The sequence below is a fragment of the Amblyomma americanum genome, chromosome 6 (genome assembly GCF_052857255.1).
Source record: "Amblyomma americanum isolate KBUSLIRL-KWMA chromosome 6, ASM5285725v1, whole genome shotgun sequence".
NCBI lineage: Eukaryota > Metazoa > Arthropoda > Arachnida > Ixodida > Ixodidae > Amblyomma > Amblyomma americanum.
The window spans coordinates 114,996,250-115,140,428 of NC_135502.1; the positions used below are offsets into that span (position 1 = coordinate 114,996,250).

The 144,179-nt window shown below is 49.5% G+C and overlaps 1 protein-coding gene across 1 annotated transcript; it reads left to right on the forward strand.

The window, feature by feature from the left end:
• Positions 1-38,309: 38,309 nt before the first annotated feature.
• LOC144095472 (all trans-polyprenyl-diphosphate synthase PDSS2-like) lies at positions 38,310-89,491 on the forward strand. Its single transcript, XM_077629200.1, has 5 exons — positions 38,310-38,605; positions 65,813-66,140; positions 67,063-67,293; positions 76,634-76,789; positions 89,117-89,491. The coding sequence occupies exons 1-5, from the start codon at positions 38,310-38,312 to the stop codon at positions 89,270-89,272; spliced, it is 1,167 nt and encodes a 388-aa protein (XP_077485326.1). The 3' UTR covers positions 89,273-89,491.
• The last annotated feature ends 54,688 nt before the right edge of the window (positions 89,492-144,179 follow it).

Below are 144,179 nucleotides of genomic sequence, written 5' to 3' on the forward strand. Positions count from 1 at the left end.
GAAAACCCTAGAGATGGCTGTGAGTGACACAGGGAGCCCTAACCTCGAATAGGGACCTCCAGATAAAGATTTCTCTCAAGTGCGAAGCGCCAGCAAGAGTGGAGCAAATGTTCTGTTGTTTAAACTTGCCCGCATGTTTTGCGAAAGTTTTTTTTCTCTTTCTCCTCTAATGTTGATTGAAATATGAAAGAAGAAGAAGAAGAAGAAGAAGAAGAAGAAGAAGAAGCGGACAATGGAGACCTTCACGATTACATAAGTGCAACTAATCGATTATCTTGTTAGCTATATACAAAATTCTTTCGCATGTCCAAAAAAGGCTACATTGATTCTATTCCGGATGACTCATACCTCTTGAATTCATTTTAGTTTTCAATTTTTTTAACTTGATTCAGTCTTCTGACCTTTCCTTCCCCGCGCAAATGCTTCATTGGCATTCTACTCTATACCTTGGCCAATCCCCCCCACGTGGGTATGTGCCATATTACTTGAGAAGAAGAAGAAGAAGAAGAAGAAGAAGAAGAAGAAGAAGAAGAAGAAGAAGAAGAAGAAGAAGAAGAAGAATTAGCCGCTTGGACGGACGCTAGCCCCGTCGTGACGTTCCTCCTAAGAGCTCTGTCTCGACGCGTTCGTCCTGTTCATCGCTGCCCCGACGGATCTGCTCTGCTGGGAACGATCGGCTAAGTTTCGGGTGGCTGATTGTGGCGTTTTCTCTCTGCGTCTTTGCGCGGTAAGGCAGTAAGTCTGGACTATGTCCACCCAGTCTCCCGGTCAGGGGAGTTCCCTCTGGTCGGCTTCTCTGTCAACTGATCTCCTACCGTTGGAAGCTTTTTTGCGCAGTGGTGTCGGCAGTATCCCTGTCGCGCTGGTGCCTAGGGATGGTGGTGCTATCAGGATGAACAACCCTGGTGCTGTTCGGGCTGCTCTCCAGTCGACGACTTCTCATTATGAGTCAATCTCAGAGGTTCGCCAGTTTGGACGCGGTGGCATTCTGTGCAGATCGCCAGACCTCGCCTGTCTAAGAGATTTACTAAAATCCTCATCCTTTGCCTCCCTTCGGGTAAGTTCTTTCATCCCTTCTCATCTGGCGTGCACGAAAGGTATTGTACGAGGTGTAGACTCTTCCCTGTCTCCGGCAGAGACTCTTGAGCTTCTGTCGGCTGCAGGTGTTGTTGCTGTGCACCGCTGTAGCCGGGATGTAAACAACGTGCGGATGCCCACTGAATCAGTGATTGCTACCTTTGCCGGCACTTCCTGCCCATCTGAAATCAAGGCATGGCCTCTAATTTTTCGAGTAGACCCATTATCATCTCGGCCTCTGCAGTGTAACAACTGCTGGCGCTATGGACATAGCGCTGGCGGTTGCAAATCCAACTTGAGGTGTTGCAACTGTGGGGATGGTCATTCAACAAGCACCTGCACTGAGAAGAATAAGAAGTGTTGCCTTTGCGGTGGTGCGCACTCTGCAAACTACTCAAACTGTCCCTCTCGAGCTCAGGAAATTCAAATTCTGGAAATAATTGACAGGAAACGCTGTTCGCGCCGTGACGCTATTTCAGAGGTCAAAGAACGTGCCCACGGTTATGCCGGTGTGACCGCTCGGCAAGGTGTCATGTTAGACTCAACGCTGTCCCAGGCAATTGCGGCTGCTGTGGAGGCTTCGATGTCTAAAATGGTAGAAAAGATTGTCGCAAGTGTGTCGGAGTGCTTTACAAATGTTCTAGCGACTCAGATTACACATGCCGTGCAGGCTAGTTTGGCACCTCTTTCGACAACAGTTCCCTCTCCTCTTATCCGGTCTCAAATTCCAGTAGCATCGCAACCCCAGGAACAAACTTCTGTCACTTCCGCTGTACCTACCTCGGGTACTTCGAGGGATGTTGATATAATGTATGATTCCGAGATGGTGGAGCCTGATGCGCGGCTTCTTAAGCGCAGTGGGTCCCCCATGTCTCATTCGTTGTCTTCTCAGGGCACCCAGCCAAAATCAAAGAAGAAGCAGCTTGGCACTAAACCCAAGGATACCATTTTGGAGCAGGCAGTTGCTGCTGCTAGACTTTCGCAACCATAGCGTCGTTGCGAGTTCTGCAGTGGAACTGTCGCTCTATTCTTTCCGCTTCCACAGATTTACACTGCCTTTCTACTCAGCTTAATCCTGATGTCATAATTCTGCAAGAAACGTGGCTTTCAACCGACAAACATTTTCATATAAAAAATTACCGGTCATTTCGCCTAGACCGCCAGTCAAGAGGCGGGGGTTTACTAACTTTAGTCTCTTCAAAATTTTGCCACAGGGCTGTGGTATCTTTTCAACAAATGTCTCCTGACTGTGAGATTTTGGCAATAGACTTGGTACTTCCTGGGTGCTCTCCATTTTCAATAGCAAATTGTTATTTTCCCAATGGAGTCCAGGATGTTAGACCTCTGGATTTTTTACTCGTAAACTGTAAAAACCCAGTTCTCGTGGCTGGGGACTTCAATTCTCACCATGTGGCTTGGGGTTTTAGGACTAATTCGTGCGGCAAGCGCCTTTGGGACTGGGTTTCTGATCACAACCTGATGTGCTTAAATTCAGGATCGGCCACTTATCTTCGCTCACACACTCAATCTGTTTTAGATCTCACGTTCATTAGTCCTGGAATTGGCGTAACGAATTGGTCGACAGTTGATAGCGGCACTTCAAGTGATCATATACCTATTCATTTTGATATCATATGTCGTGTTACTCCGGCGTCTTCTCAGTTGCGGTCACATGTAAATTATGACAGATTTCAGACGGCGTTGCGCTCTGCCCTTGCTCCAGTGTCTAACATCGCCGAGGTCCACCAGTCAGCAAGCATATGTCTGGCTATTGAGGAAAGCCGTAAAAAGTCGGAGTTCCTGGTGAGGCCAACAAAAGGGAATTCTTCTAACTGGTGGAATGCGGACTGTACAAGAGATTACAGGCGGAGGAAGGCAGCATGGAAAAAGCTTCTTCATAACCAATGTCCGAATAACTGGAGTGATTATAAATTTATTGCAGCCACCTTTAAACGCACAGTTTCTCGCGCAAAGGAAAAATATGACTCAGAACACTTCGATTATCTTTCAAAGGCGGGCAACCGACGTGCACTATTCGGTTTTCTACGGTCTAGGAAACATCTCGTGTCCTCTCATAATTGTCAGTCATTGGTTATGTCACCTGTAGAAGCTAGCCAGGCGGTTGAATTAATAGCCACAGGCCTGCAAAAGCGGTTCTCGTCTTTACTACCTATGCGACCATTGTTGTTTGCACCAGTCGTACAAAATGATAATTCCTCACAAGTAAATCTATCAGAGCTTTCACTAGTTGTCCAGAGATTGCCAGCTGCTGCTCCTGGCCCTGATGGTGTTACCACAAAGATGATCAAGATTCTATTTGAAGAGTCTCCCAACTCCTTATTGCACCTAATAAACTACTCTCTTAAACACGCTTGGATACCTTCTGAGTGGAAGCTGTCCAAGGTGATCCCTTTACTTAAAAATCAGGATGGAGGCTATGAATTGGATAATATTAGGCCAATTTCTTTAACATCAAACGTGGTAAAGTTGATAGAAAGGTTGTTACTAATTCGGGTGTCAGCCATTGTGGTCCGCAAAAGTATACTCAGCCCGTGCCAACTCGGTTTCCGGCCACGGTGTTCGATATGGAATGTACATGCTGATCTTGAGAGCAGAATTCTCCTTGCTCGTAGTCAACGCCTGGTCGCGGCTTTGGTTACGTTAGATGTCGCCAAAGCTTACGACAGTGTAGAACACTCCATCCTGATACATAGGCTACAGTCTCTTCAATTTCCAGATTATATAGTTGCATGGATATCTGCATTTCTTCATAACAGGGAATTCTTTTGCGTCCATAATGGTGTTCATTCAGAGAGGTATAGACAAACGCGAGGTGTACCGCAAGGAGCTGTTCTTTCTCCTGTGCTCTTTAATATTCTGTTAAGCTCAATTCCTCTCCACCGCCATGTACGCACTTACGTCTATGCGGACGACATTGCGTTTTTTGCTGCTGCGCCGGATATACATTCTCTGTATGGTCTGTTGCAGTCATATTTGAATACACTTGAGCACTGGTTGAGCGCATTACACCTGAAGTTAAATGTTGGCAAGTGCGCCACTCTTGTTTTCCCTCTATTCACTCCTGTAGTGGTATCTCTCACTTGCCAGTTAAAAATAATACCGCAGGTTCAATCCCTAAAATACCTAGGGGTTGTGATGACCCCCATAATGCGCAGGTCCACACGGGACGGAGAGGCAAAGAGACGCCGTATGGCTCAGTTTAAACAAACAGGTATATTCAATAATTACACATGATTAAGGTTATACATCAGAGGCTGGGGCGTCCGAGCTTACGTGCCGACGACTTCATGGGGGCGATGGAGTGGCTCCGGAGTTGGGCTCGAGCGGTTGCTGGCAGAAGCTGCACGCCGTCAGGCTTCGGCGCTGAAGGCCCTCTTGGCGAACGATGTCGTCCTGAGCGTGTATGCAGTAGAATTTCAATAGTCGTCCGTTTCTTCGAGGATGGTTCACAAACCCTTCCTCTAGTGTCGTTCGGCTTGGAAGATGAACAGGAGGCGAGCTTGTAGATGATGACAGCAGAGCATAATTTTACAACATACATATACAGAGAGTTAAACTGGAAAAAGCAGAACTGAATTTACAAAAGAACAAACTTTGCGCTACTTTACTCATCGACCGGGCAGGTTAGTGCCTAAGTAGCATCACATTACATGCTAAGCATGGAGCCCCAGCTCAGACTGGACTGCATCCGTTTACATGTGCTTTTAAGCACTTGATTAACAAAGGACTAAGGGCGGTCATTTCCAGTGGCCCGCCCAAAGCATCAATTCTCCAATCCAAAATAACATGCGAGATGGGGACCACCCCTTGGGTTGGGCTTAGCCTCGAACCCAGAGTCTGTTAACAATACAAACTAAATAAACAACAAAAACGCCACCACTCTCTCTCAAGTGAGAGTATACACAGGCTCTCTCTTCGGAGCTAATTCACTAGCGCCTGTCTTTCCACATTCTTGGCGAGTACTGCCTGTCCGCCATGACAGGTGTCCGTCGCGGCCCTTCTGGGAAGCTGTGGGTGCCTTCCCGGCGATAGCCCACGACAAAAGGGGGGGGGGGAGGGAAAGAATGTCGTCTTCGCGGTAGCGCATAGCGTCGGCTGTGGTACGGCGCGCTCTGGCCCGCTGACAGCTCCCTTGTCCTGGAATGTGCCCGGAAATTGGGGAGGATAAAGCCTGTTTCCCCGGGGCGGCGGCGGGTCCGGTTGTTCTGGTCGTCACTCAAAGAGCATGGCTGGGTAATTGATGATGCCGCTGTCACGGGTCTCCGTCTACGCCGCGCCGTCGAACGTGGATCCTCGTAGCACACACGGAATGTCACACTCGCTCACCCTCCAGAAGAATGTTCTCCGAACATTTGAGTCCACGCAGCTCCCCTTGTCTTTCTGAATCGCCTCGCACAGTGCGTCCGACAAAACACTTTTCGCTGCACTCAACACCACTGCACAACACCATATGCCTCCGCTGTCAATACTGGCGTCTCCAGGGGCAGCACTGATCTTCTTTTACAGATAAACATGAAACTCAGCACCCAAGCCTCTCCTTTCTAGTCCAAACTGGACGAAATAAATTTACCACAGTTACAAAGGAGCTCCCACTTCTAGCACGATCACGGCACAGACAAAAATATAGATAACGAAAGGAAGTAGGGCAGGTTCTGCATGCGCTCCGCATGCTCTCCTGTGAAGGTGTTACTTAATGACAGAAAGGTTTAACTACCAACTCCGATAACTTAACACATAAGCACATAGCAATGTTATGAGCTGCGGCATTACACAATTCTAACCAGTTCACAACTCCGCTCTGTTTACGCCATTAGTCCGACTTAGCTTTCCGATTTCGCAGCGGATATCGGCCTTCATGAGTCATACTAAGTAAGTCTGTGCCCCTTTGTCTGCTTTGGGACTCGCGAGGGCTCGTGGCAGGAGCCTCTCCTGGCGTTATCTGCGCGGCAACCTCGCGCGCTTCTTCTTCTAGCAATGCATGAAGTAAATCCGGTGGCATTCCGGCCGTCACCTCGGGCGCCTGCCGAACAAATGCAGGAGAGGGCGTTTCTTGCGAACTATCTGCGCGCTCCGCTTCACTTCTGTCCCCATCAAAATCCGCGCTTTCCCTTTCCTCATTTCGTGAATACTGAACCGGTGCCGACTTGAGGCGATTTGCGTGTATCCTTATCAAACGCCGGTTCACGTCTCGGACTCTGAAGTTTACCGGAGAAAGCTTCTCGACAACCTCGCACGGTCCTCTCCACTTCGTCTGGAACTTACGAGCTAGCCCAATCTGCCTTTGGCAGTTTTCAATGTACACGCTGTCCGCCACATCAAACGGCGCGTCTCTAGCACTGCGATCGTGCACCTCCTTCCTCCGCTTCGCCGCTTTCTTTAAGGACTCCTTTGCGATGTCCCTCGCCACTTGCAAGCGCGATTCTAGCTCAACCTTATAGTCGTCCAGTGAAGCGTATGGGACACGACGGGGGCCCTCTGGCACTTCACTAGGCTGGTCCGGGTCTCGGCCGTAGAGAAGAAAGAATGGCGATTCGCCCGTGCTCTCGTGTGCTGCGGAATTGTAGGCAAACATTGCATGCGGGAGCCACAAGTCCCAGTCCCGCTGGTCGCGCGAAACAAAATGCGACAGGAACCCGGCCACGGTTTGGTTCAGTCGCTCCACCGCGCCGTTGCAAGCCGGATGGTACGGTGTTGTCTGCTTCTTAGCGATCTTAAGCAGCTCGCAAACTCTCCTCATTAGCTGCGACACGAAGTTCGTTCCCCGATCTGTCAAGAGTTGCCTCGGGGGTCCATGTCGGAGCACGATCTGTTCGACAAATGCTCTTGCAACCGTGTCTGCCTTCTGATCTGGGAGTGCTACCGCTTCCGCGTATTTTGAAAGGTGGTCGACAAATACTAAAATGTACTTGTTTCCGGAAGTGGTCGTGGGCAATGGGCCCATTATGTCCATACCTGTCCGCTCGAAGGGAGCCGAAACCTCAGGGAACGGCTGAATTGGAGCTGGTCTTCGTCCCTTGGGTGTTTTTCTTTCGAGACAGGAATGACACTTCGCACAGTAGTCTCTAACATCCTGTCGCATGCCACTCCAAAAGTACAAACGCTCCACACGCCTGCGTGTCTTCGCTACGCCAAAATGACCGGCGCATGGCGCATCGTGAAACGCGCGAAGAACCCTTTCTGTCCACGACCGAGGTATGACGACTCTCTCCCAAGCGGTTTTCTCTGGTCTCCCTTTCCTGGTTGGCCTCGTGCGCCGACACAGGGTGCCGTCTTTGCCAATGAAATAACCTAGCTGTTCGGGGTGAGACGGTGCGCCCTCTAAGCTTTCGATTATTCGCTTCAGGTCAGGATCTTTGCACTGCTCTGTGCGTAATTCGGCGGGGTCGACTACGGGGACAAACTCTTCTATAGCTGCCACGGCAGCTGTGCGGCTGAGTGCATCAGCATTCAGATGTGTCTTTCCTGACTTGTGCTCAACTTCAAAGCAGTATTCCTGCAGGTGTAGATTCCATCTAGCGAGTCGCGAGCTAGGGTCCCTGACACTCATCACCCATTTCAGAGGATGGCAGTCTGTGACTAGCTTGAATTTGCGGCCGTAAAGGTAGCATCTGAAGTGCTTTACTGCCCAGACAACGGCGAGGCACTCCCTTTCCGTAGCTCCGCACTTTTGCTCTGTGGGGCTCAGCTGTCGGCTAGCAAAAGCAATGGGATGTTCTTTGCCCTCGATAACCTGAGATAGCACGGCACCAACTGCGAACTTTGACGCATCTGTGGCCATAACGAAGGGCAAATTAAAATCCGGGTGGCGCAATAGCGGTGCACTCATTAGCTTCCTTTTCAGGGCCCCAAAAGCGTCCTTCGCGTTTTCGTCCCAGCGAAAGGCGACATTTTCGGCTGTTAAGGCGGTGAGCGGCTTAGCGAGCTTGGCGAACTCCTCTATGTGCCTTCGGTAGTAACCGATCAGGCCGAGAAACTGCCGGACCTGGCGGACGCTAGTCGGGGATGGAAAATCCGAGACACACCTTAGTTTCTCAGGGTCCGGTCGCACGCCGTCAGCTGAAACAACGTGCCCGAGGTATTTCACCTCGTTTTTGAGGAATTGGCACTTAGAGGGCTTCAGCTTGAGACCCGCTGCTCTTAGTAGCACCAAAACCTGCTCAATATCGCGCAAATGGTTATCAAAACTGTCACTGTATATGATAATGTCATCCATATACACGAAGCACAGCCTCCCCAGAAGACCTGCCAGGATAACATCAGCGGTTCTCTGCCAGACAGCAGGGCTGTTGGCCAGACCCATCGGCATTCTTTTCCATTCATAGTGCCCTGAGGGCGTGTTGAATGCCGTTTTCTCGGCATCTGCCGGATCCATTGCTATCTGCCAGAATCCCGCCGCCATGTCCACTACCGTGAAGTACCTGGCAGAGCCCAGCTGAGAAAGCGTCTCCTGTATATTGGGGATGGGGTATGGATCGATGCGAGTTACGGCATTTAGTTTGCGGTAGTCCACTACCAATCGATACGAGCCATCTGGTTTTTCCACCAATAGTGCTGGTGCTCCCCAGGGTGACTTTGAGTGTTCGACAATGCCGCGATCAATCAGGTCCTGCACCTGCCGCTCCATCTCCTCACGTTGGGAGTAAGGAATCCTGTACGCACGCTGGTAAACGGGCGATGAAGTGCCGGTTTCTATCCTGTGCTTTATAACGCCACAGCAGCCCAAATCCAGGTTGGACGCGGCGAATACCTCCGAGTAGTCGTTCAGCAAACCAGCCAGAGCCTCCCTCTCCCTGGATTTTACGTGAGAAAGATCGAACGACACCTTTGGAGCAGCCGAAGGACTAGCATGCTCTACAGTTGCGAGTACCGTATCGGTGGGCTCACGTTGCTCTATCGCAGAGGTGAAGAAAGCCAATGTTTTGTTCTTGGGAAGGCTCAGTGGCTGCTGGCTACAGTTAACCACCCGTAGGGGCACTCTGTGGGCGTCATTAACTGTCACGAGGCACGCGGCTGCCTTCAGGCCATTGCTGAGAGAGTCGACCGGCTCAAGCACTCCCACGGCGCCGCTCTCTACATCTGAAGGCACAAACGCGTACAAAATGTGCTCCGACCAAGGAAGGACGACCGCCTCCTCGACCAGCCGGACGGCAACCCGCGAATATACCTTCTCCAATGATCCCACTGTTTGACGGGTGTCAATATCGGTAATGCGAATCTCAGCCCCTCTCCTGTTCAAAAACGGAACTTTTGAGCCGCCCGCATTAACCTCTTCCTCAGAGAATGAGACTACTACCTTCCCTTTTCTCAAAAAATCCTGCCCTAATATACCTGACACTCCGTTTGGCAGAGACACCGTGTCCGGGCATACGTAGCAGGGGTGCTCCAATGCAATTCCGCCGAGAGAGAAGTGTAACCGGTAGAGTCCACTTATGCCAAGAGGATCCCCCGTTATGCCTACAAATTTGGTTGCCATACCACCAGACGCTTCCAACACCTCGCGGTCCCCCTTCCTTCGAAGCGTGTTAAAACTGCTCTCCTTAAGCAATGTCACCTTTGACCCCGTATCTATCAACAATTCCATACAACAACCATTTAACTTGCAACGCACAACAGGGCATGCCTCGTCGGCCACACAAACTACCACCACCTCATCATCCACTGCTCCCTCCCCACGCTCCTCAGGCTGGGGAGGACTAACTAGTTTTTTGACTCGGTATCTGGAGCCCCGCTGTAGGCTTGCTTAGGGCGTGTCTCGCCTGCTTCTCTTTGTGGCTCCCCACGGCGCACGTTTTGGCAGAACCTGGCGATGTGTCCGCGACCCTGGCAAGCGAAGCATACGATTTCTTCAAAATCTCGCATACCGCGCCTGTAGCTTTGTGGCGGTCTCCGGTTTCCAGCGACTGGGCGCTGTTGAGCGCGCGCTTCAACCTGGCGTTCTACCTGCTGAGTTAGCAGCTGTTCCAAGCGATCTAACCGCTCTGTCAAGAGAGCAACCTCAGGGTTGAGCACCGCTCTCTCTATGACGCGTACTCTCGCTGCGGCTGTCGTTAACGCCTCATTTCGTTCCTCATCCAATGCGGCCTCCACGGCTTGGTCGAAATTGCTCGGCTTGCGCGAGAGCACGAACCGGCGCACGGGGTCTTGCAGACCAGCCACGAACAAAGCGGTCATTTCCTCTTAAAGTATATCCTCCGCGTATTTCTTCCTTAGCTGGTCTCCTTCCTCCTCCCTGCTTAACGTATCGCGTGCTAGGCGCTGAAGCCGCGACGCAAATGTTCGCACGTCCTCCCCTACCATCTGTCCGGCGTCACGGAACCTCTGTACCCGCACGTGACGTGGTTCAGTGTCGAAATGCTCAAACGCGAGCTTCTTAAATTCCGCAAATGATTTTGTGGATTTTACTTTTTCGTCTCGCCAGGCAAAATCATGAGCAGCTCCTGCCATCTTACACCTCGCCATTCCCAGCATTTGAGCATCGGACCATCCCCCCATTTTCCCAATCTCTTCTAGCATGGAAAAGAAATCGCAGATTGGAACCCCTGTCTTATCTCCCGTAAACGTCGGAATGACGCTTCCTAATGCCAGCATGCTTGCTCCGAGCGACGGCTGTGGAGTGGGAGCTCCCTCAGATAAAGACATTTTTTATTTTTTTTTCCAAGCCCTCCGGTGCCTCAAGCCTCTCAAATGGGGGTAAAAGTCCCACAATCAGTCCCGTGATTCCCTTTTGATTACAATTTTGAAGTCATGAATGTCGCAGCATTCAGAGGACATTTGCTTTTGAGACCCCACTTCTGACACCAGTGTGATGACCCCCATAATGCGCAGGTCCACACGGGACGGAGAGGCAAAGAGACACCGTATGGCTCAGTTTAAACAAACAGGTATATTCAATAATTACACATGATTAAGGTTATACATCAGAGGCTGGGGCGTCCGAGCTTACGTGCCGACGACTTCATGGGGGCGATGGAGTGGCTCCGGAGTTGGGCTCGAGCGGTTGCTGGCAGAAGCTGCACGCCGTCGGGCTTTGGCGCTGAAGGCCCTCTTGGCGAACGATGTCGTCCTGAGCGTGTATGCAGTAGAATTTCAATAGTCGTCCGTTTCTTCGAGGATGGTTCACAAACCCTTCCTCTAGTGTCGTTCGGCTTGGAAGATGAACAGGAGGCGAGCTTGTAGATGATGACAGCAGAGCATAATTTTACAACATACATATACAGAGAGTTAAACTGGAAAAAGCAGAACTGAATTTACAAAAGAACAAACTTTGCGCTACTTTACTCATCTACCGGGCAGGTTAGTGCCTAAGTAGCATCACATTACATGCTAAGCATGGAGCCCCAGCTCAGACTGGACTGCATCCGTTTACATGTGCTTTTAAGCACTTGATTAACAAAGGACTAAGGGCGGTCATTTCCAGTGGCCCGCCCAAAGCATCAATTCTCCAATTCAAAATAACATGCGAGATGGGGACCACCCCTTGGGTTGGGCTTAGCCTCGAACCCAGAGTCTGTTAACAATACAAACTAAATAAACAACAAAAACGCCACCACTCTCTCTCAAGTGAGAGTATACACAGGCTCTCTCTTCGGAGCTAATTCACTAGCGCCTGTCTTTCCACATTCTTGGCGAGTACTGCCTGTCCGCCATGACAGGTGTCCGTCGCGGCCCTTCTGGGAAGCTGTGGGTGCCTTCCCGGCGATAGCCCACGACAAAAGGGGGGGGGGGGAGGGAAAGAATGTCGTCTTCGCGGTAGCGCATAGCGTCGGCTGTGGTACGGCGCGCTCTGGCCCGCTGACAGCTCCCTTGTCCTGGAATGTGCCCGGAAATTGGGGAGGATAAAGCCTGTTTCCCCGGGGCGGCGGCGGGTCCGGTTGTTCTGGTCGTCACTCAAAGAGCATGGCTGGGTAATTGATGATGCCGCTGTCACGGGTCTCCGTCTACGCCGCGCCGTCGAACGTGGATCCTCGTAGCACACACGGAATGTCACAGGGTCATTTATGACAACAAACTCACCTGGCGACCTCACATTGACCATGTCGCGGCGAAAGGGGCTCGTGCCGTGGGCATGTTACGGAGATTATGTCATCACCGGTACGGCATGCGCAGAGATGCGCTATTAATGATCTACATAATGTATGTCAGGCCAATTTTAGAATTTGGATCAGTGTTGTTTTCAGGCTCGGCTACATATAAACTTCGCCCTCTCGTCCTTTTAGAGAGGGAAGCACTTCGCATGTGCCTCGGCCTTCCAAAATTTGTGGCTATCAATGTGCTGTACCTTGAAGCCCGCATTCCGTCTCTCTTATCACGACTTCAATTTTTAACTGTGCAAACTTACCTCAGGATCTATGAATCCCATTTCCACCGTTCCCAAAGCATTTTCTGTTCTCAGCCGACCTCCTTTTTTGGTGTCCCCTGGTCTCGTTTCAATTCCCCTCAGGTAGTGTTTGTGCAAAGATTACTTCAGCCTTTAGATGTAAACATTTATGATATCCTTCCTGCGCTTCGGAATGGGCCCACTATCCACATTGTTTTCGACGACATATTCCCAAAAAATGCAAAACTTTTGCCACCGAGTATTCTAAATGGTCTTCTAGAAGATCATCTGAAGACCCTACCAACAGATATAGCAATAGCCACTGATGCATCGCAATGCAATGAAAAAGCAGGTGTGGGAATATTTTGCTCGCATTTAGGCTGCTCCTTTTCTCTGCGCCTTCCAGATTTCACCCCTATTTTTCAAGCAGAGTTCCTAGCAGTTGTACTTGCTCTACGCAAGCTAGACCCCTCTATTACAGCAGTTGCAGTAATTACTGATTCTTTATCTTTGTGTTCGTCTCTCGCTGCACAGGTTGACGGTCCCATTTTATCAACTTTCTTATCCCTACTTCCTCCGCATTTGAGCCTTGTTCATTTAGTATGGGTTGCCGGCCACAGCAGTGTGACAGTAAATGAGATTGCTGATAATCTCGCAAAGGCTTCCCTCAGCGGCCCCGTGTTGCCAATCATCCCGGCTACAGCCTACATTACAGCATCTAGATTTCGGCGACGTGCGTTTTTAAGCACGCAAGACACATCACTTTTAACATCGGTGGATTATGAGCACCTTAAATATTATTGGAACAGGAAAATTTGTTGCTCTCGGCAGCTTGAAGTATCGCTGACGAGGCTTCGCTGCCGCATCCCCCCTCTAAATTTCTATTTACACAAGTCGGGTTTGGCACTCTCTCCCCTTTGTGCATTTTGCCGTGAGCCAGAATCTATCGAACATTTTTGGCTGTATTGTCGCCGATTTAACTCACTGAGAAAAAGGTTGCTGGAGGAGCCCTTGCAGCATCTTGGCCTTAGTTTGAGCAGCCCGCTCTTGCTATCATTTGGCGCCACCACATTTGGGTTCAGCCACAGATCTGTTTGCACCGCTGTTCAAAATTTCCTGATAGAATCTCACCGACTGCCTTGCTAAGTGTTCCAACCTTTTCTTTTCTATGAATTATTACATTTTGACTAAATCATTAACATTTAATCACTCTCTTTATTATTATTCTTAAAATTTTAAAATCAAAACACTCATCCCTTTTCTGTTCATGTCGAAAAATTCACCGGTGTTGCGCTCCCACGTGCTTTTCCTTTTTGTAAACTGCTTTCATGTGAACAGCCACCCGATTCTTGGCCGATCCCCCAGTGTGGGTATGTGCCATCTTTTGATAGGCTAACAACAACAACAACGACGGTGCTGACGTGTTCTTGCTGGTGCTTGGCTTCGAGCTCAACTGTGGTGTCCTGGTGGTGCTTACGTGGTCATCTCTGGTGAGGCCGTTCTGCGTGGGGGATTTGGCCAGGTCTCAGGTTAGGTCTGTAGGCCAGGTTAATGTGCATTTGAGGGTGCGTTTGGCTTAGGTATGTCGCTGACCTCCCCGGGTGGAGGGTCGGCAACCTGGTTTGCCAGCTTGCCCACCCAAAGCTTGCCGCTAGAAAATTTTCGTAAAAATGGAATTGACATCATCCCTGTGGCTCTCGTGCCGATCGGTGAGGGAACGATCATGATGAAAAGCTCCAAGGTCCTTCAGCAGGAGCTAAGATCTCTCACTACCCACTACCTCCAGATCTCTGAGGTGCGACCGTTCGGCCGGAGAGGCATTGTTTGCAGGTCCGCTGACATTGTGTCACAGACCTGCTCCAGTGCAAAATTTTTCAGTCATTAGCGGTTAAAGCCTTCATCCCGGAACAGCTCGCATGTTCCAAAGGTATTGTTCGTGGCGTGGACCCAGCATCTTCCCCGCAGGATATACTGGAGGAGTTTCAGGATGCAGGTGTGGGGGTTCTTTCTGTCTACCGGTGCAGTAGAGAATTCAATGGTGTGCGTGTTGCGACAGAGTCAGTTATCACTACGTTTGCTGGTTCCTCCTGTCCTTCTGAACTCAAGGTTTGGCCGATAGTGTATCGTGTGGACCCTCTGCAGCCCCGTCCTCTTCAGTGCAACAACTGTTGGCGTTTCGGTCACAGTGGTAAAGCGTGTAAGTCGGCGACCCGCTGCCGTGTTTGTGGAGAAGGGCATTCAGATGACAGCTGCGCCTCTGATCAGCCCCAGTGTTGCCTATGCAAGAGCAACCACTCAGCTGATGATGTCAACTGCTCGAAACGAGCCGACGAACAAAGCCTGCTCGATATCATTCAAGCGAAACGATGTTCGAGAGCAGATGCTTATGCACTTCTGAATCGGAGGGATACGTACTAGATATGCCAGCCGTGCGCGAAGCTCTGTTGCTGCTATACCGTCAAGTTTGACTACTTCAATAGTGTTCTCAGTAGAACAGGCTCTTTCTGTGGTGGTCGAGCGAATGCTGGGCAGTTTCACCGAGGCTCTATCTCAACTTGTTGCTGGCCAATCTCTGCCTACTGAATCACATGTTTCGGCGGCTACGCCGGCATCACTCCCAAGTGCTGCTAGTAAGAGTCATTCCATGTCGTCTCCTACCGTGCCCCAAGTACCGCCTGCCAACAGCGCTCCTGACAGTGTCGCTCACGTAGATACTTGTAGCATGGACGTTGAAATGCTCACCACTTCCCAGAAGCGTCGAGCTTCTTCCTCACCCTCGAAGTCAGCTGTTCCGCAAGTCAAAGCAAAGAAAGGACCCCCCAAATTATTTCCCCAGAGTGATGTGCTGAAGGAGGCTGTTGATGCCTCTTTAACCAGTCGATAATCATGGCGGGTCTAAAAGTTATGCAGTGGAATTGTCGTTCCGTACTTTCTTCTTTACCGGATCTTGAATTGCTTCTTCATAAACATAATCCAGATATTGTGATTTTACAAGAAACGTGGCTCTCTCCACTTAAATCATTCACATTTAAAAAATTGCGTGTTTTCAGGGTAGATCGCGTTAATGGCAGGGGTGGTGGGTTAATAACTATGATCTCTACGAAAATATGTCACCGGGCATCAATCTCGCAGACAGTTATGCGCCCTGACTGTGAGTTGTTGGCGGTTGAAATCTACCTTCCACAGTGCGCCAAAGTCACTATTGCTAACGTCTACTTCCCAATCGGTGTTCACAGGACAGACTGTTTGGATACCTTACTGAGCGGCGCAAACAGCACAGTCATCGCAGGAGATTTTAATTCGCACCACAGTGCCTGGGATAGTCGCTCTGACTCCTGCGGCCAGCTTCTGTGGTCCTGGATGTCAATGAATGCAGTGCGCTGCTGTAATTCCGGAGCAGTAACCTTTATGCGAGGAGGATCCCGTTCAATCATAGATTTAACATTAGCATCTCGTGGGGTTGGCGTATCTGCATGGTCAACTGAAGACTTAGGTACATCTAGTGACCACTTTCCAATAACCTTTTCTATTATATCCTCGCCTATCAGAAAAGGTGGTGCAACCATGAAATTTGTAAACCACATTATGTACAAAAAATTGATATCTGCCTCACTCCCCTCCATAGCTAGCTCAGGTCGAGCACAAAGAGCTCAGCGGACAATTACCTTTCTGCAAGATGCTGCTGAGAGCTCTGTATTCTCAGTGTGCACTACTGCTCCTGCCAGACAGCCGTCTCCTTGGTGGACGGAGGAGTGTGAGAAAGCTTATCGTCGTAGAAAAGCAGCCTGGAAAAGCCTTTCCTATAATCAGAGCCCAGCTAATTGGATAAATTATAAGTTCTTCTCTGCATGTTTCAAAAGAACAGTTAAAAAGGCAAAGGAGGATTATAATCAAAATTTAAACACGTATCTCTCAAAACCCCAGAATAAGAAGGCTCTCTATAGATTCATGGCGCAGAATAACAGCTCTCCGGCCTCCAATCGCATAAGGTCAATGGTAATGTCTCCGCAGGAGGCTAAGCAAAACCTTGAACGCATCGCGCAGGGGCTGGCCTTACGTTTCCAGGTACAGAAAGCAGAACCTTTGCACACTCTCACCCCCAGCTCGGACTATCCTGAGGTCGACGTGTCGGAGCTCCTGCAAATTGTTTCCTCGATGCACTCTGCTGCTCCGGGATCTGACGGGATTACTGTGGGCATGTTAAAGATTTTAGCGCACGACTTTCCAACTCACCTTCTAGATATTGTAAATGCGTCATTGGAAACCTCCTGGATTCCTCACAGTTGGAAAATTGCGAAAATAATTTTACTTTTAAAAAATGCAGACAATGGATTTCAATTAGACAATATTCGGCCGATTGCTTTAACCTCAAATTTAGTAAAGCTAATAGAAAGAGTAGTACACAGTCGCCTCACAAAGCATGTTCATCATATCAACGGCCTCAGCCCCGCACAGATTGGCTTTCGTCGCGGTTGTTCCATATGGTCCGCGCATGTGGATCTCGAGAGCCGAATACGACTCTCAATGCGCCAGAGAGAAGTTTCGGCCTTGGTGACGCTTGACGTTGCGAAGGCCTATGACAGCGTGGAGCACACAGTCCTCATTAACAATCTTGCTCAACTACAACCACCTCATTACCTCTACGCCTGGATTTGTGAATTTCTAAAAGATAGATTTTTCTTCTGTACAGACATTTCTTTTTGTTCTAATACCTATGGTCAATCAAGAGGTGTGCCGCAAGGCTCTGTTCTTTCTCCGCTGCTTTTCAACATATTAGTTCGGGACATCCCCATTCATCCTAACGTTACAGTTTATGTATACGCAGATGATATAGCTTTTTTCGCATCAGCAAAGGATATTCATGTGCTCTACGGGTATTTGCAGGCATATCTGAATGCTCTTGAAGTCTGGTTGGACCAAATCAATTTATCACTTAATGTCAGCAAATGTGGCGTGCTGGTATTTCCACCCGACGCTCCTATGTACATCTCGCTAGCCTACCGCTCCACTCCAATTCGGCAGGTGGAGTCGGTTAAATACCTAGGTGTTACTTATGACCAAAATTTGGACTGGCGACACCATATTAAGAATAATGTTATTAAAGGGGAACGTGCACTGGGCCGTTTGACCCGAGTTGGCAATAAAAAGTTTGGCATGCGTCGTGACACGCTACTGTTGCTCTATAAGGCTTATATGAGACCGATTCTGGAATTTGGTTGCCCCTTGTTCTCTGGTAGCGCGAACTACAAGCTGCAGCCATTAGCCTTACTGGAAAGGCGTGCCCTACGGCTATGCTTCGGGCTCCCAAAATCAGCTTCCAACGCTGTCCTTTATCTGGAAGCCCGTATCCCCAACCTCTATTCCCGCTTCCAACTTCTAACAGTGCGTACTTTCCTCAAGACTTTTGACCCGGCCCCAGGCGTTAGTATTCCAATTTTTGTATCCCAACCACACCTTTTTTTGACTAATCACTGGCCACGTTATCAGCTTCCGCAAGTTAGGTTCACGCAGAATCTGTTAGCTCCGCTTCAGGTTGATCTGATCTCCTTGCAACGAGTTGCTGACACGCAGGCTGATCCCGTCTTCTATTACGACTTTACTTTCCCGTCCCATGCGAAGCATATGCCCGCACATACCCTAAATGGTCTTCTTTCTGAACACCTGCAGAATTTTCCACATCATACTGTTCTCTCCACTGATGCCTCCGGCAGCTGTGAGAAGGCGGTGATTGGCATATATTCGCAGGATCTAGCTTGGAGCTACTCCGTTCGTATCCCTGATTATACTCCTATATTCTTCGCAGAGTTTTTGGCCATTGGTTTGGCTCTTCTCAAAATTCCCAGACATGTCGCACGGGTTCTTATTCTTACAGACTGCCTTTCAGTTATTGTCTCTCTCCAAAATTCGGAAAAATCTTTCTTGACTCGTTCACTTAGGTTTTTTGTTCCGAGCACAGTGCGCGAGATCCGTTTGGTCTGGGTACCTGGGCATTCAGGCGTATATTTTAACGAGGTGGCTGATTTATTGGCAAGGTCAGCTCTCAGCGCACCTGTAATATATCCCGTCCCTCACCTAATTCTGTTAGCAGCTTCACGTTTCCAGCGGTTCCAACATATTTCAGCTACTTTGAGTGATTCGTTGCTCAATGCCGTGGATTTTAACCACTTAAAATTCCCATGGAATATCCGGTGGTGTAAATCAAGGCTTTGTGAGGTGTCAATGACGCTTCTGCGATGCAGAGTCCCTCACTTAAATTTGTACTTATGAAGATGTGGGTTCGCTGCGACAAACCTTTGTGTATCATGCGGGCAAGTTGAAACAATAGATTATTTTCTCCTCTCTTGCCGGCGGTTCGCAGTTCAGAGAAAACAGTATTCGGAGGTCCCTCTTTCGAGACTAGGACTGCCTCTGTCTCTTACAGTTCTTCTATCGTTCGGTGCGAGCGCCGAAGGATTCCCGTTAAGCAGTGTATGCGGCTACCTTCACGATTACATAAGTGCAACTAATCGATTATCTTGTTAGCTATATACAAAATTCTTTCGCATGTCCAAAAAAAAGGCTAAATTGATTCTATTTCGGATGACTCATACCTCTTGAATTCATTTTATTTTTCCAATTTTTTTATCTTGGTTCAGTCTTCTGACGTTTCCTTCCCCGCGCAAATGCTTCATTGGCATTCTACTCTCAATACCTTGGCCAATCCCCCCCACTTGGGTATGTGCCATATTACTTGAGGAGAAGAAGAAGAAGAAGAAGAAGAAGAAGTAGAAGAAGAAGAAGAAGAAGAAGCTGGCTTGGAGCTATTCCGTTCGTATACCAGATTGTACTCCTATATTCTTCGCAGAGTTTCTGGCCATTGGTTTGGCTCTTCTCAAACTTCCTAGGCATGTAACACGGGTTCTTATTCTTGCAGACTGCCTTTCAGTTCTAGTCTCTCTCCAAAATTCGGGGAAATCTTTATTGAATCGTTCGCTTAGGTTTTTTGTTGCACGCACAGTGCGTCAGATCCGCTTTGTCTGGGTGCCTGGGCATTCGGGCGTCTATTTTAACGAGGTGGCTGATTCATTGGCAAGGTAAGCTCTCAGCGCTCCTGTAATCTATCCCGTCCCTCACCTCATTCTGTTAGACACTTCACGTTTCCAGCGCTTCCAACGTATTTCAGCCAACCTGAGTGATCCATTGCTCAATGCCGTGGATTTTAACCACTTAAAATTCCCATGGAATATCCGGTGGTGTAAATCAAGGCTTTGTGAGGTGTCAATGACGCTTCTGCGATGCAGAGTCCCTCACTTAAATTTGTACTTATGCAGATATGGGTTCGCTGCGACAAACCTTTGTGTATCATGCGGGCAAGTTGAAACGATAGATTATTTTCTCCTCTCTTGCCGGCGGTTCGCAGTTCAGAGAAAACAGTATTTGGAGGTCCCTCTTTCGAGGTTAGGACTCCCTCTGTCTCTTCCAGTTATTCTTTCGTTCGGTGCGAGCGCAACGGTATTCCCGTTAAGCAGTGTCTGCGGCTACCTTCATGATTACATAAATGCAACTGATCGATTATCTTGTTAGCTGTATACAAAATTTTGTCGCATGTCCAAAATTGCTCGATTCTGCTCCTGGTAATTCATATTTCTTTAATTCATTTGACTTTTGAAATTTTATATTGACTTATTCTTCTCACGCCCATTTTTCCCCGCGCAAATACCTCATTGAGATTATCTACTGAACCTTGGCCAATCTCCCTGCGTGGGTATGTGCCATGTGTACTAAGGAGAAGAAGAAGAAGAAGAATGGCGTTGATTGGAACGCTAAGCTTGCTTTAGCATCCTCTGCCCCAGCAACTACGCCAGCACTTCCATCGAGACCGCGCATCGAGGACCAGGACGAGGGCCAGATGGCGCACGTCGGCAAGAATCTCGCGGGTGCTCTCGGCGGAAGGCAGCCACTCTGTCCCGCTGGCGTCCCCAAGGAGGCCTCACTCGCTCTACACACCCTCGACGAAAGGCGAGTCATAGAGAAGTGGGGGCGCAAGTGGTTCTGCTTCGCCACGGTGTGCCTCGTAGTACTGGTCTTCGCACCACCTGTGCTCGTCGTCTATACGCTACGCAGCCCCCAGATGCAAGCCACGGCCGCGGCGCGACCAGCAGCGTTCCACGGGCGGGCGTTGCCAGAAACTGTTTCCCCTGCCGTCAACGACAGCGACGATAGCGGAGTGGAGACCAGGCGGTTCACTCTTCGTCGACACGTCGACAACAATGCGGCCACTGCGGCAGGCGAGAGAGACTCGAACGGGACGACCCACGAATGCGAGGACGCAGCAGAACAGGACCGGATGGGCGCGATCCTAAACGCTTACGAGTGGGGTTGAGTCGGACGGCCACGCCTACCCTGCTATGTGCCGCTATAACGGTACCTTGTGCAGAATACGAAGCAGCTGGCTGACGCAGTTTAAGCTCACTGTCAAGCGTCTGACCTCTGAAGACTGCGCAGTGAATAAATGCGTTGCTAACGTCCGTATCTCTATGTGACATTTCACTGCTGTTTTCTGTCACATTTTCATTCATTTCGTCAAAGGCATAAAATGTGGCTGACGTTTACTGCCCTCTACAGCCTAAAATTAAATGGCGCTATTTGAAACGGGATAGCATAAGACTAACCATAAAATCGACTAGCACCTTCAAGCCTCAAATGTAGTTCCTGTGCCATGCCGTCGAGCAGCAATTTATTTTGCTCGACAGGTTGTTTTTTTTTTCTGATGCATTTTTATTCCATTTTACGTACTTTTAATCTTATCTGTTTTGTTGCACTATAGTTTTTCGCGAATAAGCATTCCTGTTCGCAAACAATTTGACGTTAGGTAGACACATGAGCAAAGGGGCGCGCCAGAAGAAAACAGGATTGGTTGGCAAATGAGGACTTTCCGGTCCAGTCAACCTGTTGTACGGAACGTCGCGGAGCTCTCCGACGACGTCTATTTCCTGTCTGAAGTTGTGCATTAACTACATTTAGATAAGGTCCAAGCACGCGGCACTCCAATGCTCGGACCCATTAGCGATGGGAAATGGAAAAAATGAGTTCAGGTGTCCGGGAAACGCAGTTCGGAGATATTTTCGTGGACCTAGCTAGAGCGAGCCTGACCCATGCATAGCGCAGACACTAAAATCTATATGACCTCGTAACGAAAGGGCATGCCGACAAGGGGGTTGTTTCAGACCTCGGCACCGGTTACTGCTTTCTAAAGGCCATTCACAAAAGCGACTGCAAAAACCATAAGAATTACACGTGGGCCCTCGTGAGCGAAGACCAGCGTAGGTACGAGCGCCGTGCTTGGCGGGCCATTTTTTCTTCCAAGTACAGATATTTCTAGTTTGCCTCATTTGCGATATACGCTCTGCCTGAGAAACACATGAAATCACGACTAGAACGTCATCCAGGGTAAGTGCAGGGCAAAACAACCAATGCGATGCGCATAGGTAGAACCAGCTTTACGCAAAATAGAAGCGCAATTAAGTGCGTTTTGTGCAACATTGCGTGACATTCATGAATTTGAAAGCGCAAATATTAGTGCAAATATTGGGGCACACAAAACCGCTTTTTGACTCGGACACGAGAGCGCTTGGTCGAGAGCAGTATGTTACGATTCCGCGTTGGCATGTGTCTGTACTTCAGCGGCAAATGGGTTGTCACAACCTTGCGAGCCGTCTTGTGACAGAAGCTAGCTTCTTGAGCACTACCTGCAACCCTGCAATTAAATATAGATGCCTATTCGGAAGTTCCAACAGTATTTACAGCGTTCATATGCTGTTCGGGCTTTTGAGCGCCCGATTGGTCATTTCAGTGCGATTCATTCGGAAGGATAATAAAGCAAATTAAATGCTATCTTGTCCATGGTAGAAAGAGTAGGCAGATGATGCTTGACAATCCCAACATTAACAAGGGAGGGGAAAGCATCAAGGTGCTTGCCGACGTTTTGACAAGACGACTTATCTTCGTCTGGGCACACCGTTCATCATTGGCTGGGTTTAATAACGGTCTTCATTTCGAAGAGGAAGTCCTGATGAAGAGGATGAGGGTGTGACTTGGGAGTGGTTTTAGGTTTGGGAAGGTGAGAATGCGGGGGTGGTGGAGCGTCAAATGATAGCGATCAGGGGCTTGAAAAGCTGTGTGTACAGCTGCGACAGGTGGCTTTGAATGACTGGCTGCATTGATATGAAAACCTCAGATAAAAAAAAATTAAGCCGCATTGTGCAACGAATAGCGGGGCCCCAAAAAGGAACTTCAAGGAAAAAGAGAAAATGTGTCCGTATTCAGAGAAAGCGCGAAACGCAGGAGAGTAGGGGAAATGCGGAAGCCAAGGGTTCCTGACAAATAATAGCAGGAGGTGCAGGGTATAAGGAAAAAAGTATAAATTGAACAAAGAGAGAAAAAAAAGAATGAAAAAGGTGATTGAAAGGGAAAAGGAGGGATCTGGGCGGAGGGCTATGGTGTTCAAACGGTAAATCGGCGCTATGAAGTACTGGGAAATGCTCTGACCATGTGCAAGACCTTTTTAAAGTTTTACGCTAGTGCCGGAATGTACTTCAGAGATTGTAAGTTTCCTCTGGATATGTTGATGCCTGCTGGTTGTAAGGTTTTAACTTTGTGGATTTTCTATCCCTTGTAGATTTGCAGCACCTCTCAATAATGAACGCCTCAAGTTAATCGTAGATGTTACCACGTTGATTAAAATGTCCCGACACTGCCTTCTGTTCGTTCCTTGCCGTGTCAGTTCGATGGCCATTTAGTCTGGCGCTCATTGATTGCACCGTTCTTCCGAAGTACTGTTTCTGACAAGGGGAGTATTGAAGCATAGATGACTAGATATCTAGAAATAGATGACTAGATATCCTACAAAGATAGCCGGCTAAGATCAGCGGTCAGACGGATGCCGCCGGGCGGTGGCCTTTCGCCAGTTTTTCGCAGAAAAATCACTCCATGTAGGTCAGCCTTAAGACGGGCTAACTAGTAGGCTGGTTAAGTAATAATGAGTAGTCAAGATTTCAACGATTACTGTTAGTATCTTCATTTATTCAGAGGCCTCTAACCCACCAGAATTGACATTCATATCAGTTTTCAGAATTTCGAAATCCCAGTTACCCTCGGCTGTGTGGTCCAACAAATTCTGGCTACATCGCGGCAAAATACACGCGCTTTTGAGAAGCTTGCTGGCAAAGCAACCCCTCCAGCGCACAAAACTCGCCGAAATAGCCAAAATTTTTTCGGCCTTAGCACCTAGCGTGACTGCGTGTTCGAAATGATCAAAACTGGTATGGATATCGCTTACGGTGGGCTACACGCCTCTCAATACACTCTTATCTAAGTTAACTACTCAATATTAGTTAACCGCCTATTAAGTACCAAGTTTTAACGGCATCCTGCCCCGCTACACGGCTGATAATGCTATACCGAAAAAAAGCGCTCCTCTAACTCAAAAAGCCTATTTTAAAATTTCAGAAAATCTTAGTGAAGCACACGGCATAGCAAGGCCTACTAGAATATGCCGATATTTTTAACTCGCCTCCGACGGTGAGCTGTCCTTTTAAGGCATCAAGGTGCAGAATTATGGGATCATGAAAAATGCTACTGCCGTGGTGACTTTCGCAAGATGGCAGCATCAACCTTCACGTAGTTCCTTCAGCCTAAGATGAAGCTGGCCACGAATAACTGATTATGTGCTCGCGAAGGCTTGCTGCGCAAGGCTTTCGTCGATAAACGACCCCTTCATTGCCAGCGTGTTCGAAAGAAACATAACAAACTGTTTTATGCAGCGGTGTGCACTGCATGTGTGCATGAGGGCGTGGAGAAGGAATGGAAAGCAGCCGACGTCAAGGCGTACTTAATGAGCTGTTGCGATGAAGCCTGTGCACAGAGCGTGACTAATTAAGGTCTGCGTGCCTTATATAAACACCTGATTAAAGATAACAGCACCTTGGTGGTGACAGAGTGAGTGTGCCAACAAAACCTTTCAAATAACCATCGACTGTTCGTGGATTAGCAGGCCGGGCACATGTGCTTTCAGCCAGTCTTTCCAGCCTTCCTAACATCGAATCATTTGCCTCATGAACTCTCGCTCTCGCCGCCACCGACGTGCCAGTGACCGGAAATGTACTGTCGTGACAACTTCCCAATACGGACGAATCCGTGACGTCATCTGCAATTAGGGGGCCGTCTGCATGATGAAAGCATTCACACGACAGACGACAACAGCAGTTCCCTCCTTTTCCTGTCGCCGCCGTCCGCGGACACGAGTTGGTCAGCCAGAATCCGCGACGCATAGCTACGTGACGCGCGGTTCATCCTCGAGATCTGCGATTGGGTCCGTCGCGTGAAGACACCCTTAGCGAATTCTAACTAGCGGCTAAACAAACGGAGCGCTTGAAGATTTTGGTTTAACGCGCTAGCGTTAAAAGGACAGTTACCCAGAAAATCCGGCGTCGGCATTGCCGGCGTTGTGAGCTAAAAAATAGGGCCTAGGTAGCCACCCACCGGAGAAGCAACCTAGGTTGCCACCTAGGTCGCGTGACCTTGTGGCGTCATCGCAACGGGCCTATCGGATTGTGAGCAAACTGACTACTGTGGCAGGTGGCTGTTAAATTAATGACTGATCGCGAGAGGTTGCTCGGAAAGAGCAACTTGGGTCGCACAAGCCCAACCAGTGGCAGCCAGAAGTCACATATTTGGCCCAACAGACCACTAACAATGTGCTGATCACTTAGGCCGGATTGGTTTACTGCCGAGGTGAGCAACACGTTCGTCCTGTCTAGCCAGCTGTTAAATAACGTTCCCACTCACACTTACCCACTCGCCAACCACCTGAGCTCCGCAACAGACACGTGACATATATTAGTTTGGGCAGAGGAAAAGAAAGAAAAATAATGTTGCCCATATGCAGAGCCGCATGACAATAGGAATTTTGTAATTGGGTCACACTATCGGTTAGGGGGATAACGAAACATCGGAGCGCCAGTGTGTGGGCTCAGAACACTAACGGCTCTTGTGTTAGCGTTCAGCACATGAACAGTATAGTAGCTTGTGACAGTTTAAAACGCAACCAGGCCTTGATTTAGTCTTTTCACAAGGTTTGTTGCGTGTTGGCTGAAATTCAATATTAGAGTTTCACCAGCGTGTAAAATGCGCCCAAACACTAAATTCCACATATGCAGTTTCTCTCGTTGCTAAAACTGTCACTGTCGCTAATATCCTATAGACACTACTTCAAAACATATCTTTGAGATAAATGCCTAATTACGGAGAGGAGGGACTGAAGACAGAAACACAGTTTTCATTTTTGATAAACTGCTCATAAAGACGTAGAGCCGCACGTTGTATATCTACATTATACGCGAGGCCGTCGAAGCTGGAAGGATAGAATTCTTGAGTGGACAATGCCTACTTAAACCTTGTGCAGAACTGCTTAGTCAACTTTAATTTCGTTCTTTTTTCAACTAAAGGTTCATGGCCCCCAGGCTACAAAGTTGTTTTATGACAGCTTGAAAAGTGCCTGGGGGCCCATACAAGGCAGCGATGGTTACAGAATAAATTACAGTGCACGTTCACTTCTTCAAACAAAACTGGACACAAATCCAGAATACATAAACTAACAAAACAATAGTTATACATGAAAATCCCATGTAATTAGCGTTCTGCCTCAATTCACAATCAAGACTGGAAAACATTGCGGAATTCGTACATGTCAATCTGACATAATCACAATGTGAACATGGTTATTGTACATAAGTACAACCGAACCGAAGCGGTGGCCTTGTGGTATAGAGCATCCGCCTCGCATTCGGAAGGCAGTGCCGCCAGGGACCCACCGATTTTGTAACGGGAACAAGATCTCCCCTGCCCTGGTGCTCGGCTTTTCTGGAGTGAAGTGCTTGGGAAAAGGGTCGGTCCAGACAGTTGTATTGACGGGACTGTGATTAGCTGCGCCGTCAACCAAGCCTAAATCTGTCTCGTGCGGCAAAAGTCCACTTGCGGCCCGTTAATGCCTCGCGTGTGTACTTGTTTTCGATTTTACTTCTATACGTTTCGTGCATGGTTAAGGCGAAGTTGCGGGATTCTCGGCATTTTACCAACATGAACTAAGGAGCGCCCATGAATGAGGCCAGTGCAACAAGTCAAAGATAGACGTTTTTTACAAACGGAGGCTCCGGAGTTGTCTCAGACTGAACAACCCGTGCTGTGCAGGTGACAAAAAAGACGACTCCACTGCTCTGCGGAGTCCTGCTTTCTCTTTATCTTGCCTTGGGTCTCGCCCATGGGGGCTGTTTACAGAATTTTTTTCGGTAAGAAAGAGCAACAGCTCGACTTATTAACCACCTGTCTCTTGAATTCATTTCAGCCTGCGGCGACGGCCGTCACGGTGACGCTTCGCCGCGTCTTAAACAGGGCGTGACGGTTCGTTTCCATGACGGCTCGAGACGAAACGATACGTCGCGTGACACAAAATGTGGTAAAGGAAGGCCTACCGAAACTTGCGCGGTGAATCATAACAATCTAGATTTTGGGTTAGGTAGTCGGTTTTTCTTATATATTCCTCATGAAACACATGCACCGCCGTACCACGCGTGTCTCCTTCTGTGCCTGTTATTATGTGAATAGTTTATATAGTTGGCACGTATTCATGATGAAGACGCACCAAAAAGACAAGACGAAGCAAAGATCAATGACACCCTCTGTGCCATTGGCCGTTTCGCGCTGCTAGTTCTTCGCTTTCGGGTCAGGCTTTAGGAGCGCGAACGAGTTGGCAGTGGCTCACAGCTGCAGGAAAACAGATGAAACATGAAACCAACCAGCAGGAAAGACAGAAGGTAGGATCTGACTAACAATCGAGTTTCAATTCCGCAGGGAATAACTTAAAACTGGGCGCATGAGGCACAAAAACAGAACTTAAGGATAAACACATGATCATGTTTCCGGTGACGAGGCACGTAAAGTGAGTGTTTTTAAACACTCGTCCCTGGATCGACCAGGTTGGATGATGCACAGCGTACGCAAAGTGGTCCTCTAATGCCTACGTGAAAATGTTTAGTGGCAGTGTAAGGCCGCGCTTCATCGACGCGTACATTTTTTTTTATTCCCTTAGCTTGCGGTCACTGCGGACCTCCGGCCTGCGCGGAGAGCCCTCAGTGAAGCTCCGAACAGCAGCAACTATATCTCGCAGCACACTAGTTTTGATGAGCAGCACTGCGAGCTCCGAAACGCAGCCATAATTATTTTCAAAAGCGTGTTCAGCATGGAAAAAAAAACATCGCACGGGGGTAAGTGCAAGAGTTTCATGGTTGAACAGTAGCCCGAACATGCGACAGAAGGAAAGCGCACACGGAAGCTTCCTCCCGGTGGCCTCGTCTCTTTGCGCTGCAGTACTGCAGTGCACTCACTCCAACTCATGCAGCTTTGCATTCTTTTGTAGTTCTAAAAGGCCTTCGGAGGTAATTAGGCAAGTAACCATAAATAAATGAACAAGCAAATGCTTTACCTCGCGCGACTCGTGTAAGCGTGCCGGTGATCTGATTTAGATCAAGTTTACAGGCGTTACAAGAATTTGGTGGCCAGGCTTTTATGCAGCAGCGGTACACAGAAACGTTTCGGCGCAACTTACTTTTTTTTTACTGCCACTTGCACGTACACAAAACATATGCACACGCATGCACCTACGCAAAACATATACGTATCAGTCGAGATTTGGTTTTCGTGTTACCCGGGTAGGACGTGAAATCCCATACTGGGTTAACGAAATTTCCGGCTTGCCGGCGCCGCCATGCGATCGCTTCTATCAGCTTCTTATCAGGCGGTGGCGCCAGTTTTCTGTTTAGTCTGTAGTTCTCAACGATTTCGGAATAGTTTTGCGCGCGCTCGTCCAGATTCCGACAGTCCGGCGGTTCCATGGTTACCCGGAAGCAAAGGATATGGGAATGCGCTGACTACCCCGGAGTCGACGAGATACTGATAGCAGAGAAAGCTGGGAAGCCCTGCTGCGCAGCGAAGAACCCGCTCGGCAAAAACAAGCCAATCCGCCTGGCGGCTGATGCCGCGAAGAGATAGTCTCTTTGTTAATAGTCACGGAGGCTCCGGCCCCCGCCCTGTGCCGGGGGCGGTGAGTAGTAAGGGGTCTCCATTTCCGGTGGAAATAAAAGCGGTCATCCACCCATCCATCAAGTCGAGATTTCCAACACGTGAACATGACGCGACTTGGCAACCGCTGCCGGCGCACTCCGCGGCGTCGTTGGTTCCACCGTTTTCTGAAGCTGCTGATGGCTCGAGCATTCATGGTGAAAGTCCAAACTCTTCAGCACTGCTTGAATTATCCGTAATTTCCAGAATGTAGTCCTTGAAAGCCGGCTGAAGCAACGCGCTACGCAGCAACGCCGTCGGTGCCGGCCGGAGATCCCCGTGGATTACGTCACGACGGTCCCGACCAATCGCGGGAAAGAGCGGCGTTCGCTCGGAGCCCTGAGGCGACGGGGCGCGTTTTATTCTAAAAAACAGCTTTTTGCGTTTATTTCCGCTGTTTTTTAATGAGATATTCTGTTTCAGTGGACTAAATACTATAAAATGCCATAGAGATCTCAATTTTTTCGAAAAGTGCTTCAGCTTCCCTTTAAGATACAGTTAGTTTGACTGTCTGTGTGACTCAGCTTGTAACGTAATGTGCCCTTGTACATCCTGTAAATATGTTTTCTGTTTGTCTCCATCATCTGGCGTCAATTATCGCCTGCTCCTTCAACACCGCCGAATTCACGTTTGGAGAGGTCCTGCGCCCCTCCGAAGAAAGGCAAAGAACCATCTTGAATTTACTGGCAACATGTACTTGACGCTGCAGTGCAATGATATCGTGCTCAAACAACAGAGAGATGAACAAGTGATGAAGAAAATGGTTATGTGGTATGATGTGAGGTGGAGAGGCCACAGAGTAAGTGAATCCCAAGTGTGGCTGCGGGCTACACGTCTGACCAGTAGGACTCGGACGTTGGGATGTAGTCACCGAGGCGGAGAGTGTCCGCGGTTGAGAGTGGTTTACAGCGATCTTTTTTTTACGTTGCAGAAGTGAAAACAGACGCCGTGTGTGCAAGGCTGATCGCGCGTTTTTGTGCATTATCCGTCGTCTGGAGAGTTCCCTGGTTTTCCAGGCAGAAAATTAGGCATATCGAAAGGTTCGCGTGCCGCAGGCCGAAGAATGCAGTTGATATACGAACACCTTCATGCGTTTCTCCTTAGTGTCTTGTCCTTGGCTTAAAGGACTCGGGGTTGTGTTCCCGGCTATAAACTTTAAGCTTTAAGTATGCGCCCTCTGTCCTGTTGTCATAGTGGTCGATGGACAGTGAAAAACTCGTTTCGTTGCTTCTTTCTTTCTTTCTTTCTTTCTTTCTTTCTTTCTTTCCTTCTTCCTTTCTTTCTTTCCTTCTCTCTTTATTTCTTTCTTTCCTTCTTTCTTTCTTTCCTTCTTTATTTCTTTCTTTCTTTCTTCCTTCCTTTCTTTCTTTCCTTCTTCCTTTCTTTCTTTCCTTCTTTCTTTCTTTCTTTCTTTATTTCTTTCTTTCCTTCTTTCTTTCTTTCTTTATTTCTTCCTTTCTTTCTTCCTTCCTTCCTTCCTCTTTCTTTCCTTCTTCCTTTCTTTCTTTCCTTCTTTCTTTCTTTCTTTCTTTCTTCCTTCCTTTCTTTCTTTCTTTCCTTCTTCCTTTCTTTCTTTCCTTCTTTCTTTCTTTCTTTCTTTCTTCCTTCCTTCCTTTCTTTCTTTCCTTCTTCCTTTCTTTCTTTCCTTCTTCCTTTCTTCCTTTCCTTCTTTCTTCCTTTCTTTATTTCTTTCTTCCTTTCTTTCTTTCTTTCCTCCTTCCCTTCTTTCTTTCCTTCTTTCTTTCTTTGTTTCTTCATTTCTTTCTTCCTTTCTTTCTTTCTTCCATCTTTTCTTTCTTTCCTTCTTTCTTTCTTCCTTTCTTTCTTTCTTTCTTCCTTTCTTTCTTTCCTTCTTCCTTTCTTTCTTTCCTTCTTCCTTCCTTTCTTTCTTTCTTCCTTCCTCTTTCTTTCCTTCTTCCTTTCTTTCTGTCCTTCCTTCTTTCTTTCTTTCTTTCTTTCTTTCTTCCTTTCTTTCTTTCCTTCTTCCTTTCTTTCTTTCCTTCTGTCTTTCTTTATTTCTTTCTTTCTTCCTTTCATTCTTTCCTTCTTTCTTCCTCTCTTTCTTTATTTCTTTCTTTCTTTCTTCCTTCCTTTCTTCCTTTCTTTCCTTCTTCCTTTCTTTATTTCTTTCTTTCTTTCCTTCTTTCTTTCTTTATTTCTTTCTTTCTTCCTTCCTTCCTTTCTTTCTTTCTTTCTTTCTTTCCTTCTTCCTTTCTTTCTTTCCTTCCTTCTTTCTTTCTTTCTTCCTTCCTTTCTTTCTTTCTTTCTTTCCGTCTTCCTTTCTTTCTTTCCTTCTTTCTTTCTTTCTTCCTTCCTTCCTTTCTTTTCTTCTTCCTTTCTTTCCTTCTTTCTTTCTTCCTTCCTTTCTTTCTTTCTTTCCTTCTTCCTTTCCTTCTTTCTTCCTTCCTTTCTTTCTTCCTTCCTTTCTTTCTTCCTTTCTTTCTTTCTTTCTTTCCTCCTTCCTTTCTTTCTTTCCTTCTTTCTTTCTTTCTTTCTTTCTTTGTTTCTTCATTTCTTTCTTCCTTCTTTTCTTTCTTTCTTTCTTCCTTTCTGTCTTTCTTTCTTTCTTTCTTTCTTCTTTTCTTTCTTTCTTTCCTTCTTCCTTTCTTTCTTTCCTTCTTTCTTTATTTCTTTCTTTCCTTCTCTCTTTCCTTCTTTCTTTCTTTATTCCTTTCTTCTTTCCTTTTTTCTTTCTTTCTTCCTTTCTTTCTTTCCTTCTTCCTTTCTTTCTTTCCTTCTTTCTTTCTTTCTTTCCTTCTTTATTTCTTTCTTTCTTCCTTTCTTTCTTTCTTCCTTTCTTTCTTTCTTTCTTTCCTTCTTCCTTTCTTTCTTTCCTTCTTTCTTTCTTTCTTTATTTCTTTCTTTCCTTCTTACTTTCTTTCTTTATTTCTTTCTTTCTTCCTTCCTTCCTTCCTTCCTTCCTTTCTTTCTTTCCTTCTTCCTTTCTTTCTTTCCTTCCTTCTTTCTTTCTTTCTTCCTTTCTTTCTTTCCTTCTTTCTTTATTTCTTCCTTCCTTTCTTTCTTTCTTTCTTTCTTTCCTTCTTCCATTCTTTCTTTCCTTCTTTCTTTCTTCCTTCCTTTCTTTCTTTCCTTCTTCCTTTCCTTCTTTCTTTCCTTTTTCCTTTCTTTCTTTCCTTCTTCCTTTCTTTCTTTCCTTCTTTCTTTCTTTCTTTCTTCCTTCCTTCCTTCCTTCCTTCCTTCCTTCCTTTCTTTCTTTCTTTCTTTCTTTCCTTCTTCCTTTCTTTCTTCCTTTCTTTCCTTCTTCCTTTCTTTCTTTCCTTCTTTCTTTCTTTCTTTCTTTCCTTCTTTCTTCCTTCCTTTCTTTCTTTCTTTCTTTCCTTCTTCCTTTCTTTCTTTCCTTCTTTCTTTCTTTCTTTCTTTCTTTTTGTCTTCCTTTCTTTCTTTTCCTTATGTTCCCCTCCCCGCGTGTAGGGTAGGCTGCATGGGCATCGCCTGGTTAATCTCCTTGCCTTTCCGTTCTTCTGTTTCTCTCTCTGTCCTTCTTGAAATAGGAGAAATATGATAAAAGTGAAGACGAGTAGTTCTGATATCAGAATGCAATTAGCTGTGCCTGCGATATGTACATAGCCTTCATACACATGGTCAGGTATTTTCGCTTACGACGTACTGCGCACGCTACCATCGCCATTTAAGCTAGCTTTCTCTGTAAAGATAAAAGGGCAGAAATGATAAACATTTTGTTAAGACTAAGATAGGCTGAACAATCACATTGGCCTCCCCTCCCCCCAATGGCTTGATTTTGCTCTATTCCCTGACATGTTATGGCACGCGAAACGATCAACAGTTTCGCTTATCAAGACAAGGCGATAAACAAGCGTCAGCCTTGCAGATTGAAGCGAGCACTCTGCAAACTAAGCCATACTTGCGACGCAAAGAATTCTTGCGCTTGCATTCCTAATGATTCTCAAGTTAAGAGGAGAGCCCTACTGTAAACACATTCCATCACCTGAACACGCAAGTGTTGAAACATTTTACGGGGTGTTAATTTTGTGTGCACGGGAGTTACATTTACTGTCAGCGTGGAACGAAATGCGAACTGGACACTTGAAGCGATAGCAGCAAAATAGAAACATGCTACTTGAGGCAGCCTAACATTTAGTGCATTTGATTCCCACTCTGATGGCGCGAAGACCCCACCTTGGAAGTGTTTGTAAATCCGGAGTGTATTTCTTCTCGTGAAGCAAACATTTTTTGTTCTTGTTTGGCGGTAAAGTTTTCTTTGCCGTATGGACGCCGGGACACGCGGGAGTGGACGGAAACCAAGCGGTCGACAAGGTAGCTCGAGGAGACACTTTTTACAGAGCTCCCCCCACAAGCGACCTCGAGGAAGCCGAACCTGTCCCTAGAGATTACTCGGCAATCTTAAACCACTACAAGTGCTGCAGGAAACGGTGCCCCCCACCACATAAATCTCTCTCCAGGGAAGACGGCGTCGCCTGGAGGCTGCTACAGACGGGCTCATACCCGAATCTAAATACACTCAACAAAATGCAACCCACACAATACACAGACAAATGCCCATGGTGCCATGAAACACCCACGCTCTATCACATAACGTGGGCCTGCCAGAAAATAGAGGTGGCACCAAAAATACCAAACCCGAGTGCAGAGCAATGGGAAGGAATGCTTTCCAGCGACCGTCAGGACGTCCAACTTGGGCTGATCCGGTGAGCACAGCTGGCAGCGGCATCCAGCGGAGTCCTGGACTAGGGGCAGACGACCATTGCTAAGAAGACGGACGACACACCTGACTCTGCCAAATTGCTCACCTACTCTCTAGAGCGCAATAAACGTTTTCCTTCCTTCCTTGCCGTTTGCGCGGGTTGACATCCGCAGAGAAGCGAGGAGAGACGAGAACTCACGTCAGCACTAGTTGCTATTTTTGCATTCACTCAAATATGCTAGTCTTTTAATGTTTGCAGTGGTTGGACATTAATGCAGTGCATACAAACACTCCTTGCACGACGTGAATCTAATGCAGGGACTGCATGGCTTCAATCCTAGTAGCCTCGTTATTTGCCAATCAGTGAAGATCTAGCATAATGCAACCCGTCATCAGCTACCACGAACAGCCAACTGCGCGTGTGCATGTGGCTCCTAGTGGTCAGATGCCGGCGCACCTGCTGCTGTGCAGACGCAGCTGGCTCCCCGCGTAAGCGGTTCACGGTAGCGGAACGTGAATTGCTCTGTGCTAAGCCTTCTTACGTATCCCTCCCGCCTTCCCATTTCTCCAGCTGTTTGTCCTCGGTCCTACTGAGGCAGGTCTCATTTATCGCAAACCCTCTGCAATATAACCACTGTTGCAAGGTGGTTACCTTACTTTACTGCAGCTTCGAATGACCTTCGAAGCGCGCAGCAGTTCAGGCATAGTCGACCGTTACCGACTGGTGGATTGCTCTACAAATAATCACTACGGCGAGTTGGTCTGCTCTGAGTTTCCATATTCGTCGAAATAGAATACGCGCCCTTTCAGCTTTCATGAATTCTGTTTTCTCTCATTCAATCTACGGTGCTCCATGCCGACGACGACAGTACAGCCGATCTGTCACCGAAGCAGGAAATTCCTTTTTGTCTTCCAGAAATCAGTTAAAAAACCCATATCGCCCAGTCGCATGGAAAATGTGCACTTGGGTCCGGCAATGCTGTATCTGCTCTTCGTTGTGCCATGGCTTTAAGAAGCACAGCCTCCGGTTCTTTAGGCTGAGTTTCGGCGTGTGTACGTGTATTAGCGGTGGGCAGGGCTTCAGAAACGACACATCTGCAGAAGGCATGCCCCAGGATGCACTGAATAACTTATTACAGCAATTTTCCTTGCATACGCTGTCTGATTTGGTCCCCATCAGTTATGAGACGCGTAAGACAGCACGCGGAACATTTGCAAGCCCCGTGCACTCACAGAACAATGAACGCATTTGACCTGCAATTCTTTCGCCACCTGGTACAAGCGAAGGCGAGTTCTTTTGTTGTGTGTATTATCTGACTTCTTCAGAGCTTGGGGAAATCGAAACTGTGGGCGAAAAGTAGTGGTAGTATAAATTATTCACAGCACACTGAGGCATATCGCCAGCGTTCCTGAATCCCGGCCTAGAGTTAACAAGAAATACAGCAGAAATGAAAGTTTTGGTGGCCTTCCTCAATCAAAGTGCTTTTTTCGAATCGGTCTTTCAACAAGAGAGTGCTACCAAGCGTATGTGAAAGCCAAAGTTACGACCACTGGAAATGATTGATGAAAGTCACAGAGAGTGGTCTTCAGGCATGGATGCATATGACATTCCTAACCTCAGTCTTTTGATACCCGTATATTTAATACCTAATAAAAACCAACGGAAGTGCACCGACTATGCAGTTTCATAAGCACTGCGGTGCCTCTTTCGTCGCTGTTGCCAAAGGGACGGCGCCTGCGGATGACTGCCTGCTTGCATGCCGAAGTAGGGCGATGACGAAAGCGAAGGCACTCGGGAAGGCTACATGCTTGCGACTTCTTGCGATGCCATAAATCACTGTCAAAGCCACAGTTTTCCCAGTTCCTCCAAATCGTTGTTCTGACGTCGCTGAAAGGTCGTGCGTCTCTTCCAACCATGAAGACTTTTTCGTATAGCAAAACAAAGGGCGCTCACCATAGGTCACCAAACTACGCACCGGCCACGAACTCTAGCTGGCACCCTGACTGCGCCCACTGCATGGCAAAGGCCAGCTGCGGCCACCTTCTCCCCGCAAACTTCCCAATCTCATCCGCCCACCTAACTTTCTGCCGCCCCCTGCTACGCTTGCCTCCTCCTGGTATCCAGTCTGTTACTCTTAAGGCCCATCCGTTGTATTGCTTTCGAATTACATGCCCTACTCAAGCCCATTTCTTCCTCCTGATTTCTAAAAGGATGCCATTAATGCGCGTTTGTTCTCTGACCACCTCTGCCCTCTTTCGGTCTCTTAAGGTTACACCTATCATTTTTCTTTCCATATCTCGCTGCGTTGTCCTTGTCCTTAACTTAGGTAGAACTTTTTTCGTTATCCTCCACGTTTCTGCCCCGTAGGCGAGTACCGGTAAGAAACGTAGAGGATAACGTGGAGCTGCAACGCTTAAAAGCCTAAACCCTAGGACGTAGCCACAAGTGCAAAAAGGTACCGGCCACAAGACAAAAAATGAAAATTGGTTTTTGGTGAAAGCAAATGGCGTAGTATCTGTCTCATAAATATCGGCGGACACCTGAACCGCGCAGTAAGGGAAGGGATAAAGCAGTGAGTTTAAAGAAGAAAGGAAGGAAGAGGTGCCGTAGTAAAGGGCTCCGGTATAATAATTTCGACCACCTGGTGATCTTTCACGTGCACTGACATCGCATAGCACACAGGCGGCCCTGCGTTTTGCCCCCATCGAAACGCTGCCGCCGCGGTCGGGTTCGAACCCGGGATCTCCGGATCAGTAGCCGAGCGCCCTAACCACTGAGCCACAGCGTCGGGTCGGCCGCAACATCAGTGGTCTTCTTCTGCGGAGTACTGAGAGGCGGCGCTGTCCAGCTCCGACCCGGAGGTCCAGCTTCGGCTGCTGTGCAAGGCCAGGACGGCAGCCGAAGCCAACGGTTTTCTGGACTAAGGAACCGACCAGTCACCCTTAACAAAATACAAAAAAAAACGTTTTCAGCGAATCAAATCAATCAATAAATCCTTGCGAGGCCACTTCCTCTTTTTGCAGCGTGCGTTCTCCATGCCTCATCGGTTCAGTAGCCTGGCGAAGGCGAGTACAATCTGCGCAGCGGCTTTCCGTATTCGTGCTTTTGTTTGCACAGGCGTAGCTGCGTCGAGTTCATTCGTGACTAGGTTATTTTGTTGTCTTCACAGATAGTGTTTTATCAGAATCTCTCTTGGACGAATGTTTCTAAAGTCATCATCAGGGCTCAGTTGTCGACAGCGATAACGACGGTCAAGTTATTCCTAAGTTATCTTCTCTTGGGAACAAAGAAGAAGGACTTGGGAGATTTTTTCTTTTTTACTTATCTGCTGCCCGAATGAATATTTGACTTCGAACGATACCGTGCTTAGGAAAGTTTAAATAGGCTTTCTTTCCACTGGAAGCGATTGCTGCAAAGGCTACCCACCAGACCTTTTTTCTTCAGAACGGACACTTGGTGGCACGAAAGTTGGTGAAGATAAATCTATTGTTCTTCAGCATGGCATAGACAGTCGAAGCTTGGCCTTTGTAATATGCAGTGCGGTCATGCCCACAACACAGCAACAATCCACATCTTTTCTGGTTCATTCTAATACCTGATCCCTTTCGTCCACGACTCGGGGGCCGTCGCTATCACTGGGATCGGCCACTGGGAGGGTTATAAGATTAATATAGGAACCAGAGGAAACGAGTCGTTCTGTGATATCATGACGCACAGCGTCGGGGGTCGGCGGCTCACTTTGCCTCGTTCGGTTCCACATCAAACAGGCTGCATCGCCGTCCAAACAGCGTTACTCGCCCCCCCCCCCCCCCCCCCCCTCTCCGTAAGTACGAAACAAAAGTGAGGCTAATAATAATGCGCGCGCGCAAGGCACTTCCGTGGCGGACGCGGGCAGCGTGAGTTCGTGTAGGGCAGAAGCCATCGAAGCGGGAAAGGACGCTCTGGAACTGCACGGTCCTCTGGCCGCACACACACGCCGTCGGCGGCAGGACAACGGGACCTGGCGGGCCACTTTCACCGGCCTCGACAGCAGTGAAAGCGCACGCTGATCGCAGAGAAGCCGCTTGGCAAGCACGGCCATCAGCCTCTTGGGAAGAAGAGAGCGCGCCGTTTCTTTCCACGGCGGCGAGCCGCGCAGCCGGCCGGCGTAGCCGCGTGGCCCACTTTTTTTTCGGCGGACAGCTCTGGAAGGCGGGCCCTGCTCGCGTGAGCATTTGCTATCTTTCTTTCCCTCTGCGAGTGGCGCGGGGAGGGGGAGGAGAACGTTCTCGGGCTGTACCCGGCGTGGCAACAAGCCTTCCTCGAAGACGACGCCAGCTGCGCGCGAGCCCTAGCAGGACGCACGCGCGCGCACTTTCGTGCGCGTCCACGCGGGCTTTGTCGTCGTTTCCCCTCCGGGCCTTCATCTCCGCCCTCTACTCCCAGAAAAGCGTTTCACCCTTCAGGGCGCCGCTGCGACTTCCACTGACTGCCGCTCCTTGCTGCGGGGCATTGCGTGGATCTCCCATTGAACGGGTTGGATCGCCAGACGCGCCAGGATCGTGCCGCCTTTCCTACGAACATTGATAGCCTCGACTGCTGGAACCTGACATCGCGGCTCTAGGGCGCGCCGCGGCATCACGACGACACGGTGCTTTTTTCGGAGCAGTCGTGCAGGCGCTTGCCGCCTACGCGTCACAGTGCTTCGGTGTCATCGGCCACTGTGAACACTGACCAATCCCGCTCCTTGTAGTGGTGTGCAACTCTTTCGCGGCTTGGGACGAGGGGAGTTAGCTCCCGTCGTCGAATACTTTGAACTCCATCGAGTACTAGGTTGTCCTTCCGATGCCGAGCTTTCATAAACTGTAGCGGGACGCCAGCCCATTGCTTGAAGCCACGGTTCTTGCCACGCGTCCTGGACGGCGCTTGTCGGGTTGCTCTACTCGTATTTCCAGAACCCTTGAGGTTTGAAGCCATCGGCTCGGAAGGTACAGCGTCTGGCGTGTCTCTCAGCAGCTGTCGTCGAAGCTCTCCAGGCCGGCTACCGTGTGTGCGAGCCCTTTCCCGCGCGCGTAACCATGGCTTCCGGAAAGTGCCGGCTTCTGCGCCCCACGGTGCGTCAAGCCGTCGCAGTGACCGGCGGGCCGCCGTGGGATCTGCCGCACAGGTGTGTCTGGACGTCGCCTTCGAGCACGAGGTCGGCAGTGCCCAGCGCCCTGAGACTCAACCATGCCATCCAGCGCGCCGAGAAGCTGACCGGCCACAACACGAGCCGCATCTCGGAGAAGCTGATGAACATGGGGGAACTGCACACGTTCCTGGGCACTGTGGCCAAGATGATGGGCAGCCAGCACCCCATCGTGGATTCTGTCAAGTGAGTCGCGTTTTGTGCGCCGTGATTTTATGCTCGCGGCAATTCGGGGCAGCTCCCACTTGCCGTCGTGGGAAATGAAGTTTTGCGCGGTGGGTAAGTATTTTGTTCGGCTATCGCAGGATGCTGGTATGCCAGAATCGTTTGAGAAGCTTACATGAATGGCTACTTGCTGCGTATCTTTCTAGCAGTGAACGAGGGCGGGAATTTACTTATGTCGGACTTTGTATGACAAAGTACAGGCGTCGCATTTTCGGGCAGAGCACATTGTTTAACACACAATACGAGATCGGTAATTGGAGAAGAACGCTGTCGTCCAACGGTTGCATTCTCGGCGTTGTGTTTTCTCGATTTTTACTCATGCGCAGTCCCCTTCTAGAATTAGCTGGTGCACGTTTTTGCTCGAATATCTACGGCATCATTATCAAGGCAGTCTATAGCAAACGCAGCAACTTGTGCACACCCCTGCCGCCGGAATACAAGCCTGAGCATGCCTAGAGAACAGTGAGAACTAACAAAAAATTAAGAAAAATGTCTCACGCGCTGATTTCACCAATCGGAGCTAACTTCTCTTGCCCGATCTTTCGAACAACCATCCAGGGTATGCATTTTATCTCTTTTCTGAGAACGGCGTTAATCGTGCGCTGCCACCCGATCCAGCTCGTTTCTATCTCACGGGCAATTAACGCAGTTCTCGGATAACGTTTCCTCATATTCAATGCCGATGCCTGTCAGTTTGTGCTTAACCTTTTGGCCGATGACCGTGCAAAGCTGTGCACGTGCGCGCTAGCCACGGTCGCGTTCGTGCGGGCGTCACCGGTAGGGGGGGAAGAGACAGGGGAAGTGGCGCACTGCCGTTTCGAGTTTCCCCCGCTGATGCTCTAGTGCACACACCGGAGGACGGCCGCATGTGGGTCAGCCGGCCGGCCGGAGGGGGGGGGGGGGGGGGACCACTCGACAGCGGCAGCGCACGTCAAGGAAGAGCGACGCCCAGACGCCGGCTTCCGCGTGGCTCGCGTGCCGCGTCGCCCTGCGCAAGTGGTGCCGGAAAGCACGAGCTGCTCGGTGCGGGGAAGGCGCTGCAGGAGGACGCTCGAGGACCCTGCTTCCGAGCATTAATGATGAGCCGACTGAGGCAGGATTTTATAACGGACAAACCAGGTAAAAAAAAAAAAGATGCGAAACTATACAGGGAGCCTATTCTTCAACCGGAGACCGGTGGTCAGTGAGTCGTGTGGTCTACCAGAGCCTCTTGGGCGGAGCCTTGCGTCCAATCGAACTATGTTCGGTAGCGCACCCTTTTAGAGGTCGCTGATAACCTCGCATTAAGTTCACCGCTATCGATGATGTCCCGACTTGAACCCAAGCTTACTTCACAAATCAACAGCTTATTCAGAAGGAAGATTCGTTAGCAATAAAATGATTCACTGCGCATTTTTACTAGCTGTTTTGTTTCTGAACGGTTGATTTGACTACCACCCCGGCGAAAACGCATCTAACTAAATAAAAGTATAATATAGTTGGATACGACTCAAGAACGAAGCAGCTGTTTCTTGTCAAAGCACCCGCATCCAGCCAATGGCGTCGGCCGATTCTCATAACCCTGCTAGGGTGACAAAGCAGGGAAGGGACTATCCCCGAACATGGGGGGAGGGGACTATCCACTTTATCTGCCACTCCCTGCATTGTCACGCTAGCAGGCTCATGAGAATCGACCGACGCCATTGGCTGGAAGGGGGTCCTCTGACGGGGAAAAGCCGCTTCGTTCTTGAAGGTGCACTAAAGAGGATCCTGAGCTCGTCTTTTTAACGCGGGAACTCGATCTACATGCTCCAAGCATTCTTACAAACTTGGAATTATTGTCCTGTGTGGCCAATTTTCCTATTAAATGAAATTAGATGTTCCGGTTCGCGCCTTTTTTTTTAAAAAAAAACCTTAACGTGTGGAGTGCCTTTCAGCAAGTCGCGTGGCGGCTTTCCGCTGTGCCATCGGCGGCGGTATACGTAAACCAAAACGTAAGCACGTATTTTTATTTCCGTGGGCCTGGTTTGCGGCTATGTTGTCTGCGACTGAAGCTATTTATTCACGGAAACCTAAACAAAATAAAAGCGAAGCCGCCACGCGACTGTCTGAAAAGGAACTCCACGCTTTGGTTGACTCCTCCTACTTTCGGAGGCGAGTTCAAACTAAAAAAAAAAAAAAGCGGGGCTGTAGCCGGGACGTTTAATTCGGTGCAATAGGAACATCGGTCGCAGAGGACAATAATTCGAGGTTTCTAAGAATGCTCGGAGCCTGTTGATAGAGTTCTTTCGGCAAAAAGACGAATCAGAACCCTCTTTACTATCAGAATATAAGCCAGTGCACCGATTCAAGGAAGTTGGGGAACCAGCAGCTGGTAGCCACCGTAAGGTGCACCAATTTCTTGTATACTACTACTTAGCATTGTCTTAAATTCTTTGTCTGGGAAAAATATTCATTAGTACGATATTATTGTCGGCACGTGTACTTTTCTCAAAGTCAAAGCACGCTTGCTGCCGAGCCTACTATGTACCGGGAACATTAAATATGGCGTAAAATTTGGAGATTTGCTGGAAGGTTGACTTGCAGGAAAAAATTTGCATCCCTTCGCTACTCAACACACAAAACAAAAAAATTGCGTAGGACCGAGTCGCTTTCTATTGCAGTTTAATTGAAAGTGGTCTATAGCGAGAATAGCTCCTATTATTCATTAAACATAAAGTAGTAGACAAGTGTTGGTGAGTGGAAGGCAGCACTGTACATTTTCGGCCAATGCTCTCTACGCGCGATCTCGGACGGAGGTGGTGGGAGCCTCTCTTCTTCTAGGTGAAATTCACTGGAAGGTGACTGGTGCATCGCTCCTCGCGCTTTCCCCTTTGTTTGCAGAATAGAGCCGGGGAGCCAACGCAGTCAAAGGACGAGAGTTTTCTTTTTTTTTTTAGGGGGGGGGGGGGAGGGGGAATGGCGGTAATTCAGCTTCTCAGCAATGGGGTTTTTGTATCAAACGTTCGCGTTCACATACTAACCACCGATGGCACTGTCGTGCTCCTGGGGAAGCTGTGGAAAACCTTTCCATTCTGTCCGAAATTTCCACCAAACCTCGGGCACAATAGTGCAATCCCTTGACCAGTCCCGGTCTCTAGCTTGTAAGGCGCCTCGCGCTCCCCTCTTTTCTGTTCACAGCATAGGTGCGAACTCAGTACGAATGCGGGGAACGAGTCGAGACAGGTGAGGAGGAGGAACCTTTGTCCACTTTCGACAACTACCCTTTACACGCGACCTCGAAATTTGGTGGCAGCCGTCCAACGTGCAGGATCACGCAGATTAAAGGGCATTACCCTTTCTCCTGTTCAAAAAAGAATTCTATGAAGGGCAACTGACTCATCTTCCCTCGCACTAAGCCTTTTTTTTTTTGGCATCGCAGGAAGTCACAATGTTTTGGTTGGAATATGTTTCTGTAAGTCAGCTTTTCCGAAATTTTGCAAGTGTTGATAGGCGGGATAGCCCGCCCAGTCCGGTCGTGTAAACAGTGGCCCGCCCTAGTGCCTCATATCGGCTAGCGTTCGCACCTTGTCGGGTGCCTCCGAGGGTCATGAATGGAAATGCGAGCAGGGATGCTTACCACGCTGCAGATGGTGTTAAGCTGTCGGCAGGCTATCCGTGACATGACGCTGCAAATGCAAAATGGCGGGAACCCTAGCAAGCTGTGGCATTGTGTATGTCCTAGACACAATGAAAGGTCTAAAAAATCATCGTTATCTACGCTATTACTGCTAACATAACGCGTCGCGTTCGTCTTTCTGTTCAATTCAAGCAAATGAAAGCTGCAATAATGGAGGCATTCAAAACCAGCACAGGCGTACATCCCATGGAATACCTTTTTCATTCGAACAGAGTCTGCGTATCAAGCCGCCGCGGTGGCAGAGTGGTTACGGCGCTCGGCTGCTGGTTCAAAAGACGCGGGTTCGATCCCGGCCGCGGCGGTCGAATTTCGACGGAGGCGGAATCCTGGAGGCCCGTGTACTGTGCGATGTCAGTGCACATTAAAGAACCCCAGGTGGTCAAAATTTCCGGAGCCCTTCACTACGGCGTCTCTCAAAGCTGGAGTCGCTTTGGGACGTTAAACCCCCTTAAACCAAACAAAACCAGTCTGCGTATCAGCAGGCTTGTTGCGCACGTGAAGTTCACAGCTGACGCGCCCCCGTATCGCGCGTGTGGGGGTCATTTATTTCGGACCCCCTGGGCGCCGAGGAAACGTGCGAGCGGCCCGTGACAAGCAACGTGAGGGGTGCGTGATAGGCCGCACGCATTATGCGCTTGGGCCACACAACCGCTTCGAGCCGCCTCGCCTCGGCACTCACCGCTCGCGAATCCTGTTTCACATCGGCCGCTGCGCGCGATCTTTGACACCGCAATGGTGGAGGCCAACCAGCATCGGCGGAGGCAAACGCATATGCGCCGCTATTTCTGGAAAAAGACTGGAATCGGACAGCAAGGGATTCACGCTGGTTTCGCCTCCGCAACACCCGGCGTGCGTTCTCGCCTATCTCGGCGGAGGACGCGCGGAGTCGGGCGCGCTGGAGGATGTGTTCCTGGGCGGGACGAAGAGAACGATGAAGAAGAAAGGACGATCGTTTCCTTTTCTTCCGTGGCGGCTTGAGATCGGCGGCTTCAGGGTCGGCCGGGTTCGATGACCGGCGGCGTCCGCTCGAGAGTAAAAGTGGGCCACAGTGGTAGTGCCGGCTTTCTCGGCTGCCCGCCGCCGCCGCCGTCCAGGCGCACGCAGTCCCGATTCACATCTCTGGAGCGGCGGGGAAGTGCGGGCCGGCCCGACACTGGCAGCAGCACCAGCTCTCGCTCCAATGCGGAAATGGGCATCGCGCGATGGCGGTTCCTGCGCGTCGGGAGAGGGTTGCGGCGGTTCTGTTCTGGGCGCTCATTCAGCGCAGCGAGGAATGAGCGGGTGTGCGGCGGAGACTTTGAAGAGGCGCGCGGTCGTGGGCAGTGCGAGTGATGCAGGCTCTTCCCGCAACCCTTCGCGAGGCACAGCGGAGTGGCCGGCTGCCTTAGTGCACTTTAAGCTTTGTCAGCTAATGCCCTTCATTGTTCCTCGCCGAATGTGCCGGTGCTGTTGGGATGCAGGGTAGCGTGGTCGGGCCGGAGAATGGACGAGGAGGATTGGAGACGAGATTAAGAAGGGAAAGGCACGGAAAACTTTATACAGACTATTTACATAATCTACAAATAAGAGCAACTGAGAATGCCTCTCAGGTAAAGGGAGCTTCTGAGCAGACGGGAACCTATTAGCAAGCGAGTATCCCTGACTGGAGAATACAGGTCGGAGAACGATTGCCAAGCAAACGAGCAGACGTAGACACAGGTGGCACCGCTCACTGCAGGTGGCGATGCTGGTGCTCTCAAAGTTCATCGCAGAAAAGGGGAAAAGACATTCCCCGAACACGGTCACGTCAGACGGAATGGCAAGCCGTTTCCTTGCAATGGGATGAATGACCTTGCAATTCCACGCCTTTTGTCCTAAACGCGGGAACTGTGTCGAAGTCGCGGCCGTCCGTCAATTATCCTCCCAAGCGTGACTGTTGAAAACAACGCTCCTTCCGGCGACCCGATGGCGCACCCGGCCACGTGGCGCTGCCATTGTCGCCGCTGTTTCTGCCACTGCTTCCATGAAAGCTAGGAAGCAGCCCTTCTTCAAAATACTCATTCGCCTTCACATTGGTTTTCTAGAAATTCTGGTCAAGAGAGTCCGCGTCTTAATCCATTTGGGCTGGAATGCACGCCGGGCATAACAGTGCCCATCGAGCTTCCTTCGCTTCTACTGACATTCATCAAGGAAAACCCCCAAATTTCGCGGTGCTCCGGTTGTAGTAGTATTAGTAGGTCTAACAAAGATCTTATCACCGGATGGGCGGGGATGGAACAGTGTTGCCTTCATGTGACAATGTGGCCTTCTTGCGACAATGTGGTGTCTCTGGACTGTGTGCCCGGAAGAAGACCATCCAGGACCATGCATGTAGTTATCACTGACCAGAGTAGACAGTTTAGGAGTTGGTATTAGTTCATGATGGTGCCACCAGCGTGCAAATAAGACAAGAAGAAGGAAGCCGACAGGGCAGCGCTGGCCCGCAACTAATTTATTGATATGGGAGCACACACATGTATGCAAAAATAAAATCACGTGATGTGCTTGACACCGCACAGGAAGATACAAAAGGAGCAACAAAATGCGATTTGTCTGCATTTTGTTTTTACCACGTGCTGTTGGGAATTGTTATTCCGTCACCCCTGTCGCTTTTTCAGCCTGTTGAGGACAAAAGAAATAGCCATCACTTTCGTTTTTTTTTAGAGCGCAGCGTTCATGGGCTGAGCCGTGTCGCCGCCGACCGAGTAACAAAGCCAAACCATAAAGTAAGGAAGAAAAATGAACACTGTCGCGAATAGAATTCAAACCTGTGGCGCCACGAACAGATCAGCTTCGCTGGCCACTGCACGAACGCACGAAGCATCGGCGCAGCCGATCACGCTTTGATTTAAATTGCAACATGCACTGGCGTAGTGCATTGCACATCATCGTCTTCATCAACTTATACTACTACCGAACTGATATTGTCGCCAGACGTGCCGACGACCCAGCAAAGCAAACAATGAGCCCACAGCGTCTGACATGCCAACAAAGCTGCGCTCAAATTTCACATTAGGGTGAATCGTAATCATACTTAGAATTATTTTGCTTTGTCTGTTGTGAACTCTAATACTCCTCCGCTTGGATAAATGCATAATATAAAGGTCCGATATGGCTGGGAACATGGAATTTGGTTCTGGAAAGAAAGCGTTGTCGTTCTGTGTAGAAATTTAAAAGTAATACTGAATTTAACGTCCAGTAGAGAGTCGTAGGTTCGTTACTCACTGCCTAACTCAAATGCGATGAATGATCTTCGGCTTCGTACTGAACAACCGCGGCCACGGGCACCGTGCTGCTTTTTATATTTAGAAAGAAAAATCTACCTCTCAGTCTCGACGAAGTGTTAGGAGTGCTGGTTGATTAAGTACCAACGCCGAGATAATCTATTCGCCTCGAAATTGTGCTCAACACCCACTTTAAGAACTTCACGGACATCATCAGTAAAATTTCGTTAGTCACAAAGTGCTCATTTTGCGCGTGGTAGCCTGCATTGTAATGGGCGTACTAGGGTCTTGCATGCTTTGGTGCCAGCCATCTCACCAGTGACGTGTTGAAACCAAGGATACTTTACTGGGTTACACTATCCTCAGTTTAGGGAAAAGCTGCGCGCATTCATGCAGAAGGAAAGTTCCGGTCGTTGTCCAGATGCATAGGAGGATGCGTAGATGCATAAGCATCTTCGCCGCAATTTTAAACAGTATTTCTAATACGTGCTATGGAGAGCAAACTCTGATTTCTATTTGTAATGGCTGGCCACATTCGGCTAACGGGAGGTGACGATTACTGTTTGTTCAGTCAGTTTGTGTCTCACAAAGAAATCACAACACCCTTTATAAAGCGGGTGCTTCTTGATGGTCGTCCATGACTTGGGAAGACGTGCTCCGCAAAAACACATGACAGTGAAAAAAAAGAAACGCTTAAAAGCACGGGGCCGTCGTTTTATAGTTCTGAGCCCTCTCGTTTGCTTTTCTGCTCAGCGTTTTGGTGCACGTCTTGCTGTCCAGCCTCTTCGGTTAGCCTCCTCCTAATTCTGGCGAACTCGTCGACATGAACGCAGCCGTGTGTGGCACGCGGCCCCGTGCTGTGCATCCTGTTTCGTCTCCGCTTGGCTAGTGCGCCGAATGAAGCAGAACCAGTCTGCGGCAGCCTCGATCCGATTCCGCACCCTCGCCCTCGAGCGTGCCCTGTCTCCGGACTCCGGGGTCAAGTGCACCTGTCGGCGACCCTCACCCGACGCGGGAGGGGGGTCAGCCTCGAGGGCGTTGCGCTACTGATCCCGACCGGGGCCCGGTTCGATCCCCTTCTGGAGTGAGGAGGCAAGACACTCCGCGCCAACTCCGAAACCGATGACTTTTGTAATGCGTCGTGGAAACGAAACCCGCACCCCAAAAATATCGGCGAGGAATCTAAATAGAAATGGTAAGTTGCTAACAACGGATAGGTCGTGGCTGTCGTATTTAAAGGGAGGGGGGGGGGGGGGGGAGCTAGATTGCACGAACAAAGCAGAAACAAACATGCAACCTCCGGAGCCTTAGAAGAAAGAACATTATCTTTATTTACATGTTTGCGTGCCAATGGCATAAATAAATTTGTGCCAGTAATATGCACGGGACTGTTGCAGCAAAGCAGCCAAAGCACCGCGCACTCTGAGGAGAGGTAGAATTCGGCCTATGTCGATAGGGTACTGAGTTCTAATCGCTAAAAAACCACCCTCGCCTAAAGTGGAGCTTTTAAGCTAGAAAGGCCAGAAAACAAAATACAGGTGTCGGCGATAGTGGCTGATTTCGTAAGTAAAATGCTTCCGTCGACGTCAGCCCGGATCCCAGAGTATATATGCTACACCGTCATTCACTTCAAAATGGTGTCAACCCGTTCTTTTTGCTAAGGACGTCACGGATTTAAATCGACTGGCGGGAAGATATTTCAATTCAATTTTAAATATAGGATGGAGTTGTTCTCAGTGTCGCTATATCAGCGAGTTCACAACAGCCCTTGAAAACCGAATACCGTTTAGTTTAGGGGCAGAGACTCAGCATGACTTGCCTACAGAAGTGGTTTCGAACTATCCGATTTATATTTAAGCGTAGCAGGGGGCGGCAGAAGGTTAGTTGGGCGGATGAGATTAAGAAGTTTGCAGGCAAATGGTGGATGCAGCTGGCAAAGGACAGGGTTAATTGGAGAGACATGGGAGAGGCCTTTGTCCTGCAGTGGGTGTAGTAAGGCTGATGATGGTGATGATTTATATGTGAGTGCGACATGGTTCCTACCACGAAAAAAAGGGAGCAGGAACGAACGGGACAACTCGCTCTCTCTTGTGGCTTTTAGCGCTACTAATAATGTCGTAGAAATTAACCAGCACCAACTGGCCCACATTTATTCTTTGATATAATAACTGAGTGTTCCGGGGGACCTTTTCGGGTGCGGAGATCAGGCTTGTCTTTGGCGTACAGTTATTTTCATTTCATTTATTTACTGTCACAGCCAATGGGCTTTACAGAGAGGAGCGGGTGACTGACAAAAATACGTGTGTAATAGGCAAATTAATTCAGATGATTGTACACGACAGACCTGAAGGCATAGGATGCAGTGATGGACACGGCGGAGGCTGTAAGGGGGTTCATGGTGGGTGAACAATGCAACAAAGGCGGGACAAAGGCAAGACAAGCGCTGCTTATGGCCGATTCACTCGACGGTCCGTTCGCCCGCGGCCCGCGCATCACGTGTTCATGCGCCACTAAAAACTGGCCTGCGATACGATGACGTCAAGCGGATGCGACGGACCAAAAGAGCAGACGACGCGCTGGGTGCACCACTGTTGCCAGATTATTTTTAAGCGTTTGGCAACGCAGGTCAAACTGATTTTTTCCTCCCGACCCATGACCGCGATTGAATGGTGCAGGTGCGGCCCTTAGTCCAATTCCTCAATGGCCTGGGTCGTCTTGCTAGCCGAGTCGATCGCTTTGTCACGGTACCTAGCAAATGCAGTGCAGCTTGCCAAAACAGCGCGCCAGCTCAACGCCACTCAGCGAAATGCGGCAGCCGAAATACTGGCAAGAGTGGTGGTTGCCCGAGCTGGCGCGCGCATCTTCGCGGGCCGCCGCTAATTCCTGCGAGGGGAGAGGCACTTGAACTTCCTTGGTTGTACAGTCCGCGGGCCGCCAGCACGCCTCTCGATTTGGTGGCGCACGAACACGTAATGCGCGGGCCGCGGGCGAACAGTCCGTCGTGTGAATCAGCCATTATGGCCGATTCACACGACGGTCCGTCTCAGCTTTACTCATTGTAAGGGGGTTCCAGTCAGTGCTAGTCTTTGAAACAAATGAATCGAAATAAAGATAAGTCCTGCAGCTTGCAACGTTAGCTTTGAAATGGTGGTCCATGCGGCACAAAAAGTACGTAGGGATAAGAAAAAAAATGATTGTTTTAGGTTTTCATTGGCGAAACATACGATCTGAAAAAGACAAACTGCAAATACGGCGGCATAGAGAAAGATCAGGAAGATTCGATGTGTTCTTCATAATCGTTACACTGTCTGAACGTGAGCAACTAGAAAGCATAAAATGAGCAGAGCGATTTTGGATGGATTCGATGGCTTATATGAGGGATTTGGCTTAGGGATCCCACACAGAACAGGCATGCTCTGAATACGACAGTAAAGTGATTCATATTAACCCCGTTTTTGACATCATTTTAAACAGGCTGTTGATGGGGCTAAGTTACATTTTCATAGAATCAGAGCTTCCGAATGCGTCTTGCAAAGAATTTAGTGCTAATCAAACGCTAGGGCTTGGGTGCAAACCATACCTCGACAAAATCATGAGTGCTCACTCAGGCTCACTCAAAAAAGCTTGGTCAACCTTTGCGCTCACTCAAACTCAGACAGGCCCGGGCTGATTTGGACACCAACTCATGACTCACTCGGCGTCAGTCACTCGTTACAAATCACGACTCGCTTCGACTCACGACCCATCTGGGCTCCCTCATTTCGACTCCCGACCCATCTGGACTCACTCATCTCAACTCACGACTCAGTTGGGCTCACTCACTCGTTACGACTCAAGACACGCATGTGCTCAATGAAGCGCCCAGGTAGCACGCCCCCGAGGTGACCGATACACGTGGCATGGTGGGACTCGGACAGAAACTTCCGCCACATCCCCACGCTGGACATTACCGCACTCGCACCTGCGTACTAGCAAAGCGGTAGGGACAAAACGCCGCATTCCTCGCTTGAGCGGAATCCTCTTCCGTAGACGCCGCCAAGCTGCCTCGCTTTCAAGCGCCTTTGGTCGCGGCAGTAAAGCAGAAGGCAAAAAATAGTATAATTGTTTTTTGGGGCAAGGAAATGGCGTAGTATATGTCTCATATATCGTTGGACACCTGAACCATGCCGTAAGGGAAGAGATAAAGGAGGAAGGGAAAGAAGAAAGGAAGAAAGAGGTGCCGTAGTGGAGGGCTTCGGAATAATTTCGACCACCTGGGGATCTTTAAAGGGACCCTGAGGGGAACTCTATCAAATTTTTTCTGTTAGCAAAATCTGATAGTTCGGCATTTCATGGCTTTGTTGCCGCTTGCCCTGGAGCGAAAGATGCATTTATTTCAAAGAAATTTGGATTCGAAGTTGAAAAAGTTTTTCCCGCCGCTCCGATTCAAACTCGAGAACTCTTATGACGTCACGGAGAACTCTTATGACGTCATAGGACGGAGTGAGATGAAACGTGACGTAAACGCAGACTCCGTGATTTCTGGGAGCTAGCGGTGCGGTCTAGCAGCTTCTGAAATGGAAGCTACCAGCGCCGCACGTCGAATACATCTATCAGGGGTCGCTACCGTCGGTTCGTTTACGTTTGCACCGGTGTCTTTACGATGGATCCCGTTCCCGAACCCGCGAACGAAGTTCTCGCAAAAACTCCGGCCTGCATTTCAGCCACCTAAGCCCCACAGAGCGTGCGATGCCTTTGAGGGAGCACGGTTAGGTTAGGCGCCGGCGGGTCGTTTCCCCCTTCTTCAGTGAGTAGCCGTTGCAAACTAAATATCACAACCACAGTGCGGGGAGTCGCGAGGGGCTAGGGCAAGGTCGGAGCGTTGCGCCTATCGGAGACTGGCCGGGGCTTTGGGGCCAACGGATTGTGATTCCTTGAACGGCGCGGTTGCACGGTGCAGGAGGCGGCGTCGAGGTCTCCCATGGTTGCAATGGTCAAATTATTAACTAATTTTTTTTTCCCACAAATAACGGATGGGTGCTCAAGGGCAATCGCGTTTAAAGTTGGCGGCTTGAAACTAAAGCCGACGCACGACGCTTCAACGGCTTCCGCTAGATCCAACGGGTCCACTAGATCGGGCTCTCTCACCCAGTTGCATGCACCTTCAGATGTGTACTGTGAATGAATTAAATTAGCCGAGAGCTCGAAAAGAACAGCTCCGCCCAACTGCCAAAGCTATTGAATTACGTCACAACGCGCACCTCGCGCCGAATCAGTCTGGCCGGGCCGGCGGCGGCTGGCGCACTCGGCGCGAAATAGAGACATGCTCCAAGACTCCGCCAGTGCAGTGCGGTCAGTGCGCCGAAGCCGCCGAACGCGTCGGCGGTCAAGCGCAGTTGGAGTATGCAGGGTCTCGCTTTGGCCGACGTGAGGTCGCCGTGCAGTGCGCGCGTGTGCGTTACGCCGGAACATAAATGCGCCTTAACAGAGCATGCGCTTAACCGCTAACCAACGCATTCGGTGGCGGCATCTATGGAAGCCACTGAAACCCCCCCGCCCACTCACTGAATAAAAGAACATTCCTGTGCCGAATCCTGGTTCGAAGGAATCGAGCCGGGGCCTTTAGCGTTTGAGGCGGAGACGCTATCACTCCGCCACGACGGCTCAAGGTATAACCATCAATAAAGGCGCATCTAGTGAATGCACTCTTCCGACGAAGAAATCTCCGCGCTTTCACTACGTAGATCCTGGCCTAACAGAGCCAGGTCATCAGCAATTTTTCTTAACTGCCTTGTACCTTGGCTCCCGTCCCTTATAAACGATTTCCGTTAAGTAGTTCGAAGTTGACGGGCACAGCCGGGAATGTTTCGCCGGGCGAGCTTGCAAGACACAAGTGCTCTTTTACTGCGAACTGCCTTGTACGATCTCCGGCCATTGTGCCATCATAGTTTTTCATCGACCGTGGCGATCATCTGAGAAGCCTTAACAGGCTCCTTCGAAGGTTAACTATAGCACTTTAAGCGCCACCTGGAGATCCTCTTCTGTTCGGCGCTTAAAAATCGAGGAGTGTCAAAAAAATACCACGGGGCACGCAAAGCTCATAGGCGCGAAGCGCCATCAAAAATCGAAACTGTCCTGGCCGCCTGTGGCGCCGCCGAGTAACGGTTTTCTTTGCTTCCAACATTCAGGTTCCTTTGTCTGTCTTTCTTGTGTGATAAATGTGCACTATCGGTTTTAAAACAAAACTTACTCCATTATTGAACCGCGAAACCCTCCTTTGTCAGCCTCAGAGATTCGCGGCGAAAATATTAAGGAAGGAAAATTCCTCCAAGGAGGCTTCTCTTGTCCTATGACGTCACCACGCTTGTACCTGCGAGATTGGCCTGTGGCGGCGATACCTGCGTTTTGGTTCTTGCTATTTTCTACCTTACAAGAGCTTTGTTTTCAGTAAGAGTGGCGTTTTTGTGATCAGGAGTTGGTATTCTAACAATACGAGCCAACTTCAATTTCTCCTGAGTGTCCCTTTAACGTGCACTGACATCGCACAGCACACGGGCGCCTTAGCGTTTTGCCTCCATAAAAACGCAGCCGCCGCGGTCGGGTTCAAACCCGGGGCAAAAAAATATAAAAGGTATATAAGCGCACACCGTCGTCGCGAAAACAAACTATGATCTCAACCAAATCGTGATATGAATGTGAGTCCAGGCTCGCAAACCACTCAGATCATGACCTGAATGTGAGCCTGTGTGTGCCCGAGTGACACCGCCGACCTATGGTGCCTACATTTCTTTCGCGTGACAGTGCAGGTCGTTTGCGAGACCATTTCTTGCGAAGTGAAAACCCCTTCGAAAAAAAAAAAGAAATTTATGTCCCTCCATCTGCCGTGTATGTACGTGTACAATGTAGGCTGGACAGCCGTGGTGAGTGTCGTTTCAGCCTGGCTTTCGGCACCGAAATATCCGAGTTATTTTAGTGACTGGTTTTTGGGCAGCACTCAGCGTGACGGCAACACGTGGGTGCCCAATCATCTCAGACGAGATGATCTCGCAAGCGTGGGTGTTATTATTATCTAAGCGGTAATGCGCGTAACCGCCTGACCCGAAGCGCCATCACTGGGGAATTCACCTTTATCTTCTTTTTTGTTCTCCGTGTTCTGGCATTCTTTACTCTTGCATTAACCACTGTATACACGAAATCTAGCTTTCACGTCAGCGGCGCAGTGGTTATGGGGAAAGGAAATGTGCCCCAGCTGTGTCCTTCAAAGTGGACACCCGAAGCGCGCCACGGCAAATGGAGGAAGAAGTAGATAAGAGGGAGAGAGGGGAAAAGCGGCAGGCACCGTAGTGGATCGAAAAACACAATCGAAACTGTTCTGTTGTCACAAGAAATTTTCCTCTAATATCTTGAGACGTGACAACAGAAATTCTTGTAACAAGATTTTCTGTAGTATTGAACAGTCTACTGTCGTAACGACAGAGCCAGTTCTGTTGCAACAGAAAACTTTGCAATACTACAAAAAAAAATCTATCGTGACGACAGGACCACAGGAATTTCTGTTGGATTTGTGGACCGGCTCTGTAGTATTCTTGACTGGGCGGGCTCTGCGTGTCAGTAGAGAGTTTTAGAATAGGAGGTTCCAATCCTTGGGGCCCTCAAGACGTTTGCGGCTACGAAATGCGCATGCGTAGAACGCAAGGCACGCCTTACGCAAGGCGCCCGTCGAAGCGGGGCGTCTCGCTTCACCAACGATTCGTCGCTGCGGCTCACTGTGTCTCACGCAGTACGTTCACGCTAAACGATAGGCGCACGAGGCTTCCGCTCGGACGACGAGATTTTAGCGATAAAACAAGTTTTCAGGTTGCTTGCGTGTTTGCAGAGCTGCTAGGTTTAACAATTACGCGTCGTTTGACTTCAGGAAGCGCGGGACGTTTAGACAGGTTAGCGATTTCTTTCCAAAAAGGGGCCAGAAAGAATTTGCATTCCATACACACACTGTTTCCTTATTTATGCATTAACTCTTACTCGCGCAGACGTAAACGAAACTGAAAATAATTATATTTGTGACAGACACCTTTGATGTTCCGCCCGAGATGGCGCTGTACACGGCAAACAATAAAAAAAAAGCCCAAAAGCATTCCCTTTATGTTGCACAATTGTTACGGATGCAGATTTACTGCTGCAGAAAACTGACCTGAGGTATGAAAAAAAAACATTTTCATTCGGTCATTTTCATTTTTTTAGCATTTCTCTTCTAGGCCGCAACGGTGCTGCAGTCAATTGAGCCCAAGTTTTGTGTCACTGCATAGAGGAATCCCCTATTCTATAAGTCACCGGCGCGCACGTCCGTATTAGTGGGGCCCGCTATTTCTTTGGGGCCTCCAATACTCGGGCCCTTTATTCTAAAACGGTCTAGTTCCGACGACGTTAACATCCAACAAACGGCCATTTTTGCACGTCGCCTCCTTTCGAAATGAGGCCACCGCTTCCGGGATTCGATCTCGCAACATTGGTCTTAGCAGCCGAAGGTCATAACGACTGAACCGCCGCGGCGAGCGCATATTCCGACGCACTGGGATCAGTCTCGTGCTTCTACACGCTCCTCAATATTGCGGGCGTGTGACTACCAGAGTCCACTGTCAACATGACGTCCCTTGTCCAGCTGTTCATGCGAAGGTCTGTGCTTGCAGGAAACAACGATAATGAAGTTTTTACTCCCTGCCTCCAGCGCAGATGAGGCCATAGGTACCATCCTTTACCAACCATCAAAGTACCATCCAGTTTACCCAACATTGCCGATGTTCTTTGCTGTCGCAGCCCGCAACTATTCATGCTGGGATCGGTGGCGCTTCCTTGTCACCGGGCTTTCCCGAACGATTGGTTCAAGTTGCAGTTGAATACAGCCGGTCACTAAATAAAACTTTTATACATATCGCCTCTTCAGAACAAAAAATTAAGATACTCCGGGGGCGGTCAAGCCTGAGTGCCACAGAGACACAGGCTGGACGCTACACTCTTGGTTTTGCATGTGTTCATGAGAGAGCGTGTGAATACTGCGCCGAATAACGCGGGCAGAAAGGCGATACACCCAGGGCAGAGTTGCAGCCTTCATTTTTCCTTTTTTTTTTGCAATGGAAGCACTGCCTAGGTTAGTGCTTCCATTGCAAAGATGCTATGCCAGCTAACCCTAATGGTCGGTTTATTGCCATAATTTTGAAGACGGAGTAAACCTTATCTAAATCGGCGCGGTCAGCGTGAAATGGTGGGAGAACCTGATAGGAAAGTTGCGCTGAAATAATTCAGCCAACGCAGGAAAGTGCTTCAGATGACTCAGGGAAACGACACAAAGAAAACGCTGATTAGATATCAACACACAATTGAGGCAGACTGAGTCCTGCGGGCAACAAAACAATGGCTCAGTATGGACGGTGTCGACAGCAGAGTCCGTTTGGTGGAATGATTTTGCTCGCAGAGTGAATTCGCAACAAGAGTAAAATGAGGACTGAGCAAAGTTTTCGTTTGGGCAAATTAGTGCAGCACTGCAAAACAGCGCGCTACAAAACTAAATGAAGGATGCGACAGGAAGTGACCTCGTGACGTGACAATGCTTGTCCTATGTCTTTCTCGGGCTATTCGTGTGCGTCTTTTTTGCGCCATTATTTTTTTCCAAAATCTTTGCACTGTTGACAGGACGAAGGTTGCCAGAAGAACTACGCTCACAAAAAGAAATACCTGGCGCCAGGCTAAGCATCGGCCGATGGTGGTCGTATGTGCCGGTAGTGTTGCCTGTATCATTTAATTAGCAATGCGGCTGATGATATGCAGTCCAAGTGGGCGGACAGTTAAGTCCGTTGCTGATTGCAAAGTAAGGTCCGAATTGAACGGTGCGGAGAGATCAGACAAAGTGTGGTACACATCACGCTCGCTCGGCGTAAGCCAGTCAATCACTCAATTAATGAAAACGTTTGACTTTGTTTTAAAAAAAGATATAGTAATTACAAATGCGAACCGGAGAAAAAGCCGAAAAGCAGAAGCTTGAGAAAATTATAGCCAGCAACGGCAACGTTATGTTGATATGGTTTAGGGCTGTTTAACGTCCCCAAGCGACTCGGGCTATGAAGGACGCCGTAGTGAAGGGCTGCAGAAATTTCGACCACCTGGGGTTCTTTACCCTGCACTGACATCGAACAGTACGCGAGCCTCTAGAATTTCGATGGAGGCGAAATTCGACCGCCGCGGCCGGGATCGAACCCTCGTCTTTCGGGTCAGTAGCCGAGAGCCATAGCCACTGAGCCACAGCAGCGGCTCCTTATGTTAATATGACGAGTGTTTATTGATATTTATTACGATTATAAAGTGATTATAGGTCTGACAATTTGAAAACAAAAAGCAATACTGTATAGCTCAGACTGGTACTCCATGACCACTGAGGCACCACGTCTGCGTGGAGGTGAAGGAATGCGAGTATGCTGTTGCTCCGCGGTGGCGGAATTTCAGCCCACACGGCCTTACGCAGTGCCATCTCGGCGAAGCAAGTGTATACACAAACCTATTACTAGGGCCCGTTAATGCCCTTATGTACTTGTCGCTCCCGGGAACTCTACAAATGCTGAACAGTTTTTTAGCAGCACCCCCGATTTCTTAATATGCTGCGTGTAATAAGAACACAGCACACTACTAATACAGCACGCACAGCACACCACAGCACAGCACAGTAATAAGAGCACAGCACAGTAATAAGCACAGCGTCACGAACAACCAGCCGAACCGTACAGACACAGAACAGACCGCATTCAGTCCAGAGCACGCACGAGTGACCGAGTGTTCGGCGCTGTAGTTGCGCCTGGCTGCATTCCTTCTAGACAAAGCTTATCGCATCTCGCATAACAAAGTGATATTCCTGCGCGCCAACGGTTTTGAACTCGAACAAACAAGTAGTACAACAGTTTCGCGGCATTCCTTTTGTCAAAGACGCATCGACTGGATGCTTAAACAAAAAGTAAGGTCAACAACAGCAAAGACAATGCAAAATAAACACTGGCAGTGTAAACAATGAGAGCGCAAAATCTTTTCACAGAGGCCGCGTCGTCGAATCGGCGTCCGCACTCGTGCACGGTAACCAGGCTTGTACTGCATGTGGCGATGGAGAAATACGCGGAATACGGAATAGCCGGCCAAAGTGCGGAAGGGGAGGTGTTCCAAAGGTGTGTCAAAAGATGACTTACACTCATCTGTTCTGTCCAGGCTAACCAACACTGCTTCTAACTACAGGCTGTATGCCCCACCCCATCATTGTAAATGTATTTTCGCAGAAAAGATGCGAGGGAGCTTAGGGGCATCCAAACCGGAAAACGTACTTTTCCTTGTGGTAGCTGACTTGTAGGTTACTGGAAAAAGGTCCATTCTGTGGACACCACCCCTTGAGCCGGGTTATTCTTTTGTGCTTCCGTCTCCCTGCTTTGGCAGGATATACACAGAAATTTCTCGGCCCTACTTTTTCTTCGCGGAAGAACTAATACTTTCGTGTCGCGGTCGAGGAGATTTCCCGGTAGAATTTACACACCTGGAGGGGTAATAGAAGTTCCCTCCTTTTTGTGGTACTTAAGTGCTGCCATCTATCGACAGAAAAAGTTCAAATCTGAGTTGCCTCGTAGCTGGTGAGCCCTCTTAAGGGTAACAGACTGGATTCGAAGAGAAGAGAAGCATAGCAGGGGGCGGCAGAAAGTTAGTGGGCGGGTGAGATTAAGAAGTTTGCCAGGATAGGTTGGACGCGGCTGGCGTACAATACAGGGTAAATTGAAGATATATGGGAGGCCTTTGCCCTGGAATGGGCGTAGTCAGGCTGATGATCATGATGATGATGGAATTTGATTTCGGAGTTGTGGGTGCACCTCCGGAAACCCACAGCTGAAAATGCATCGCCCACTTACGAGCCTCACCTATTTACCGCCACACTCCAAAGGACAACTAATAAATAATAATTGGTTTTTGGGGAAAGGAAATGGCGCAGTATATGAGACAGATACTGCGCCATTTCCTTTCCCCCAAAACCAATTATTATTATTTATTAGTTGTCCTTTGGAGTGTGGCGGTAAATAGGTGAGGCTCGTAAGTGGGCGATGCATTTTCAGCTGTGGGTTTCCGGAGGTGCACCCACAAGAGGGTGTTACGGAAGAGGCACCTTCCCGTCCCGAGGAGTGGCCGGAAGGGGCCCCATTCAACTCCGATCCGCTAGGGCGCTGGAGACGGAGGCTTCGCACACAAAGAGATACCACGGTCTTTCGCCGAAAATGACTATACTGCTGCCGTAGTAAAAAAAAATTTTTTCGATTCCTCGTTCTTTGCGATTTAATGCGCTGGTGACAGCCAACTAGGCTAACTTCCTATAGAACATTGTTTATCGAAACGTGTTTGGTCTGTCGGCTTCGAATATAATATTGAGTGAGAGCCCTTTAATCGATAAGTGTAAGTTAAGCGATGTAAGGGTATAAGAATGGAAACGGTTGAGGAAGCTTTACATCACAAAGGAGGCCCCAAAGCACAACAGTCGAGAAAAAATAACTATTTTTAGTACAGTATCAAATGCTAAGAAGTCGGTCTGGGGCTTGTTGAACTGGCGCTTGCTGATCGTCCCGCCGGGGCGACGACAGCCAGGCACGTCAGAACAATGTAAAGGGTAAGAAAAATTGCATAGCAACAACATTTCACATGAAGACGAACGCAGAAAGGGTTATACTGATTTGCTTTGTCCTTTCTTCGTCCGTGATCATTTTTGCTGATTTTACTATGTATCGCACGAACGAACCCGCCCAACTTTCTATCCTTAAGAAGAAAAAACGTGGCGATTGAATAGCGACAGTACAGGATAAGAGCAATTAAGAATTCAAGCATGCCCGAGAAGCAGATGGGCTCAGTGAGAGACAAAGAGGGCAATATCATTAGCTGTTGGGCCATGGTATACAGGTGCAGTAGCAGGTGAACTCAGCATGGATTTGTGCCGCACATGGACTGCTCGTGACGTAAGTGGCAGTGCTAAATGAATAACAATTCTGGTTGTAATAAAAGAGGAAGCAGAAGAAGCCTTAAAATTAATGCCGTAGGGAAAAGCGGCAGCAGAGGATGAAGTAATAACAGGCCTGCTGAAGGAGAGAGGAGTCTGTTGGGATTCAGGTAGCGTGACTGGGCCGGAGAAGAGACGAGGACGATCGGAGGAAGAAAACTTAGAAAACTTTATACAAGGACTATTTGCATTATGTACAAGTACGGGCAACTGAGAGTGCTTCTCAGTAAAGAGAGCTTCATAGGAGTCGGGAGTCTCTGATACCTCTCAAGAAGGGGGGGCTCTTTGTCATCAAACCAGCAGCTCCTTAAATACTCTTCGTATTCCCCAGATCCCTAGCTTGGGAATATAGTTCGAAGAATGATGTCCAATCACACGATGGCACGGATGGTACCACCCACGGCAGGGCGGTCCTGATGTTTCTTCGCAGCTCGGTCGAGGTAAAGGGAACAGGACTTGATCACGTTGTCGTCCCCTCGGCTTCCAGGTGGCCGCGCACGTGCGTCCAGAGGGCAGATGCATGACACAGGAATGCAGGCTGTCTCCCCGCAGGTGTCGAAATAGCTTGACTGGTGACCGGAACGTGGGGGCTCTGTCGCAGGTGCGGCACGCGGGCAATTGTTCAAATCCAGCATGACTCAAGGGGACCACACTGATACCGCACTTCGTCCTGGCGAGGACCGGAACGAATACGCTTATGGTCGTCGCTGGCATTCCTGTTGAACGCTATCGTCGCTATGGGGACGCTATCGTCGCTGCTTCCGGCATTCCTGTTCGAACACGTGGGGACGCTATTGTCGTCGTCCCCTCTGGCAGCCCTGCAGTCACGTCCACTTCGACGAATTTCACAGCAGGAAGGAAGCGCGAGCACAAGTCTAGAAATGCTTACCTTCAATGAGCCCCTCGTCACCGCACTGTCTCCATGTAAACAACAGTTACATGAAAAACAGTTTCACTCCCTCCTTTATCCCTTCCCTTACGACGCGGTTCAGGTGTCCAACGATATATGAGACAGATACTGCGCCATTTCCTTTCCTCAAAAACCAATTATTCCAGACTTTATGTCAGCAGGATCGAGGCGATTGGCGTTCTGCGCAGATGGCCAACCGGGGACGCACAGGTGGCGACGCTTGCTTTGGACCTACCCTTCACGATCGAGGAACTGAGTACCTCTATAACCGAGTCAAACAGGTGCATGACTCCAGGCCATGACAAACTGAGCTATGAAGCTGTCTCAAAGCTAGCTCACAACTCGCGCCCCCACATCCTCGAATATTTCAGGGCTGTTTGTATGACTGGTGAGGTCCCTACGGAATGAAAGCTGGCGAATGTCGTGCCCCTCTTGAAACCTGGAAAGCAGCCATTAGGTTACGCATCTTTCCGATCCATATTGCCCTACTGAGTTACTTAGGTAAGCTTATGAAAATATGATCTACAAGCGAATCACAAGGTTACTTGAAAGCCGTGAACAGTAAACCCAAGAAATGAACGGGTTCCGCCAAAGCAGGCTGGCGATCGATGTAATCGCCCTCGTTTCGTTACTTGAAGAGAACCGGCCTGCTTGGCGCATCCCGACATCTGTCTTTCTTGACATCAGGGCTGCTGGAAAAATTGCAGCGCAGCAGTAACAAATACGAGACGAGAAGGACGCAAACACAAGCGCAGACTAACAACTGTGTTTTATTGCTCTGAGCCAGCCTATATAAGAACTAGGTACAAAACAACAAAACAAAACAGAAACCAACACATCACCTCACGCATTCGTGGCACGATTATCGGAATTGTCTCCCGTTCCTCCAATCTTTCGTCCTATCATTGGCGTTCAGAAATGACATTTCTTTTTCACTAAGGCACACAGAGGGGTTGCTGACACACTTATCTGCGCATTTTGATATCGCCAGAGCTTCTGCTATCAACCTCGTGGTGGTGTCCCGACACTTACGAAGAATAACTGTGCTTTCAAGGGCAGGGGTGCAGCCTTTGCACTGGCTGCAGTGTAAGGCGAGTTCCCCTGAGTTTGGGTCCCTTAGGTTCCTTTTGTGCTCTTGTAGCCTTGTGTTCAGACATCTCCCTGTTTGGCCTATATAGATGCTGCCGCACGACAGGGGAATTGAATATACGACATCTTTTTCGCAATCGACGAGACGCGGACGGTGCCTCGTCACGCAGTCGGGCTCACGTTCGGTGTCAGAATTTACTCCTCTGCACAACTGATGCAGTTTCTTCGGGGCCGAGAAGAAAATATCAATTCCCGCTCTGTTTCCTATCCTTTTCAGTTTGTGTGATACTGCATGTAGGTATGGTATCACAGCTGCCTTTGTTCGACGTTCATTTGTGGTGGGCCCATTTCGCGATTGTTTCAGTATGCCCTCTGCAACAGCAATTAGGAGATGCGCTGGATATCCGGCTTGCTCAAGACGACCCACTTGGCTTCGAAAGGCTTCCTCTTTACGGTGCCCACATGTTTTCTCAAGAGCGCTCACAAAGCACGACTTCACAATGACCCTCTTCACAAGCTTTGAGTGCGCTGAGGCATACGGGAGGACTGGTTTTTTACCTCTCGGCTCACAGGCCCAGCAAACGTGATCAGAGCCAAAGTACAGTCCTAAATCTAAGAACCTAATGTGGCCGCTGGCTGGCCGCTCATGAGTAACCTCCAACGGTCGAAGACACTCTGAAAACATTGTCAAAACTTCGGGCACTCGCGTATTTGCACAACCGTTTTCGTCGTTCAAGATTACGAGAAAATCGTCTACAAACCTAAACACTTCGTCTATGCCAAACTCAGCGCATCGTTCCCGTATCTTGCGATCCCGGACACCAAGGCATATATCGCTTAGTACGGGCGCGACACAAGAACCAATGCAAATCCCGTTTCTTTGAGAGACAATGTGGTCTTCGAACTGTGCAAAGGTGGAATTCAGGTAAGTGTCCAGCAGCTCCAAGAAGCTACTGACAGCCACGCCTGAAGCATTTTGAAATTTGACGGCACCATGGGCCTCGATACAATCTCTGACATCGCTTAACAGGTCGTCATGCGGGAGGGAATAGTACAAGTCTTTTATGTCCACAGATATGGCAGTAAAACTACCTCCGCGCCTATCTTTTAAGTAGTCAATCACCTGCGTTTGACTGTTTTTCATCGCGTCATGCTGGCAGCCTTGGCCAGTATTTGTCTTGGTGGGAAATTATTCAAGTGGATTGAAAGCTACTTAGGACAACGGCAAAGATTTATGAGTACTCCAAACGGCTCAACGTCGTTTCACGCAGCAGAGAAGGGCGTACCTCAGGGGGCCGTATTCAGCCTTCTCCGGTACAACATCATCCAAAGATATAAAACAAAAAAACCTGTTGCTTCCATTGAAACGCGGCCGCCGTGGCCGGGTTCGAACCCAATCGGGTTCACACTCCTTTTCTGTTTTCGTCTGTTATACTCTAGGGCTTCTGACAACAGCCATTTTCCACTCCAACAGTCCACTACGATCAGCTGTTGCTAGTGAATGGTGGAGGTACATGCCGAGTTAGTCACCTAGCTTCTAAGGTTGATTCTGATGACGGTGCAAAACAGACAAGGACAAGCAAGGCACAAGTGCAATTCTTTCCGAGTTCTTGTTGGTGATGTCTATTTTTCATTGTCAATTGCTTTTTTTTTTGCTAATGTAGGAGTATTACAAGAAAAAAACTGCGTCTTGTTCGCCTTGGACAAGCGTATTTTTCTGTTGCACGAACGGATTCGCGTTCCTGGTTGTTATTGACCTTTTTTCTGCGCTCAGATAATCTTGAGACTCAGTTCGAAGTTTGCTTCATCTGAACTGTTTTCCTGCCAGTCAGTAGTAGCACCAATAGTCTGCGTTATGAATGTTTCTTTTTTTTTTCGTGACAGGCTTGTGTGATACGGCTCGGGCACTTCATAAAAATGCGATGGTTCGGGCGAATAAACCTCAGTTTAAAGTTGGCCCCTGTACTGTTGTTTACGTGCCTTCCTTGTCCTTGTCACTTTTGCGCCGTCTTCAGAATCAACTTTAGCAGTCAACAAACTAGCCCAAACCAAAGCACTTCTTCAGTCACCAACCGTAACTTCCGGCATACAGTTCGCGGACTAAATGTCTTTAAATTTCAACATTTCTTGCAGCGCGGAGTATTGGTGGGTGAGGAGTATATGTATTAGTTATGTTTCCCCATGAGGCTCGTCGGTTTGACGGAAGCACCGCTATCATCGGTCACTGTCCTAGCTTCCGTTCTGGAATCGAGCGGAAGCGGGCCCGTTTCTGGACCTGCTCAAGCGGGTGCAAACAGCGCAGCCGACCCTTCTAAGCGGAATTCGTTTATGACACAGTTTCCTGCGGCTGTCGCGCGCGGGACAGCAGGCTAAATCTCCGAAGCACGTGGATTCCAAGCGGCAATCCGAGATTGGCACGCGAAGAAAGCTTGCTTGCGAAGGAGTTCTTATACTACGTGCACCGCAAATATGGCGTCCGGCGGCATCGCGCCACTGTCTTGCGCCGGAGAAAACCATCTGGTAGAAAAATACGCTGTTTTACGAGTTACTGTAGCAGCCTCTGCTTTTGAAATTCTCGTCTGAAAGCGAGAAGTGTAAACAAAATTGCCGTATGGTGTCGCATGCGTCCAATGCTCAATGAAACAAGGAATGAAGACTAAAAAAACAACTATCGCCAGATATGGCGGTTCACCACTACTTGACTAGGCTCCAGCTATTTTCACTCATACAAAAACGCACACTGTAAGGCCACATTCTCAATAAAACAAGGAATGAAGACTAAAAAAAAACAACTATCGCCAGATATGGCGGTTCACCACTACTTGACTAGGCTCCAGCTATTTTCACTCATACAAAAACGCACACTGTAAGGCCACATTCTCAATGAAACAAGGAATGAAGACTAAAAAAAACCAACTATCGCCAGATATGGCGGTTCACCACTACTTGACTAGGCTCCAGCTATTTTCACTCATACAAAAACGCACACTGTAAGGCCACATTCTCAATGAAACAAGGAATGAAGACTAAAAAAAAAACAACTATCGCCAGATATGGCGGTTCACCACTACTTGACTAGGCTCCAGCTATTTTCACTCATACAAAAACGCACACTGTAAAACCACATTCTCAATAAAACAAGGAATGAAGACTAAAAAAAAACAACTATCGCCAGATATGGCGGTTCACCACTACTTGACTAGGCTCCAGCTATTTTCACTCATACAAAAACGCACACTGTAAGGCCACATTCTCAATGAAACAAGGAATGAAGACTAAAAAAAAAACAACTATCGCCAGATATGGCGGTTCACCACTACTTGACTAGGCTCCAGCTATTTTCACTCATACAAAAACGCACACTGTAAGGCCACATTCTCAATGAAACAAGGAATGAAGACTAAAAAAACAACTATCGCCAGATATGGCGGTTCACCACTACTTGACTAGGCTCCAGCTATTTTCACTCATACAAAAACGCACACTGTGAGCCACATTCTCAATGAAACAAGGAATGAAGACTAAAAAAAACAACTACCGCCAGATATGGCGGTTCACCACTACTTGACTAGGCTCCAGCTATTTTCACGCATACAAAAACGCACACTGTAAGACCACATTCTCAATGAAACAAGGAATGAAGACTAAAAAAAACAACTATCGCCAGGTATGGCGGTTCACCACTACTTGACTAGGCTCCAGCTATTTTCACTCATACAAAAACGCACACTGTAAGGCCACATTCTCAATGAAACAAGGAATGAAGACTAAAAAAAACAACTATCGCCAGATATGGCGGTTCACCACTACTTGACTAGGCTCCAGCTATTTTCACTCATACAAAAACGCACACTGTAAGGCCACATTCTCAATGAAACAAGGAATGAAGACTAAAAAAACAACTATCGCCAGATATGGCGGTTCACCACTACTTGACTAGGCTCCAGCTATTTTCACTCATACAAAAAGGCACACTGTAAGGCCACATTCTCACAGCCGGACTCCTCTACGGCGCGGCGGCTACGGAGCCGAAAACCGCGGCAGCAACGGAGCGGTGCGGTGTTCTAATCGAAAGAGGCGCCGGACACCGTAAAACCAGTTGGGGCCGGGGGCGGCGGGGTCCGAAGGAGATGCCGAAGGTGCGGTGAAAGTCGTCTGTTGTCTGCTTGGGTTGCTTTGCTTGACTATTATCACAGAAAAAACGATGCGATCTCGCAAGTGGTGGCAAAAGTATGAAATTAGTTGAATAACTTTGCGCAACTTCACAGTTTTTAGAGCGAAACACCACGCGTACAGCACCAAATCATATTTATGCGAATGTAGCAAGCTGCTATTAAAGCACTGAGCGCACGACAGTGACATTATTCTGGCCGATGTGAAGGAAGTCGAGCATACGTAGGAGGTAATGAACTCCGTTATCAATACAGGAATGATTTGCCACGGCTTGCTAGATTGTTCTTTATACTAACGTTTGAGAATTAGACTAGCAAAACAGTTTGGAGAATATTTTACCAGTATCGGCTAATGCACATGCAAATTTTCAGATTTTTCTCGATAGCAGAACTCAATGAGTGTCTGAAGGAGATAAATCCGTCATGCTAGTAACATTCCATACCGGATCGTTTTGCTGACATTCGTGTCTGTTTTAATGCATTTTATATTGATATGTATCTGTGTGAACAACACATCCAAAAACATCCCCCTCCGTCGGCTCCGGCGGCGACTGGGGCGGCGGAGGAAGCGAAAAACCGGCTGTGAGAATGTGGTCTAACTTGAGAGCTGCACGAAATCTATTTTCGTCAGGCATATTCATATTAAAAGTGAAACTTAACTGAAACGCATGTCTAAGGAAGTACCCTGGTCGAAGACTGTGAAGTATAAAGCATAAGTATAAATTATAACAGTTTTACTAACAGTCCATTCTGGGACCAAGGAGTGAGTGCACCGATAATTACGTTTCGTTTTAAAGCTCATAGAACGACCCTTAACCTTCAGGAGTGAACTAATGTCGCAGCTTATCATTTTTCCCGCATATTAATATGCGGTCAAACGCTAGGGCAAGGGTTCTGACCAGCCACCATTTAGGATCTTTCCACCTGAGCGGAGCTCCAGCCCTATGCGCCTAACTTAAACTGAGTGCGCCGGGTTGCGGTACGAACGGGTGCTAACAGTGCGGCCTTATTTTCCCTTCCTCAAGTTGTCCTTTATTTGTCCTTCTGTCTTCTTTGCGCAGGCAGCTCCTGTTCCAGCAGAGCGCCAACATCCAAACGCGGGGCCTGCTCGTGTCGCTGTTCATCAAGGCGTGCGGCACGGCTGAGCGCAACGCCGACCCCCTGGACGTGGTGCTGCGCCGCCAGCAGCTGGTGGTCAGCGCCACCGAGGAGTTCCACGCGGCGCAGACCATCCACGCGTCGGCGCGCAACGTGGCCGTCGCCGAGCGGGACCGTCTGGACCCGCTCGTGCTGGACGATGTCCAGACCGGAAACAAGATGACCGTGCTCGCCGGAGACTTCTTCTTCGCCAAGGCCTTCCAGACAACCACGGACATTGGCATTCCCGTGGTGCGCAGACCGTGTGCGGAATCCACACAGTATAGCCTGCGCTGCTTCCATCTTTCACGCCTCTCCGGCGGAGCTTTGACGCAGTGTTGATCGGGATTCTCCGAACAACCGTCGCAATGCCGCTGGTGCCGCCACCTACGCGCTCTGCCGCCGCTGTATCTGCTGACCCGAAAGACGCGGGTTCGATCCCGGCATCTGCGGTCGAATTTCGATGGAAGCGAAATACTAGAAGCCCGTATGCTGTGCGGTGTGAGCGCATGTTAAAGACGCCAGGTTGTTGAAAATATCCGGAGCCCTTCCCTACGGCGTCCCTCATAGCCAGAATCGCTTTGGGATGTTAAACCACCATAAACCAGAAAACAAACCCACCGGCTCTGTAGGCTTCAACATAAAATGTCTTCCCGAGCACCAAAATCTTTTGAGAGTGATTTTAATTATCAGTTATTTATTTCTAGAGCGCCTTTATGAACAAGCGTTTAGTCGTCCACACAGGAGAAGCAAGCACAAATCTTGTGCTGTTTTACTATGACGTTTAAGGTCACGGACAGTCAACACTCCTTCATGTCGACACTGCGGCAAAGCTTCTGTTCGTTCGTGCTTCTATGGCCAGTAGAGCTTGCCTTTTTGTTTAGAGATCTACGTTTTTAGAGTAGCAGGGACGGATGTATGGACCAGTCTTGTAGGGAGCGAGGGTGTGGGGGAGTCGCAATTTAAACCACGCATTTCTAAAACCGTTTTCAATTAAAAAAAATTGGCTCATCATGTTTTTCCTGCAGCAGAAAACACTTCACCGTTGACAGGGGTCGCTGTCTAGCGTCGCTTTGAAGGCGGACTGGCCGAGAAAACTAGCCGAGAGATATCTTGAGAGCGCTAGAAACAGCTGGCAAAAGGCATACGATGGCTCGATGCCTGTGCTTTGCAGATGCTGGACGTGTTCGGCAAGGCCGTCGAAGACTACGTGCGGTCGTACTTCGAGAGCGACCTGAGCGAGGTGCCCCTCGTGGACGCCATGTGGTGGGAGGCGAAGACCCACCTGAAGACGTGCAGCCTGCTGGCATCTGCGTACAGGGCGGCCGCCATGGTCGCCGGGCATCAGAAGGACCTCCAGGACCAGGTCTACCAGCTGGGCAAGCACGTCGCCCTCGCTTTTCAGGTGGGTCAGGCTGAGGCTGTTGTATAGGTATAAAAATTCCAGGAACCTTGTTTCTGGTGCCCACGTAGGCTGCATGCTTGTCCACACCACTTTAGCAACACTTGATTTCGTAAATAGCAGCTCACACCGCAGATAGATCTTAATGGTATCCCCGTTGAATTTAGGTGATAGCGACTGCCAGGTTGAGTAGTAATTTAAAGTAGATGCTTTACTTTTCTTTTTACTTTTAGCCAGATTCTGGTCCTTGTTCTTCGCCCTGCAGTCTAAGCTTTTTTTCTTCCTTTCTTCTCAGCTATAATATTTCAGTTGCTGCGGTGGTTCGTGCAATCATCTTGGTTCTGCTTTTACGCAACCGTCCTCTTTTGGGCGTCTTTGCTGCTCATGTGCTAACTTTGCACTCACTATGCCTGAAAACCAGACCTTTTGGTGAGCCGACCATGTTTTCTACTCTACTCCTGCATGCTACACAAATATGGTGCCATTGTTCATGCTTACTTCTGTATTGTTTCGGTCTAAGGCGATCTTAATTTAGCTTCAAAGAGCAGGACACAATCGAACTATCTTAGAGCGTTTCCTTCCGTGCTGCGATCTTTCCGAATTGTAACTCATGCAAGGAATATTTGAATTCCAATTTTTTGGTTCCATTTTGCTTTGTCGGTTTCGCTCTCGTAGGGTTTCCAGCCTTTTCCCTCCAACACATGTTAACGTTTTTATTGTAAATTGACTGAAGACTTTGGCTGCCCACCCTTCCTCACCAATTTTTCTTAGCCTCTCTTCAAAAAATACTTTCGCTCGCGGCCTTCCGAGCTTCGTAATACAACCGTCCCAAACCCCTCTACAGCATCGTTTTCTGTATTTTCTTGAATAATGTCGTTGTTCCACGCCAGATTTTAGGCACAGCACCTCGTTCTCAAATGTCAGGCTTGGAACCATTGCAGCGTTCCACAGCCCTCGCATTACTTCATATCTCTTATATCCCCAGAGTGTTTTGCGCTTCATTAGTTCCGCGTTCCTCTCTTCTTTCATCTCGAGGTGTTCTTCACGGTCGTTAAATAATCTCTCTCATAATTTACTGACACCTACAAATATTTGTACTTCTCTACAAACGGTATTTCACGTTCCTTCATTGGTACTTGATCTAATCAATACGCCCGATTTTTCAACGCTTAAGTCGAACCTATTGTTTGCTGCTTCCTTCCCACTTACTGCTGAGAGGAATGGTAGTTCCTTTTGGCAATCTGCAAAAAGTACCACATCATAATCGTACACTAAACCCAGAAGAAATCGGCCTATAATCACGGCTTGCTTGACGTAGAGGCCGGCGGCGAGCACAGGTGGTGATAGCAGGAACACAAGAACACAGAAACAGGCAGGTCCGCCAGCAGCAGCGTTGTCGTCGGCACGCGGCAATCGCGCTTCAACCTTCTCTTCGCTACACTACCTCCACCTATAAAGAAGCATCGTCCCGATGCTAACCCGAGAGCAAAAAACACTTGGCGGAGAGAGAGAGAGAGAGAGAGAAAGCACCTTATTTGCACCCGTCAGAGAGTATGGGTGATCGGGTGAGGCGCAGCTCCCTCTTTCACCGTCTGCCTCCCCCCTAGACGTCAGCCGGAATCAGTTGACTTCCGGCGGCGGCCTGGGCTTGACCGATGACTTGTTTTTGGACTTGTTCCTCCTGGCTAAGGAGGAAGGACTCCCATGACTCTTTGTTTCCATGTAGACCATTTAGCGCTGGGAAAGCCCACTGCATTTGATTTAGGATCGCTATGCCTTCACAGTTTTTGCCTTTGGAAGAGTGCACCTCAGGATGCCATTTGTGTAGGATATATGCGTTTGGGAAGGTACCCGTCTGCAGTTTTCGCCAGATTACTTCTTCCTTCTTTGTGATAGATGTATGGGGGGAGGAAGGGTTTTCCTCCCCCTTCTGTAGTGTTCTAGAACTTCACTGTATGTGGTTAAGTCTCGCTTTTTGGACAGGGAGTAGTCTGCCTGCGTTGGGGCCCGGTGTATGAGGCCTCGGGCGACCTCGTTGGCAATCTCGTTCCCTGTGAGTCCACTATGAGCGGGTGCCCATGCCAACTAGGTCGTTAGGCACGTCCTCCTTGCCTGCTTGCAGAATTTTGCCGGCCTCTCTGGACACTTGACCGTTGTCATAGGCTTTGCGGAAAACCACACAGTGGCCCAGAAATCTCGCTGGCTGATATAGATGCAGTGGGAAATGCAGGCATTTATCGCGCGTAATATGGTTTAAGCCGGACAACGTGCACAATTTCAGGGCGGGGGGAACGACGAGATGACGGTCACATTCATTCGGGCAGCACCTCGTAGTTCAACTCACCGATGCGGCGAAGAACCGTATACGGGCCAAAGTAGCGCTTCATGAGTTTCTCGGAGACACCTCGACGGCGTACCGGCGCCCACACCCAGACCTTGTCCCCAGGGTAAAAATGGACGTCACATCGACGGAGATTGTACCGACGAGCGTCTGTATGCCGTTGGTGCTGGAGGCGGAGTAGAGAGTTGCCGAGCTTCCTCCGCGCGCTCGCAGACTAGACGGGCATCATCGACTAAGTAGACAGACGGCTCGTGTGGCAACATAGCGTTAAGCATAGTGGTGACCTGTCTGCCATGCACCATTTGGAAACGGGACATACCTGTCATCTCCTGGACTGCGGTGTTATACGGGGAGGATAACGTAGGGTAGCACCTTGTCCCAACTGTGATGGGCGACGTCCATATACATGGCGATCATGTCAGCCATCGTCTTGTTCAGCCTCTCCGTCAGCCCATTGGTTTGCGGGTGGTATGCCGTAGTTAGGCGGTGGGTGGTGCAGCTGAGACGGAGGATCTCCTGTGCGAGCGGCGCCAGAAACGCGGCACCCCGGTCAGTGATCAGAACTGCAGGGGCACCATGACGGAGCACGATACACTCAATAAAAAACTGAGCTGCCTCAGCAGCCGTCACTGACTGAAGTGCTCGGGACTCGGCGTATCTGGTTAGGCAGTCGGTGGCTATGATAATGTACCTGTTACCCGACTTCGACGTTGAAAATGGGCCGAAAAATCCATTCCGATTGTGTGGAACGGAGCATGCGGTGGGTCGAGCGGCTGGAGAAGTCCACCTGGTCGTGCAGAAGGTTTCTTCTGCCTTTGGCACTCTCGACATGTTTTTACGTAGTGACAGACGTACTTGGGAAGTTGCGGCCAATAATGCTTTTCTTGAATGCGTGCAAGTGTTCGGCTGTAGCCAAGGTGACAAGCTGTAGGATCATCGTGACAAGCTTCAGCCACCTCGGTGCGCAAGTCTTCTGGCACAACAAGGAGCCATGACTTCGGGCTTCTGTCGAAGTTCTGCTTGTACAATACGCCGTGCAGAATCCGGAACGTCGGCAGAATACGCAGGAAAACGCGAGACACCACGTATTCGTGGCCTTCCAGGTGTGCCATCAGCTGACGAATCTGAGGATCATTGTGTTGCCGAGTAACCATACCTGCCGTGTCCAATGCCCCAAGGAAGCCTTCCTCGTCGTCATTATCACCCCTGGCGCCGGATTCACGGGGGCTCGAGACAAACAGTCAGCATCATGATGTTTGCGGCTGGATTTGTAGATGATGGTGACGTCGTACTCCTGTAGCCGCAGGCTCCACCGAGCAAGGCGGCCTGCGGGATCCTTGAGATTGGCGAGCCAGCACAGCGAATGGTGGTCGGTCACGACGCGAAAAGGGTGACCGCACAGATAGGGCCGGAATTTGGTGATCGCCTAAATGACATTGAGACACTCTTTTTCAGTTGTAGAGTAATTGCCCTCCGCCTTCGAAAGAGCTCGGCTGGTGTAGGCAATAACCCGCTCGGCGCCGTTTTGGAATTGCACAAGCACTGCCCCTAGTCCTTGGTTGCTGGCGTCCGTGTGGAGTTCAGTGCCGGCGTCTTGATCGAAATGGCCTAGTACGGGAGGCGCTGCAAGGGCGTGCTTTAATTGGCGGAATGCTGATTGCTCCTCCTCAATCCACTCAAAGGTGACGCTATCCTTCGTCAGGCGGTAAAGTGGCGCTGCGATCTGGGCGAAGTTGCGAACGAAACGTCTGAAGTACGCGTAGAGGCCGATAAAGCTGCGGACAGTCTTCTTGTCGGATGGTGGAGGGAAGGACTCTACGGCAGCCGTTTTCTCTGGATCTGGCTTCACACCAATTTGGCCGACGACATGGTATAGGAGCTTCAGCTCACTGTATGCGAAGCGGCACTTCGAAGCCTTGAGCGTGAGTCCGGCTGTCAGAAGAGCTTCAAGAACCGCTTCAAAGCGCACAAGATGGTCAGCGGAAGTGCTGGAGAAGATGACAACGTAATCTAGATACACGAGACACGTCTGCCACTTCAGTCCGGCGAGCACAGTATCCATGGCTCGTTTAAATGTCGCGGGCGCTGTACGCTGGCCAAACGGCATGACCTTAAACTCGTAGAGTCCATCCGATGCTATAAATGCGGTCTTCTCGTGGTCGCACTGATCCACTTCAATCGGCCAGTATCCGCTCTTCAAGTCGATGGACGAAAAATAGCGGGCATGACGGAGACGGTCGAGAGTGTCGTCGATGCGAGGTAGTGGATACACGTCTTTCTTAGTCGCCTTATTGAGTCGCCTGTAGTCGACGCAAAATCAGAGGGTCCCGTTTTTTTTTTGACCAGTACTCCAGGGGGCGGCCCACGGACTGTTGGATGGCTGGATGACGTCGTCGTTAATCATTTCCCGCACTTGCTCTTGTATGGTTTCCCTCTCCTTCAAGGAAACGCGGTATGGCGGTTGGCGAATCGGGGGCGTCGCGGTATCGACAATAATTCTATGCTTGGCGACGGGCGTCTGGCGAACTCGTGATGTCGTCGCGAAACAGTTGTGGTACCGATGCAAAAGAGAGAGCAGTTCGCGTGTGTGGGCAGGCTCAAGCTTGGGATCGATGTTCAGGGGCAACGTTGTAGGGGTTGTAGGGGAGCGGAGCGAAGGTGAGGCTGCTATCTGGTGAGGTGCCGACGGTGTTCTGCTGGTTCACATTAACGCCTCCAAAAAGATATGGCACTGCTTTTTTGACGGAGTTTGTCAAGTACTGTTTCGTACTGTACCAAATTATGCCTGAATAGGCTTTCATTCGTGATACTGCTGCAATCGTCTTTCTCGTCAGCCGTTTCTCTAGTGCTGTGTAGCTGAAACGTGGATGGGCAATGTAGTTATGTTAAAAGCACGTCTGGAAAGTAATTGACACCCCCAAGCGATAAACATCACCTGCCATCGATGAGACGAGACTTAGGCCGCCTGCAACTCGAAACTGAAACTGCGCAGCAGCTGCATAACGAGCGGCTCTTGGAATGTCAGGATTTCCTCGCCATTGTTAGCCTTTTCTTTGCTACGCAAAAATTCGTTTTTAATATGGCCTAGCCTCATCGTCATTTCAATACTGCTCCTTTACGCTCGGAAGACAAGAACACAGGAACAGGCAGGTCCGCCAGCAGCAGCGTCGTCGTCGGCACGCGGCAATCCCGCTTCAGCATTCTCTTCGCTACACTATTGCTAGCCTATGTCGACCGTAGACTCTACCCAGCTCTACTCTTGTGCACATAGCATGCCTTCCATCCTGGCTTTACAGAAATTTTCACGAGAGGCTGTTAGCAATTTTTAGAAATTGCCTTTTTGATATAAAGAAGCACTTTCATCGGCATGATATTTTCAGCTGTTTTGTGCTTTAGAATATACCTGAGGTGTTAACTAGAAGGCTGGTTGACTAAAACGTAATAGTTTGATTTCTAGCTGTTACAGTTGGGCCTCTCATTTAGTTAGAGGTTTGCAGCTCTCCGTAAGCACAGTCGTCCACAGACCTGTCTAGAGCGCTCGAATTCCGAGCCGTCTACGGTCCGCTCCGCAGCGAGCAGAGTGACGTCTAGCGGCAGCACCTGGTTCGAGATAGCTCATCTATCAGCATCCTCTGAGAATCATACATGCGCCATATCGAACCAGGCGCTGCCATTAGACGTCATTCTGCGCGCTGCGGACCACAGACGGCTCAGAGTTCGAGCGCTACAGACAGGTCTGTGGACGACCGTGCTATCCATATATCAGTTTTTAGATTTTCAAAAATGTGATTATTGTCGCCGTTGCAGTGTAAGGAATTTTGGGCCCCCACGTGGTCGCAAAACAGACCACGTAGCCTTGACTACAAAAACGCATCACCCAGCTGCGCGCATGCCACGTGCTTTCTCCTCGCTTACCATGCTAAGCCATGCGCTGTAAAAGGAACACGTGAAACCCGCGGCGCTAAGTCACGCGCGCTTGTAGGAGCGGTAACGTACGCCCCTGCCGCGTGACTTCAGTTTCGCCCTTGTGGGGGCCCAAAATTCCTTGCGCTCCAGCGACGACAACGGTCATTTTCCAAAATCTAAACTGACATTGATATCTTATTGAAGTAGAGCCTTTTGCGGGGCTAGTTGGTCCATTCTGACATAAGTGATGGCGAGTTAATAAAATCATTGTAGTTGATTAATTAAAGAAATTTAAAATGAACAAATTACAAAAAGGGGGTTCAAAGCTGTACCCGCCGCGGTGGCTCAGTGGTTAGGGCGCTCGGCTACCGATCCGGAGTTCCCGGGTGCGAACCCGACCGCGGCGGCTGCGTTTTTATGGAGGGCTGCGTTTTTATGGAGGAAAAACGCTAAGGCACCCGTGTGCTGTGCGATTTCAGTGGACGTTAAAGATCCCCAGGTGGTCGAAATTATTCCGGAGCCCTCCACTACGGCACCCCTTTCTTCCTTTCTTCTTTCACTCCCTCCCTTATCCCTTCCCTTACGGCGCGGTTCAGGTGTCCAACGATATATGAGACAGATACAGCGCCATTTCCTTTCCCCAAAAACCAATTATATATATACAAAGGGGTCAAACTGCGCAGAATAGAATGCCAATGTTTGCCGGGGCTAATCATTGGTGTATATAGTCGCCCTAATAAAAGTCTTGTAAAAAAAATTCTTAAGAGTCGCAGTAGCATCAGATCACGCCCGAAACAGCGTATGCTGTCACGTCAGCTCATAAGCACCGCATAAGAGTGTCCTGCAACGTTTTTTTTTAATTTGTTTTCCTGCGAAGCTAATGTTCCCGTGCGCAATTAGTTGGCCGACTATCTTTAATTTCAGCTGGAAACACGTTGAAATGCAGCTCGTTTTGTGCATGAAGGATTCTGCTCCATACTGTATCACGTGCCATTAAAGTGAGTAACGTTGTGTAGGCTGTGAGGCGCGCGCAGAGTAAGGCGGAGCAGAAAGTTGTCGGGTGTTTCAATATCACTCATGCAGCGTATTCTTTAAGTAAAGCAACGCATCAGGTTGGCCTGGGACTGCTTTTATGCAAAGCCGTATCTGCCGAGCTTTTTTGGCTGGCAGCCGAAATCGACTCAGATGCATGGGGAAAACGCAATATACCGGTATATTCCAGCTGCCCTGATAGACTAGAGGTTAACTTCTGCCTGCATCAACAAGAATATCGTTCATTGTTTCCCGCAATACACTTCAGAGGGTCTCCCTAAAGTTTGCAAGTTTGAGAGTGAGTACGGCGTATTTAGTGCGGCTGAGTAGTGTATTGTCACCATAACTGTGCGAGCGCATTTGTTAAATGCTGGGGAGCGGAAGAAAGCGCGCCGAGATAATACGAGGCAGATTTTGCGATTCAACTGTTGGTGCGTTGTGCATTACCGACATGTGCGAGCATTTTACGAACGAAAATAAAGAAGACGGCCTCCATACTGTGCAACCATCGTAGTATCTTACATGTTTTTTCTTATTCACTAAAAGCCTGATAGTGCCTTAATGCACAAATTCAAGCAGTTCGAAGAACACCCACATCATTTTCCGACGAAAAATGAAATGTGCAAGCGTGTTCTGGAAGAAGCGGCGAACTTAACGAGAGTATTGGCGAGAAAGGAAGCGTCGGAAGTTGTCAATAAAAACCTGACTAGCACAGAGTCTCCGAAACAGGAGAGGGGGAGAGGAGAGGGAGGCAGTCGCCCCCCCCCCCCCGCACTATTGCAGAGGGTGCAGCGCCCTCCTCCTCCTCCTAGTTTCGAAGTGCTTTCACTAAGATCAGATTTCTTACAAATGCTTGAATCCTACGACGTCATTAATGTAAACCACAGCGGTCTTGAGCTAGTTGGCTTCATATAGCCGGTTGACTAGTCATACCCCAACATAACTTTTTGATTGAATGTCTCCTGACCGTGCGTATATTTAACAGAAGCGATAAACATTGCAGTACATGGTTCTCTACTCGTTATTTGCTTACGACGCCTAGATAATTTATAATTAAATTTATTTTCTCAGGCTGTTTCGGTTTCAAAAACCGAACTGTGGCTGTGACTTGCGGTCGATCTTTATGTCACGTGACAATGGAAAAAGAACTTCAGTATAAACGCCGATACATACTTTAATTCACTACAACGCTTCAACCTACCTCCTTCGAGAGCTGAAATAGCAACAAACGGTGTATCAATAGTTATATTGCCTTTTGTTCCCACGCCTCGCGCGGCTCAAGGACCAACTAGACGTCACAGCTATCGTTCGGTTGATGAAAGCAAAACGGAAAAAAAGAGTAAAAAGGAATTCAGTTATAAATTATTTAGCTCTCGTAAGCGAATAACACGGGGTGATCTATGTATGATAATGTCTAATGAATCATTTGAAAAAAAAAAGCGAAAACACAAATTTAGTGTCTGTGGTCCTTTAAGATTTAAATGTTTTCGCAATAAACACCTTCGAACAGTGCAAAAAAGAAAAATATAAACAAACTAAATATTGAAATAAACGTGAAGTAAATAAAAAAATCGTAGTTTTCCTTCTCCCACCCACTAAATAAATGTTCCGGAGCCCCTGCTAGCAGTGAGTATTCTTGCTCAGCTGCAGGAAAGAGAAGATGGATGAAACATTAAAGACCTTCAGCACAGCGTACACTGCAACCCCAACCCTTTACCCAAAAGAGTTGATATCTATGCTCGCTTGTTCATAGTCAGGCGAAAAACCAGACAAGAAAGAGCAGGGACAAAAAAGAGGAATGCACACAACTACGACTGCAACTGGTTCTGCGACTGGTACTACGCACTTGCCGCGTGGAGACAGTGTGCGCATGCGCCGCGGTGATTGCGGAGCGTGATAAGCGGTAGTGGCATACGCTAATCCAAAACTCTCTATTATAGCCAGGAAACACAGCGCACCTAGCACTGCTAAATTGTGTAGGTTGTTTTGGCATGGACTTGCTCTGGTATGATGGTGGATGTTTTCCCACCGTAATTTTTGCTGGTCTTCTTGCACTGTGCGCAGACTTACCACGAAACAAGACAGTTCCTGGACACGCCCTACTCCTCTGGCTTCAACTTCGATGTCACTAGTCTTCCAGTTGTCTTGCACATGGAGACGCATCCGCAGCTGCTGGCCCGTCTCAAGGAGTCTGGCATGAAGAACCTTCAATTCTCAAAGGTTGGTTCATGGAAAGAACTGAACTGCGAACAGCATTTTTATGTGGCCATGAAATTTCACGGTCATCGGTGCTGGATGTGGCCCTCATTGTATGCGAGCTTACTCACGAACGTAAACAAAAGAAGGAATTGTAGGACTCGTCGCTGTACCACGCAGATGGTGCGGACAGACGACAGCCTGATGTTCTCTGGTCTTCTGCCCACCTACAGCTACGGACAGACCAGGTGCTTCAGGGAAGACATTAAGTAATTCTTAAAAATAGGCTTTCGGGGGTAAAAATATGCATTTTGATGCATAATAATGCCTGTGTTAACGGACGCCACAAAACCGATGAATCGTCTTTAGTAGTAAGCTGATTAACGTTTTATCTATTAGAGTTCGGCGCCTAGTTGCAATTAGAGATTTGTAGCCGATTGTTAGTAATAGCCATATTAGTTTTCAGAATATAGAAAACGCGATTACCCGTGGCGCCTTCGCACGTCAAGTGTTGGCTTTTTTTACTAGTTACGTGCACTGGAAATGTAGTCATGGCACATCCGGCTCATAAAGGAGGCGATGAATAGGACTCCAAGAATGCTCCCCTCCGCGTACCTTAGTGGACTGCGCCACGTGCTAACAAAGGGAGAGCGAAGGCAGCAACCCGCTGTTGCTGCTGGCACACTTTATAGTCACCCCTGAAGAGGGGACCGAGTTGGTCCCGAAACGTTGCGCAAGGTTAAAAATATTGGTTAGCGTCAGTTTTCTATCAACTATCTCAAGAAACCAACCAGACAGACTTCCGTCGAAGACTTCTTCGTTCAAATCGTTGCTTTCCCTGCATGCTTTCCGAAAGGGCGCGTATTTTGGCACGATGTGGGCACATTTTGTCGAGCCACAGCGCCGAAGATAATTGCGTATTGCAAATTCTAAACACGATGTGGCTGTTTCTAAGGACCGGCTACAAATCTCCAATTGCAACCAGTTGCATTGCTGTGATGGTTTTTTTTATTCGAAAAGTGGGCCATGAGGCAAAGAAAGAGACCTTAGTGTCCGTTCGGTCTAAAAATCAGAACAATACGATCGTTGCTAACATATATGAATTGTCGACCAGCTGCAACATAGCGCTGAAATAGTAAAAGCCATTTAGAAACGGGATTTTTTTCATGTTTTTGTTCTGAGCGCACAAAGATGCGAGCGATCGATTAGAATTTCAAACCACAGTATTAAAACAAGTCAAAAGACAGACTTCTGTACAGCCAACAAAGAGCTGCGCTTAAGGAGTTCAACAAAATTATTCATCAAGTCAAGCCCCCAAAAATCTAAACAAGTGCTCTTAGTCCTCGCGTCTGCCACCACGAGTCGCCTAGCGCAGAACATCAAATATTCCCGTAGGAATTTCGAATGTTTTTTTTAATTAGAAAAGTGTGCCATGAGGCATAAGTTGCCCGGGTTCGAACCCAACCGCGGCGGCTGCGTTTTTATGGAGGAAAAACGCTAAGGCGCCCGTGTGCTGTGCGATGTCAGTGCACGTTAAAGATCCCCAGGTGGTCGAAATTATTCCGGAGCCCTCCACTACGGCACCTCTTCCTTCCTTTCTTCTTTCACTCCCTTCTTTATCCCTTCCCTTAAGGCGCGGTTCAGGTGTCCAACGATATATAAGACAGATACTGCGCCATTTCCTTTCCCCCAAAACCAATTTAAAAAAATAAGTTGAAAAAAGGGGAACGAATGCGGAGATTAAAACTTAAAAGGCGGAGTGGAGACCAGCTGCGCTGAGGTAGTCGCAGAGGTTGCTGATGAAACGGTTGTTCATAGTCCACTTCACAAAGTCACGTTCGCGGTTCCACCGCAGGCCCACCTCCCTGAGGAGCCGTTTTCTAATAGCAGCCGTCGCTGGGCTCGCCGACAAGTGCCGCACATCACAAATGTCCGGTGCAGTGCTACAGTGAGTGTCCTTGTCAGTTGCTGGCAGATGTTTTGCACGCCACCGACGAAGGACAGATGGTGTCAGAGCCGCCCCTGCCAGAATGCGGCGCACGGGTACCTCCTCCTGCCGCGTAACGGGGGAGAGGGTGCGAACACGGAGGAATTAGAGCGCGTGTTCGCTGCCGCAGAACTTCGGAATCGGAATAATAATTATAATAATAATAATAATTGGTTTTTTGGGGGGAAAGGAAATGGCGCAGTATCTGTCTCATATATCGTTGGACACCTGAACCGCGCCGTAAGGGAAGGGTAAAGGAGGGAGTGAAAGAAGAAAGGAAGAGTGAGGTGCCGTAGTGGAGGGCTCCGGAATAATTTCGACCACCTGGGTATCTTTAACGTGCACTGACATCGCACAGCACACGGGCGCCTTAGCGTTTTTCCTCCATAAAAACGCAGCCGCCTCGGTCGGGTTCGAACCCGGGAACTCCGGATCAGTAGTCGAGCGCCCTAACCACTGAGCCACCGCGGCGCGGGGAATCGGAAACATGGGACAGGAACGATTCTGGGGGAAGAGGGGAAGGTGGCGGGTCTTCTGATGTGTGAAGATGAGTCATAGCATCCGCTTGAATATTATATGGATCGTGAGCATGGTCGCGAATCCAGTGTATGCGCACAGGACATGAATACTTTGCGCAGAGCGCGTGAATTGATTGTGAAATCTGTAATGTGCGTCGAACAGGCTTAAGCTGTTTAAGGGCGGCGCGGGAGTCGGTGCAAATATGAACTGTATTTAATGTTTGAACGAGCGGAAGGCAAGCAATGGAATTGTAAATGGGTGGAAGTTCCATTGCCAGGGGAGTGCACGTATCTGCGGTATACGTCGCGCGAGATTTGAGATGTGGATGAGATGGACTATACACACCAATAACTGCCCTCTCTGCAGTATGTGATGCATCCGTGTATAATATGCACCCTTCAGGCAGGTACGCGGCTGATACCGAAGGGGAAACAGTGGGACGATTGCCCTTGAGCTGGCAATATGACCACGGAGGAAGTGTCTTTAAACGATGAAGTTGGAGAGACTGTTGTCGAGCTCTGTTTGGCACCCGTTGGTCGATGAGTTCGCTGAGTGTATTAAGTTCGGCGAACTCCTGTAGCACTGGTATGGGCGTTAAACGAGTTAGATATGTTATGGCGCGTATAGCCTCACGAATGATAGCTTCAAAGGAGTTCCACTGTCTACCAGTGAGACGTTGAAATTGAGCCTGATATACTATCCGTGGCTGAACGATAGAGCGCACAAGCTGGCGGGCCGTATTTGCCCGTGCGTCACCAGAGCACATAGCCATGCGACGAATCAGACCTAGAATAGCGCGAGCCGATTTACGGGTGGCTGTCAGCCACGTGGTGCCAGTCCCAGATGTACGGAGGAAAAGACCAAGAATACGAACAGTTTCTACCTGAGGAATCGGAGAATTATGTATCGTAAAATTTAAAGACAGAGCTTTCCGTTAGGCGGCTTAATTATAATGCGAATGAGACATGATTTAGTAGGAGAGGGTGTTAGACCCAGAGGTGGGAGGCGAGATGTCAATACATCCAGCGCGTGCTGAAGGACCGACTGTGGATAGACGCATCTGGATGACAGCACCACAGGGTTATATCATCGGCATACACAAGCACACGGATAGAAGGGATGGTCTCTAGGGCTCGAACTAAAGGAACAAAAGCCACATTAAATAACGTGGGGGCGAGAACAGAGCACTGGGGCACTCCTCTTTTGGAAGTGAAGTTACCAAAGGGCTTTCCGTGGATACGCACACTAAAGGTTTGATTTGCTAAAAAGGCATGAATGGAGAGGAGGAACCGGTGAGGGAGATCAAGAGTTTGAAGGGAGGCAAGAATGGCAGAGTGAAGGATGTCATCATATGCCTTTATGTCTGTAGCGATCACGGTTCGTACAAGGTGACTCTGCGGAGAGTGGTGAAGCACGTCAGCAGCCAAAGTAGCAAGGCCGTCGCTGTTCCAGTTTGTGGGCGGGAGCCAATTTGGGAATCTGGATAACAATCATGGGATTCCAGCCACCACGACAGGTGTGCGGCGAGTATGTTTTCATAAAGCTTGCAGATGGTAGGCGTGAGGGAAATGGGATGAAGGACCGAGAGAGATACTGGAGGCTGACCCAACTTGGGTATTGGAACCACAACAGAATGCTTCGTCTCCCGGCATGACGACAGAAAGCAACACATCGTTAAAAGTACCTAGTAGGGTTTGTAAAGCCGTCCCTTCTAAGTTACGGAATAAGGAGTTAGGTATGCCGTCGTGCCCGGGAGTAGTAGTAGTTTTTAAAGGTTCAATGGAGGCCAGCAGCTCTGCCATGGTTAGGTCAGAAGTAATCCCATCGGAGGGCTCTGTAACCGATAAGTCAGGCGGAGACGTAGCGGTGTAGTCATGGTGTGGAAAAAACTGACGGGTCGCTTGTTGTGCAAATGTGTCCTCATCTACATTCAGTGCGAGGCGAGTGCTCTCAGTGTAATCTGCAACCTGAGAAGGGCACTCCATGGCATGAAGCACTCTCCAAAGATGTCGACTGCCTTGCGTGGAGGACAGTCGGACTGCACTGTGAATATAAATTGCAGATTTACCTGGGCTGAGGGAGGAGGCGATCCAACGATGATCAGGGATAGAGGGTGAATGGTATGCGCAGAAACCTGAAATGCGTGGAAGTGAATCATGCTCTCGCAGTAGGAACGCCCATTCCTTCAGCTTTCCGTTGCGAAGGCGGATGTTCACTCCAGAGGACTTATTAGTGAATCCTCGACAGTTCCACTGCACCACCGTAGATGCTGCGCTATCCATGATGAGGCCGAAGAGCTTCAACGATGAGGGATGTCGCCTGCTTCATAAGCGCTAATATCTTATCCACTGTCAGGGTAGTCACGGCTAACAAGTGGTCGGCACCTGATTGTGGCCCAGTGCTTACTCGAGGTGCTGTGATAGTTAAGAAGTTAATTTTAAGAAATTAGGTAGCCAGCTTACTAAAGAAAATTCACCGGCTTTCCTGTGTCCGCCAACACTATTAATATTGTTGTGCAAAAGCATATTTTTGCCCCAAAATCTTTTTTTGAGAATACTTAGTCTACCCTGAAATTGAGGACTAAACGGAGCCCGCTGTTCTGTCCTAACGCAATCATTCCCGTCTCACCGCACGGGAGTAAAGAAACACTGCTTGCCTTCAAAATACCTTACAAGCGATTACTGCCAACCTGCACATGCCATACCTACATACAACGCGTGAATAGTGTTAGAAGGCCATAGCGTACAGGCTCTGCTTACTTTTGTCTGCACTATTCAAACCTTTCCTCGAAGACTTGAGCGCTCGGTCCCCCTCACCGCTAGTTCTCACATGTTAAGATGGGCATCCGCACCGCCTGTCTCAGGTCACGTGGCAAAGCCGCTTAGGCATACATAAATTTCAGTGCGGTTAAAAAGTACCGTATGAATGCAGTCGAGGAGGTATTTCAAGGAATCCCACCACTAACTTTTTTAAGAATAGGGTTATTGAGATAAGTAGACGGCTCCTGCGGCATAATACTAGAGTTGATGAACGTTTGATGACAGGTGAGTAACGTTAACTAGTAATCTGGTTAGCCAACATCTATACTTAACATTACAGTGTGGCTGGTTAAATATTACAAAAATTATTTAACCAGCTTACTAGTTAACATTATTCACCTGTCTCATGATGTCCTCCAACACTAAATAAGCCCCAGAAGCAGTCTTCATACCTCAAGAAGCTGTTTTAAAAATTAGGGGCTGGCTTCTCTCAAACAGCTTGTATATCACCCGTATGAAAATGGCTACGACGTAACAATGGCTTGACTTTCTACATCTTTGCGGTGTGTAAATTGGAAAATTGTTTTTGGGGAAAGGAAATGGCGCAGTATCTGTCTCATATATCGTTGGACACCTGAACCGCGCCGTAAGGGAAGGGATAAAGGAGGGAGTGAAAGAAGAGAGGAAGAAATAGGTCATTAGTGGAGGGCTACGGAATAATTTTGACCACCTGGGGATCTTTAACGTGCACTGACATCGCACAGCACACGGGCGCCTTAGCGTTTTTCCTCCATAAAAACGCAGCCGCCGTGGTCTGGTTCGAACAAGGGTACTCCGGATCAGCAGCCGAGTGCGCTAACCTACCGAGGTGGGTGCTAATAATAATAATAATAATAATAATAATAATAATAATAATAATAATAATAATAATAATAATAATAATAATAATAATAATAATAATAATAATAATAATAATAATAATAATAATAATAATAATAATAATAATAATAATTTTATTTTTATTGCACAAAAGAATTCAAAGTACAAGAAACGGGCCTGTCAAAGCCACCAATGGCTTGAAGGACTTGGCCCGGCAAAATCAGCGGACGAGTGTGCAATATTCACTCGAGGCATAACAGGGTGAATGCAAGGGTATTAACAGTTAAGAGGCTAAACACAAACAAGGAGCAAATAACGAGACAAGAATCAATACACATAAGATAAGATGAACATATTTCAGAGGTGATGACCAATACTTTTTAGAAGTATTGAAACAACCGCGTTACAATGAACAAATAATCTTTTTCAATGCCTTTTTCGACTGAATCGAGAATGCCTCATTTGGTAAATCGTTCAGAATTTTCGGCACGTAAACACAGCGTCTAGCTTCACTATATCTTGTTGAGGATCGCGACACTACATAGCGAACACTATTACGAAGGCCTCGGGGGGCTGTATAGCACGTTTTAAAATCACTGAACCAAAAATGCCGTAGCACCACAGTTTGTACAAACAAAGACCAGAAGCAAGGCAAGCCAAGCGCCGAGAAGATGTTATGATTTTTGAGTGACGGATTATTGTAGGCTAGATTTCTAAGTATGTTCGTTAACAAAGAATCCACGCGGTTTTGCCATCGGGTAGGGCAAAAAGCAAATATGGTAATCCCATATCGAAGGGTGCTGTAGACCAAAGCATGTGCTATCATTTTTTTTACTGGAAACGGTACGAGAGACTTGATGTTGAAAAACAAGCATGCAGCGCTCCTGAGCTTATCACAAACATGTGATAGCTGAGTGTGCCACGACATATCACTGTCCAAGAATACTCCCAGGTATTTTACCGAGTTCACGTAGGTAGTTGGCACGCATCGACAGGAATGGCAGTTGTGACTGTGTAGAAAAACTGGCGCGTTTATAGCGGTTAATTTTAAAGGGGATCTAAAGCAAACGAGTTGGGTTTTTGAGCTGTTAACCTTTAAATGGTTATCAGCGAACCAAGTCATTGTTTTGTGTATATTACCTTGGAGATTCGAGACAGCCGTGCTGTAAGAAATATGTTTTGAGAGCAGAACAGTGTCGTCAGCGTATTGAAATATTAAGCCTTTTGAAACAACCCTAGATAAATCATTAACAAATATATTGAAAAGTAGAGGTGATAATATAGAACCTTGAGGAACTCCGGCCTTCAGTGGAAGTTTACCACTTGGGTTTTTAATTTCGTCGAAGACAACTACTTGTGATCGTTCGGCGAGATAGCTTTTAAGGACATCGTAAAATGGTCCTCTAAAACCGCTGGAATATAATTTTTGTAAAAGAATCCCGTGATGAACTGTCTCGAAAGCTTTTGATATGTCCAGGAATAAAGCAACGCTAAACAAATTTTGGTCAAAAGCCGAAAACAGTTCATCAGAGCACTCTTCTAGAAGGGTTATCGTACCACGACCGGACACAAAACCAAACTGTCGAGTCGACAGAATTGAAAATTTCTCAACGAAAGACGACATGGATTTCAAAAGGAATTTTTTAAGAATATCAGACAGTATGGGTAGGATTGAAATAGGCCGATAGTTTCTGATGTCATCCCTTTTTCCTCCTTTATAAAAGGGCTTAACAATCGCAGTTTTAAGCTCCTTGGGGATAAGCGCGGTATCAAGAAAACCGTTTAACATGAAGATCAGGATATTGGATAGTGCTGCAAAGTTCCTTTGAAACAGGTTCGCAGATAAGCCGTCGATTCCAGGAGGCTTATTGCGCTTAAAGCTGAAAATTATTTGGTGAAGTTCATTTTCTGAAAATCTAGGTAGGAAAGCGGACGCTGAAATAGATTCCTTAAGCGTGTATTGGACGGCCTGGCAAGAAGATGCATTCTCGGAAGCCAGTGCAAACAGTTGATTGAACTTATCTGCAACCTCGACTGAGTCGCCTGGAAAAAACGAGATAGGGCAAATGTATGCAGCGTTCTTGCCACGAAGATAATTTATCAGTGACCATGTTTTTGCGGGATTCCTTGACGACTGATGAAATTTTTCGAAAAAGTACTGGCGCTTCGTGCATCTTATTAAGGCAACTACCCTATTTCGTGCGGTTTTGTACTCAAGACGTAGGTGTTTATTTTTTGAGGCATGCTTACACCGTTTCCAGAGCATGTCTCTATAGGAAATGGCCCGCATTATATCTGCAGTCAACCAGTTGTAATCCTTCCTGCGCTTGTTTATTACGACGTGCTTTGAATTATTTTCTAACTTTTTTATTTGGTCGAAGAAGATGCTGTACACCTTCTCTGGTGGATTAGATTCAGTTATTGCCATCCAATTAAAACTGCTAATCAAGTTATCCAAGGTCCTTTGGTCGGTTACGGTGATGTAGCTTAAATTATTGGATTTGGTGGATCTAAGAGCAGCTGGCGTAGGAAACGATGGAGACGAACGACAAGAGACGAGATAAAGGTCCGAAAAACGTTGCAAAATAACACAAGAAGCAAATGAGTAGTTAGGGGCACTTAAAGCGATATGGTCTAGACAAGATGTTGTTAAGTGGTCTGCAAGTATTTCTTCACGGGTAGGAGCGGTAATTGTATTTGAAACACCGTGCGAGGACAGGAGTGACAGGTAGTCGGATACAGAGCCCACCGTAGGACACAAGGTATTTATATTTAAGTCTCCCACTAAACATAATTCTTCCACTGAATTCCATAAGGTCAACGTTTCCTCGAGTTCCAGCAAAAAACGAGTAGTACTGTTGCAAGGTGGCCGATATAGAGCTACCAACCTTAAACACCGAGCACCACAAGATACCGTCAGCGCTAAGCATTCCGCATGAGCGAGGTTCACGTCAATGGGTGCAACGTCAAACGTGTCTCTTATAAAGATGGCGATTCCGCCCCCTCGTCGATGAGGCCGCGTCACAAAATGGCACTGATAGCCCGGCACTGACAACGTATGCATGCACGCATCTGTAACATTGATTTCCGTCAAGACGAATACATCAACAAAACCAATTCCTGATATGGCAACTAACTTAAATTCTTCCCCAGTATTTTCGAAGGCTTCTGACATTGGTGTTTACGACAGTAAATTCATTCTCTGAGCTCTGATGAAATGTGTCCTTGAAAGACCTAAAGTTCGGTACCTGGCAGAAGGTGCTGTCCATGGCAATTATACGATTAGATCAAAGTCTGCTGACTTAGTTATTCGGAGAAGGGACGAGCTTTCAGATTTTTTTCACAAATATCTTGCCCCGATTAACCCAAGCAAACTTGTACTCATTTAGTTTTGCCTTGGTCCTTGCATGCCAGAATAGATCTCGGTTCAGCTTTGTCAGGTTCTCGTTGAAAAACATCGTTTGTCGCTTTCCAGGTTCGCAAAGACTCCCAAGCTTGCCGCGGGCTTCGAACAACTTTTCTCTGGAAGCAGAGGAAGTGAAGCGCACAAGAATCCTAGGAATAGCGTCGCGCCTGCCTGGTAGCCGATGTATTGCTTCAACCTCTGACAGAGAAAAATTTTGGACTTGTAGCCTTTCAGCAATATCACTCAGGAATTCCTTAAGATTTTCATCTGCTTCCTCTTTGAGTCCATGTATTTCCATGTTCATGTTACGACTGTACTGTTCACTGTCATTTAGATCGGCTTGCATCCGGTCTAGCTGTTCGGCTTGCGTCTGGACAATTGCTCTGAGGGCGGATACTTCTGCATCTCGAGAAGACATTTGTTCCTTAGTTGCTTTCATTTCTTCGAGAACAGAATCGTACTGTTGTGATAAAAATGTCACAGAGCTTTCCAATTCTTGAACTGTTTTGGTTAATGTGGTCACCTCTGTTCTCAGAAGGAGCAGCGAGTCAACCTTCGTGTGAAGGTCTGGTAAGCATTGTAGGCTCTTTTTGATATCCTGCAGTTCCACAAGCAATGCCGATGCCATGCCCGCACTCCCATCGACCTGGCCAGCATCATGTTGCGAGTTGGAATCGCCTGTGCGTTTTCTTGCCGCTCTGCATGTCTTGCATACCCACACATCTCTTTTTGCTGCGCCCATTGTGTTAAATGTGTTAGGGGCAATTCCAGAACAATTTTGACCCAAATGGTAAGAAAACTTACAATCTGTACAGGTCATGAATTTGCCATCATTGGGCAGTACCTGGTGGCAAGTAATACACTGTCATTGTCATACAGGGAAAGCGTACACAGTGTGCAGTCAGCGGCAAATAATAATAATAATCACGATGATGAATAATAATCATGATGATGATAATAATAATCGATTTTGGGGGAAAGGAAATGGCGCAAAATCTAGCCGAAAATTCGAAATTCCCACGGGAATATTCGATGTTCTGCACTATGCGTCTCATGGTGGCAGACGCGAGAACTAGGAGCGCTTGTGCAGATTTTTCGGGGCTAGACTTGATGAATAATTTTGTTGAACTCCTTAAGCACTACTCTTTGGTGTCTGTGGAGAAGTCAGCCTTTTGAGTTCTAATACCGTGGCTGGTAAGCATGAAAAAATGCAGTCGCTATATGGCGATTACTATTTCAGCGCTACGTTGCAGCTGTGTCAAAATCCTGTTCCACTCTTCTGTGAATAGATATGCTATCCCGTTTTACATCGCTCACGAGCAGTTCCTGTTAGTTATTCGATGGTACCTCTTTAATTGGTACCTCCTTAATTGGCTCGCCTTACATGCTTAGCCTCATGTCTTCTTGTGAATGTCAATATAGCCAGAAACCTTGTCATATGTACATGTACATAAATATTTGTGAAGCGAAAAGCTTTGCTACGCTAGTCAACACCACGCTTCGCACCAGCCGGCGTATGTCGGAACAGTGATGTCAGGCACGGCGCAGGTCGCAGCCGCTGACTCCGTAGCCTGACCGTTCGTTTCTCTCTTGGCTTCATAGTAACTACTGCGCATGCGCCACTAGTAGCACCGAGCCACTGGTGTTCCGCCGCTGCTCCGCGCCGCGCCTTTCCTAAAAAATCCAACTTTCAGTTTTCTCTTTCTTATCCCCCCCCCCCCCCCCTTATTTACCCCTTCCTTTAAGGCTCTTTTCGGGTGTCAACCGAGATATGTGATACTGTTACTGTGCCATTTCCTCTCCTCAAAAACCAAACAAAACAAGTGAGCCGACGGCGTTCATAGAGTTCATTGGCGTTGACAACTTTGCAAAGGCCGTTCACTTTCACGAAAGGAAAGGCGCACAACCGGCTCAGTGGGGCAGTGGAGACCTCAATCTCGCTTTCGCTTTCTATATCCTTGATTAGCTGAGCTAATCCACATTAATTTTTTTCTAATCAGCTTTCTTGCTTGTATGATTGCTCACCCAAGGTTGGCTAAAGTGTGCTCAAGTAACCTAGGCGTTCGATACTGGCAGCCAGTACTACGCACAAGCCGGGAACGTTCGCTTTAAGAGCTAGGTCTCTGAAAATTGCAGTTACTTTAACGCGGCAGCGTTAAGGAGCTCGAGTTGCAGATAAGCCGGTGTCGTCGGCGTCAGACGTGAGCGAAAAATCTTTCCTCCTCCCCCTGAGTGAAAAATCCCTCCTCCTCTCCGTGAGCGAAAAATGCCTCCTCCTGCTCCTCGCAATGTACGCCAGTAACTGTCTCAGATATATATAGGTGGAGATCCGAACCGTTTTTGAGCAAGGAAATGGCGTAGTATCTTTATCATATATCGTTGGACACCTGAACCGCGTCGTAAGAGCAGGGATGAAGGAGGGAGTGAAAGAAGAAAGGAAGAAAGAGGTACCATAGTGGAGGGCTCCGAAATAATTTCTACCATCTGGGGATCTTTAACGTGCACTAACATCACACAACACACGGGCGCCTTAGTTTTGCCTCCATAAAAACGCAGCCGCCGCAGTCGGGTTCGAACCCGGGAACTCCGGATCACTAGCCCAGCGCCCTAGCAACTGAGCCACTGCGACGGGTCGATGCAGTCATATGTGACATCATTTCTGTGGTCACGAGGGTGTAACGGGTCAGTAAGTACAAGGAAGGCCGAGCTAGCTATTGCCTTTATCCCCGAAGAGTTACTCTAACCATCTCTCTCCCTCCTTCTTTTCTCTTCTCCGAATGCGATGCAATCGCCCCTTCCAGATCCAGTCCGAAGTGCTGTCCGGCGACGCACTGGAACGGGCGCAGGTCATGCTGGGATACTACATTCAGGAGGCCCGGCTGCTGGCGCGCAGTCTGGGGCCCTCGGACGCCGCCAAGTCGCTCGTCGCCATCGTCAGCAGCCTCAAGGAACTTTGACGCAGCTGTGTCCTGGAGATTCGTCGGACAGGGCAACCCAGTCGCGAGCAGCCGAAGCGACTGCTTGAAATCTTGTTTGTTTCTCGACTTCTGCTCGAGTCGGACGGACAGAATACAAGAACTTGCGAGGTCGCCAACATCTCTTCTGGAATGTTCGCTGCGCACGAAAAAGAAACTTAAAAAAAATACTTTTTAGGCGGTGGTTCTCGATGTTACATGTCCAACGCGGGAGGCTCCGCGGTATGAAACAGGTACTGCTTCATAGCAGCTGAGAAGACACGCTTGTGAACAGCTGGCCAATGAGGCTGCTCATCTTCCCCTGTGAGCCAACGGGGTCCGATGTACGACCCCGTCCAGGCTACGAACAAGGAATGAGACGCGTCTTTTCTTTTTTTCTGTACAGCGACAAGGATGGGCGAAGACTTTGAGCCATCACTGGGGCTCGCTTTCGCTATATGATAAGCTTGCCTTTTTTTTGTCAGATCAAGATACGACGAATACATAATGGGCAGCGTGCGTGCACCGTTACATGTGACCTACCAACAGTATAGAAATTACTCGCAAGAGGCCCGTTCTGAGCAATGCGGAATTATTTCCGCCCTGCCTCTGTATACTTGAGCTGTGTTAAATTTGGGCCTTTGCGGCTGTCAGAAAAGAAAAAAAAAGCTTATAGGGCTCACCTGTAGGCCTTTTTATTGTTTTACAAGTTTTATATATCAGATCTCTGAATTGTTTATTTAAGAGATTGCTATGTGTCTTTTATCGTATCTGCGCGCAGAGCTAAAACAGGACGCAAGTAACGACTGCGCTTGTGGTCATGTTTTTATACAAAAAAGAATAAATATATTATTTTTGCAACTGTCCCTTTGTATTAGTTCTTGGGGGAGTAAAGAGAATTACTGCATAATCGGCTGCTTTCCCTTTGCCAGCACCTCCCGAAAGGTGAGCTTCTGAAGTACTTAAAGCGATGTTTGTTCATGGAATCCTGATATATTTATTACCCTTGAATAATATATTGTTCAGTGCTTACGAATGCAGAAACTACCGTCGATTCAACGTTGCGAAGGTTTGAAGATGGCATCTAGGCAATAACGCTCCTTTCCAATCACTCAGGCACAGTCCTGGCTCATATGGCGGAAATGGTAGAATAGCGTTGCCCTATTGCGGTTAGTGTTACTACGGTTAGCATTACAGTCGCACATCGTGAGAAAGTGCTGGGCGTATCTGTCTTGCCGAAACCCGAGGCAAAATCGAGGCATCTTACCATGAAATACGTTCATGTTGTAAGCATGCAGCTCGCGTTACAAGCGTGGCGCAATGACCCGGACCAACCAAACTTGCTCCGAAGGCTACGGGTTGTCTTGTTCGTCGAAGGCCGTTTCACTGAAGCTATACGACACAGCGATTTTTTTGTTCATACGTATGGTCCACAGGTCAAGTAATAAGAAATTTTCAGAACCGCGAGCTGATTTGAGGCCGTCAAATGTGGTTGCAAAAAATAAAGCTACTTTGCAGGATATTTAGTGTTCCATACAGAATTAAAGTGCGCGCTGCGATATTTAGGCCGTGAACATGAATGCTGTCGTCTTAGACTTGAGGAAGACAAGACATTGAACCTCTGTACACGCGCAACTGTGTGCCGCACACTTATCGGTGTACGTGTGTGTAATTGCTTGCCACTCTCATTCAGCCCATCACAAGCATCCGTGCCCATATTGCGTATCGCTGTGTGCTTTCTACGTGTAAGGCGGGGCTAAACACGCAGCAGGATAAAATACCTAGAGGCGGTTCTACAGATATCTTGCCTTTGAATTTACATAGAATAGCCAGTCCCAGATGGCTAAACATTGCACTCTCTCAGAAAGAGCCCGGGTGTTGTGTATAGGCTCTTCAACAGCTGTTTAGTTCACCCAAATTGCTATGGAGTTCAACGCCTCCTTCGGCAGTAAGTACACTTTACACAGAAAGGAGTAAAGGGAGGAAGTTGTCCTGTAGCACACTTCCTTTTATAATATTGAGTGTGCTAGAGGAGAGCTTACTCCGGGTACTTATTAATCGCATATAGGCGTATTCATGTTTAAAGTGTACAAGTGCCTGCATGCGGGCTCTCTCTAGTGCTAAATGGAGTTGGAGGATGTTTACTTTCTTTTTATTGACATGGACATCAAATCATAGCTTTGTTCCTGACAGCGGCGCTGGCTAATTTTTACATAAGAGAAAAATCGTACAAGAGCTGGTGACATAAAGCACAACTTTCCGCGCCTGTATAATTCAGCGGAGCTATACGACCACCTCTGATCTGCATTTTTCTCAAATATACGGCCGTCGCTACTTACTCTGAACGCAGTGATCTCTTTTTGAGTGGCAGGATAATAGTGCATACCCAAAACGTTTGGACGAACTCATTTTCGAGCGATAAAGCGTTTATGAACTCAATTTTTCAACTATTGTAAGATTCCACTTTAACAGTGTACCGGCATATCTCCCTTCGTCAGGCTCGCATTTTTTTTTTGGCTACCAACGTTCTTGCTATTGTCAAAAGTGTTCCCATTGGTTTCTATGGCGGGCGACGGAAAAAGTTCAAAAGAAATATTTTGATACACATCGGAAGATTGGAACATTACCACCAATATTTCCAAACAGTACCTTAAAATTTTCCAATGTTCAAATTTTTTGTCTAAGAATATGGGACATGCCTTAGTAGGTACCCTTCGGCGAAGCGTGCCAGGCATAAAGAAAATTAATTCTCCCACACAGGAGCAGTGGGAAGCTGCGTTGTCAAGTTTGCTGTTCGAACGTCAGCACGAGCTGATTTGTAGAGCTCACCGGGCAGCTGAGGCTGTTGGAGCCTTGAACCAGCAGCCCACCAACTATCTCCGGGCATCTTAATCCTTTTGATAATTATAATGATTAAGTTTCCAATCAATCAATTAATAAACCAATCGATAAAACAATCAATCAATCAATCAATCAATAAGCGAAGGCCTGCACTTTCGTACGTGAGTGAAGAAGAGACTGTCTAGTAACTGTCGCAATTTTCGCGAGACAGCTATAGTTTTATTGCAAAGTGAAGAAAGAAAGGAAGACTGAAGGAAAGGCAGGGAGGTTAACTGGGTGACGTCCAGTATGCTACCCTACGTGCGGGAAGGGGAACGGAGGGAGCGATAGAAAGGGGAGAGAGAGGAAAGGGAGATAGCTTCTTCATGTGTCCGTTGGCCATCAATTACAGGGTACACAGGGCACACACTAATAGTTTATAACCTTGAACTGAGTCCTGAGAAAAATATCTATGTCCCTTGAAGGTGGCATTCGTACTGTAATTTTCGAAGAAAAACGCTTCGGATAAACAATCGACGTTATGGTTCAACGAACACATCTCTGCTAATTTCGTGTAAACCTTCGTGATTTGCAGCGAAGTGCTACGGTGTGAATGTTGGACAGGAGCGCAAGCGCGCAAGATTTTTTATGTTAATATTTATCAAACAGGACGCCAGTTACCTCCGTTCACGAAGGACGAACCTTCAACATATCGTGCGCCATGAGTTTGGTTTCAAGCGCAAGTTTTCTGCGCTGTGCAGCTGTTATCTGGACTGTTTCATCAACGGTGGACGGTGTCACCTCCAAAGCAGCAGCGATCTGTGAATTACTGACCAGTTGCAGCACTGGAGTTCACAAACTGGACGTAGGAAAAAGCTATCTTCCTTTCCTCTCTCTCCCCTTTCTATTTCTCTCTCCGTTCTTCTTCATTTCTGTGTCATTCCTGCGAGACAGACCAGCATTACTCAGCAAACTTCGCATCGGACAACCTTCACCGGATCAGAATTGGCCGCTCTTTGTGCGCCTGTGCAGGAAGTACATCGCTGCACAAACAGCCAACAAATGGGCTGTGTTCTGCGACTCATAAGCAGCCCTACAATGCCTTAATTCTGCTTTACGCCAAGGCGATCACGATCAACTCGTAGCTGAATTTAGACATCTTCAACACCAGGCGCAGGAAGAGTGTCATGACATCATCTTCCAGAGGATACCGGGATATTGCGGCATTGTCACACGATTTTAGTTTCGATACGTGGGCGCCACTATGTTTGTTTTACCCGAGCGCCGCCTACCGCCGACGCCATCATGGGCTGATTATCTGCAGCCCGTGGGTTGCAGACAAAACAGCGTGTGGTTTCTAGCAGTGTCATCCGCCCGTTTTTTTCCTGCCAAGCCTAAAAATGGTGCGTGGGGGTTCACCTCGTGTTAATCCTCATGTGCGCTGTGCCATTAGCGCCTGCAGCAACCAGCGGGAGCAAGCGACCATGCTTAGACGGAGCGAACGATCAGCATCGGTGAGTGCCAAGCTCGCAGTTCACGCGTGTAGTTTTTGTCGCCGGTTGCATGTACGGCAAACGTTGCACCGTGTTGGATGTTGGAAAAACGAAAGCAAAATGTGCTGAAAGTCAAGATTGCATAGATAAATCGAATATCGCGTTTTTCGTGGAGCCCATTTTCTAATTAACGCTTGCTCTGGCTGCTTGGCCATGGCGAGTGTGACAATTTAGATGCAGAGCTTACGACAGAGTACTCTGTTCACAGACTGAACATTCGGGAGACAACAGCAAGCTCTGTGATCGAAACGAATCCACGTCTGATTATTGCAGCGTTTGCGGCGATACGCGCGATAAAATTGAAATTCGCTCCCTCCTGCCGCTAGCGTAGGGCTGTTTTTACTACAAGCGTTACAAGCCAATTCACTGAAAACAGCACGAATTCTTGCCTACTCTGCTCCCACCAGTACTCACTGGCCCACAAATACCAGAAAATGTGTAATTACACAGACTTACAGGTTGGAACGCTAATGGAACGCTATAACCCTTTATTTACAGGCCGAATAGCCGCACCTGTGCAGTGAACTTTTTAATTTAGTCGGGAAGGGGCACTGCTCAAGTCGTTGCGTTTGTCTTATCTCTGGCACGGTCATGCATAGTGGATTTTCTTATAGTGCATTTGATGCGATTTCCCGCGCATGCCGTGTGTTCTTTCTGCTTACGTTGCCGTGGCTACATTTTTGAATGCTCACTTTGCATTTGGGTAAAAAAAGTCCGTGTCGCCGATAACGCTCATGGCATTGTGCAAATGAAGTTAGTATTTTAGTACTAACAGCATGTTTCTTTTTTTTTCAGGTGGCGATGCCCACTCGCTGCCGATATTCGAGAACATGTGGAGTGGCGAAACGAAGTTGTGCCCACATTTGCGAAGTCCTTACATCGTGTACTGCTGAATTAAAGCAGCTTTGCCAAGACCATCCAAAAGCTTGATCTCTTAAAATTATGTACAGAGTATAGTTTGACAAACCAGGCGCTATGCTTCGTTCCGCGCCCGATATTAAGCACGGGCAATGGGTTTTCTGCTGTCTGTATTTCATTCACAAAATGCGCTGATGCGTAAGCTTGTTGTTGGCGCAAGTATTTTCTGTTCGCCAACTACGTCCACTACCTATGCAACTCGGGGCTGGCGGGAAAGCGGTGAAGACCAACAGACAGACAGAAAAACTTTATTGAGCAAGTGAGCTTTAGACCCTGGTGGGTCCCTGGGCCACTGCGCTGTCCCGCACTGCATCAAGTAGGTCATGCCGGGACATGACGTCGGCAGCCCGAGTCACCGCAGCAAGCTGCGATGTCGGTCTGCAGACATGAGCAGGACCTTCCAGTCCTCCCAGCTCGAGATGGCGTGCTGTCCCCGCGGGGGAGGGTCAGCAAGGCAGCCGAAAAGTATATCGGAGAGTATGGCGTGGGAGTCACCGCATAGGGAGCATGCAGGGAATGTGCCGCAGTAGTGGGATAAAAGCTGAGGGGATGACAGAGAGCGGGTCTGAAGGCGTCTGAAGAGGATCTGTTGGGAGTGCGTAAGAGAGGGGTGGGGAGGAGGGTAAGTCCGACGGTCCAAACGGGGTATTTCGTGACCTCCGCAAAGGTGTGCGCCCGCTCCCTCGAGAATCCTGGATCGAGACTGTCCTGAGCCTGGTAAATCAAACCTCGGGCCAATTTATCGACAGCCTCGTTTCCAGGGTTCCCAGAGTGAGCCGGCACCCACTGAAGCTCTACCCTGCGCGGTAAATTTTGGGTAGGGGTGTTCAACAATTGCCAGACAGGGCGTGAATCCTGCCCCTGGAAATGTTGGACAGAGGCGTTTTGGAGTCGCTGAAGATGTATTGGGCGTCCGAATGTACAAGGGCTAGGGCGGTCTCCTCTGCCTCCTCAGGCGTAGAGCCCGAGGGAAGACGGTGAGTTAGGGGATGAGGTAGGGTTGGATTGTAGGAAACTGCTACCGCTTCATGCGCTGTACATGCGGCGTCTACCCAAACGGCATCGTGGGCTTGCCCATAATACTTATGAAGGGCATTAGCGCTAGCTAAGCGGCGAGGGATGTGACATTGGGGATGGACGTTTCGAGGAAAGGGCTTCACAACGAGAGGTGTATGGATGTGTCTAGGGATGGCTATAAGGGTTGACTGGTTAGCGGGTATGTTGATGCGAAGGGAAGAGAGTATATGGCGGCCAGTGGCGCTCGTGGCAAGTCTAAGGTACTGTGTCTGAAGGTGCGCATCAATTAGTTCCTGAATGGTGTTATGCATGCCTAGTGCAAGAAGTTTGGCTGTGCTAGTGCTACGAGGTAGGTTTAGGGCTGCCTTAGTCGCAAGGCGGATCATTGCGTTCACGCGTTCGGTTTCCGTGCGGTTCAATTTGAGATATGAGGTTGCGTATAGAATGCGGCTAAGCGTAAATGCGTGCAGTATTTTCATGTTGTCCGCTTCGTCTAAACCTTTGTTAAGGGAGGACACTCGGCGTAGAAGGTGCAACACGGATTGCGTGGAGGCCTTGAGTCTTTTAAGGGTATATTCATTTCGTCCAGAATCCTGAAAGTGGAGGCCAAGGATGCGGAGGGCAGGTGTGATGGGGATAGGGGATCCTTTTAAATTGATTTGGATGGGCGAGTGAGCGCCAGATTTTGGCCTAATTAGGAAGAGCGCTGACTTAGATGAGGAACATTCGAGTCCAATGGATGACGCGTGAGAGGAGATGGTGTCTGCTACTAACTGAAGAGTTTCCTCAATTTCCCCTCTCTTGCCCGCTGGCACCTCGTAAAATGGTGTATAGAACACCTTTATAACTGCCCTCGGTTTCAGTGTGAGCGTGCACTCGTGGCTGCAACACTCCACCGTTTAGATCCTCGGCCCCTTACTGAAGCAAAGATTCTGGGTTGTTGGATTAAGCCTTCATCGCAGATAACAGCTTTGAAGGCACTTTTTAAAGTTCTTGAAGGACTCAGGACTGAGTGCAAGGTTGTGAACTATCAGTGTGTGCCCTTTGTACCCCGCAAGCAATGGCCAACAGACATGAGGAAAAGTGACGATCGTCATAACGACGATGGCACGTTGAATGGCACGATGACACGATTTAGGCGCTCTTTCTGTCTCGGTGTCTTCCTGTGTTAGTTCCCTTGCGCCATTCAACATTATGATGAACCAACTAGCCCAACAGCAAGTACTTCTGCAACGCGTGCCATTGTCATTCATCGCTCGGGATGAGAAACCGGTCAGCACCAAAAGGCCATAAGAGAGGGCGGAGAAAGTTTAACTGGGGCCGCGACCAGGATCGTCTGAGCGGCTTTCTGCGGAGCAGCTGGAGGCAGTACCTTCTTGAAGATTTTCATAGCAACATCTTGGTGAGAAGCTCCGCGGACCAAGGTCCAAGTGAGATGATATCCTTGAGAGAGGCCTCGTAGTCAAGACTGCACGATAGTGCCGGGGAGCGAGAGAAGCAAGACCGACGGAGCGAAGCGCTGAGACTTCAGCAGCACCTGCAGCTGGCGACTCCGTAGGCCGGGAGGACGTGCGGAGCCTGCTGCGAGCTCCTCGTTCCGGCCGCACTTCTGCGCCTCAGAACGTGACCTGCTGCGGCCACGAAGCAAGTTCCGTGACCGACAGCCCGACAACGAAGTGAGTTTCTCCATGCTCACTTTACTTGCTTCGGCAGTGCTTGAGCCGTAAGGTTAGAATAAAATAACGCAAAATGGCTGCATTCAGTTGGCAAAGTGCACATGGCTATGAGTAGGGGTATGACCATGAGTGAGTGCAAATGTCAGAGGCCGAGAGAGCCATAAAAAAGGAGTGAGGCGACGCTATTATTCGAGAGCTCAAGCGCCAGCTAGCGATAACCGAAGAGAAGCTACGTCCGGAGAGGAAGAGAATTGAGGAGGAGATACGCTCACGGAGAGCGGCGTGTGTACTGCCGAGGACGGCACAGACGCAGCCATACCTTATCAGCGCGAAGCACGCTGACCAAACGCTGATCAAGGTAGCGAATAAAGAGGATAGCGGCAGCGGCATTCAGTCGATGCCTATTGAGGACAGTCAAGAGGACTACCGGGTTCCTCCAGACAGTGCAGCAATCACTAGCATCAAGCAGCCGCACGTGGGGCAGTCAACCACGATTGTTGACACAGAAAAGCAGTCCCTGATTTCCAAGGTAGAGATGAGCTCCACGGACATGCAGGCAAAAAATTTGATGCGTGATCAAACCGTGCAGGTCAACTCTGGCGAGGTAGCCGATAATGTTGTTGGTGGTGCTAATGGCACTGATGAGCGCAACGACACGAAATGCTCGGCCTGCCGGGTTCCCCAGTGCGACCTTTTGTTGCCAACTAAAGCGCCAGTACGCCAGGCAGAGTGTTGTGAAAGCGGCATGTGCGTGCAAACGCATGCGCATCATTCACAGCTGCGTTGGAGAAGCCAGAATCACAGCTGCCTAGCCGGGGCTGTTCCGGGCCGGAAAACTCATACTCGTCTAACGCTGCGATAAGCTTGACCGTGGTTGAGTGGAATCCAAGCAGTGGCGACTATGCGATGTCGTCCCATGCTTTGAGAGAAGCGAGAGAGAGAATGAAAAGGAAACGCAAGGAGGTTAACCAGATGTGAGTCTCCGGTTTGCTACCCTACACTGGGGATGGGGGATTGGGGTTAGAAAGATGACAGAGAGGAAAACGCAAAAAAAAACGAACGTGCACACATGGAGACACACACACAGAAGGCGATTCCAGTTAAAGTCTTTCATAGAGGCCGGTAGATTGTAAGAAGCGCAAAAGCGCTTGCACGGCGTTCTGCGACGGTAGGTCCTTTCGATGTTGTAGGATTCTTTTTTCGGATAGCGGTTGGTCGTCCAGTTGGTCAAGTTCGTGGCTAAGGCATGCCCTCTGTGGACTGTGCTGCGGGCAGGAGCACAATATATGGCCAATTGATTCTTCATGGCCGCAGTGGTCACAGGTTGGGGTGTCGGTCATCCCTATGCGGAAGGCATAGGCTTTAGTAAAGGCAACACCCAACCAAAGTCGATATAAAAGCGTGGCGTCTCTACGGCGAAGCTGTGATGGCGCTCGAAGACTTAATGTCGGATCAAGTGAGTACAGTAGCGTATTTCTTAAATGTGGCTCATTCCATTGCGACTCGGTGCACTGCCGAGCAAGTAGGCGGAGCATCCGTTCCGCGTCAGTTCTAGAAAGGGGAATTGGGACGTGGCGCTCCTCAGTATGGGCTGAGCAGGCAGCGTGATCCGCCCGTTCATTGCCGATAATCCCGCAGTGACTTGGAAGCCACTGGAACGTTATTTCATGGCCGGCATCACTTATATGGTGTAACGTCTCTGTAATATGGAAGATTAGTTGTTCGTGCGGTCCACGTCGTAGAGGTGACAGTAGAGACTGCAGTGCCGCCTTCGAATCGCAGAATATTGTCCATTTGTGTGGCGGTTCATCACCAAAGTGATGAAGGGCAGTTAAGAGCGCTGCGAGCTCTGCTGCCGTCGATGTTGTCGCGTGGGTCGTCTTAAATTTGATTGTTGTATCTTTCGCTGGAATGACGATTGCCGCCGCGGAGCTGCTTGGAAGGACAGATCCATCAGTGTAAATATGCGTTGGGTCACGGTAGTTCTCGTACAAATGTAGTAGCGTGAGCTGTCGAAGGGCTGGTGATGACAGATCAGCTTTTTTCGAGATACCAGGTATTGCGAGGTTGATTTTTGCTGAGCGAGACACCATGGAGGGATCGAAGGTCTCGCAGCCGGAGTGAAACAAGCTGGCAATGATTCATCATATGCATTTATCGTTTGGCTGAAAGATGTGTGTGGCCTGTCCGCTGGTAGAGAGGCTAAAATGGCGACGAGGATTCCTGGCTAGATGCCTTATATGGGTCCTGAGTACTTCAATTTTAATGTGGGTCTTGACAAGGTGGTCTCTAGCGATTGCTACCGTAGCCACTGTTGAAGCACTCTGAGGCAGGCCTAGACAGATCCGGAGCACTTGACCCTGAAGGCTTTGTATTGTGAGTAGATTCGTTTTGCCTGTGTCGTTTATTGCTGGCAAGCTGTATCGCAGAAATCCTAGAAAAAGCACCCTGTACAGTTATAACATGGCACTAGGCGACATTCTCTAGGTCTTGCCAGTGAAAAACTTGAACAGGTGGCAGATGCCTGTCAACCGTTTTTTCACGTATGATATGCGTGGGCTCCGTGACAAGTCACTGTCGATTATTGCACCTAGAAACTTGTACGATCGGACCCGTCGTATTATTTGGCCATTTATCATTACACTGTAGTTTTTCATGGGTGTGCGCGTAAATGGCACTAGTGCGCATTTCTCGGAGGAAATTTCCAGGCCTTGATTACGAAGGTAGATAACAGTTTGTGTGGCGGCTCTCTGAGAGAAGCGAAGTAACAATGCCGCTTATAGGGGTGAACTGCGACCCATGCTGCGATCGATATCCTTGCGAGTCTGGGCGACAGGCGGACCGCAAACCTAGAGGCCGCTGATAATGAATTGGTTGAGCTGGCGGTGCCACATTGTAAGAGGCCCTCAAGATACAAGCAATTAGAGCCTTCCGTGGAGGCTTGCACCCCTCATGCGCAGGCGGTCGGCGGCTCCACCGAGGCCGATCAGCGACACAACGCGAAAGCAGAACGAACGCGAGAATTGTGCACGCTGCAACACGTAATGTCCACTTTTATGCGACCAGGTGACGTGTTCGATCCTGGTAGATAAAGACAAACGCCTAATGGCCTTGGCCTTCCCCTACTCTGCCACTGCCAGGTTGTGATAAGCGTAAAACGCACCTGTGGCTCGAGCACAATTGGGCAGTGGCTGAGAGTGGGTGAACGTGAAGAGTTCACATCTGAGAGACACGAGACACTGAAAGTCATTGGGCAGGCTCATTCCAGGGTGTTAATTACATGCCGTCTGAAATGCTTTCCTTTCTGAGGAAATGTAACGGGCGCTCTGTACCGTTCTCTCTCGTGTGTGTGGTTTTAGCGCCTTTAAATTACAATGATAATCCATGTCGGGCCAAGAGCGCCGTGTTATAACGTCTGTGTGGCCCTCGTCAGAATCGTGTTGTTATGTATAAGCAACTTAATGAAAACCGGGCAGTTATTGTATGTTCTCGTAATCCTGTATTCATTGCGAGATGTTTGCAAGTATAATTTTTCTGATTTTACCAGAGGGTTCCAGTTGTGCTTGTCGGCCTATAATTACAATGCGTGAACAAAGAAGTATGCTTGCATCTGGATACATGAAGGAGCTTCCTTAGCATTCTCTTTTCGCCATTGTAAGTAGCATGTGAAGCGCCCTCTTGTGGTTTTTTTTTGTTGGTACAGCGCTCAGTTGAGGGCCGGGTTCCTTGTGCTTTTGTGGGCTTCTGAATGATGTGTGCACAGCAAGCCTCCCCCAACATTCTTGGTGGGGAGGTGTCAAGTTAGAAGCCTGTGGCACCGGTGGGTCGTTTCCACTTTTTCCGGGTGGTGAAAAGCATTTATTAGAGACTTCTAGTATATCGTATGAGCGCTTACGTACGTTATACGCAAGCATTTAGCGGAAGGTTGCACTTGAAATCGCATGAACACGTTTAGTTTATCGTATGCCAAACCGAACGCAACGATAGCGCTCGCCGCAGTGGCGCCATCTGGTGTTTATGTGTGGAAATATTTTGTGGCACATTTTTCGCACCTAGCCAAATTTGTCCAAGTCGTAGCGCGTAGGTAGCCAGTTCATCCCCAGTTCAGTCGAATCAGGGCCTAATTTCTTTCATGTAATTGAACCGAGTAAGGTTTTAAAAACGTCATGTTGAGGTCTTTCGGACCCTTCTGCCTACCGCCGAAACGATTGCATTTAGCAAGGCTATGACTACCTTGTCGTAAAATCCAAACCAAGCCAATCCACAGTCGGCGGTGTCTTGTTAGGGTTAAGAACTGCGGAATCGTCGCAAAGAATTAAAAATTGGGCAATTTTATCTGTCATTCTTTCTCCTATCGGCGAGGTGGTGGTTTGAACTTTATTGCATACAGGGCAGTTTAGGAAGCACAGGTCCTTGGGCCCGCGCACGGCCCCACTGCACTCAAACGTTCATGTCCCGGAGGCTCATGACGCTGGCAGCCCGGCCTGTGGCGATAGCTTGCTTGGCCGGGTCCTCGGAGCGCAGTAGGGTCTCCCAAGCCTCCCAAGTGGTAAGGTGCTCCAGGCCCCGCGGGGGAGGATCCGCCGGGCAGAGGAAAAGGATATGATCGAGAGTGGCTTTGGGGCGGTGGCAGAGGGTGCAGGAGGGGCTTGTGTGGACTTGGTGATAGCGCGAGCGTATATAAGGGGAGGGTAAGGTGCGTGTTTGGAGCCGCCTCCAAAGTGTCTGATGATAATTGTCGAGGGAGGGATGGGGTGGGGGGTACAGCCGACGCTCGGCTTTGCAGGCCTCCGTCAGTTCACTGAAGGAATGCATGCGCTCCCGTGAGAACCCCAGATCGGATGCCGCCGGTGCCCGGTTGAGAGAGCCTCGGGCTAAAGCGTTGGCAGCCTTGTTTCCGGGATTCCCGGAGTGGGCAGGCACCGATATGAGCTCCATGTGGCGGGGCGGGTGCGCGGCGAGGGAGTTCAATATGCGAAATACAGGGACGTGAACTCTCCCGCGGGCGAAATTTAGTATGGCAGCTTTAGAGTCCCATAGTATATACCGGGCCTCCGTGCACGTGATGGCTAGGGCAATAGCGGCCTCTTCAGCCTCCTCCGAAGTCGCAGTGGGGGATGTGTGAAGGGTAGCAATCGGTTTTAGGGAGGGGTTCGTGATGGCTACAACCGCGTCCTCGCCCGTGCATGCGGCATCCACCCAAACGGCATCCGGTTCCATGCCATAGTTTTTGTGGAGCGCCCGTGCGCGAGCTCTGCGGCTGGGTTCGTGGTAGGTGGGGTGCATGTTTTTAGGGAGAGGTTTAATAAGTAGTTCACGGTGAATGTGGTGGGGGACCCGGAGCTGTGTGGGATCCGTGGCTGGTATCCTGATGCCGAGGGTGTGTAGGATGTGTCTGCCGGTGGTGGTTCTCGCGAGACGTATGTATTGTGTCTGTCGGTGGGCCTCGATAAGCTCACCTATCGTGTTGTGTAGGCCTAGCTGGAGGAGTTTTTCGGTTGAGGTATTTAGGGGTAAGTGTAGTGCTGTCTTAAATGCTATTCGAATCATGACATCCAGGGTGGATATTTCTGTGCCCTGGAGTTTCAGGTAGGGGAGCGTGAAGAGAAAGCGGCTGAGGACGAAGGCATGAATGAGACGACATAGGTTATGCTCCTTCATACCCCGGTGGTGTCCAGAAACTCAGCGGATTTGGTGGGATATCGACACCGCCGTCTGCTTGAGTTTCTGGATGGTGAGAGTGTTTCTCCCGTTGTTCTGGATGTGGAGGCCCAGTACCCGGAGAGTGTGTACCTCCGTGATGTACCGGTTTTCCAGTTTCATGGTTATGGGGGCTGTGGGGCAGTTTCGGGTTGTGGGGCGGAGTATGAGGAGCTCCGACTTCTCCGGAGAGCATGAGAGTCCGATACTCCGCGCATGTGTTTGGGTGAGGGTAGCTGCCAACTGCGGAGTATTCTCTGTCTCCATCACTGCCATGGGTGGTCCATAGAGTGATATCAGCATAGAGTGTATGCCGAAGGTGGGGGATGGTTTGCAGTTTGCGGGCAAGGGGATGAGTGTGACATTGAAGAGGAAAGGGGAGAGAACAGATCCCTGGGGGTGCCAACCCCACTAAGGGTGCATGGGCGGGATGTGTGGGGACCGAAGTGAATTTCGGCCGTGCAGTTAGTAAGGAATGCTTGAATATAGGTGTACATACGTTCACCTATGTTCAAGGGGGAGAGCGCCTCCATGATCGCTTTATGGTCTAGGCGATCAAAGGTCATGGAGAGATCCAAGGCGAGAACAGCTTTTGTGTGGCTCGGTATGAGGGTCAAAATATCCCGTGTGAGCTGGAGCATGGCGTCCTGTGCCGACAGGTGGGGACGGAAGCCCACCATGCTGTGCGGATAGAGGTCTTGCTCCGTCATGTGTGTGGTAAGTCGGGCGAGTGCGACATGCTCCAAAAGCTTGCCCAGACATGATGTTAGTGATATAGGACGACGATTTGCAGGTGTAATGGGTTTGTGGGGCTCGGGTATGAATAAGATTTTGGCGTGACGCCAGGATTGCGGAAGGGTGCCCTCCTGCCAGCATGTGTTGATGTACCCCGTGAGCATGCTATATGAGATACGGTACACTCCTGGAGTGGAGTTAGAGCGGAGAGTCAGGAGGGCCGCTCTGACTTCTGCCTCCGTAATCTCCGCGTCGAGATTGGCATTCGGGTGCTGGCATAGGGGGGCAGGGGGTTTGAGGTACCGGGAGTTGTATGTGTGTTCCTAAGTATGTCGATGAGTGCGTCGGGAGAAAGGTCAGTCCTGTATATAAGACGTGTGACGTGGTGTTGTGTGGCTGTTTTGGATTGCGTGGGGTCAATTAAGTGACGGAGGAGTTTCCAACTGCGTTTGGAGGACAGATTGCCAGGCATACTGTCACAAATCTGTCCCCAGTTGGATCGGCAGAGCTCCTCAGAGTGCTCAGTAATTTGTGTTTGCAGTGCGGCTAGCCGCTTTTTAAGGGTACGATTGAGCTTTTGCCCTTTCCAGCGCTCTAGGATGCTATGGTGGGCCTCCCATAGATGGGCCAGGCGAGTGTCGAGGGTAAGCGTATCTGGTGTGGTGTCAAGCATTCGAGTATGTGCGGAGACATCGTTCATGAGTGATGCTACGCACTGGTCGATGTCTGTAATGGCGGCGTCAGGAAGGGCCGCCCGTGCGGCGCGTACCGCATCCCAGTTGGTGAGTTTGTGTGTTAGGTGAGGGGTTGTTCTTTGTTTGTACGGTACTGTACCAGAGATGATGTAATGATCTCTCCCTAATGTGTGAAGTGTTGTGTTCGACGTAATACCCGCAAGGTTGCGGCTCAGTGTCAAGTCCGGGCTGGTGTCCGCGCTGACACTTGCCAATTCTCGTGGGAGTGTTAAAGTTGTTGTGTATTTTGAGGCGGAGCTGTTGTACCAAAGACCAGAGTCGCCTTCCTCGTCCCGTGGTGGTGCGGTAGCCCCAGTCAGTATGCTGACTGTTTAAGTCCCCTTCTATATTCAATAGATGCTTGCCTGCAATACGATGGAGATCACGCAGTAGCGTGATATATATTTGCAATAAAAATAGATGGTGTGGAGTGTGCATATGGCATGATTTCTGTGATCACGCATGGCGTCTCGGAGGTGATCTGATGCGTTTTGTGTGTAATGGAGCGATGTATGAGTGTGGAAGCCCTGGGTGCATTCGTTGCGTCCGAGTGAGCGGATGTGTAGCTGGGAAGTGTTGCAGGGGCATGTGTGTCCTGAAGGAGGAGGATGTGGGGCGTGGGAAGTGTGGGGAGGAGGAGTTGGAAGGGTGTGCGCTTGCCCCGGAAGCGGCGGCAGTTCTATTGCGGAGTTGATAAGGAATTAGGTGGTCGCCCCGCCATACTCCAGCTTGGGTGGAGTGAGGGTAGGTGGGTTGGGTAAGGGGTTCTGTGGGGTAGGTGGGCGGGATTGATGGGGGATTGGGTAGGTGCAGCGAGAGAAGGACCTGCTCTATTGTTTGGAGGCGGGTGTCGTACCGTGCGAGGCTCATCTCAAGGGTATGCACCATGCGCGTAAATGTCGCTTCAATTTGTTGCCCGAAGCTTTGGCACAGGTGGTCGACGAGGTTATTAAATTTTGCCTCTAGACGTGCGCTCATTTCGGCGAGCTTAGCGTCCATGCGGACCTCAAGGAATTGAAGGTCACTTTGGGTGATGGGTGGTTGCTCTGTTGTGCGTTTTTTCTTGGGTGGGGGTGAGGTGGGTGTTTGGGAGTCCGATTGTTCCATGTTTTCAGTGGGTGTTTGAGGTATCAGCGTGGGTTGCGTGGGAGAGACTATTGGCGGAAGCGGTAGAGGGGTAGAGGTAAGGGTCTGGATGAGAGAAGTAAGAGGACTCACCTCCTCTCGCAGGGCCTGTAGCTCCCGGTCACGGGGGTCCACTTGTGTGGGTGGGGGAGTTGAGGGCTTGCTGGTAGCTTTGAGCCTGTTGCCTGCTACTGTCTGCTCAGGAAAGTTGTGGAGGCCGTTGGTCCTGGCGGCGACGAGACGATGAGTGAGACTTGTTAGAGCGACGAACACTGGCGCGGTCCGCGTCTCGCTCCGGTGTGCGGGAAGTGTGCGGTTGCGGTGAGCGCCGTCCCCTCGCTTTGCAACCTTTAGTACCCGTCATGTGGGCGCCTCCACAGAGTATGCAGGCTGGGGTGCATGTCGGAGTGTCCTCTCGGGGGTGCGGGATACCGCATCTTGAATAGTTGTGCGTACGCTGAAGGGTACACAGATCCGCGCGATGCCCTGGTTTTCTACAGTTTGTGCAAGCATCCAGGTGTCCTCTATATAAAGTGCAGTTGTGGAGTCCGCCTCCGTAGGAGATGGTTCGGGGCACCGGACCCGCCCGGAAGGTGATGAGGATCGAACGGGTCTGTCCCATGGGGCGTGCATCAATGATGGGGACGCCAGGGTTGGCCGTGATGAGGTCTTCAAGAATCTGTGCTGGTGTTTCTTTCCAGTAGGCGTTAGTGATTACTCCTCTTACTGCACTGTCCGTGGGGGGGGGGGCGATGTTGGCGATGACGGTGTAGGCGTCGGCTTGATGCGGGGTATTCATCGTGCAGATGTTGTTTAGGGGGTGGATACGCAGTTGGTGGCATCCTGGTCTTGCAGGTCCTTGGCTGCAGTTATCAGGGCCAGGCGAAGCTGGCGTGGTTGAAGGTCGTTTAAGTCCCCCGTTTGACCGAAACACTATCTTGTAGGCATCCCCAGACAACCGCGGCCTGCGTTGCGACCTTTGCGTTGCGAGACGCGTTGCGCGCAGCTGGGACGCTTGGTGTACTGAATCTTCAGGTCGTGAGCCGGTGTTGGCGTTCGCCTGGTCCTGGATTTTCGATGCTCCTTTCTGACGGCCGGGTAGGCTCAGAATATGGTTCCAGTCCCTGGGATCGTAGTCCTTCGGGTTGATTGTCTGTCCGATCACGTGGACCGCCATGCTGTCGATGTAGGGGAGGTCGAGCGGCTTAGGCTTAGCGCACAGTGGCGCGAGGCCTAGTGCGGCAGATGATCGGCTAAGGGCGGTTTTCGTCCCGTGGGCCCACTTAGGGGGGACCGACGGCCGCCAAATTTGAATAGATGGTAGCGCTCACCATTACGAACGGTGCCGTCTATCGGCGAGAGGGGACAAAGAGAATATAACGTGTACCATATAAAGGCAATGATTAATAATAATAATAATAATAATAATAATAATAATAATAATAATAATAATAATAATAATAATAATAATAATAATAATAATAATAATAATAATAATAATGGGTTTTTGATGAAAGGAAATGGCGCAGTGTCTGTCTCATATATCGTTGGACACCTAAACCGCACCGTAACGGAAGGGTTAAAGGAGGGAGTTAAAGAAGAAAGGAATAAAGATGTGCCGTAGTGGAGGGCTGCGCAATAATTTCAACCACCTGGAGATCTTTAAAGTGCGCTGACATCGCACAGCACACGTGTGCCTTAGCGTTTTGCCTTCATAAAAACGCAGCCGCCGCGGTCGGGTTCGAACCCGGGAACTCCAGATCAGTAGCCGAGCGCCCTAGCCACTGTGCCACCGCGGCGGCTAAATGCAATGATTATGCCTTAAAACCCAATAACATCGACGAATTCTCTCCGAAGCGGGTGACGTGAGCACCGCGATCTTGAGAACGCTATATATGACAGATATGGCGCTATTTCCTTTACATAAAAACCAGTTATTGTTATTATTACTTCGAAGACGGCCAAGAATTGGCCACACAGCGTGGCGTCGAAAGCCACCAGCGACTGCTGTGCATCGATTGCGCCATAAACTAAAAAGTCCCGTAACAATTAACAGGCGAGCAAAATGGCCACTGGGGAAGCGGCCGCGGGAGACGAAGCTCGAAATGCCCATGGAATCCCGCATGAACCACGCGCCAAAACACACGCGCTACGACGCAGGTGACTGTACCGTGGAGATTAGATTCCGGAAGCTGGATTCGGACAGGTACTGGAGCGTAAAACACCCCACCGCTCTAGCCGATCACAAGTAGGCAGCGCTGCCCAACCAAGTTTCCAAAGTCGCGTAGATGACCTGGGAGAGGCGTCGACGCTATGCGCGCTCATTGAACGCGGCGCATTGGTGAGCGGACAGCCGCCGGCACAACAAGCAAAAACAGCGAGCCCATAATGTCCACCACACGGTCTGCATTGATGTTGACATTAGGTGCTACTGCGCTTACATGTGTGAAAAAGGCCACTGACGTAGCATAGAAAGCGGTAGGCTGCGCTGATTGAGGTCCATGATTAACAGGGGCCGAGGGATTCAAAAAGCGCAAAGAAGGGCCCGTAAAGTACCGCGCTAGGGTTCGCACCGGAGACGCGTCCCCCCAGCAGGATACGCAAAATGCACTCCAAAGCTAACTACGAGGACGTGATGGACAAATTTGGAAAGGAAAAACCGCGTCTCTCCCATGGTTGCCCAATGACATCACGAGCCACAAGCTCGGTACCGCCTGACCAAAAAAAAAGAAGAAAAAACTGCAGTTTGCACCTGCCTTATGACGCGCAGGCGTGGTTTAACAATGTGGCAAAAGTACCAGAAGGCACGAAGAACGACCGACTGAACCAGGTACCGCCTCTCAAGCAGAGGAAGGTCAAATGTCTGCGCCCTCGGTACAGAAGCTGTAATGCCCTCTACAACCGAAGACCACATACCAATCCACATTCCAGCACTGTCGTAGGTCACGCCTAAAATGCGCATATGCGCACACCACTGCAAAGTTATCGCACTTGTAATACGTCTCTGAGGAGGCCCTACACCAAGCAGCCCCCGACAAGGAGGCGTACTCACGAAAAACGTTTAATGCTTCGAGCAGGCTGAGTTCACCAGCTAAGTAGAGTGCGATGTAATCTGCATAAGCAGTGACACGCACTTCCTCACTGCCTGGCAACGCCAGACCTCTAATGAGAGGGGTGATTGACTGCCAGGAGGAAAGGCTCTAATGCTAAGACAAACAAAAGGGGTAGAGCGGACAACATTGACGGACGCCGCGGCCAACATCAAATGCGGTGCTTTCCAAGCCATCAGTGAGGAACTGAGTGCGTGAAATATCTCTGTACATTTCTTTGATGAGAAGTACCAAAGAAGGTGGGAAGCCGAAAGCATCCAGTGTACCTTAAATATACTCATGGTCTAAAAAGTCGAACGCCTTCTCCTGATCGAGGGAAACAAGAAGACCCTGTGCGCGCCGCCGTATATTAAACTCTAGGATATCTCGGGTTACGGAAGATAAACTATGTATTTCACGGCCCTGGATGTAGCAAACCTGGTGGCAGGAAATGAGGGACAGGAGAAGAGACCATAGACGGCAAATGAGTAACTTTGCTAATATTTTATGATCTGAATTTAGTAAGGTGATAGGGCGCCATTCTGCAAGACAAGTCGAAAAAGGAGACTTTTTAGGAATCAGGACAATGCGGTCTCTTTTAAATGAATCGGGCAAGATATGGCGAGTGAAACAGTTTTAACTCTTGCGTGAAAATGGGGCCTACAATATGCCAAAAATATAAATAGTACTCCTCAGGAAGGCCACCTGGACCAGGCGCCGAGCCTCGTTTCATGGAATCTAACGCCTCTTTGATTTCACCTGGTGTTGGCAGAGTCATAAGGCCATCCTGAAGTACAACGGCAACCTGCGGCAAGCCTGGAAAAATGGGTGTGCGGAAACGTCATCGCAATCAACCAGAAGGAGCGACTGCCCAATATCCCGGAAATGGACGAAAAATGCACTGAAATTCCTGTCAACTGGCTGGGCCACAGCTCCCTGGCGGAAGATGTAAAAGCAGGGGCACCTCGAGGGCACAACAGCTTCTGGCGTGCAAACCGAAGCACCTCACGATGAGTAGTTGGACTGCGTCGACAACGCCATGCCGCCGCTGTGAAAGAGGATGATCGTAAAAGACGCTGGAGACGCTCCGAAAGCTCTTCTTTCCATGCGCACACAAGAGACGATGGCGACGGGGTGCGCTGAGCTATACGTAGCTTCGCCGTCACTACACCTACATCAGTTGAGACGCGAGCCCTAAGGGCTCAACCAGAAACGGCGCAATGGTGACGCCACTGACCCGCCGTTTTGGCTGAGGGGTTAGAGGGCTCGGCTACTGATCAGGAGTTCCCGGATTCGAACCCAACCGCGGCGGCTGCGCTTTTATGGAGGCAAAAGCGAAGGTCAGGTACCCAGCCTTGCGCAAGAGGCCCCATCGGTCCTTTATAAATATCATCAAATCACCGCATTCTACAAACTCAGCCGCATGACATTACAACCACCCCACAGAACTTCGTCGCCCTTATCCAGCGCCACATTGCGACAATTACAGACGGGTTGCTCTATTTCACCTTACAGTCTCTCATGCTTTCACCGCACGTTTCCTCCCAATTGTAACACCTGTGGCGTGCAGAGATTCACTTTTCCACTATCTTTGGGAATGTCCTTCCCCCCAGGCAGTACCCCCATTCCCAATCCCACTCATTCTTCCTGGGAGGCTGCTTTACGCACCGCTCAGCCCGCCGGCCAGAAATGGCTGGCGGATTGGGCCTTATGCGAGGCACAAGCCCGTGGACTCCTGGACCAGTAAGAGACCACCCTGGAAGATTTTTTTCTTTCCTTTTTTTCTAATCAAAATTGTTTCCATCCATCCAATGCGAAGGCACCTGTGTGCTAACCCTAACCACTGAGCCACCGCTATATAAAAGCGAGATTGAGGTCTCCACTGACCCACGGAGCCGGTTGTGCGCCTTTCCTTTCGTGAAAATGAACGTATTTTGAGGAAAGTAAATGGCACAGTAACCGTCTAACATTTCACGATGGACACCAGAACCGCGCGCTAAAAGAAGGTATAAAGGAGAGAGGGAAAGAAGAAAGAGAAAACTGAAAATATATATATAATTCTATAATCGGTTTTTGGGGAAAGGAAATGGCGCAGTATCTGTCTCATATATCTTTCGACGCCGGAACCGCGCTTTAAGGGAAGGGATAAAGGAGGGAGTGAAAGAAAGGAAGAATAGGTGCCGTAGTGGAGGGCTCCGGAATAATTTCTACCACCTGGAGATCTTTAACGTGCACTGACATCGCACAGCACACGGGCGCCTTAGCGTTTTTCCTCCATAAAAACGCAGCCGCCGCGGTCGGGTTCGAACCCGGGAACTCCGGATCAGTAGTTGAGCGCCCTAACCACTGAGCCACCGCGGCGGGGCACTGAAAATTGAAAGTTAGATTTCGAGGAAAAGCGCGGCGCTGCGCCGCGGCGGAACACCTTTGGCTCGGTGCTACTAGTGGCGCATGCGCAGTAGCGACTAAAGAGCGAGAGAGAGAAATATCCGCGGCGAGGCGCGCGTTCTGACGTCATGTGCCTCCACGGAGCACCGCCGCGGTGAAATGGCAAGTTTGCGGCCAGTAAAGCTTTCGCTTTAATATCTGGGGTTTTTGTTATTTCACATGAGAGTTACCCATCGAAAAAGCTCGCCGCTCGAAATATGGAGGCGGCACTTTTTCACGCATTATTGGGGAAATTTTTAGCGCCTTCAGGTTGCGCCGCGAAGTGCAAAAAAACCACAGGGAATTCAGGGTGGGAAGAGATAAAGGAGGGAATAAGAAAGAAAGAAAAAGGTGCCGTAGTGTAGTAGTAAGTGGTTTTTAATAAAATATAATAAAAAAGGAGGAAAACGTTTTTGCTAGTCATGGCATCTACCATTGATACTGAAGCACCTGAGCTGGGGCAGCGGAAATAAAGAATAGCAGGCAGAATGGAGAAATTAAATGAAAGAGGTGAGGGGACAGCAACGGGGAGAGGTAATGTACACAAGCTATTTACCCAATAAGAAATGGTCTAGGTTGTGCGCGTGATTAGTTCATGATGGAGCAATAAAAACACGCGCACAGCACTATGTTGACCACAACTGGAGCGGGGCGTCCTCTTGTTTGTTGTCCAAGGTAAAACTCGCGGAGCACTCAGTCACTGCGTGTAACTAACTACCTGGAGGAGAACAGATGGGACATCATGCCCGTCGGTTCGAGAAACGCACAGAGGTTCAAGGCTCGCTCACGGGTGTGCGCACGGCCCTGCGGCCACAATAGCGTCTTGAGGGGGTCTGCTAGTATGCCCAGCGCCCTATAGGCCACAAGCATATCGCGACGAGCATCGGCAAACGCGGCACAGTGAAGGAAGAGGTGCTCTAGTGTTTCCACTGCACCGCATCCGTCACACACGACTTGTCGCGATTCCGTAACTTTACCGTCGTTTCCCGGGCCACACGCAGCCAATGCGCGCGCGGAGGATCATTACACGTTGCGACCGCGTAAGTGCGCGACAGCCGGTGATGCTGTCGATGCGCTCACCTCCTGCGATGCGTGGGTCGGGGTGCTGCTTTCGGAGATGGTCGTGGATGACCGCACGCACGTCCTCCAGCGCGAGGGGCAGATCGCTGGCAGGTAGTTGGTGTGCAGCGGTCGCGAGATCGTCAGCTTCTTCGTTGCCGGCGATGCCGCAGTGACCGGGCACCCACTGTGGACGCACGGCACAACCTATCTGCGCGATGCGCTCGATGCGCGAGCGAATTTCCCGGACTAGTCGGGTACCGTGGCCGTTAGATTGCGGGCGGCTCAGGGCGGCGTGGGAGTCGGATCCCCATCAACTCCGCCGTGGTGGAGGAGCCCAGGAAGGCTGCATGTTGCTGGCTGTGCAGTCGCAGGATGGGGATGGTGGGCGCCGCACCAAGGGATCAGCTGTTGGGGGCCACTGAGCCGTCGGTGTACACGAGGAGATGGTCCTAGAGCTCCTCGTGTATGACGGCTCTGGCCAGCTGCTGCACAGCACAGAGTGGTGTGCTCCGTTTTCCCGCAATGCCGACGATCTCTCGCTGTACCTCCGAGGCAGCAGGCCAGGGCGCGCAGGAGTCGTAGGGGGGTGGGCCTTGGGTCAATTGCTCATACTCGAGCAGCGCCGCGCCCATTCGTGAGCGCGGGTGCGAGCGCATACGCTGCAGCAGCGAGCCACCGTCCAGTGCGCGGTGAAGCCGGTGATGTGATTCAGTGACCTGCGCGCTGCTTGGAGCTTCAAGTGGCCTCGCTCCTGCTTCGGCCAGCGCTGCGGCGCAATGCGAGTTTTTGGTCAAGCCTAAGCACACGCGCAGGAACTTGCGGTGCTGGAGTTCGAGTTTATTCCAACACGGCTTGCGCACCGTGACGAGCGGCAGCGCATAGCGCACCGCCCCCAAAGCTGCAGCTTTATATAGCAGCAGCGCGGCTTGCCGGGAGATGCCCTGGCCTCGAGCGGTGAGCTTGTGCACGGCGGCGGTGATCCTCCTCACTAGAAGACAGGCCTTGGTCGCCGCGGGGCGGAAGGAAAGGCGCCAGTCGATGTCCAGCCCAAGGTACCGCACCGATTTATGCCAAGAAATCGGAGTCCCGTGCAGTAACAGGGGCGCAAGGTGCGCGCGCGAGCGCGAAACGTAGGCCATGGCCAGCGATATGTCCGTGCTCAGCGACAGACCAAGGCAGCGCAAGCTGGCATCGATTGCGGTCAGAGCTCCCTGTAGGCATCCCCGCACGCGGAGTGCCTCGCCCGGTGGTCTCCGGCACCACAGAGCTATGTCGTCTGCTTATGTGGACATGTTCACGTGGTGTCGGCCGCTCGTGGGGAGGGAGGGCGGCACCTCCGATATGACCACATTAAACAGAAATGGTGATAAGGCAGAGCCTTGCGGCACACCCAAGCCCACCGGGAGAAGCTCGGAGAACTGTCCCCCACCTCGTACGCTCATGGTGCGCCCTCTCAGGAAGCCGTTTGGTTTATGGTTTGGTCTATGGAGGTTTAACGTCCCAAAGTGACTCAGACATGAGAGACGCCGTAGTGAAGGGCTCTGGAAATTTCGACCACCTGGAGTTCTTTTACGTGCACTGACATCGCACAGCCCACGGGTCTCTCGAATTTCGCCTCCATCGAAATTCGACCGCCGCGGCCGGGATCGAACCCGCGTCTTTCGGGTCAGCAGCCGAACGCCATGACCACTTAGTCACTGCGGTGGCTGCTCGTGAAGCCGTGAACGTATAGCAAAAGGCGCCCGCTCACACTGGCCCCCTGAAGCACCATGAGAACGTTGTCAAAAGTGCCCGAGATGTCCAGTAGTAGCAGCAGCGCAACCTGACCTGCAGCCCTAACGTGCTCCAGCACTGTAACACATCCATTATAGAATCAGCCGTGCACCGCATCCCACGGAAACCCGTCTGCTTCTCGTCAAACAAATCAGTCTCCGCAGCCCCCTCGTTCAGACGCTGCAATGCCATATGCTCCATGAGCTTACCTGCCGCCGATGTTAATGCCACTGGCCGGTATCCGCTCAGCTCCGTAGGTGGGCGCCCTGCCTTTCGGATGGGACAAGCGACCGAAGTTCGTCAATCCTCCGGTAACTCCCCGCGTTCCCACACCAGGTTGATCTGCTGCAGGAGGATCTGTCGTTGCTGCGCATCCATGTTTCGCAGCATCTGGTATGTCACCCCGTCCGGTCCGGGCGCCGAGCGGCGACGGCAGCGCTGCAGCGCATTGTTCAGTTCCGCCGCGGTGAACGGCGCATCACATGGACCTTCCGAGGCCGCGGGAGCGGGACTGGGGGCTTCTGGGGCTCTCAGTAGCAGCTATGTCAGCTGCGTTTGCGGGGCTGGGCGCCGCGAACCGGTCGGCAAACTGCTCTGCCAACTCTTCAAAGCTGAGCCCGCTGGAGATTGCGAGGGCGGCCAGCGGTTGACGGTTTGCCTGTGGTTCGGTGATGCGCCGCAGGGTGTCAAAGAGCCTCAGCGAGCTGATGTCTTCCTCCATCCCTTGGCATAATGAAGCCCACTGCTGGCGGTATAGCTTGTTAGCGTGGCGGCGTGCTGCCGCGTCCATGCGGTTGTAGACAGTCCAGTCGGCGGCTCTGTCAGTCCGTCGCGCCCATCGCTCTGCGTGATCTCTCTTCTTACGCAGATCGAGCAGCTTCGTATCAGGTGTGGGCTGCCTGCCCTTACTTCTGCGCGTTTTGTGGCTGCCAGGGCGCTTCGGACTACACTTGAAAAGAAATCGGCGCCAGTGGCCGCCGCCTCGTCTACCGCCCACCTGAACGCACTCCAGCTGGTAATGGAGTGGGTACGTTCGGTGCGCGCCTCCAATGCAGTCGGTTCGATTAGGATGGAGTAATGATCCTAGCCCCATAGAGATGGTGATCGACGCCATGTTGCCTCGATGCCTCTGGATGCGAAGGCAACATGGATGCAGGAGCCGGGTGTTCCGCGTATTCGAAAGGTGGGCTCGCCGGTGTTCAAGGGGGTGAGTCCCAGCAGCGTTGCTGCATCGTGTAGGTCGTCTCGACGCGCGGAGTGGCGCGCACTGCCCCACGCACTATGGTGGGCGTTAAAATTACCACAGATGATTTGGCGCGGGGCACAGCACGAAGACACAGCACGAAAACACAGCGCGCTACACGCGACAGCTGGGCGCACATAAACACTGGCCACCGACGTGTCAACACCACCGACGCGCACTGTCACCACCACGCACTCCTGGGCATCAGATATCTCCGCTGCCAAGCCGACGAGGGTGTGCTGGACATCCTGCCGCACATATATCGCGCACCTTCATTTCCCACGGCGATGAGATGTGACACAACAATGCACTGCGGCACATGTGGGTTCCTCGCAATTGGTGGCTGAGTGGTAGCCAATGTAGCTACGTAGCCGCATCTGGGGCTCCCAGTATTGTGAACGTGCGTCCGTCTCCTGGAGTGCGATAACTTCCGCGAATTCTGTGCGATGCGAACTTGCATTTCGGAGTACCGCGCCCCAGATTGGACGAAATTCAGGAAAAATTTTAACTCACTTGATAATGCACCCATTTCCGCGCAAGCCTACACAGCATGGTCCCAACAGCTGCTGGCACACCTTTCCTCGCATGAAACACACATCCAGCTCTCAGAGGCGGTCACGGACGTGGATAGCCACCTTCTACACCTCTGGGAAGCCCGTCGCAGCCTCGTCCGCCGTTGGCGACGCCAAAAACACAATAGAAAGCTTAAAGCTCGAATTGCCGAGCTTATCCAGAAAGCGGCAGAGTACGCGGCCCAACTCGCCGACTCCAACTGGGTAGATAGATGCAACACGGCCACGCGACTAATGTGCAGCCGAAACACGTGGCGTCTCTTTCGAGCCCTAATCGACCCAACCCAAACACGAACCGAAACACAAAAACATTTGCAGCGAGCCATGCACGCTTTTCCCGGCAACACGACTCAACTGGCACAGAAACTTCGGGACCAGTATCTGTGTACAGCCCAAGACCCCCGTGGATCTGCGTACTCTTATGCAGGCAGAGAAAACACGGAGCTGGATCAACCTTTCCAGCTCCATGACCTGCGGGCGGCTCTCGCCAAAATGATACGGGGCACTGCGCCAGGACGGGATAAGGTCACCGTCAAGCTTTTGACGAACCTGCCCGACTTGGCATACCAGCCTCTCCTGGAATACGTCAATGCGATTTGGCACGGGGACACCCCCCTGCCAATCGAATGGAAAACGGCTTTGGTTACTTTTATTCCTAAAGCTGGCAAACCAATTGACACAGATAACCTACGCCCCATCTCTCTCACCTCATGTGTGGGCAAACTAATGGAGACGATGGTGCGGGATCGGTTATCTACGTATCTTGAACACAAACATGTCTTTGCGTGCACCATGTTCGGATTCCGCCCACACAGATCCGCACAGGATGTCCTCCTGCAACTCAATCGGGAAGTCCTTGACCCCCTCGAATGCCCCCATAATGACAGGGTAGTACTCGCCTTGGATCTTAAAGGGGCATTTGACAATGTAACACATGAGATTATACTCACTAACCTAAGTCACACCGACTGTGGCCTCAACACATTCCGATACATAAGCCAATTTTTAATGGATCGTCATTCCTACATTCGAATTCAAGATAGAGAGCATGGTCCTTACCTACTCGGCATGCGGGGAACCCCTCAAGGCGCGGTACTTTCCCCGCTGCTCTTCAATCTTTGCCATGATGCACCTGCCGGCCCAGCTGGGTGGTGTCGCCGGCGTGCAGCACTCCCTGTACGCCGATGACATCACTCTGTGGGCCACACAGCGCAGCACAGGGGACATTGAAACCAGCCGGCAAACAGCGGCGACGATAGTAGACCGCTACGCCCGCCACTGCGGTCTTCAATGTCCCCCTCAAAAATCGGAATTTGTGCACCTCCGCCCCTCACAGAAGTGCACAACTAAATTATCTTTCTCTCGAGAGTGGTCCCATACGCGAAAGTGATGAGATACGGGTACTCGGACTCTACATCCACAACCACAGGCGGCCAGACACTACATTGGCCAAACTCCGTAAGGTGGGGGACCAGGTGGGCCGCATGGTCCGCCGGATTTCCAACAAACGCGGAGGGTTACGAAGTAAGGATGCCTTGCGGCTGGCAAACGCCTTCGTAACTACTCGAATTCTCCATTCGACTCTTTATCTCCGCCTACGGAAACAAGAGGAGGACGCCCTTGAGGTCATCCTTCGCAAAATTGTTAAACGTGCCCTTGACCTCCCCATCACTACTTCAAACAGCCGGCTTATGGCCCTTGGGGTGGTGAATACTTTCCGGGAGCTCCGGGAGGCGCACCTTACAAACCAGTACACACGCTTGTCGCTAACGGAGTCGGGACGCCGCCTTCTTGCTCGACTCCATATCCAACACACCCCTCCAATGGAAGACAGGTTTCACATCCCGGAACTGTGGAGACGTTCCCTCCACGTGCGGCCTCTTCCAGCAAACATGTCACATGAAGACCATAATGGTCGGCGCCTGGCTCGAACGGATGGATGGAAAACTTTATTAAGCAAGCGAGTTTGGACCGTGCAAGGTCTCAGGGCCACCGTACAGCCCTCACATTACGCGCATGTGTCCAGGCCACGTAGGGCCATGGCACTGGCACCCCAGTTCACACAGCGAAGTTGCGTGTCCGGGTCCTGCGACGCAAGGAGGGCCTCCCATTCCTCCCATGTACCGATGGCGGGCTGTCCCTGCGGGGGAGGATCGGCAGGGCAGCCGAAGAGGATGTGGTACAGGGTGGCGTGCGGAGCTCCGCAGAGAGTGCACTCTGGGGAAACATGGTGGAAGTAGGAGAGACGCTGAGGGGTAGGAAGAGTTCGGGTCTGGAGTCACCTCCAGAGGATTTGTTGGGAGTGGGATAGGCGGGGGTAAGGAGGGGGATAGAGTCGACGGGCAAGGCGTGCTTGTTGAGTTAGTTATGAAAACGTGTGTGCCCGCTCCCTCGAGAAATCCCGGCTGGGGTCGCCATTTGCCCGGCAAATAAGTCCTCGGGCTGTGTTATCGGCGGCCTCATTTCCGGGATTGCCATAGTGAGCCGGCACCCTCACGAGCTCAATACGCCTATCGGGATTTAGGGTGCACATTCTCACTATCTTCCACGCGGGGGGATGGTCCGCGGGCGAAGTTAGGAACGGCTGTTTTGGAATCGCTAAGTATATAAGCCGCATTGGTTTGGGCAATGGCTATTCCTATAGCTGCTTCCTCTGCTTCTTCCGGGGTACAAGGGAATTTTGAAATGGGTAAATGGGGGGGCTGCTGGATGGTAAGCCACAGGTATTCAGTGTGGACATTCTTAGGAAGGGGTTTCAGGATAAGCGCGGTGTGTATGGCGCGAGGGAGAGAGATCAAGTCTGTCGTGTGTGCCGGTATGCGAATTCCCAGAGAATCCAGTATATATCGTCCGGTTTCCGTGCCAGCCAGACGAAGGTACTGTGTGTAGCGATGTGCATCTATAAGTTCTTGTATAGTGTTGTGCATTTCTAATTTGAAGAGCCTGTCCGTGCTAGTGCTCTTTGGTAGGTTTAGCGCTGCTTTGGTAGCCATGCGGATTAGAGCATTGATCTTGTCTTTATCCGCACAGGAGAGGTTCAGGTAAGGAGTGGCGCAAAGAACGCGGCTAAGCACAAAGGAATGCAGCACCTTAAGATTGTCTGCTTCGTCTAGACCGGCTCGTGAATGTGAAACCCTTCTAAGAAGATGGATGACGGAGTAAGTGGACTGTTTTAGTGCTTTCAGGGTGAGGTTGTTTTCCCCCGTGTCCTGTAAATGCAGGCCAAGAATGCGGAGGGTAGGTGTTTGCGGTATGGGAGTGTCATGCAGGTAGATCGTGATGGGGGAGGTAGGGACGCGCCGCAGGCGGATTATGAGGAGTGCTGACTTTGTGGGGGAGCATTCAAGCCCAATGGTTGCCGCGTGAGTAGCTATAGTTGTGGCGGCTTCCTGAAGGGTCGATTCTATGTCGCCATCCGAGCCGTATGTGGTCCAAACCGTTATATCATCCGCGTAAAGTGTGTGTCCTAAGTGCGGAATGCGGCTGAGAGCCTTGGCCAGGGGGATGAGGGTGAGGTTGAAGAGGAAGGGAGATAACACCGCTCCTTGCGGGGTACCAACATTACCAAGTGTGAAGGGGGGGGGTCTGTATATCATCTATATGCAGTGAGGCTGTGCGACCGTTTAAGAAGGCCCGAATATAGTTGTAGGTCTTAGGCCCCAACTGCAGCTACTGGATGCCCTGCAGGATGGCGCTGTGCGTAACTTTGTCGAATGCTTTGGTGAGATCGACTGCCAGGATTGCTCTGGTGCGATGTAACATGTCATTGAGGATAGCGTGTGAAATCTGCTGTAGGGCGTCCTGTGCTGAGAGGTGGGCTCGAAATCCTACCATAGTATGGGGATATAGTCCATGGTATTCCATGCGTTGCGTGAGACGGGTGAGGATGACATGCTCAAACAGTTTGCCCAAGCACGAAATCAGCGAAATGGGACGGAGGTTTTGGGCGTTAATGGGCTTATTTGGTTAAGAAATGAAAATTATTTTCCCGTGCTTCCATTCAGCGGGTAGCGCCCCCATTTCCCAGCACTCATTGAAGTAGTCGGTGAGAAGGGAAATTGAACGGTCATCTAGATTTCTGAGCATGACATTTGTGATTTGGTCCTCCCCAGGGGTTGAGTTTCGGAGCTTGATAAGAACTGCTCTGACTTCAACCTCCATAATGGGGGCGTCGAGGGAGGGTTGATCGGGGCCTACATAGTCGGGATATGATACAGCTTGGCCCACAGTGGTATAAGTTGATTGTAGTTGGCGTAACAGTGCTTGATGATTTTGACGATTTTTATGGGTAAGTCTTTTGAGTGTAAGCCGTGTTTGCTTTTTAGATTCAGTGGGGTCTATCATATGCCGTAGAAGATGCCAGGCCCTGGTGGAGGAGAGATTACCGCGTAATCCGTCACATAATTGGTGCCAGTTAGATTTACTGAGTGCGGCACTGTGCTCTTCTATTTGTTTCTGTAGTTGCGCTAATTTTAGCTTAAGTTTCCGATTTTGCTTCTGGGTTTTCCAGCGTGTGAGGATACTGTTCTGAGCTTGGAGTAGGTGCGCTAAGCGACTGTCTGCAACGGGAGTCTCGGGGGTGGCGTCTAATGTTTGCGTGAATGCCTGGACATCGTGTTTCAGCTCTGTCATCCATGTGTGGAGGTTAAATGGGGATTCTAATGTTTTGGCCTCTCTGTGCTTCCGAAGATTATCCCAGCTGGTAATTCGGACACGGTAGTTTTTAGCTTTTTTGGCGAAATCAAGCTGTATAGTTATGATATAATGATCACTGCCCAGGGCCTCATTTGTGTTTGTCCACACCGGTGTGGGAAGGTTGCGACCAAAAGTAAGATCTGGGCTTGTGTCGGCAGTGACACTATTGCCGATTCTTGTAGGTGTGCTCAGATCATTATATATGGACAGGCCGTGCATCTGAAGGGTGTTGCGCAATTCCGCTCCTCTCTTGTTAGTGCGTGTGTACCCCCAGTCTACATGTGCGCAGTTGAAATCCCCTAATATAATGAGGGGGTTCGTTTTTTGCAGCGTTGGAGGCGGCTTTAATTAGAGAGATTAAATCTGAGACCGGTTGCCTCGGAAGGAGGTAACAGTTGAGGATGAAGAGGGGATGAGATCTGTGAGGGGAGGGGATTAATTCTAGGAATGTGTGAGCTACCGGCGAGGTTAGTACATGACCAGTATATGGTCCAAAATGTTGGAGATACGTGGTAACCCTGGGGTTTGGAGTGGTGTCAGAGGGTACCAGAGCGTATCCTGGCAGCGATAAATTTGTGCCAGCATCCTGAAGTGCTACTATATCAGGGGGTGTGGAGGAAGCAGAGAGGAGCTGCTGAAGGGGGTCTCGTTTGCGACGAAACCCCCTGCAGTTCCATTGTAGGATGCTTAATTGGAGATTATTACCCGTCAACTGGGCCATGCTGGAGGGTGGGGGGCGGAGGATGGGAGAAGCTATCGGGTTGCTAGCTGGGATATGTGAAGACATGCCAGCAATTATTTGTGGAATTTGTTGGAGAATGACAGTGGTTACTTGACTGATAATAGTTTCTGTAAGCTTAGTGATGGCGGCTTCAATGTAATTTTGAGTCTGAGCCAGAATACTGGCTTCGAGCTGTTGGGCAAAGGTTTGTAATTTAGAATCCATGTCTGGAATGTCTTCTGGTCTGCGTTTCTTTTGTGGAGGGGGTGTGGAGGGTTAAGGTGTAGGTGAAGAGGTTTGGGGTGTTGGTGAAGGAGTGGGTGGAGAAACGGTAGGATGGATAGAATTAATGGCTGCCCTAAGATGCCTTACCTCCTCCCGCAGGAGAGCTATCTCTTCCTCCCGCTGTGAGGTTTGGGGTGTACTGGTGGGTTTGGTCCAGGCTCGCTGGCGATCTTGATGAGGCACTAGCGGTGGAAAGTCATTTGGCGTGGGCACTGGTTGCTTGGGTTTCAGCTGGTCTGTCTACGAACTGGAGGGGTCCTGGCTTTGCACGAGCCGGTACCGGTAAGGTGGGAACCACCACAAAGAATGCTGCTTGGTGTGCATGGGGTCTCTTGAGGGGTGTGCTTCTCGTAACACCGCGGGCAAAGTCCAGCCTTCGGGAGAGGGCGCACGTCGTACCTGTGTCCAGGCTTCCTGCAGTTTATGCAGGCATCGTGGCTACCCTTGTATTTGGTGCAGCGGTGTACCACACACATATATTTAATTGTGTGAGGCACTGGACCTGAGGCAAAACTTATTAAGAATGACGCTGTTTTCCGCATGCGTCGGGCCGCTATAATGTTAGCGTCCGGGTTTCTGTACTGTAAGTGTCAGGATTTGCGCTGGTGTTTCATTCCAGTAGGCCCGGGAAATGACGCCCTTGACTGCCGCTGGAGGGGCCGCGATGTACGCGGCTACCGAGTATTGTTGTCCAGCTAAGGTAATTTGTTGAATTTTGACCAATGCCAAAGCTGTTGCCTCCGCTACCGTCGCCACTGTGAAGGTGTTGTTGGTTGGGTGGATTCTTATGTGCAACTCGCCAATCACTGAACAGCTGAGCGTCGAGTGAAGTGCCTGCAGGATACTGGGAGCCAAGATCTTCTCCAGGGAGAGGCCGCCTCGCGGGCGAAAGACGACTCTGATGGTTCCCGCCGGCAGTGCGGCGAGTTGCTTACTTCTATGGACGACGGCGCGCGTCATGCGTAGGAGCTGCGGCGTCTCCTTGAACGCGCTTCGGGTATTCCCAGATGCAGCGTCCGGTGGCGCGCCGGCGTTGCTGGCGCTTGCTTAGGTTCAATGGAGGCCGATACCGGGTGTTTTGGGGGCGAATTCGAATCCGTGGACCGATTACGGTATGCATGGAGCACAGTTTTCTACTCACCAGGGTGGCAGTCCAAGGGGTTCAAGGTCTCTCCATCCACGGGCTCCTCCATAGTTGTTGGGGAGGGAGGAACGCGGCGCGCCAGCGAGGCTCGCCTCGACGAGGCGAGACTTAGCGTAGTGGCGTGGCTGCCAGAGACATTTTCAAGAGGTAGCTCACCGAGGTCATTGGGCACATTCAAAAGATGGTAGCGATTGGGGTCCGTGAACCTTCCAGGATCAGTTGAGGGCATTGGTGGGTCCTAGAAAGGACTTAGCTGGGCACAGGAACCAGAAATTGGCGGAGCCGATAATAAACTCGTCCGCTCACTCGGGCCCCCTAGCGGCCGATCCGCACGAGCGGAAGCGCTAGCCCGATGTTATGCCAACAAAACAGGTGTATACTACGTGGACGCCTCCGGCCCTCACCACGGGGATGGTACACGGCCGCGGTAGTTCACAACAGCAACACAGTTAACGGCCTCACTTTCAGAGCCCGCAGTGCAACACAAGCAGAAGAGGTCGCGATTGCTCTCGCGGCCTCACATTCCAATTCAAAATACATAATCACCGACTCGCGAGGGGCCTGTCGGAACGTCGAACAAGGCTGCACTCCCTTCCTAGCCTATCGAATATACCAAAATTGCATACGGGGTACGGACCCCGCACACCGTCACATCATATGGGCCCCTGCTCATCAAGGATTGGCAGGAAACGAGGCAGCAGACGCAGCCGCCCGCGCGCTCTCTCACCGGGCTGTTTTCTCCTCCCCACCTGATCAGGAACCCGATGTTAATCCGGTCTATACGTTCAAAAATATCGCAACCTACTATCAAGATAGCCATCGCCTTTACCCTAGCCCATGTAAAGGCCTCAAGAAGGCGGATGAGCGGCTCCTTCTCCGCCTCTTCACCAATACATTGCTGTGCCCGGGAGCCCTAAAACATTTCGACCCCTCCTTTAGCGGCAACTGCCCGCACTGTAGCTCGGTGTCTTCGGACACCTATCACATGGTGTGGGCCTGCCCCTCCATCCCGGCCATTCCCCCATCCCCAACCCAACCCGGGAGGACTGGGAGGCGACCCTGCTCGGCTGCCACGACTTACAGGCCCAACAAGCCTCATTCGGGCGCGCCCGGGCGGCGGCTACCGCCACTGGGGTCCCAAACTAGGGACCTCCACCTAGTGTTTGTAAGGATCGGTCCCTTACGGGCTGATCCAAACACCTCCTGTCCGTTCTGAATAAATGTTTTCACCACCACCACCACCCCCAGGAGGGCGCACGTTCTACTGCAGGATGGATGGCGCCGTAGTGGAGGGCTCCGGAATTATTTCGACCACCTGGGGATCTTTAAGGTGCACTGGCATCGCACAGCACACTGGCGCCTTAGCGTTTCGCCTCCAGCGAAACGCGGCCGCCGGGGTCGGGTTTGAGTCCGGGTACTCCGATAAGTGGCCGAGTGCTCTAACCACTGAACGTGGTGGGTTAATGGCGTGTGCCAAAAGTTCAAAATTCTCTCGGCAATATTTGGTGTTCTGCGCTATGCGACTCGTGGTGGCAGAAGCGAGAACTATCTGCGCTTGTCTAGATTTTGCTTGACGATGAATATTTTCGTTGTACTCCTTAATAGCAGGTCCTTGGTGCCTGCACAGAAGTCTGCCTTTTGAATGTTCCGACTGCCTGGCTGGAAATTCTAGTTGATCTCTCGTACCTTTGTGAGCTCAGACCGAAAGCATGAAAATGCCGTCTCTATATAGCGATTACTATTTCAGTGCTATGTTGTGTAACAGTAGCCCATTCATTTCTGTTAGCAACGATCGTCTGTTCTGGATTTTAGGCCAAACTGGCGCTAAGGTCTTTCTCTTTTTTTCTGTGTCTAATTATCTCTGTTTCACTCTTCTGCCAATACGTATGCTATCCCGTTTTACACTGCCCACGAGCAAATGCTGTTGCTCAAAGATGCTTATGCTACCTCATTCATTGTCTCGCCTTACATGCTTAGCGTCATGTCTACTTGTGAATGTCCATGTATCCGGTAACCTTGGCATGTGTACATATGTAAATAATATTTTTGTAGTGAGAGCTACGCTTGGGTACCAGTCGAGCAAGTGGCTGTGGTCTGGAGAGGCTAGTTGCGCGTAGGCGCAACCGGAGAGGAGCAGAACGATAGCATGAAAAAAACTACCGTCTCTTAATTGCGAATACTGTTTCATCGCTGCGTTGGGCAACAATAGTTTTCTAGGTTTTACAATTACTCACCCAAAGTTGCCTAAATTGTGGTCACGTGACCTCGGCGTTCGATACTGGCAACCAATACTAGGCGTAGGCCGGGAATCTTCGCCTTATGAGCTGCCACCCTAAACATCGGATTTGTTAAAGCGAAAGCCTTTCTTGGCTCATGAGTGGCGTGAACGGAAGTGGTCCGCACGAACTGCCAATCATAAGTTGTGTGGTAAATAAAACAAAAGTGTAGAAGTTGATTAAGCAATACTTCTTAAGCAACGTATGTATATATATATATATATATATATATATATATATATAGGTAAAAAATAACAATGGCACTTAAAAAGTGAATGGAAAATTAAAAATATAAAAAGATGACACAAAAATGGAAGACGCTTAAGCTTCGTCGTTAAGAGTGGGACGCAACAGCGTGTTGCAGCATTGCGAAGGGATCCAGGAACGCCATAGCCCGTTAGGCGCGGCGACTTGCCCGAAGGACAATTTAAGGAAAGGAAATGACGCCTGTCTTGTATATATCGATGGGCGCCCGAACCGCGCTGTGAGGAATTTTGCCCCGCCGCGGTGGCTCAGTGGTTAGGGCGCTCGACTACTGATCCGGAGTTCCCGGGTTCGAACCCGACCGCGGCGGCTGCGTTTTTATGGAGGAAAAACGCTAAGGCGCCCGTGTGCTGTGCGATGTCAGTGCACGTTAAAGATCCCCAGGTGGTCGAAATTATTCCGGAGCCCTCCACTACGGCACCTCTCGCTTCCTTTCTTCTTTCACTCCCTCCTTTACCCTTTCCTTACGGCGCGGTTCAGGTGTCCAATGATATATGAGACAGATACTGCGCCATTTCCTTTCCCCCCAAAACAAAGGAAAATGAAATTAAAAACGATTTTAAAGAAATGAAATGACGCCTGTCTCGCATATCTCGGTGAACACCCGAACCGCGCGTTGAAGGAAGGAAAATGAAATTAAAAATGGTTTTAAGAAAAGGAAATGACGCCTGTCTCAGATATCTCGGTGGATTGGTTGGTTGTGAAACTTTATTTTCAGTGGATATAGAGGAGCGACACGAAGTCGCCCCCCGCTTAAACGGCGGCCGCTATCCCTTGGGCAGCGGCGGCGTCTTCAGCCAGCTGGAGGAGCTTGATCTGTATCCCCGGGTCGGGGCTGAGCAATAGAGCCTCCCAATGAGCAGAGTCGGTAATGAAGTGACTCGCGGGTAGGGACTGCGGGCAGTTCCAGCTCATATGATTTAGATCGGCTTTCGCATCACAATTTTTGCATTTGTTTGAGTAGAGTCCTTCCGAATAGAAGCTACACAATTGGGGATTTGGATAGGTGTTAGTTTGAAGTTTACGCCAGGCTTTGGCCTGTTGCTTGGAGAGCGTTTTATCTGCTGGGGGGAATCTGAGTCTTGCAAGCCTGTAGTGCTGCAGGATTTCTCTGTAAGAAAACAACCTGTCCTTGCCAGAGTATAGGGCGGGTGGGCTGCACGACCCAGCTCGGCGGGGCAGTTCTCGAGCTAGGTTATGAGCCGCCTCATTACCAGCAAGGGAAGCATGAGCAGGCGTCCAGATTAGGCGAATGCGCCGCGTGGGTTGATAATTTAGCAGAATCCGTGCTGCTTGTGGGGAGATTCTTCCAAACGTGTAGTTACGTATAGCCAATTTTTAGTCGCTGACAATGGTTTCTGCCGAGGATCCCACAATGGCCAGAGCAATGGCTGTTTCTTCTCCAACATGTGTGTGCTGAGTGCGTATAGTGCCCCCAGTTATGAGTGTACCACGTTCCGTGGTGACCACAGCTACCATCTTGTCAGCCGAAGAATCTGCCGCATCTACATACACTACAGAGGTATCATTAAGAAAGCGTTTGCCTAATGATTTGGCTCTCTCTGTACGACGTTCAGCGTGGAAATCTGGGTGCATGTTCCGAGGTAGTGGAGGAATGACCAGAAGCTGGCGTATATGTTTGGGAAGGTCAGTTGTGGGTCCGCCTTGTCGTTCGTATGTTATGCCTAGTGTGGACAGAATGTGTCTGCCAGTTGGTGTGGCCGATAGTCGTTCGTACTGCAAGACGGTTACCGCTTCAATAATCTCGCTTAGGGTGATATGAAGACCGAGACCTAACACTTTCTCAGTCGCTGTGTGCATGGGTAGCCCAACTGCCTGTTTGACGCATTTTCTGATTATGGCCTCCACTTTTTCTTTTTCAGCTGACTTGAGATGTAGGTAAGGGCATACGTAAGCTATGCGGCTTATCACAAAGGCTTGTACTAAACGGAGGGTATTGCTTTCCTTAAAGCCCGAGTGCGGTTACTAATGCGGCGAATTAGTCGCATAATTTGCTGCGAGGTTCCCTGAAGCTTCCGAATTACGTCACCATTGAAGCCGTGTTCTTGTAGAATTAGGCCCAAGATTTTAATTTTGGGCACTCGAGGAATGGGGACTCCGCGAATACTGAGTTCGATGGCCGGTGGGGTTTGCGCAAGGGATCTGATGTTGCGGAATATGAGAAATTCAGATTTGGCTGGAGAGCACCGCAGCCCCCTAGGGTCTACAAAGTTCCCCACGATATCTATTGCATGCTGTAGTCTCTCCTCGATTTCGGCTTCATTGCCCTCGGCGGTCCACAAGGTGATATCGTCAGCATAGAGGCTGTGGTGGAGTTGCGGAACCTGCGCTAATTGATGTGGAAGTTTCAACATTGCAACGTTGAAGAGAAATGGTGATAGGACCGATCCCTGCGGGGTGCCCTTGTTGCCGAGGGGGAAGTCATGCGAGTGGAGACCTCCTACTTGAAAATGTGCCTTTCTACCTGAGAGAAAGTCGCGGATATAGTTGAAGGTGCGGGCTCCCACCCCGAGTTCATGAAGGTTCTCCAAGATCGCATCATGTCTGACATTGTCAAAGGCCTTTTCCAGGTCAAGTCCAAGAATTATTCTGGTGTCCCGCGTTTTTGCCTCAATAATCTGATGTTTGAGCTGAAGCATTACATCCTGCGTAGAAAGTTTTGGTCGAAATCCAATCATGGTTGGAGGGTACAACTCGTTCTCCTCCATAAACCGGTTGAGGCGGGTATGAACTACGTGCTCCATGAGCTTACCTACACAAGACGTGAGCGAAATCGGCCTGAGGTTCTCAAGGCTGAGTGCCTTCCCTGGCTTTGGGATGAGAATGATCTCTGCCGTTTTCCATATTTGTGGGATGGAGCCCTCCGACCAGCATTTCTGCATATACTCAGTTAGTGATTGTAGCGACACTTCATCCAGGTTGCGGAGGATCTTGTTGGATACTGCATCTGGGCCAGTGGCGGATTTGCAGTTTAGCCTGGCAATCTCTGCCCTAACCTCATCCACAGTAATGGGGGAGTCGAGCTGCGTGTTTTCCGGACCAGCATAATCTGGGAAGGCTTGGATAGGAGCATTGCCATATATCTATGTTTAAGTTCAAGGAAAAGGTCCTCTGGTGGGCCTGCATACTCATGCACAAGCTTCTGCAGGTTCTGCCTGTGGGCGGTTCTGCTACCTGTAGGGTCAAGTAGATGACGGAGCAAGTGCCAAGTCTTAGAGACTCCCATATTGCGATCCATTTGGTTGCATATGTCATCCCAGTTTTGTTGAGTAAGTTTAGCTGCATGATCCTCGATCTCCTTGTTTAGCCTAGCTATTCTTCTGCGCAGATTGCGGTTCCACCGCTGTCGTTTGAGTCAGTTCTCGAGTCCTCTCTTTGCCTCCCATAGGTGAAGAAGCCGGCTGTCCGCAATCTCCAGGTGGTCAGCCTGGTCTAACGTATGGGTGACTGCTTTGGCATCTTGACAAAGATCCTGTGCCCAGATATCTATGCCTAGAATTTCAGGGGTATCAGCTTCTCGGGCGGCTCTTTTAGCGCGGAACGTGTCCCAATCGACAAGGGTGGGGGCTCGAGCGCTACGACGTTTGGGGCCAGTTGGGGTCACTATTTCCAATATGTAGTGATCGCTGCCGAAATTTTGTTGAGAGTTTATTCATGTTGGAGTGCCCGAATTTTTAGCAAAAGTCAGATCGGGAGACGTATCCCTGGAAACACTGTTACCGCAGCGGGTGGGGACTAGTGGATCTGTAAGAAGAGTCAACCCACACTGTTGTGCGGTGAGCCACAGTTTTATACCTTTAATGTCCTCCTGGGCGTAATCCCAAGCCGGGTGTTGGGCATTAAAGTCTCCCGTGAAAATGACGGGGTGATTGCCTGCGAGCTTCAGGGTCGCCTGAAAAAGCGGGCCGAAGCTTGCTTTCTGTATCTTTGGGCTGCTATAGACATTCAGCACAAACAGGCTGTGGTCGGGTTTCCTAGGCGGAATTAATTCGACTAGTACGTGTGTGACATTTGTGACTGGGGTATCGTGCTGTACTACCGTAATATTTTGTTTGACAAGAGTCGTGACTCCAAGCGTTCCATCCCCGATGAAAAGGATTGATACCCAGCTAGCTTGCTATTAGTTTGTGTCTCTTGTAGTGCGATTAAGTCCGGTCCGTCCCTATTGAAGAATTGTTGCAGTACAGCTCGTTTGCGGCTAAATCCTCGGCAGTTCCACTGCCAGATGGTGTAATTGGGTTGTGGCGCCATGTTGTTGCTAGTCGGATACCGCTTCAGAAGAAGCGGGTTTGCGAATTTTGTGAGGAAGGAGCCTGCTCTCTGCTTCCTGCTGCCAGCTGCCTAAGTTAATTAATTCTTGCCGGTGTCTGCATAATTCTTCCACGATGGAAGTCATTGTAAGCTGCACTTGAATGAGGGTGCTGTTAGTCTGCGTTTGCGCTTCTTCAATTTTGTGAATGGTGTCGGCTAGTGTTTGGCCTTCGGACAGGGAATCGCCTGCTTTTCGCTTAGGCGGGGGTGCCCGCGTTGATTCAGCGTGCATGTCCGCTCCGGCGGAGGTAGGGGGGTAGGGTTATTGGCGCCATCGGTCGTAGGCGGTGACCCAGCCGGCATTTGTTGCGGTTTTAGAGCGGCATTTTCTTTCTTTAGGTCCTCGACCTCACGAAGTAATTTCCCTACCAGCACTTTCAGGTCTGCTAGCTCAGAGGGGTTGGAGTTAGATTTCTGGGAGTCTTTATCTGCCCAGCCTACCTTTTGCGTGCCGACGGCGTCCTGGTTCAAACCGTGGTTCCGTGGCTGGTGTGAAGGAGTCCTGGATTTGGAGGCGGACCGGCCTCTTGGTTCCAGTCGTGGAAAGGAGCTGGATCGGTGCCTATAATTTGTTCGTCCCCTGCTTTTGGAGCGGCTGCGTCGCTCTTTAGACTGCGGCTACTCTTGGCTATGCTGGGTCAGATGTTGGCGTTCCTGTTCCCAGCGGCGTTTGCTGACAATGTATGGAGTGCGGTAGATTTCGCGGCATTTGTTGCTGCCCAGTTCATGGCCCTTACCGCACAAGGCACACTCAGGCTCGCAGCTATGTGTCTCAGGAGGATTGGCCACGCCGCATCCGCGGCAGCGAGCGTTTTTCGGGTCCGGGCAAACGTCTCGGCGATGTTCGAGTTGTCCGCACAAAGAACACACTTCGTATTTTTTTTGTAGAGGCAGCAGCGAATCATGCCACCACCGAAGCTGATCCAACGGGGAACTCGCTCACCGTTGAAGAGAATGAGGACCGTCTGTGACTGCGCACCCATGCGCCGGACTCCGCATATTGGAGGATTCCTTGGATGCTGAAGGTTCGCAAGGATGTCAGCGTCCGATAGATGTTTCAGAATGCCTTGGATCACTCCTTTACCACTGCCATCCGGCGTGGCGACATACGAGGTGATGGCGATCTTGTTCTCGCCGTAGATGAGCTCCTTGATATTTAAGTAGCGTTCCACTCGTACCGCGGAATGGGTGGCCAGCAGTATAGTGTGTTGCTTGAAGTTGAGTAGCATGCAGTCTTCAGATGATTCTGCCAAGGTGAGGCCCGCGGCGTCCTGGATGAGTTGAAAGATGCCGAGTTGGCCACAGCTCTCGAGTATACGGAGGCCGCCCGATGGCCGGAATATCACCTTGGTTAGGCCCTTGGGTAGGCGAGGTAGGTTCGACGCCACCGATTGTCGAGCAAGTCGTCGGCCAAGCTTTCTCGCAGAGGAGTCGGCAGAGTGCCGCATGCTGCCCTGTCCCTGGGCGCGATCGGTTCCATTGTGTGCCGCGTGGTTATTCCTTTGGCGTTCGTAACCGGAGCGTTTCGATTCACCGACGGTGAACCAACCATATTGGTGCGAAACTTCTTCGGGGCTAATGTCAGTCCCCTCAACGGTGACTTCCATGTCCAATGTTGGAGGAAGATCTCACTCAGATAATGCGGCACAGCCCCGTCAGAGCGGGGTCGCTAGGCCTGGCGTGGGCCTAGCGGGCCGTGCGTACCGGCGAGAGCCGAAACGCAGAAAAGTCCGCAGAAACAGGCAAAAAAGGGACTTGCCGATGCGTCCGACGGCGTTATTCGAGCTTCGAAGACGAAATCCAGGCAAAAGCGGTGTTGACCGTCGCTGAATTCAGCGGTGACATGGGTGAAGCGAGGAGCGTTCGCGCGAGCGTCCGATCCACGCCACGTCCGAGCCGGTTCTCTCCTGAAAATGAACGGGCTTTGCAAAGTTGCCTACGCCAATTAACTTTCATCTCGGTTTATATTCGAACCGCGCAGTATGGGAAGGGATATTTCCGACGCGCGGTGCCGACTATTTATACTACGACGCCGACGGCTTTTCCACCACCACCATGATATCTGATATCTGGTACCTGATTTAATATCGGCTGCGGGTCCTTGGTCCGAAGATACTGAACTTATTTTTGGAATATGGCGGAGTGTTTAGCTTGAAGCACTCTGGCACGGGTCGGCCCGGTATTGCACTGCCTCCGGGATCGGCCTGGGGAATACAAGCGCGCCTTTTCTATCTTTGCTCTCCTATCCTTTAACACTCCTACTGTCAGCACGGCAGCGCGCGTGGCTCGTCTTGAGCCAGTAGGCAGGCCCGTGTCATTTTCTTTTATTTCTTCCTATCAGCAACAGCAGTAGCAGTGGCTTTTCCACCGGACGAGCTGTCGTGTAGTATTACAGGAAATAAGAGAAAATGAAAAATGAAGGAAGAATGAGGAGGGGGAACGGCTTAATAATAACAATAATTGGTTTTTGCGGAAGGAAATGGCGCAGTATCTGTCTCATATATCGCGGGACACCTGAAACACGCTGTAAAAGAAGGGATAATGGTGGGAGTGAAAGAAGAATGGAAGAAAGAGGTGCCGTAGTGGAGGGCTCCGGAATAATTTATACCAACTGGGGATCTTTAACGTACACTGACATCGCACAGTACACGGGCGCCTTAGTGTTTTTCCTCCATAAAAACGCCGTCGCCGCGGTCGGGTTCGAACCCGCGAACTCCGATAAGTAGCCGAGCGGCCTAACCACTGAGCCACCACGGCGGGTGGAACGGCTTTCCTATTTGCGCATACGAGCAATTTTTCGTCTTGTTTTTAGTTGAAAACTGCGGACAATTTCGACTATACACTCGCTTCGATAGCTAATGGCTGGAAAGCGTGGCTAGCGTGTGGAATAGTTTACAGCTGCAGTAGTGCAAAAATGCATTGCATATTAAGGCCGTTGAAAGGGTTCTTAGTTACGCACATTACGGAGTTACGTATACATTATGGATTGTAAATACGATAAATAGAAATTGCTTACTGAAGGACTTTCTACTGAACGTTAGTCACTGGAAGCCTAGAATGTCACCAACTAGCGCCATCTGTTGTCATCTAGTAGCGAACATGCCGTAACTCAATGGGAATATTTGAACTTGTAGTTGAGAAAACTAAACAATGTGTCGAGATGACGAGCAAAGGTGTTGGTATTAAAGGCCTACTCTCCTTCCGCGATGACAAACTGACTTATAAAATGCTTCATACGCTCGCACCGACCAACTCTTAAGGCCATATAAAACAAATGGGGCGTGAAATGAAGTGAAAATTGGTTTTGGGGGAAAGGAAATGGCGCAGAACCTGTCTCACATATCGGCTGGCATCTTAACTGCTCCGTAAGGAAAGGGATAAAGGAGAAACTAAGAAAGGTAGAAAGAGGTGCCGTAGTGGAGGGCTTCGGAACAATTTCGACCACATGGGGAACTAACATGCACTGGCATCGCATATCACACGGGCTCCTAAGCGTTTCGCCTCCATCGGAACGCGGCCGCCGCGGTCGGGGTGTACAAAACATTGGAAATTCCCACGGCAATATCGGACGTTCTGCGCTACGCGACTCGTGGTGTGAGAAGCGAGAACTTGGAACGCTTGTTTAGATGTTTTGGTGCTTGACTTGATGAATAATTTCATTGAATTCCTTAAGCGCAGTTCTTGGAACCTGACAGAAGCCGCCTTTCGAATTTTAAAAAAAATATCTTGGCTGGAAGTTCTAGTTGATCCCTCGCACCTTTGTGCGCTTATAGCGAAAGCATGAAAAATGCTGTGTGTTTATGGCGATTACAATTTCAGAGGTGCGTTGTGTAAGGATAGCCCATTCATTTTTGTTAGCATCGATCGGCTTGTTTTGAATGATGATGATGATGATGATGATGATGATGGTCTCAGGCTAAATGGTTCTAGGTGGACTTTTTCTTTATTATGTGTCAAATTCCAGTTTCACTCTTCTGCCCATAGGTATGCAATCCCGTTTTACATCGCCACCTAGATATTCCTGTTGGCCCGCCTTACATGCTTGGCGTCATGTCTACTTTTGAACGTCAATGTATTCGGTAACTTTGGCATGTGTACATACGTAAATAAATATTGTTTTATAATTAACATTCTCTTTTGTATGACTGCCCACCCAATGTTGGCTGAAGTGCGGTAACCTGACCTGGGCGTTCGATACTGGCAGCCAGTACTAGGCGTAAGCCGGTAACATTCGCCTTAAGAGCTAGCACCCTAAACATTGGAGTTGTTGTTACCAGCCTTTGCCATACAGCCATTTGTGACATCATTTGTGTGGTCGCGAGGGTGTAACGGGACAATAAGGACAAGCATGAACGCCGAGCTAACTACTGCTTTTATTCCCGGAGAGTTACGCTAACCATCTTTCTCCCTCCTTCTCTTCTCGGAACACGATGCCATCACCCCTTCCAGATCCAGTCTGAAGTGCTGTCCGGCGACGGACTGGAACGGGCGCAGGTCATGCTGGTATACTTCATCCAGGAGGCCCGGCTGCTGGCGCGGAGTCTGGGGCCCTCAGACACCGCCAAGACGCTCGTCGCAATCGTCAGCAGCGTCAAGGAACTGTGACGCAGCTGTCTGCTCCACATTCGTCGGACAGGGCCACCCAGTCACGAAAAGCCGAATCGACTGCTTGAAATCTTGTTTGTTTCTCGACTTCTGCTAGAGTCAGGCAGAATACCAGAGCACGCCAGGTCGCCAACATCGTTTCTTGAACGTTCGCTTCGCAAGAAAAACAAACATTATTATTTTATAGGCGGTGCTCTTTGATGTTACGTGTCTAACGCAGAAGGATACACGGCATGCTGCTTGCAACATGTATTGCTTCATAGCGGCTGAGAAGACATGCATGTGATCAGCTCACCGATGAGGCTGCTCGTCTTCCCCTCTGAGCCACCGGGGTGCGATGTGCTACCCTTTCCAGGCTACGAACAAATCATGACACAGGTCTTTTTTGTACAGCGATGAGGATGAGCGAAGACTTGGGCCATCGCGGGGCCTGAGTTCGGTCATATGACGAGCTTACTCTTTTTTGTAAGATCAAGGTACGACGAATACACACTGGGCTCCGTGTGTAACCCGTTACGTGTGACTGACCAACAGTACGGAAATTACTCGGCAGAGGCTCTGTCGGAGCAGTGCGGTGTGCTTAACGTCCTGCCTTTATATACCTGAGCTGTGTTAAACTTGGGCCTTTGCGGCTTTCAGAAACGAAAGGAAGCTTATAGGGCTCACCTTTAGGTTATTCTATGGATGTTTTACAATTTTTATATATGAGATCGCTGAATTGTTTATTTTGAGAGATTGCTATGTGTCTATTATCCTATCTGCGCACAATGCTAAACAGGACGCAAGTAACGTCTGCACTTGTCGATATATTTTTATACAAAAAATAATAAACATCCTAACTCTTCCAACTGTCCCTTTGTTTTTGTTCTTGTGGGAGTAACGAGGACTACTGCATTATCTGTTGCTTTTCCTTTGCCAGCATCCCCCGAAAGGTGAGCTTCTGAAGTACTTCAAGTGACGTTTCATGAAATCCTGAAATATTTCTTACCCTTGAATTATTGTTTCTTACTTACGAATGCAGAAACTTTCATCGCTTCAACGTCGCGAAGATTTGAAGACGGCATCTAGGCAATAAAGTTCCTTTCCAATCACTCAGGCATAGTCTTGGCTCATGTAGCGGAAAGTTGTAGAATAGCGTTGCCATATTACGGTCAGTGTTTCCACGGTTAGCATTACAGTCGCACACCGTGAGAAAGTGGTGGGCGTACCTGTACTGCTGAAAGCCGAAGCAAGAGGGAGGCATCTTGCCATGAAACACGTTCATTTTATAAGCATGCAGCTCGCGTTACAAGCATGGTACAATGATCCGGACCAATCAAACTTACTCCGAAGGCTCGGGTTTTTTTTTGTTCGTCGAAGGCCGTTTCAGCGAAGCTATATGACACAACGGCTTTTTTTGTTCATACGTACGGTCCACAGGTCAAGTATTAAGAAATGTTCTCAAGATCGAACGGATTTGAGGCCTTCATATGTGCTTGCAGTGAAGAAAGCTAATTTGCAGGATATTTGGTGTTGCATACCGATATAAAGTGCGCTCTGCTAGGTTTCGGACATGAACACGAATGCTATAGGGTTAGGCTTAAGGACGACAAGACACTGAACCTCAGTACACGCACAACTGTGTATCACACAGTTATCGGTACGTGTGTATAATTGTTTGCCACTCTCATTCAGTTCATCACAAGCATCCGTGCCCATATGGCGTATCGCTGTGTGCTTTCTGCTTGTATGGCAGGGCTAAACACGCAGCAGGATAAAATACCTAGAGTCGGTTCTACAGATGTCTTGCCTTTGAATTTACCTAGAATAGCGAGCTTCAGATAGCTAGGCTATTTGAAAGCTGGCTAGCTAGTACACCCTAAGAAATTCTACGCTATCAGAAAGAGCACGGATGTTGTGTACAGGCTCTTTAAAAGCTGTTTAGTTCACCCAAATTGGCTAAGCAGTTCAACGCCTCCTTCGGCAGTAAGTGCACTTTAAACAGATGGGAGTAAACGGAAGTTGTCCCGTAGCACACTTCCTTTTATAAAATTGAATGCGCTAGAGGACATCGTACTACGGGCCCTTATAATCCTATATATTAATCGCTGCCTATGAAAACGGCACTGTGGGGGCCGCCGCCACTATCCGAACTACTTCACCTGCAGAGGCGCAAGGAGCCGCCATCGCACTTGCGTTGGCCCACTCCACCATTGACAAAAACATAACCGAAATTTGCACAGATTCCCAGGCCGCATACCGCCACTACATAAAGGGCGTGGCGACGTCAGCCACATACCGTATTCTTGCCACAGCCAACCTCTCTCGTCTGAACGGTTACGCTGTCGTGGATCCCTGGGCATGCCTCGATCCCCGGTAATGAGCGCGTTCATGAGCTGGCCCGAGAACTCTCCTCCCGGACCCCGGACGATCAGGCACCCAACCCTGGGCAATAGGCCCCTTCGGTCCTTTATACATATCATAAAATCACCGCATTCTACAAATTCTGCCGCATGACATTACCACCACCGGAGAGTACTTTGTCGCCCTTATCACCCCCCTTTCCTCCCCATTGTAACACGAGTGGCGTGCCCAGATCCACACTTTTCCACTACCTTTGGGAATGTTCTTCCCCACAGGCAGTGTCCCCCATCCCCAATCCCACTGATTCGTCCTGGGAGGCTGCTTTACGGACCGCTCAGCCCGCCGGCCAGAAATGGCTGGTGGATCGGGCCTTACGTGAGGCACAAGCCGTGGACTCCTAGACCAATAGGAAACCACCCTGGAAGGTTTTTTTTTTCTTTTTTTTGATAAAAGTTGTTTCCAGCCATTCATCCAATCCCATATAGGCGTATTCGTGTTTAGAGTGTACAACGGCCCGCATGCGGGCTCTATCTAGTGCTTAATGGAGTTGGAGGATGTTTAGTTTCTTTTTATTGACATGGACATCAAATCAGAGGTTGGATCCAGACAGAGGCGCTAGCTATTTTTAACATAGGAGAAAAATCGCACCAGAACTGGTGACATAAATCACAACTTTCCTCGCCGGTAGAATTCAGAGGAGCTATGTGATCACCTCTGACCTCCATCTCTCTCAAAAATACGACCGTCGCTACTTACGATGGGATCTCTTTATGAGCGGCAGGGTAAAAGTGTATACCCAACACATCTGGACAAAAGCACTTTAGAACAAGAAAGAGCTTAAGAACCCAATTTTTCATCTATTGTAAGATTCCACTGTAACAGTTTACCCGCATATCTCAGTTCCGAGGTAGCCTACGTGGACGCGGCACCGTATTCGACGGGCTCCCGCATGGTTCTCGCCGTCGCTAATTCTCAAGCCCGACCAATCACATCAGGACCAGTCACCATAGACTTATCGAAAATTGCAGAGGAAGCGGCCAATGCACTCGCTCTCATCTCCACCTCTGCCACTAAAATTATCTCCGACTCAAAATCCGCCCTATTAAATTTCACCAAACGCGTGATATCCCGCACCGCGGCTCGGCTTCTACGTTTCTGGCACCCCATCCACCGCGTATCCCTTATCTGGACCCCCGTACACACGTTACTCCCTGGTAACGAGGAGGTCCACTCCCTCGCCCGATGTCTCACTTTACGGGCCAGAGTTGGACCTCCCCCACCATCCCAAGAGCGTCTGCTTACGTTCAAAGATATTCTTGACTACTACCGAGGTACCCGGCGCGTTTACTCACCGCCGGCTCTCTCCCTAACCTTAACCCAGGCCTCCCACTGTCGCCAACTCCAGATAAGAACTGCTCCTTACCCTATACTCCTTCATGCCCGCTACCCCGATCAATTCCTTTCTTCGTGTAAGCTATGCGGGAAACCGGGAGACTTCCTTCATGTTCTCCTGACATGTCCTACCTTCCCACACTCTCCATCCCCAACCACGGCGGAGTCACACTGGGAGACTCTCCTGGCCAGCTCCACTGCTGCTGACCGGCGCCGGATAATTACCGACTCCCTGAAGCGGATAGGCCTCCAAGGGCTGTCCTTCGCCCTTTAAGGGCATCCCCCTAAGGGTTGCCTCGTGCTATGTTATGGGGCTTGCCCCCCTCTGTATTTGCCAATGTTTCGACCACCACTGCCGTTCGACAGTCAGCACGAGCTGATTTGTAGAGCTTACCGGGCAGCTGATGCTGTTGGAGCCCTGAACGAGGAGCCCCAACCAATTGCCGCCGGGAACCTTAATCCATTTGAGTAAATATAAGATTTAAGTTTTCCAATCAATCAATCAATCAATCATTCAGTCAACCAATCAATAAGCGAAGGCCTGCACTTCCGTACGTGAGTGATGAAGAGACTCTATCAACTATCGCAATTTTCGCGACACAGCTACAGCATTATTGCAAAGTGAAGAGAAAAAAAATGAATATAAAGGCATAGAGGGGGTTAACTAGGCGAGGCCCAGTATGCTACTCTACATGTGGAAAGGTGAAAAGAAGAGAGATGGAAAGGGTAGAGAGAGGAGAGGAAAGGGAGATAGCGTTTCACGTGTCCGTTCACCATAAATTACCCGGTGCTCAGGGCAAACACTGATAGTTTATAACCTTGAACTGAGTCCTGAGAAAAATATTTATATCCTTTGACATTCACACTGTAATTTTCGAACAAAAACACTTCGGATAAAAAATCGACGTTTTGGCTCAAGGAAGATACATCTGCTAATTCCCTATAAACCTTCGTGATTTGAAGCGAAGTGCTACGGTGTGAATGTTTGACAGGAGCGCAAGGGAAGTGCTGAATATTTTTATGTTAATAATTATGCAACAGGACGCCAATTACCTCCGCTCATGATGGGCGAACCTTCAACATATCGCACGTCATGTGTGCTTTCAAGCGAAAGTTTTCTGCGGTGTGCAGCTCCACAGGTGGTCCAAATTATTCCGGAGCCCTCCACTACGGCACCTTTTTCTTCCGTTCCTTTTAAAGCCAAAGCTTTGCTGGCCGCAGGTTGAGCAGTTTCGCGTGATTCCCGGAGAGCCGTGCTGCGCATGCGTGAAGAGCAGTGACGAAACACAGCGCATTTCTCTCTCTCGCTCCCGAGTCACAACAGCGCATGCGCCACTAGTACCAATGAGCCACAGGTGTTCCGCCACTGCGCAACGCCGCGCCTTTGCTCAAAATGCAACCTTCAATTATGAGTTTTCTCTTTCTTCTTTCCCTCTCACCTTTATCCCTTCCTTTACGGCGTGGTTCGGGTGTCCACCGAGATATGTGAGACAGTTACTGTGCTTTACGCGCTCGCAGCGCCATCTGGCATGACGTCACACGCGCGGCTCACCGCCACCGGCATTTGGTATGACCTCACACCTCATTCCTCGTCGTTGCGCTCGCCTCCGCTCGCTTCGCCAGCTGCATGGAAGACGGAAAACTCAGGAGAGGTCCTTCCCATACAACATGAGAGAAAACTGTGGAGGAAGTCACGTGGCTTTTTTTCTTGCTCGGGAGGCCATCTTGTCCGGGCAGCTTAGCAACGGCGTCGTAGTTGCTGTTACAAACCGGGCGACGTATTTCGTTTCAGTGCTTTCTCTCTCGTGGCGCATTCGTGTCTAGGCATGAGAAATACGCAACCAGGCGGCAGCAGCCGGCCCCGGCGTACAATTTGAGCTGCGGCGTAGGCGTACTTTCTTTAACTGCTCGAGTTTATGTTTCTGGTGGTGCTCACAGGCTGACGTTGACGGCATTCAACCATATCTTAGTGCAAAATTCTTGTTGTGTGCCCGGATTTGAACGCTTTCGGCGACAACCATTCAACGACAACGTCTACTGCAGCGCAGCTCGGAGCCGTCGGGAGACCGCCGCGGTTCACTAAAAAGAGCATTCGCGCTGTTCGTTCACCAGTGATTCGAAACGGCATGCACTACAGAGCTGCCGTCGGCGTATTGTGCGAACGTTTCGTGTCTTGCGCGTGCCGTGTGCTATTCTCGTTCCCGTTTCGATCAGCAGTGAAACCTCGTTGCTAGTTATGCGTGTTCTTGCAACGCTCCAGCTATTGCAACTGGTGTCGGTCATAATACAACCGGTATTTTTCTTATTCGTGGATTGCGTTTGTGTGAGCGGCGGGCCTCATGACATGGGCGGAGAGCGCTAATGTAAAGGAAGCAGCTTGCGCTCGCTTTGTTCTTAGTATATAGAATATATAGAAACTTTCTTGCATACCCGTTTGAAGTGTCGTGCGAGCTATTTGCCGTTGGGACGTACCGGGCTCATGTGTATTCGTTCACATCGAGATCAAGTCTGTATTTCTGGTCGCGCGCTATTTTTAGATCCGTTTCCTGTAGCAGGTTCATAAATTGCTTTGTTGAGGTAATGGAAAAGAAGTGCGAGAAAGGCGAAGCATTTTCGCACTTCATGACAGCGAAAATGTTTCAACTCCCCATATGGTTTCATTTGCCACCTTCGCGTATTAATAGTATGAATGTTATTGCTTTGAGCTTTCACTGTGTAATGAAGCTCGAACTGAATTTGGACGCCTTGTCTCACATGTGTTTATTTTGCCCATGTCCTATGATAGTGTCATTTGCGTTAAAAAGTACTCAGTGAAATGAAAATGCACATGTGCATTCAATTTCTGTGATGCCTGTGGTTATGCTGAAAATAATTTTGATGTGTTCATTACGTTGACTTTCATTTTCTGTATGGTGGATCACAAGCAAACTGTGATACTCTGCAGTGACATTACAAGCTAGCATTTCAACAACTAGAGAAAATTTATGTGTACAGCTGCAGCTGTGCACGTTTAACATAAAACACAGCATTGAAATAATGCACTACACTGTGAAACCTATACTGAAGCCACTGGGTACTCCTAAACTTCCAGAAGCAGACTGAAAAGGTACGGTCATGTATATTAATTATCATGCGCTAAACTAGATGTATGGATGTAAAACTTGCCACGCGGCAATGCTATAAGGGTGGATTTATGGATCATTATTAAAGGAGGGAGGAGAGGGGTGTCCCATTTCAAACATGCATTTCTTGGAATTTTCCCGTTGAGAAATAGGGGTTCGGCACGGTTTTCCTGTGTAAAATTTCAGGCTTTGGGATGGGGATGACATCCTCCCCCCCATTAATCCTCCCCTGCCATGCTACTATAGGCAATGTCGGCCCTCTCTGTTTCTGTAACCTCTATGAGTGGCTCTTGAAGATGTGAATCAAACGTCATTGTTGGCACGCTCATCATTATGAATATTTTATGATGCTAAGTTTTGCATTCAGGATCAAGAACTCAGACTTCTTAGCATATCTGCCCATCGTCGCTGCTGTATGAGAAAGCATTTCTGGCATGGCCAGCCACACGAAAACTTGTTATGAAGATAAATACACTATTGAAGACCAAAAACAAAATGCTGCAGGGTTCTTTTAGTCCTCACTGCTGCAGCAGAAGACATTGTTGACGCAGTGTTGTGGTCGCGCTTCCTTCCTGCTGTTGAGTTCGGCGAATTTGGACATGGGGAGGATTCCCTGAGGACCACCGCTAGGATGGGTGAGCCCTCTGGGGGAGACGTGGCTGCAGGAATGCCGGAAGCAGCGACGATAATAGCATTCCCACGTGTTCGAACAGGAATGCCGGAAGCAGCGACGACCATAGCGTCCCCACGTGTTCGTTCCGGGCATCAGGCGACGATGTACAGGATCAGCGTTGCCCTCTTCAGTCACGCTGGGATTGAACAATTGCCCGAGTGCCGCGCCTTCGACAGAGGTTCCGCGTTCCGGTCATCAGTACAACATCTTTCAACCCCTGCTGGGAGACAGTCCGCATTCCTGTGTCACGCAGGCGCCTTCCGGGTCCACATGGCCGTGGTCCGGACGCACGTGCGCGCCCGCCTGGAGGCCGCGGGGACAACAACGTGACCGGGTGCTGTTCCCTTTCCCTCGACCGAGCTGCGAGAGAACATCAGGACCGCCCTGCCGTGGGTGGTAGCATCAGTGCCATCGTGTGATTGACATCATTCTTCGAACTGTATTCCCCAGCTAGGGATCTGGGGAATACGAAGAGTATTTAAGGAGCTGCTGGTTTGGTACCAGAAGAGAGCCCTCCTCTTGAGAGATACCAGAGACTCCCGACTGCTAAGAAGCTTTCTTTACTGAGAAGCACTCTCAATTGCCCTACTTGCACATTATGTACATAGTATTTGTATAAAGTTTTCCAAGTTTTCTTCCTCCGATCATCCTCGTCTCTTCTCCGGCCCAGTCACGCTACCTTAATCCGAACAACTGGTGGCAGCGGTGGGATGCTGCTACCTGAGACCCGACAACAGCCAGCTGCCCAAACATATGCAATATAGAGATTGCAATATTCATCATCAAGAGCAGCATTAAAAGGCAGGTTGAACACTAAGCTGCAGTGTGACCATGTATGGAAGCATTTTTCACGGCTTAGCCAAGGGCAGGGACGTGCACACTTATTCCGCGTAAATCTGAGAGGGTTGTGCTGTCCACCAGAGGGCGTGATTGAAGTGTGGACAGTATATGGACCACTTTTATGCGAGCACAGCATGCAAACAACTCGACATCAAAAACCTCGCTCAGGGATCTCAGGCATGAAACTCTAAATTCATTCCAGCAAGGAAAGATTTTTTTACAACCTCATGAGCACGTTTGACAGCTGTCCAATCGAAAATCATGATGCTCTCATGTACAAAGTGTTGCAGAGGGCCATTTGAATATAAGCCTCGTGCCAGCCAGCTGGACACGGAAAACTTCCAGGGTAGCCATGTACTAAAACTTTTCAGGCAGCTTAAATTTAAAGGCAGTACTTTACATTGCATTAAAGTGGGATTGTTCTTCCAGAAGTATCGTGAAATGCACTGCGCGATCCAAGGCACACAGCATGAAAAGAAAGAATGAAAGATGATACACGGCACAGAGTAACAAGTTCTATTTCAGTGGCACCATGTGTAACAGTTTATATAAAAAAGAGAGTACAAACAAGCATGCTCTTCGAAGTATATATATGCATGATTTGGTTCTGTTTTCTTCTGCTATATTTTGGCAGCAGCTCTGTATGTATACGCAATTTCACTGAACTAATTTTTTGTCCTTCACCTAATCTGGTGAAAGTAACCTTCCAGCCCTGCTATTAACACGTACGAGGCTAGGATGAATCGGATGTAAGTATACCAGTATATTTCGCCAAGTGCAGCCTGGAAGGAACCCAAAGACACATATCTCCGTCGTCGCTAAACGACGCAGGCGAAAGACACTACTTATCATGAAGGGCCACCACAGTAATAAGTGAAAGTTCCTTCCCGCGCTTATCGCAGTTGCGTTAAGTGCGTTCGCCGAATGCTATTTGATTATGACCATGGAAGCCGGACTGTTTCGTTTGAACGAGACAGCGGGGACGGTGCGGAGATGACGTGGCAAAGAGCAATAACTTGAAGGAGCTCGATGTCCCGCACGAACATTTCCGACGTCTCCCGTACATGAACAACGGCCAGAAACCAAGCGCCACTCGCACTGGAGTCTCTTTAGGCCAGCTCAATCACGTGGTTTGAAACGCGCGCGCGGAGAAACGTAAACAAGAGCGCGGATAAAAATAAACAAGAGCGCACCCGGACAATTTGGCTCCGAGCTCGTTTCCGGCTTCAAGAAATGTCACGTGATGGCCTCTCCTTAAATTTTCTTTCCTCCATGGCCAGCTGCGTCGCATGCCTGATAACATGGAGGATTGAAAAGGACAGCTCGCGTGCGCCGCAACCACAGTTGTGTCGTCTTTAATGCGACAACAACATAGCTAAACAACACTAATCTGGACTTGCAATCAAGATTAATCAAGGCTAACAATGCTTTGCCTTAGCTTTCGCTACGTATATCCTGGCATAGCCGAGCTAAGCCACTGCCAATTTTCTCTCTTTCTCGCTCCCTAGTCACTAGTGCGCATCCGCTACTAGTAGCACCAAGCCACAGGTGTTCCGTCGCTGCGCAGCGCTGCTCCTTTCCTCAAAATCCAACTTTCAATTTTCAGTTTTCTCTTTCCTCTTTTCCTCTCTTCTTTATCCCTTCTTTTACGGCGTAGTTCGGGTGGCCACCTATACATGTGAGACGATTACTGTTCTCAAAAACCGAAGGAAACAAGCGAGCCGACGGTGTTCATAGAGTTCATTGGCGTTGACAACTTCGCAAAGACCGTTCG

What these genes read in the sequence shown, in the direction of transcription:
- LOC144095472 (XM_077629200.1), top strand. Translation starts at nt 38,310, where the DNA reads ATGGCTTCCGGAAAGTGCCGGCTTCTGCGCCCCACGGTGCGTCAAGCC. An exon ending in CCCATCGTGGATTCTGTCAA is followed by an intron (nt 38,606 to 65,812) that starts GTGAGTCGCGTT and finishes TTCTTTGCGCAG; the next exon opens with GCAGCTCCTGTTCCAGCAGA. An exon ending in AGAACCTTCAATTCTCAAAG is followed by an intron (nt 76,790 to 89,116) that starts GTTGGTTCATGG and finishes CGCCCCTTCCAG; the next exon opens with ATCCAGTCCGAAGTGCTGTC.